Below are 144,179 nucleotides of genomic sequence, written 5' to 3'. Positions count from 1 at the left end.
CCTATGAATATTCCGATTTACTCTTGTTTATATATATATATATATATATATATATATATATATATATATATATATATATATGTTTGTTCAATGCACTGATGCTCTTTTGTATGGTTTAAAATAAAAACTCTAAACAACTTAATTTATAATCCATTATAATCTTTGTAATATTTTATGTGAATAGATGGTTAGTTGCTTCTCTGATGGCTATTTGGTAAAGGATAAGAAGAAATTAGTTGTTTTAAGCTGACAAAAGAAGACTACCAATATTAAACCGAGTGGTTGTATTTTTAAGCTGATTTTGAAAGATTAGACCGCATTAACAATTTACCACTTATCATATTAAAATGTTTAATACGACCGCTCATCTAATCTGGCAATGAGAAATATCATTTTTAACTTTTATTCTTGTTAAAATTAATTTCATAAAAGATAATTCATTAATTTATTTAAAAAAAATTAAAATTTTGCTAATGTAAATGAATGAAAGGAGTAAAAAGAGAAAAACAATGGTAGATCTGAAACTGAAAAGCTCAAAAGTTCTTAAAACTCTTATGAGTCAGCTCTCGGTAAAATAATTGATCTGTTCTAGACTTGTACATGTGTACAATAGGATAAAGCTCTTAACATTAATTATTAAACAATGAAAAGTAAGTGAGATTATTAATAATTAACAATTAATAATTTAAAAAGGACAAATAAATAGAAAGCTGTAAAAGGAAATTAAGGAAGAAGAAATGAGGGATGATTTGAGCAATTAAGAGTAGCAATTGGAAGTTACTTGAAACGAGTTGAATCGTGACGTGATGATCGTGGAAAAAAAAAAAATAAATAAATAAAGTATAAAAAAAGAAGAAATAATTTCAGAATGAGGGACATTCGACGGCAATTACGCGGTGACGAGAAAGAGAAACTGACGATTGAATTGAAAGAGCCCGCGATTTTCCACTCGTCGGCAATATAACGAGGCATAGAGGACGACAAAGCGAATCATACCACCAGCAGCAGCATTTTCCCGCGGGCCAGACAATGTGAAAGAGTAAAAATGCTGACGGTGACATTATTGCTGGTACTGCTACTGCTTCTAGTTTTGCTTTTGATTCTGCTATGACGTTATACTCCAAAGTAGTCATCGCTGAGCACTCAATTTCTCTCTTTACTTTCTTTACTCTTTACTCGGTTTTTCTCCTCATAATAATATCTTAAAGTACATCGATGTTAAATCATCCTTTCGTTCCTCAGTATTCGCAACTCGCAATTCGCTACTTATTTCTCCTTTCTCAGGTTTTTAAAGTAATCTTTGAATTTATTTCGTTTCTTTGACAAAGACAACAACCACCTAAACAGTGTAATGACAGTAACGCAGTAAGTACCTTAGAAAAAAAAAAAAAAAAAAAAACAACGAAATAAAATCAAAAAACAATGAAATAAGAGGATCTATGAGTGTCTTACGATGCGCACCGAGCGTAAAAGAATTTACGTTTGCTGAAAGTGCCCGCGGCAATTTTACGGAACGTCAAGAGTGCAGGCCCGTGTGTCCAACTCACTGTTCCGTTCCGCTTCGAATCGCATTACACGCCCGGGTTGGTTCTATTGTAACAAAACACGCAATCACACTGCTCCTGCTCCTGCTCCTGCTCTCGCTTCTTTGCATCCTTATTCTTAATCTCCGTCTGGGTAGCTCATTTCAACTTTTATTCTTGACAATTTAATCTTTTTTATCCTGCGTAGGTAAATTAAGTGACAATGAAAGACACCATTGTTTAACTGGATATTAAAAAAGTAAAAGTAATTATCGGTAATTTGTAATATAAAGGATAATGAACGGCTAAATAAAAAATAAATACTAAAGTATAATTGTCGTATTGAAGTATTGAGGTATAAAATAAAGGACATGCATTTATTTATTTATTTATTTATTTATGTAGGTCTTTCTTGTCCTGTGATGCATTATCGGACAATAAATGGAGATGGCCTTGGTCACGCGTCGTCCAGTAAGTATTTAGTGTTGCAGAACGGAAAGAGACGACCAGGGAATGGCAATCCCTTGGAAAAGTTTTCAGCCGGGCAGCAGCACCATCGCCATCACCCAGCGACAATAATTTTGTAATGGATCCAAGACACGCGAAGGCTCCAACCATCGAGAAGTTGGATCGCTGGTATATAATGTAATGTTATACTATATACAACTACAAGGGACGACACAGCGCAATAACGCATGTCACCACTTTGATGTCCAAGTGTGTGTTTATCATTTGCCTCACAACACATAAACATATATTCGTATAGAATACATATCCATAGTATTAAAGTAGATTGGAGGTACGGCTGCTGCTGCTGCTGATGTTGAGTAACTATTGAAAAAGGACATTGAAGCCACAGCAAGTTTCTTCCCAGAACCCAGAAGTCTCGGGTCTGAAAAGTCAGAGCGTACACTACACACGACTCTCCCTTCGCGGAATGTCGATGATGGCATCAAAGCATCAAGGCATCATAGCAAACTGAGACTAGTTCAGCTAGAGAGTCCAATACTGGACGAGTTATCTCATTTTCTTGCTCTTCTTCTCTTCCAGCAGCCGTATACTCATTTCTTTCGGACTTTTTTATTTTTTCGAGTTTATTTCTCCAGATTTTTCTTCTTCTTCGGCTTCTTTATACTTTACCGAGGCTGAGATGCTGCGGGATGCTTCTTCTCATCCTTTAATTCTTTTCGCTTAACTCAAGATGTTATTACAACAGCTGTCGCTCCACCCGATCCACTCACTCCAACTTTTATTTTAAGTCATCAGTCATCTACTATCCTCAATAATAATATATCTCCTAGACAACACAATTATTATTATTATTATTATTATAAATGTTTTTAATTTAAAATTTTACGATGTATAATATATAAATGTATTCGATCATACCGAGGAGTTATAAACCAAAAGTTTTTACATATTTATAAAATGTATGTTTGACTTTTCTTGAAATATATTTTCGATGTCCTTTTTTATTCCTTGGAAAAAAGTTGAACATATCAAGCTTAAATTTTATATATGAAACATCTATTCCCATTGGAAATTTCCATATCATTGTAGATGATCCATTTGACATTTATATATTGCGATGTATGACACGGAAAATGTATATATTTTCAAATAAATAATCATAAACATATAATCCATAGTCAGATTGCATGTCATCCAATAATATTTACACTTGTTAAATTATTTTTCAAAAAATAATTTTGTTAATTACCAAACTCTAAAAGTCGATAAATTTTATTTTTTCATCAAAAAAAAAAAAAAAAAAAATGATGAAACATTTTTTTAAACAAAACTTATTACAGTTTGTGACTTTTGTATTTTGCTGAATAAGAAAGGTATCTGTCAACTACAAAACATATATTATTTTACAGGATATTTGTGTTTTGTGTTTATGTGTATGAGCATTGAAAGTTTTCTTCGGGTAAAGGTAATCTGTACAAAAACAAACCTGTTCGAACTCAAAGGATAAAAAGTTTTACTTTACTGTTTAACAACTGAAGCAAGCTCTGTTTTTGTCATATCATTTTTTCCCGAGCTTTAACATACTTTCAAAAATATTCGTTTTTTTTCGTTAAAATGATAACATTATATAAATAAGAGTACAAAGTAAAGAAGCTCGGAGTATCAAATATCTCTTAAGCCAAAGCATGAAAAAATTTGAAAGCTACATTGACTTTTTCTGAAAAAATAATGATTAAGAATTTAAAATTTTAAAGTTAAAGAATAGGAAAAAATTTAGTAAAGTGAAACACAAAATTATCTCTCTTATTTTAGATGTACACAAAAGAAAAATAAAACAATTAAATCAGATAATATTGCAAACTAAATTTAGATTGAATAGTAACTTTGAGTGCATAGAAATTTGAATATATATAAATATAGTGGGGTGTAGTGTGTGTTGTAGTGTGCTTTAGGGTGATTGGAACGTCCCAATTAAGACTATTAAAACTTTTCCCCTTGGAACGAATTGAAACTACGATTGGCTGTGCAATGGTTTAATGAGTTTCAATCACTCGACTGTTTATTCGGAGTTACGGTGTATGGGTATTATCTACTCGAAAACGAGATACGGAATATATACTTTTAATGCTGTAATTCTCGACATTTACGTCAAATCCATTAATCACTAAATCAAATTATTACGTGTTATTGTCATTGAATAATAATTTACAAAACCCCTCGTTCCTGCTTCAGATTGAAACAATAAAATCGGATCGTTTAATATTATATCAAATTGTCATTCATGTTATTTTACATATTTTATGGCATTAAGCCATATTGGTTTAAATATCACTGTCAGTTGTCAATTATTAATAAATTTAAACAACAAAAATCTTCACAGAAAGAAAAATTGATTGACTGAAAAACAAAATTCTTGGCTCAAGAAAATTTTCTTCTTAATTCAAATTACCATAAGTACTTGATAAAATAAATTTTTAGATTTCATTAAGATTTTTAAATACTTTAGGGAAGCAGCGCCTATTTCAGCTGAGAAAAAAATTTTCTTACCTTGAGAATTTTTAATATTTTTAATCAATAAAAATATTAAAGAAAATTTACTTCTATCTTTATATTTAATTTTTTAGAGCAAGAGAGAAATTTTCTTAAGACAAAAAAATTTACTTCTATCAAGAACTAAATTTTTTGGAGCAAGAAGCTGAATTTTCTCAAAACAAGAAGATTTTCTTGACTTAAATAAATTTTCTTGGATTAAGATACGTATTTCTTAAAGCAAAAAAATTAATTTTGTAGGAATAAGTGTGAAAAAAAATTTTTTTTTCGCTCAAGAAAATAATTAGGAAGAAAAATATTTTCTTGGCTCAAGTGAACCTTTTTTTCTGTGTTCTATAAATCGTGAAGAAATATATCAGAACAACAAAGCTCGGCTAGCTTCGCGATAACTCGGGGAATCTCGGCCACGCGAACAACACGCGATCGTTTACCTGTTGGACCGGTTAGAATCCCATCTGAAAGGGATGCAAGAAAAGGATAAGAAATTAGTAATAATGGATGGTATAGAGGCAAAGAGCCCGCGGTTAAGAGAGCTGAGTGCAGTTGTGTGTGTGTGTGTGTGTGTGTGTGTGTATGTGTGTGTGTGTGTGTGTGTGTGTGTGTGTGTATGTAGGAACGTAAAGCTGTAAGATGACGAGAAAAGTTGCCCGATGTTAGAGTAGATGTTGTTGTTTTTTCACCTTTTTTATATAATTTTATTTTTTTTTAGCAGTGTAGAGCTATGTAGCAGGTTCGGATCCGAGGAGAGACTCGTAACATAAGTAAGATTGTATTGGCTGTATACAACATACCGAATGTTAGGTATAAGGTATATACTGTTGTAGAATGATGTGATGCTAGGTACCAGAGACTACCAGAGACTACTAGAGAGGTGATGCTGCTCTACACTACAGATATAATACGTTATAAGTTATAACTCTCGAGATATAAACCCGAGATGCTGCAATGCCTCAACTCTGTCCTATAAAAAAATAATAATAAAGAGAGCAAACATTAAATTTTTTTCTACACGCTCAATGTTGTAACAAAGAAATATATGATGATGATGATGATGATGATAATAAAATACATTATTTAGTTATCTTTTTATAAATTTAATTATAGTTACTCAGTTGTTGGAAGTTCTTTGTTAATACTTTATCAATAATTGATAAGACAAATTAAGTTTAAAGTAAAACATAAAAATGCATTAAGAAACAGATGTGAATTTTCCGAGTCTGAGAGAGCTTTTCATTATTTCTTCATAAAGTTTAAGTAATTCATTTTTTTACTTTGAGAATAAAAATCTGTTTCATAGAAAAGAAAGATAAAATTGTACGGGATTTTAAAGGAATAAAATAAATTTAATATCAGATTTAATGAAGAGAAAAGAAGTAATAATATAAAGAATATTATTTTACTGTTTTAATTAAATATTATTATCATAATTATAAATCTTTCAAATTAATTAATTTATTATTTATTTTTGGTTCTATATTTATATGGATAATTGAATAATATTCATTTCAATAGTAAATATAATATTTTTGGTTTTATTATTAAAAATTATTTTAATATTACATGCGACATAATAATATGTACGGTGTACTTTAATCAGCTAAAAGCTTTTATTTTTTTCAACTTTACCTTTACAGAGTTATGTGTATATATGTGTATTTATACATATATACATTAATATCACTATGAATTATAAAATGGAAAGACCACTCTCATACATCAGTATAAATTTCGTTTCATATAATCCCTATTTTAATTAAAACAATTTCATAATTATTATAATAAGTATACAGTTTGTAATATGTAAAAGTTTATGCACTCAAACGTGCATCATGGTTGGCTGTCTGTAAATATTTGCTTAAAACTTTTTTTTTTTTTATAACAATAAATAAATATTAAACTATCTCTGGTAAAATGGATGGAAGAATTTTCAAATAAAATAAATATAAATAATCACGGTTAATTTAATTTAATTTAATAGATGAGCTGATTTTTAACGAAGAAAAACTTTCAGATTTATTCTCAAGGTTGAAATAAATATTATAAAATCAAAAGGTTAATCAATCAATGAGTGAACATTTATTGCCGCAAATGAAAACGATAAACGGGTAAATAAAAAGTTAATAAGTAGATAACTGGATTATAAATGAATAGACTCTCGGGATCGGCGAATGTTTAATTTGAAAATAAAATGAGATAAAGAAGTGTAAAAGGCACGGAGCATAGAGAGACATTGTTTTATTATTTGCGGTGCAGAGTGCATCAATTATTCAGAGCAACGTCTAAAAAAATTATTTTCAATACTCGATCCTGGAAACTAGTAACTGGTACGGTGGGAAGAATATCTTCCAGTGACATATTTTTCTCTGTTTCTCATGACTTTCCTGTAGGATGTATTATTACTCATTCAATCAGTCTCTTATTCTTTTTCCCGAGCAACTAAAATTGCATCTCCTTTTTTCGCAACACACTCGACAAAATCAATCAATCAATTTTTATTATTCATTGTTTCACGTTATATCAGGTATTATACTTTTTATCTTGATCATATCACTTTGGTGGTATTATTTATTTCCTTCCTTGGTTATTCTTATTTTTAGCGCTGTTAGTCATTAAGTGACTCACCCATCTCGCCCATCTCGTAAATTTCTCGAATCAAGAGTCGCTCGTGATGGCAAAACTTTTGATTGATTCAAAGTTGGTTATATTTATTGTTTTATTTCGGTAGGTTTAGGTTGTAAGTTGGTGTCTTCTCGTGCGAATAAAGCTTTTGTGATAAATTGACAAAGTTGATACCGGTGTGTCTCCCTGCAACACCCAGCAGTTGATCAAAATTCAGTATACATACAAGCATACAACACACATAGACCCGTATAGAACGTATAGATGTCAGAGAGGTTTAAACTGAATGGTGATATTATAAAAATAATACTCCCGAACAGTCAATTCAATTTGAAATGTTTAATTATCTCTTCAATCTATACGAGTCAAAACCACAAAATTGGATGCCATGTTCACATTCAAATATTTACATTTTAGTTTATAAATAAAAACTACTCTCTATGTTTTATTATTACTCTCTACTATCCCGTTCAATCCGCTAAAAATTATATCACAAATTCTACAAATATTTTTTTTTTTTTTTTTAATTTTTTTAATGACTGACACAATTCCATCTTTAAAATTATTAATTATAGATCTTTTCTTAAAATTATAAATAATAATAATAATGTATCTCACATTTAGACTCTTAAATAATAAACCTTAAATAATAACTGTTTTAAATTATATTAACTGAAAATATTTCTGTACTTTGCTTTCTTTAAATTTAATTTTCAAATATGTATTAATAATTCAGATTGTGAATTTATTCATTAGAATATTTCTGGCTTTTTGAAAATCTGCAATAATTTATACATTAATATCTTTAAAAATAAATCCAAGTGTCCTATGAATTCCTGAATTATTACTAAAAAAAAAAATTAAAAAAAAAAACTAAATATAAAATACAAACTATAAAATATAAATAGCCGGATAAAATTATATAAAGAATCTCAGCACATATTGAGCACGCACATCTTAGATCAGGCGGGTCTGTGTACACGTAAAGAGTATTAGAGGATGTGCATCAGCAAGATCCTACACCGGCAATTTACATTCTTCTCTATCCAGTTTAACCGCGACCAAGAACAAGAATAAGAAAAACAGCGATTGAGAGCCGGGTGTTGATCGCAATCAATTGGACCGACAACCTCTCTTCTCTGTTCTCTTCACTATCATAGACACATGACAGAGCTTAAAATCCTAGACCAGTGTTGTTCATATAAAGCTGAAAACACCCGATACGATTCAGTGAATATACTGATGCATTGGACTGAGCTGCCGTTTGCTCTCTATACATCCTCTTCCTCCATCTCGTACTCAGCCAAGAGTACCGAGGGGATCAACAGGATAGAGTTTGTTCTATACCGCACCTGCTAGCCTCAGGGTAACGCTCTATATCTCAGTTTATACTACTACTACTACTACTACTAATATTATTATCATTATTGAAGTAAAACTCCTTCTTGATTTTATTTTTTTTAGTCGTAATTTAATGCAACGTCCATGAAACTGCGTGCAACGATCCGCGTAAGACGTGTGGTGATCTCGTTCTTAGGATATACATACATACATACATATATAAATATATAGATAGTGAGCTCCTGCATCCTGTTTCACTCTTTTACAATATTTTATTCTATCAAACGTCTAACGGTTAATGTACTCTACGCATTTATACCTCACAGGCTTATAACACTTATGCTCGATATAAACTGTAATATGTATGAACTTTGAATACATAATATACGGTATCGTAATTTATTTTATTTATTATCCAATCCCGATCCCAGGAAACTCTTTTTGCTATAATTTATAATTTGTAATTATGCTCAAAGCTTAATTTTCATTGCGGTAACTAACATTATCCAACGATATAATATTTTTTATGAGTCATTTATCAAGCACACTACTTGCTCTTTGCTCTACGACAACCTTTTAATTGCTCGGTAATTTAAGACCGAACTGTAGGGCGTACGTATAGGGTCTTTCTTCTTATTGACACCCTCAAACTCGGCTCCAACTGTATTTACATAACTTGTTAAAGTGTTTAATATCGGATTACTTTACGGACTTACAAATGAAGACGTTTTGATGTTTGAAAAAAAATCCTTTGTCAAAATTAATGAGCTTTTATGTTTACAGTCAAGGAAGTCAGAAGAAATTCCTTTTTTTAATTAGTGTACATTTTTAAATATTTTTTAATCAAATTTTTATCAGCAATAAAAATACTTTCTGCCCATTACTGTGGTTACAAATTATGAATGTATAAAAATAAAAAATTTTAAAGCGTATGAAGATCAAAAATTTAATTTATACACAGATAAAAAAATTTACTTAAATCAAGTAAATAATTTTAAAGAATTTAATCTTTTTGATTTGAGTAGAAAAATTCTTAAACTAAAAATGGAATCTTTAAACGTATTTTATGGATAAATAAATAAAAATTTTCCAAAAAAGCGCTTCGCTCTTCGATGAATTTTACTTGATTTAAAAATTTTTTGTCTTGATCCAAGACAGTGAAACTCTTGAAAATTATTTTCTTGGTTTAAGAATTTTTCTCTTGCTTCAAGTTAATTTTTTTTTCTATGTACCGACATTAAAATAAAAACCCAAAATAACAATTAAAGTTGGTTCTAATTAGTTTGTAAGAGTAGAATATTATCAAGGAGAGTTTATAATTTATTGAAGATCCCGTTCGTGTTAGAATAACTAACAACTCGAAACCTAAGCATACATATAATTTATTAAATATATAATGACATAAAGTAGTCCACGAAGCGTTAATAGATTGTATAATAATTATATTGCGGTAGAGTAGTAAAAGATGAAGAATAATTTAAAAACTAACTTTAAATTTATGTAATATTATTATTTATACCAAGTGAATGGCAGTAGCATGTAAACATTATTCATTGTTTAATGTTTCATCTCTTGACATTATATAGAATAATATGAGGTAAAAATAAAAGGAGCCGTTCGAATTCCCAAAAGTCTCTCCTCTGAGAATGAATATACATATTATGTATTTTATATAAAATAGAAATTCTTTTAAGAGTGTGTATATAAGATATAAGATATAAGAAATAGGATAGAAAGCACACATCTGATAGTCTGGTGTATTCTAGCATGTATAAGCGCACGAATAGACCCTTAGTGATTCACCCTGAAACACGTATATACCTTTAGTTGGCACGCGCATCACGCCCGTCCAATACCAATGGCATATAGCAATGCCTCGCGACTAAAAGTGCATATAAAGTTGAGTGGAACGAATCTTTATCGGTTATCCTCTATCAATTTTTTTTTTCAGGTTTTTTCCGCGGAATTACAATATTCAATTTTATTCACCGGCGACAAAACCAACTCAATGCTTTAACCCTTTCTCTATTTTTATAAATAATAATAATAATTATTATTATTATTATTACTGGTGTCGGATAATTTAAATATAAAAGCAACTCTATTTATTTACTTACTTAGTTTTATTTTTTTAATTTCTCTCAGATGCATGCGCTCGATTGGAAAACTAACGAACCTCATTCATAACGTTTGCTCAATTACACGTAAACCCGTACCGGTGAACAGCGAACGGCAAACGGCAGACTATCCGTGATACCAACTGGTCAATCGATTATTTCTAGAAAAAAAAAAAAAGCTATAAAAATAAGAAACACTAAACTTTCAATGTCCGAGGTTAATTTTTAATTTAAAAACCTTGAGTTTAATTATTATCAATTTATTTAAATAATGAGAATTATTGTTTATTGTTGAGTTGCTGTTTTTGTTCGGGTCACGTCGGGCTGTTAAATGAGTAGACAGTACTCTGCTCTGCTCTGTGTTGGAAGAAAGAACCAGCAAGCAGCTTTGGAGAGCTGTTTTAATTAAAGGCACCTCCAATTAGTGCATACGCCTGATCAAGTGTACTCTTGATCGTGATTTACTTGCTTTTAACACGTGTCCAATTATCAACAGCTTCACGTATAACAATCCATTCTACACCACTTTTAAATAATAAACTTACTTCGAGTCATTATAATTATTCTATCTCTATTACTATTTGTAACTTGGACGTTTTGACTTTAAAGCTATAAAATAATTTATTAGTAAATGTTTTTTAAATCCAACTTGGATGTTTCATCAAGAAAATTTTGCAAGGTTGACAAATATATATTTTCCATTATAAATCCATTGAAAATAAATAGGAAAAAAGTGAAACCTTTTGATGCAATTTCGACGTAAGTATAAAGATATAGAGGCAGATAGGTAGATAGGTATATATGTAAATGTAAATAAAAACGAATTGTAGAGCCAGAGAGGAGCAGCTCGATAGATTTTTCACTAGCGAAGCCCTACTTATTTTTTAACTGTCTATTTTTTAAGGCTTCTTTTGCTCGCCTTGGCGGGTCTATATCTATAGCGATATCTTCCAATCTCCCTTTTTTCACTTATTCGAGAGCCCGTGTAAATACTGCACCCAGAAAAGACAGCCCGCTGGAAATAACGTGCTGCACAATCCCTGACATCAGATATATCCCATCCACCCCAGCTCTCTTTATCCCTTCTCCTCCTCTTTCTTATCGTCTTCTTGATTCAACCAGAGTCGCAAAATTCACTTTATTATTTACAAAAAAAAAGAAGCAATAATAGTGAACTTTTAGGATATGAAAATAAGTAGACTCAGCTGGAAAACTGCTTAGATACACACATGAACAAAAATATGAATTTTTAGTACCAGCAATTTACAATACGGCCTGATGTTTAATTTAAATATTTTTATAAAAATTCAGAGCATACATAAGAGTTTGTAATATAATGTTATGTATATAATAAATGTATACAGAACATTGAACTGGTAATAGTACCAGAAGAACTTGATGCAGAGGATCAACGTGGGTAGATCGTAAATCACTGGATCCAGTGCTTTACCTGTTTACTTCTTATTTATGACAAAAGTTTCTAGAGATTTCACAAATAGACCGGGTGGCTCTTGTGTCTCTAGACATGAACTCAAATAAAATCACTGGCAGAACAACAACAACAACAACAACAACAACAACAACAACAACAACAACAACAACAATAAAAAAAGTTTAACTTTGTTTTATTAAAAATAATAGATTATTAAAATTTGACATTTAAAATCTATTATTTAATAACTTTAAATAGAGTTTATTATACGAGTTTATTAAAAAGAGTCTTAGTTTTTGACGGGGTATCAATTGAATAGTATATAAAAAGCCTTCTAGCTACAAAGTAAAAGGTATAAGGTACATTGATCTATTTAAAATAACGGCAAAGTGTGAAAAATGTAGACCCCTGGTTTCACGGTAAAACTTTTCTTTGAGTTAACTTTTGAGTAGAATTATTCTTAATTGAATTAATTATGTAAGTTTAATTTTTAGTATACTTTCAAAGTTTATGTAATTTTAACAAAACGATTATACATGTTAAATACAGTTGAGGTTTATATATTATAATAGCGCAGAACAAAGTAAAACAGTGTATAAAAGTTTGTCGAGTTTAAACATTATTTTTTTTATATTTTCAAAAGTACTTTGAACTATTCTATATTCTGCCAAACTTTCAGGTGCTTTAATTTTATCCTACGGCTTTTTTTTTAAATCTATATTTTATTATACATTTTCAAAATTAGTCATCTCACAAAATTATCCTTTAAATAGGCACTATTTTCATTAAACGTAATTTATTATCGTTTTATTCTATTGAATATTCATTGATATTAACCGAAAATCCAGTTTAATTTTAAATTGAGATTATATTTTTTTTTATGAAAAATTAATTATGCAGAGTAAACTATTTTCAATATTTAGTCTGCTTATGCCGAAATTTTTTTTTTTTTTTTTAATAAATTTAATTAATCATATATTTTATTATTTTTTCTATCTACAATTAGATTTTAAACTAAATAAATAAATTTTTAATAAATTGACGATAACTCAGTCTCTTTTTGACGTATGAATAAAATAAATAATTCATCGGATAAAAATGTATGATATTTTCCCAGGAATTAATCCAATTTAAAATGTACAGAGTGTCACTTTACGTGTTGTCATTTTTTTAGCGGGAAAAAAAAAAAAAAAAAAAATGAAAAGGATAAATCAATTGGAGGTAGTCCATAAAAATGTAAACATATGGTACCAAAATACGATTATGATGAATGCTGACGGCACACAACGGTATAAATATAAATTCAGTGCATTTATAAAAGCATTAAATTACATATTATACTTGAATAAGAATTTTAACCCCATTGAATATAGTAGAATGATATGCGGAGGATATTGAAAGGTCGAGCAATGATGGAATCGAAAAAAATGATACCGCAGCTAAAAAATATTATAATGGGGGTGCTGATGAGAAGTCTGTCAAAGGTATGAAAGCTCTGAACGATTTAATTAAAAAGTTATTCTCCGGAAGAGGAAAAAAGAGAGAAGAGAAGAGAAGAGAAGAGAAGAGAAGAGAAGAGAAGAGAAAAGAAGAGAAGAGATCCTTGGTATGCAATAAGAAATTGATAGTGAACGAGGCATAATTCTGAGCAGTACGCAGTGTACCAAGTACCAAGTACCAAGTGAGGAGCAAGGAGGAAAAGGAGGAGGCACTACTTGCGACATGAATTTTTCATGAACTTTCAACTCGGTATATATGCAAATTAAGGTACTTTCGCTATTCCAAATGCTTCGAAGGCATTAAATATACGACCGTAGAAATGGAGCGATAATGGTAACAGGTCTCTATTACCCGCCGCCATCTATCCCAAGTAGTTGCTGGTGCTGGATGGTACACCGCCGAGATACAGGGTGCTATTGCTCAACTCTTTACTCACCCGCCGACAACCCCCAACACTGCCTCAATAATTTTTACATCAAATGAGTGTGTAGGTACTCTCACACACTCCCGGACTTAAATATTATTATTGTAGAAGCATTTATATCCATCGAGTGCATCTGTTATTTGCACTTCACTCATCGCACTCAACTACTCGACTACCGCCATTTGCCATTTGCCATTAAATCACCATTTTATTTTCTATTTCAAATACACATATATAAAATCAATGAATAGATAAAGTATTTATTAGACTCTATCTAAATTTTAATTTATTCCGATTGATTATTTCAATCGATAGCTTATAAACTTTTATCCACAAGAGAGACATTGATTAAAATTAAAGATAGCATAAAAAAGCGGTAAAGTCATCCTCAAGCTCCTGACAGTTTAATTACTTTGAATAGAGTTGTTATAATTGTTGATAAAATGATAATTTTGTCATCAGTTCCCTTTCCCTTTAGCTTCAGTTTCAGCTTTAGCTTCTCCTTCTTCCTTTCTCCTTCTCGCTCTTTCTCCGGGAGTTTCTCTACAGAGTTTGTTTACAAGCAAAAGCAGCGCACCGGCAACCTAATAACGTCTTAGAGACTGAGACCTCTGCCGTGTATATTTATATCTATATGTATATGTATATGTATTTGTATGTATATATGTATAATAATAATATATAATATATAATATATAAGAGCAACGTGAAATTCCCGTGAGCAGCGGGATTGTGATTATCCTGAGCAAGCTGTATAATTAATCCCATTGTTTGAGTTGAAACGATATAGGGCAACGGTTACATTTCCCGAGGACGGAGGACGGAGGACGTTTTCCAAATACCACATACATGCACACCAAGAGTACTTGTCTCCTGCCTTGTCTTTTGTTTCCTTACAGAAGCTCCTTTTCGTGTTACGACACCGTTAATCACACGACCGGTTAGAAATACCGCGAATCGACCTAAGAACCGAATATCACTCAATATGCATGAACTACGCGAGAAACGTGAACATTCGAGTAAAACCTGTTGCTGCTTTTGCTTTAGCTTCGGCAATGTTGCCCTCTATACTTCTATCTCTATTTCTTCCTTTCACATTTAAACATATATATATATATATATATATATATATATATATATATATATATATATATATATATATATATATTAATTTATTCGTTATTAATTAATTGTCACCGGCGTACTCATACTGTACCTCGTTGTTTATTATTAATTACACCAATATTTTATATCTCGAACATGCGGATCAATTCTCGTCGTATAATTATATCATTTTAATATTTCTCCGGAAAATTATCCCATTAATTTATCATAAAAATGTCGGGTTAATTTTTAATTAAAATAATTGTAATAACATTGAAAATGTTTATTTTAGCTATTTTCAATATTTTTACAATAGTTAATTTTTTTTTTCTGAGTTATTACGGAAGAAGCTTTTAAAGAAGATTTCTTTTGTGTGGGTTGTCAGCCTCTAAAGAATAAAATAGACTGCCTTGACTCCTAAAGATCTAGTTTATTAAATATTTATTTAACAGCGTGTCGTTGGTATAAATTTTAAACTTTTAAAATGAAAAATGATCTAGTGGAATAATTTAACAATTAATTTAATTTTTTCCATTATTTATCTGAATTATTACTCCATCTCACGCAAAAGTATCACCCGGAGATCAATATCGCGATATAATATAATATAATAATATTTTTATAATAAAAAATTCAAAGCCTTGTGGATTTTATAACACTATAACTTCAAATAAAAATATTATTCTTCACGACCATTGTTGTTATTATTAATCGCAGTAAAAAATAACGAGGTAAAAATAAAATAAATAATAAAAAAAAAAAAGTATAACGAATACACAGTATAGAATATAATAAAGTATATAAAACGGATTTATTGCGGAAAATAATAATGATAATAATAATGATGATGATGGTGATGGTGATGAGTCTATCAAGTATGCATTATATATATATATATATATATATATATATATATATATATATATATATATATATATATATAGATATACATATATAGGAAGCGACAGAGGTACGATCGACCATGAATATTGAGGTGATTTCGTTGAAAGGATGGCTAATGCGGGAAAAGCGTTCTCCTTCCTTGAAGCGACGGCGCGTAAATTTAAAGCTCGAAGCCGGTAGCCAGCTACCAGTAAAGCACGCACGTACCATATGGGGTTGAAGAATGCCGTGTTGCAGATCCGAGGCCACCAGTCTGAGCGAGAAAAAGAGAGAAAGAGAGATAAAGAGAAAGAAAGAGAGAAAGAGAGAAAGAGAGCGTGTGCTGGCGAAGAAAGGCTAGGAGGCGAGACGAGACGAGGTGGCTCAAGGCTCAAAGGGGGTAGATGTGAATCGAGTTGAGGCGGAAGCTAATGGGGTGAGTTGTTGAGCTATGGTACATGCTATATATACTATAAAATAGCGCAGTGGTGCTTCCAGTGTTGGTACAGCCGCCGAGGGGTGAGGGCAGACAAAAGGTTCCAGCTAAAGAGAGCCGAGAATGGAAAATGGAAAATGGAGAATGGAGAATGGAGAACGGAGAATGGAGGGCGCCGTCGCCAATACCACTCACCAGCAAGGAAAATTTTATGTACGTATATTATATATATTTAACACCAGCATAGCTGGTTGTCGGTTGTCGGTTGTCGGTTTGCTAAGGAATGATGTATGATCTATCCGTGGCACGCTCTGTGGAGCTAAAATTTTCAACCCCTTGATATTTCCCACATCCCACATCCTTTGCCTAAGCCCTCCAGACGCCCAAGTCACAAACCCATCATACCCCTGCGTCCGGTTTTCGCGTATATCCTTTCCTTCCTCGAGCCCGCCTATACATCCGACTATATCTATAAATATACATCCCCCATTTCACCTTTTTCTCTTTTTTTACCCATATCTCATTCACTTTTTCCCTCCTCTCTCCTCCCTCTGCTCACTATTTACCTATTTCATATATATACATAATAATATATACTGAGCACGAGCTTACAGGTTTATACACGAGAACCTTTTCCATCAGTAGATTCCCACCACCCGTCAATAATTTTCATTTAATTGAATTTTATTTCAAGCACGGTGATAAAATTATTTAATTTTACGAATGTTTATATTTGTCTACCCAATAATAATAAATAAAAAATGTGGATAATGGATAACGGATTCATTGTTACTGTCAGAAGCTCTGATGTACACTAATTTTTGTTTCATTGTCCTGTATGTATGACCATAAATATCCATTATAAAAGTATTTGCTTTTAAAAATAAACATTTAATTTCAGCGAGGAGCGCTACAACAAAAATGGGCATTCGGTGGTACGTATAACAGCTGTAATCAAATATGAGTTGTTATTAAAATTGTATGCAAATATTGAAGCGTATAATGGCGTAGATGTACCAAAAATTTGGTATTTAAAATATTATATGTTTATTACGAGTCTTTTAAATGGATAGTAGATGATTAAAATTTTTAAAAATTTAATTATCGGAAATAAAAATAACACTGAAGAGGTATTTTAGTTTTTAAATAACGAACAATTTAAACAATTTTATGTTTACAAGGTTTTTTTTTTTTTTTTTTTTTTTTTTTTTTTTTAAAAAATGAAACTGGTAATGCTTTACCGTGATAAGCTAACCAATGTTGTAGTTTGCATGGAATTTGTTAAACATAATAATGTACCCGATGGTGAACACAGACGTATGTATGTGTGTGGGTGTGTGTGGAGTCTATAGGTGCATGTACCATCCAAGGTAGTTTCCCAGGTCACTCGCAATTCCATATATATGTATGTATGTACGGGTGGATGTAGTTAAACCTTACCTAGTTAGCGAGTCTCATTGTTGTAAGAGTGAGACACGTTAAATGTACCTATATAGAGTATGTATACGTAATGCACGAACTAAATGTATAACATACGGTAATGAAATCAACTGCACCGTGCTGCTGTACATTGTTTGTTACTATTGTTTTTATATATATTCACCGAAGCTTATTTGCAGTTTTATAGTATTGTTAATTATAATTTTTTTTTTTTTTTCAAAAATTACAATCTCTTGATTGATAATATTTTATGATAAATTCATTGATAAAATAATAGTATACAATTCAATTTATCCTAATGGACCTAAAATTAGAGTAGATGAAATATAAAAGATAGATATGTCTTTCAGGAATCAAAATTAACTATTAAAAAAAATCTTATTTTGGGTTTGAATGAAATTTAATTAAATGAAAACGTGTCACTTTAAATTCACTTTAGCAATTTTACCAATTGATATTTTTAAATATCTTTTTATATTTTATAACTAGCTGACCCGGTGAACTTCGTATCACCTACAAAAATTTTTTTTTTACAAATTTTGATTTGTGATTTTTAACCTGTAAACTCTAATTTATTTTTGTCAACAATTAACACTGGTCGTATTGTAGACGGTTAAGTTGGTATTAAGTTATTAAATGAAACTTGTTGGTCATTTTAATATGTTTTATGTGTTTTATTTATATAATAAATGTATAACAAATTATAGAGCCTTTGGCGCGTAACCAAACGATCCGGGTTCGATTCCCGGTCTGGGCTGTCCGAATTACTTTTTCAGTTACCGAAAATTCCTACTGAGTAAAGGTCCTCCCCTTCCCCCTTTATCCTTTATTTCCCCCAGTTCCCAAAAATTTGTCTTTAATGATAAATTTAGCTATTATATATGGCTTTTATATATATATAGATATATAATATAGATATATATATATATATATATATATATATATATATATATATATATATATATATATATATATATATATATATAAAGATACCCAAAGTATACTTGTACGTATCTTCCTGCATATTGGACAATTTTGTATACTCTTGCAACCTTGAGGCTCAAGCGTAACAATAGCGATTTCGATACAAAATTAACAATTTTTTATTTTTTAAGCTGAAATTTTTTCAATTCCAAAATTCCAAAATTTTTTTTTCTAAACCATCCCTGAACTATAACGAACAAAACAAAAAAAAATTTTGAAAATCGGTCCAGCCGTTTTTGAGTTTTAGCGAGACTAACGCACAACAATTGATTTATATATATATATATATATATATATATATATATATATATATATATATATATATATATATATATATATATATATATATATATAGATAGCAAAGTTATTTAAAAACTCTTGTAATATATTACAATTAAATATTTCAATATTCTATCAGATCAATTAATAAAATTTAATTTAAGATAAAATTTATTTAAGAGGTTTTGTATATTTTTACGCACAAAAAAAAAATTTACTTGAATTAAGTAAATAATTTTGAAGAATGAAACTTTTCAAAATTATTTTTTTGGTTAAAGAATTTTTCACTTGATTAAAATGAATTTTTTTTTCTGTGTATAAATAAATAAAATATTGTTAATGGAAGACTAAACTGTAGTCTTATAAGAGGATAGAATAAATGCAACGACAGCACTAGAGTAGAGGAATCTTACGTTAGTAGTGGTACATAGTAGGATATTGTAAGTCACCCCGGCATCTCGAGTTTTCCAGCACCCTTGAGTAACTTTCAACGCTTTGCCTTATTCTAGTCTGTCTATCACCATAGACAACACCATGAGCTGACTCTCAACATTATATAAGTATATAAGTATAAAGTATAAAAGTACATAAGAAAGACAGGGGCCGTAGGTAAGGTAACAAAATCAGAGGATGGCATCTACATGTATGCTCTTGTTAGAAACTTTTGTTAACTACAATACATGAATTACACGTACATGTAACCCGTGGATGTACACATATATAGTCGGTAACAATTGAACCCCTCTAGACTTTATCATTCTACAGCCTGCAGCATCTACTCTTCTTACTTTTCAATGATACTACAATTACAGTGAATAAGCCCTCACTTTTTAAAACTCGCTTCAAGTGTTACGTCACCTACAATTAATCCAAGTATCTGCACCAAGTTAATTACATTTAAATAAAATAACTTAATTAAACTAAGTAATTAATTAATTAATGATTAATAATTAATAATTGATTAAATAGAAGCTATGAATTATTTAAGAGCGAATGACGTATCAGAGCAAAGCATATACAGAGTAGAGACAGTAGGGATTGTCGCATCATCAATACAATACGACGCTCCAATTTCCGTAGAGGATGACACCATCCGACAGATCCCGAGTGAGTGCATAGGATATGTCCGGTTCCAGTAAATTCACGCTGCAAATTTACCTCGTGTACTGTTGTAGTTTGCTCGTATCGTCCTATCGTCCTATCGTCACCTGGTTGGTTCACGAGGATCGACGGATCAGGCTTGCCCTTACTACTACGGACAAGACTCCTTCCCATCGGTTGTTCCTGTTGTCTCTATCGAGTATGAGTATCATTTCAAGTAAACACGAATAAACCAGGACAAGACCTGGACGATCTAGATTATCAACAGTGACAACTAGGCAATACATTAACTGACCCTCTACTCATACTACCGAGATCCTCGGATGAATTATAGATGCAAATACATCGCAAATCTTCACTAAATTTATACTCTATTAATAATTTAAAAAAAAAAAAAAAAAAAAAAAAAAACTCCTCAATATTCTCCTGTATAATTATTTATCTTAATTCATTACGATTATTTTTAATTTTAATAATAATATTTTGTTATACAATAATAATATTATTGATATAATAGTACTAAGTGCTCGGCTTGATAAAGCATGGTTAGTTGTTATAATGTATATATCTGAGTGTAAGTCTGCTTCGAAAATTCGATGCTGGTACGCGCTACTCGAATAACAATGCCATTGGTGTAGAGCGATCAATACAGGTGAAAATGTCAGACGCCCTAGCACATGTACCCACGATAAGGTTATACTTTTCACGACAATACTGCCACTAGAGCTCTGTCCTATTCTAATACACCAGTCCCTACTTTTTTATTTATTTATTTCTTAAAAATTCCACAAAAAAAAATTCATTTATAACAAACTCTTAATTTTCGGAGATTAGATAAATTTTTTAGCCACAAATTTTATCGTTATAGTTTAATCAAACACATGATACGATTTTAATTAAAGCAACTGTAGTTTTTTTTTACTCGGTGATTTATCGTGGTGCTAAATGCCAAGAATTCAGAGAATTTTTCACTTTAACGGAGACAGAAATTAATTTTTCTTAGGCTTCGAACCGATAAATATTGTATTTTTCCGGTGAAAATTAACATAGTTTTGAAATTCACAAGAGCTTTCACGTTAAATCGATCGTTTAGGTGGATTATTAAAAGAATAGTATACTTTAAGAACGAGAAATACTTATCAAATATTTAAGGAATAAAATGTAGTACATGTAACTGCGGTTGGTAAGAAAATCACCGGATGAGGGAGAGATGAGGAAAATCCGAGTTATTTTTTCGGATAAATTTAAAAATGATTTTGATATGGCAGAGGTGTATTCTTGAATCAACCAGAGACAGATGAGTAAAATAAAAAAATAAAGTCTATTTGAGAAGTGAGTCGAGGGTTTCGCATTATTACTATTATTAGGAAGAAATATTTCATCGAAATTTCCAGATCATTTATTGAAAGTTACTTCCGGTTCATTACAATGTCTCTTACTTCCATATATTATTCGAATTCACTTAACTGTAACTGTAACTCTGTAAGTAGTAGTTTGCTATAAATAGACACACTTAAATTTAATCTTAAAAAAATAGAAGACGAGAGATAAAAAATATGAGAATAAAAGGACAGATTGTCGCCGACAAGATTTACAGGGCACAGCTGCAGTCTCGTCTTGAATTACCAAAAATCTACGGCCTCATCTTATACCCATTTGTTTTATCTCTCTCGCACTTGAATAATTCACCCTCACTCGGCTTTATTCCTCTCTTAAATGTTAAACTTTTATTGTATAATATAACTTTGAGGAAAGTCGAAAAAAAATGGCATTTGGTTTCCCGAAAACATTAATCAAACGTTATTATTATTAATTATTAGCATATGTTTATTATATGTAATCTCAATAACCTAGTGTGCAGTCTGTCTAATCGGTTTGCCTGTAAGTTCCGATGTACCAGTACTATAGAGGGAAAGAGGGAAATATCAATCTCTTAACGCTTCCACGCATAATTTCAATACCTTTTGCACAATATTCAAATCAGTGTCCCGAGGAATTGTTATTTTCTCACCGTGCGAATCGAGAATAATCCGATTAACGGGGAATATACGCATGCGACAACGTTTAGCTCGGAATTTCTACACTCATCTATATATCTATATAATTCTGACAATACTGGTGATTAATGACGTGTTGTTATCTCGCACAATTATCAGTTAAAATCCACCCGATTATATTTCCCTGAATATTACTACAACTATATCAAATAAATTATTGTATTTTATAAATAAATACAAATTTAAATATTCATTCGTTTATTTATTATTGTTAAATTTTTTTAATCGACTTTGAATTAAATTTTTCAATTAATCTGGTAAAATATTGAATTATTTAACTGCAGCGTTGGTAATTTTAGAAAGCACAATTTTTTGTGTCTAGACCTACCTAGATAGTTAATATGTATGAGTAATAGATAATGAGTTAAACTATTTTTTCAAAATTTTTGACAGCCCTAAAAAAAAAAAAAGTCTAAGTTTTAACATAAACGACGGGGCGTCGATTATTTTTTACAGATGACAGATTTTAGAGGGAGTGAATGAACTACCACAGGAAAATTATAGTATATTATTGTGAAAGCTTATCAAAGAAATGAAAAAAAAAAACCTCGGAGACTTCTAGAGAAAAAAAAGAGAAAAAAAAAGAATAAAAAGTCTTGTAAAGAGAATAGATAATAATAATTTTATAAAAACAAGCTCTGACGGAATTGTATCAGACTTTGAGTCATGTATATTAGTGTACGGAGGCATGAGTATACAGTATGAGAATTAGAGTACTCTCCTTCAAAGGTTGTCCGTCACATCCGCCGTCACCATTACTATTATACCATCGCCGCATCTGTGCATTACTGAAATACAGTGTCTCTCTTTATTTACCACACATCCTCATCCTCCTTCAGCGTTGTAAATACCTTACGGGTAAGTCTTGTCTTCTTCATTTTTTATTTTTTATTTTTTATTTTTTTCGTCTAGTCCATATGGCTCTCTGTGTCACCGTATAAGACTCTTTTTTTGGTCCATTAAAGCCTTGATCTCTTATTCACTTCCTCACTCTCTCTTTTTCTGCCGTACCTCGCTAACATTCTACAATCTCCAATACCGCTATCATATAATACTCCTTTCCTGGCTAAAGTCCTTATAAATATCCTTATAAATATATTATGTATTATATATAATATAATATATTGTATGTTCACTTTTGCTGACGAACAAACGGTACAACACCGTCAGATCTTTAAGCCAAGAAGACTTTACTCATACAAATGGTTAAATACGGAAAATACTTGTACGAGTTGTTATATTACGCGCACACATTTCAGACACACTAAATATATACTACAAAAACCGCCCGACAGTTCACTCTGCTGCAAACCGTGGGTAATCTCGATTCTTGACTCTCCACTGTTTCTTTCCTTACATCTTTATTTTTTTTTTTTTTTTTCAAATGTATGAGAAAGGGACCAAAGTTCCGTTATGCCTTCCATCAGTATTTCACTATTTCTGTTAATTCTAAATTTGTCGTTACATTTACAGTACAAGACGAAGTTTTTGATTTTAAAATATTCCTTATCTATCTATATATATATATATATATATATATATATATATATATATATATATATATATATATATATATATATATATATGAGCGAAATACCACTCACTCACTCATCACGAGATCTCCGAAACTATTCGCCCGATTGACTTGAAATTTAGCATACTTACTCCATTCGTGATGTAGACGCTCACTAAGAACGGATTTTACGCAATTCCTAGCTATAATGAATTTTTCGTCTACCATCACGTATGCTACTCCCTCCCCTCCCTCTCATTCTTCCCCTCCCTCCCGTGACTTCTTCCCCCTTCCCTATATCTCTCTCTCTTTTTTTTTTTTTTTAAAATGTCATTTTGATTCGCCAATCTAAGAAACCCATCAAGTGGCACCCATCAATTATAGAACTCACCCCCCCCCTCCCACAGCGCAACCACCCACGCTAATCAACCGTTACCATGGTTACCGTTGCCACGGTTACCGTTGCCACGGTTACCGTTGCCATGGTCACAGTTGCAATGGTTACCGTTGCAATGGTTACCGTTGCTAAAACAACTGTTAAAATGAATAAATTGTAATAATAAATTCGGTTGTAAACTAAATTCAGAGGAATGATTAGAATAAAAGTAGAAAGTTACTAAATATTAATATTCTATACAATTATTATTCAACAGTATTATTCTACACAATGTTAGGCAAATACATGGATTTTCATCGATTGATTGTTGGGACAGTAGGAATTCATAATCATACTTTTTTTAAGAAAGAATAGCTAAATCATTAATAACTGAAATAGCTAATATGTATTGAAATGATCATGAAGGATAAACTCCATTATATCATAAAACAGATAAATATAACATAAATATTAATGTTGATATTGTTAAATGATTATACTGATTTAAATGATTAAAAATAAAATGGTAAATTGTGTGTGATATATATAGGAGCTGTTCTATAGATAGATTGACTCATCACGATATCTCGGGAACCATCGGACCTAAAAACTTGAAATTTGGTAGTAATTATACTTTTGCCCTGTAGAGGTCAGCTAAGAACAGATTTTAAAAAATTCCACCCCCAAAGGGGTTCGCGGGGGCGTTAACAATGAAAAACTCCAGTTTTTAAACTGTAGCTCCTATCAACTCCAATTTTGGTAGGAATCTTTTGTAAGAGATGTAGAAATAATCGATAAACAAATTTCACGATATCTCACCTCACAGAGGGTTGCGGGGGTGGGTATTAACAATCAAAATTTTTAATTTCCAAGCTATAACTCCTACAGACTCCAAATTTTGTAGGAATTTTCTATAATAAATGATGAAAAAATAATTTATGAATGAATTTTACGATATTCTACCCCAAAGAGGATTGTAGGAGCGTTAATAATAAAAATTCCCGTTTTTAAACTATAGCTTCTATCGACTCCAAATTTGGTAGGAATCTTCTGTGAGAGATGTAGAAGAAGTCCATGGGAAAATTTTACGATAGCTCATCTCACAGGGGTTTGCGAAGGTGGGTGCTAACATCAAAAATTTTAATTTCCAAGCTATAGCTCCTATAGACTCCAAATTCTCATTTCAAATTTTTTTCTTCGTGTCAATTATTATTCATTTTTGAAAAAAAGGCCACGCAAACATTATAGTGATTGCACATTGAAAGTTACAATGAATATTAGCTGGAATAATTTCATAGATAAAAGGTATATGCTTATTCGATGAAATTTAGAATTTGTGAAAGTCAAAACAATACTCTAATCAAATTTTAAGTTTAGATCGAAAAATACAATTCTATAATTGCCCAGCGAAGCGGGTGGGTAACAGCTAGTACTATATAAAATCAATGAGAAAAGTTTTGTAGTCTAAAGTAAGTACAATTATTTAGGAATTATCTAAAGAGAGAAATAACTCTGTTGAATAACTATTTATATTTTATTACGCTTCAATAATTTAATTATTAATGCATTAAGCATTTCTACTGGTTGGTAGGTCATAATTTACAGATAAGTCACTTTAAATTTATTTTTAGCATCGCAAACGACTCCTTTTAATTAAACTAACAAAGTTTACCGTTCCTTTTTTATTTATTTATTTATTATGCCACTTCTAAAGCTGACAACGTTAAGTGATACTATATAAACAAGTTACTGTGCATCGATTATTTTTTTGCGAGCTATTACATTTAAAATAAGTAAAGACTTTATAAATAAAATTTTAAATACTAATAATAAATCGATATTTAATGATGTCAGAAAAATTATAATTTAAATTATTGATATTTTTTTATAAAATAAATAAATAAACAATAATAAAAGTTTACATGGAGAAAAGGATGAGTTAATTTTATAAAGAAAGTTTACTGTATATGTGTTTAATAGATAAACACAGAGCAGAGCGGAACAGAGAGTAGAGAGTAGAGTGTCTTGACACAGCAATGTCGGTGAGATAAATTGTCGATCGTCGGATAGAACCAGACAGAGTAGAGCGAACCCTGGATCTCTAGGTCTGATGGTCCATGGACTATCCACCGAATACCGTAGAGTGTACACCGCCGAGGAGGAGGAATAGAGGAGAATAGTAGCCAGGATGAAAAGGGAAGAAGGGAACACGCCCTACGGTCTCGCTTCCAATTACTCCCGGATATTTATTCAGTGCCGCGGCGTGTCCTAGCAGGCGCCGTAAGGGAAAACGCGCTCTCCCGTAAATGTCTCTGGTATATATATATATATATATATATATATATATATATATATATATATATATATATATATATATATATATATATGTAAAGGGAGAGAGAGAAGAACAGAGAACTACAGGATCACGGGACACGAGTACGGCACTACGGTTGCTTGCCGGTGCTCTAAAGTTTTCAAAGGCCATTCATCCCCGGGATAAATCTTGTACTTCTCCTCCTGGCTCCTGGCTTCAGCACACACTCGATAAATATATATCTACACATATATATTTACGAGTGACGCTCACTGGTCGTTGGTTATCCGTGTATTTACTTTTTATAAATATCTGTACTGTATACGTCTAATAGAGAACTGTGAGTGCATTTAATGTATTTATCGAGTGCTGCATGGGGACCAATAATGAAAACAATATACCTGAATCAAATAAAAGAACTTATAATTACATACCCCTATATATCCGGTTAATCGTAAATTATATTGTTATCTCGCCGCGGTTATTGGATTTAATCCAACTCTAATTCTCAATACAGTAATCTGAACCTAAAGGAAACCCATCATTTTTTTCTTTTCATCAGTCCATATATAATAAAATAAAATTAAAAAAATTAAAAAAAAAAAAAAAAAAAAGCTTCTTTTGATAAATAATAACATGTAATCCTTTTTAGACCTCACCTTAAATGACTCGGATAATCTGTCTTCATTTTATCAAAATATGTGTTGAGCTCATATGTGTAATAATAATACATGCACATTACTCAGCTCTACTCTACTGGAATAACAAGTTAACTTATTTTTTTTATTATTCTTTTTCTATTCTATTCTATATTATTACACACGGGAAAAACGGTATATATTTATAACGCAGTTACACTTTATGGCTGAATTAATGATAACTATTTAAATTACATCCAAGCAATCTAAAGTGTCTTTATCATTATAAAAACATAAATTTTTAATAAAATCTATGATTCATAAAAAATGATTAAAACTAACTTTTGATTTACTGATACTGATTAAATATTGATACAATTAGCTGTGATATTTGAGCTGATTAATTTACAATCAAGTTTCACATACCGTGTCTATTTTAAGTTGATTTATTAATAAATTAGAGCGTTAAATAATAAAAAGGACTTTTTTCTTTAATTAATTGTGAATGAAGAAGTTTAAGCAAATTGACGTATGACATTAGGTGACAAAGAAAATGAGAAGGTAAGTATCCGAGAGATCTTACAAAGGTAATATCCTTCCGGCAAATAAACCGAGTGTTGTGCTGTATATATGTATGTGTAGTGGCGTAACTGACGTAATGACGATTATGTGAGGGTGGTTGTTACCTCAGGACTACTCACCCTTAATCATTTATTACACCCTATACCGTGAGTCAGACAACGCGTTGTTCATCATCAAACACGCAAACGAACCGTTTTCGTGGTAAAAGGTAAAACAAGGTCTAACAACTCATCATAAGACTTCCTTCGTATGTGCTTCTGCAATTACAACTTGATAACAAAAAGACCTTTTATTTTTTTTTTAAATAAATAGAGTTAGTAACGGGATAAAAATAAATAAAAATTAAACTATATATAAACCACTTTTAAAGAAGATACCTTCTGATTAATGGATGAATTGAATGTAATAATTAAATGGTCAGTAGTTACATTTAAAACTCATTGCAGTAAAGAATAACTTTGAAAAACAATAATAATAATAATAATAATAATAATAATAATAATAATAACATTTGATAAAGAAAAGCCCAAAAGTTTGATAATTATATGAATCAATTAGACGATCGTATAACATGAACTCTCTATGCAGTAGAGTAGTTGTTCTATGGTATACCTGAGCCATCCAATTGAAGCTTACACAAAATTGACGGTAAACTAATTGCACACTCGTGACTAGAAACGTGTGTTCTCTTTTATATACAATATATATACTACACGGTAAAACGATTCTTGGCCCACTGTACTTTTAAATGATTAAACAAATTCCTCCGGTAATTGTCGCTATTAAATGCCTCTAATTTATTTCATTTTTTTTTTCTTCTTTTCTGTAGCTAAATACTATTGATACTTTTATTTTGATGAAACAATTTAAACACACGTGTTAACAATTAACTGTACAACGAAAACAATAAATCGAAATTCAAGAAATCAATATTATATTTTTAGGGTATGAGATAAATTGATCGTCAATTTGATAATTGATTAAACAACTATTACGTATATCTCGTCTCGTTGAAACGCTGATTGTATACGTAATAGTGATCAACCATTTCCGTTAATTAATTAATTCAAGTGAGAAGATATATATGTATGTATATATATATATATATATATATATATATATATATATATATATATATATATATATATATATATATATATATATATATAAAACATATATACATGCTGAGGCGAATGATTGTGTGTTAATTATTTATAATGCTCATTTGATTAATATAATATATAGCACAGTTTAATACTGGGGCGTTACTTTAGATAATCGTTAACGCCTATAATGTTTAGCTAAACTTATGGTCTACTTTTGTTAACACTAAAAATGTAAAAAATTTTACTATGTAAGCTATTTAAAATTTCCCTAAAATAACAAACTCCGAGGAGCATAAAAAGGATGAAATAAAATGAAAGAAGTATGTGTATTAAAATTAAATATCTAGCCGGGTTTGGTCTGCGGCTGGCATCCCCTTGACCCTCGACGGCAAGAGAAGAGTATGTGATGTTTAAAAATAACGTAAAAGGGCGAGAGTATATTGTGTATCTACGCGAGCTTAAACGTCTTGCGAGGATGTAAGTTAAAAATAATATTAAAATAAGAGTTGAAATATGCAAAGAAAAAATAAAGGCTAGTCTTGGCTGTGTGTGCTCGTGTAGGTAGACGAATTAAGGAGAAGCGACGGGGATTCTAAAATTATACACGATACTGAGTACAGTCTCACAGACGTAGTTTAAACTGTCTACCCTCTGAAACCTTTTTCCGAGCTCAGTCTCTTAGTCGTCGACATCTTTTTCAAGAATCTATGTAATATGCCGTAGTAGTAGAGTTTGTAGTTTGTAGAATAGACTTTGTGCCGCTTTTCTAAATAATTAACTTATTTTGTGTTCAACTCACCTCTTGATTCATTTTCTTCCATTAAATATCTCTGGTACTCATCTCACACCTCACACCTCATCTGATGCTAGAGCTTTTTGAATGCAGCTGTAGGTACACAGCTCGGAGACACCATATAATGTCCGTATACTTATATATTATATATGCATACATGGGCGTTCATCTGCATGCTAGATTTACCACCTTGTCTTTCAATCCGCTTGAGCTTCATAACGCGTAACTGCTGGAATATTATATCATATATTAATAATAGTGTGAATGATAAGATTAAAACCACCTACAGAAATTCTTGCTGAGATTTGAATTACTTTTTTTTTACAAGTAAAATTAAATAACCTATTACTATAAATTATAATGTACAAATGAAGTAAATTATTAGTTCAATACAATTTATAACGAGAGTAGGTATGCAATTATCAAAGGAACCAATTAACAAACTTTTAATTTGTCTATTGATATAATTGAAATGAGATAATTGTAATTGTAAAACAATTAAACGCCTCTGTGCATCTAGATATGTATATATATAAAATAAAATTTTAAGAACAAGTATTTTTGTATTAAATTTTTCATTTGATTGATTTTTTAAATTAATAAATTTTTATTTCTTTAATTTATTGAAACAATTCATAAATTAAGAGCTTAACCCAGACCGATGTATGTTCGAATATTTAAATAAATTAAGCAATCTCTCGATTAAATTTTCAACCAATAAAAAATCAATCATTCACATTTCTCATGATTAATTATTTAATTTCGGTTAATGATGTCTAAAGCTTTTGATATGTACCGTACTTATTAATGGTTCATGAGAATCTCTTCACCTGACCTATTTCCGAATGTGTACACATACACAATTATACGGATAATTGGATACACGGGAACCATTAAATAATTCCATTAAATTATTCCAACAAATTTGTTAAAAATTGATACTTTGTCATTGATAAAATAATTTAACAGAAAATAACATTACGATAAAACGGATATTATATAATGTGATGATATGGTTCAGATAGATAGAAAAAAAAAAAAAAAATGTTAAATCCTCATTGAAGCGGGAATATGTTGACACGGCAAACGTTGATCGGATTTTTTCGTCAAAAGATATAGAAAAAGAAAAAAAAACAATAAAGGGGAAAAACTTAACAGGCTTAGCAAATACTAGGAAAAGTATCCAGGATAATTGCCATCATCATGTCTCCTCATTTATCAAATCCACTTTATTTCCCCTTACTAAAACATAATAATATAATTAACTTTACCAAATCCATTTTTATCGCCTATTTTATTTCCGAGTGCTATGTATAGTCTACGCTATACAATAACATATTTTCCGTCTATTTTATTTACTTATCTCCTCATACTTTATATAATAGTGGAATATGCTGTATAATGGGGCTTACTGATATTTGTTTTGATTACTCTTATCCATAAAATGCTTTATGACATATATTTAATGGTATTTATCCATAAATATTTACTTTAAATATGAATGAAAATATTAAAAGCGTCAAAAATATGTAGAAAGTGTGTCAATTGGTATATAATAAAAATTCTTTAAAATAATTATAAAACTTTTACACGATCAATTGAATTAAACGTATAAAATAAGATAGCTTTAAAAAATGTCGACGTATTCGTAATTCTCGTTCCTGGTGTCTGGCATTCTGCCACACTTGCATGACTCCTTTTCATTTTTTTCGTCTTCCTCTACTCTTACAGTATTTTTTATTCTTATTTACCTTTTGCCTCCTTTTTTACAAAGATGCCATGGGCAAATATGCTTTGCATTCACCATTCTCGAGTAGTTACCTTGAGAAAAACAGATACTGAATGTACAACTTTAAAAAAGTCTGGAGAAATGTATCTGTATCTGTATCTGTGTTGATGTTTGCACTAGAAACAGCGAGAAATAAGAATATACAGTGAAGATAATATCGAAATAACTGAAAGTAATGAAATAGTAAATGATAAATATTTATAAAAGATAATTCCATATTATTTTAATAATAACATTTAAATTTACAGTCAAAATATATATAATATAATTAAAGTTTTATCTACAACGTTAAAGAGGTAAAACTTTATTTTCTTATCTTTCGATGCTTAATTAAACTTTTTATATACTTTTTAAAACAATAATAATTATAATAATATTAAAGTTTAATTATCAAACCTGCTTACCTTATTATCATTATATTTCATAGAATAAATATAGACACCATGCATGTGTATTAAGTAAATAATTGAGTTTATAACTTGACATGGGGATAGGCAGTGAGTAGCCTTTGACAATTTAACGAATTGTTAATTCTATATCCATACCCACATCATATGATACACCTGTGTCACACACGTGCAATTTTGCAAAATTATAACAGCCTTTGTTCTAAATCCAATTAACATTAGAGCATAGGCTTTAACAATATTGAAACTTTTTTGTCTCATCGGCATTTCCTTTGGTCAACTGTCAGTTTCTTTCACAAGCTAAAAATACAAATAAATCCTTTGATTATCAGAAAAAACAAATTGACAGTCAATTTAATTATTTCTGTTTACTTTAATTAATCTAAAACTGTATACATTCACGGAAAAAACAAAATTTAACTGGTATCTACATAGATGTTAACTACTTCTATGTAGATTGTAGTGAGGACAATCTTCATTGAACTGTTTTAAAATAAAAAAATGCTTCTAAAAATTTTCACTTGTAATTTTTATTAATTTTCACATTTTTTTTTAATAATTTAATTGCTAGGAAATTCTAAAAAAATTTTTAATATCTGTCAACTTCAGTGTTATGTTAAATCTTGTTTTTTCCGTGTAGGGTCAATATCTTCTCAACTCTATATAATAATATATTCGAAAAAAAAATAAAAAATGACCAGTTTTACCAGCGGAAAGCTGAAAAAAACTCGAGAGAAAGTTGAGTAAAGGAACGATGAAAGAAAATAATTAATTTAGAAAGAAAGAACAAGTGTACAAAAAGTAAAGTGTTTTAGTTGATTCAACATCCGCTGTCAGTAGTCAGAGCGTCAGTAGCAATTCATCGAGGCGAATAGAAGCCGGGTACCCGGATTGCATGTTATCTGATGCAGATGAAGACTACACGGTATGTATAATAGGACTACAGAGACAAGAGATCAACTAAAACAAACAGAAACAAAAGCATCACCAACCTCTAAACAGTTTGTAGCATTAAATCTTCGGCATGTATTATAGATTCTAGCATAACAGCGAAACGACCTTAACTTCGATTCGCATTCGCCTATTTAATTTTTTGGCCTCGTCATCCAATACTTACAACTTGTCTTTAGCTTTTAACTCTTCTCAGGTCTCAGCTCGTAAACGTATTCCTGCAACAAATACACACATTATCAACATTAACATTAACCGGCGTGTCAGTAGTGGTGAGGATGTGTGCGCCTGCGTTGTCACCCTGCTCACCAATTCGCGTATGTACGTAGTAAGCGTAGTAAGCTCTATAGTCTATGTATATGTACTACTAGTGGTTCTGGCTGCCGCTGATTCTGAGCTGGCGCTGGTATTCTTTCCTTGGTCCGCTTACCGGGAGAAGACAGAGGTTATCTCTCTCTGCTTGCTCATCTCTGCTGAGTGGAGCGGAGTTGCACAGTGGTGCTGGTGTGTGTGGGCTCTGTGCCTGTGCATGTACATACATACTATACTGTACTAGACTGCACATGCATACAATCATACACACGCTCGGAGTAGAGTGTAGATGTAGAGTAAGAGCAAAGACGGTTAGCTCTGGTCTCGACGCTAGCTCAGCACGCCACGACCGCGACGACCCACGACAGCCACGCGACCCCTTCCCCCACCACCGGAGAAGCGTGTGTCACGCTCCGGGTAGTCTAATGCGTGCTTTTCCCGGGTGGGAGTAAAGGCGCGTGGTGGTACTCCTAATGGGGCGCAACTGTACCGAGGAGTGGGGGCGAGCACCAGCTCTGACGGTCTACCGTCGTTAGTTCTCAAGGGGCAGCGCTCCGAGTCCCACTAGCTTTCGTCTGTCAGGCGCTTATCACGTTATTATTTAAATTTAAATCTAAATCTAAATCTAAATTCAAATATATATATATATATATATATATATATATATATATATATATTTTTTTTCTAACAAATAATAATAAATATATCGACGATAATTGAGTTATAATAATAATAATAACAATCGTCTTTGTTGTTGATGCTGTTGTTGTTTGAACTAGTGAGTGATTTTGGTTCTTTTTTGTTGTGAATTACTGTTAATTGTCAGACTACGTGCAAAAGGATAATAATATTGCACGGTTTTTGATAATAATAATAATAATTATTATTATTATTATTATTGTAGTGATTGATGATTGTTTATTTATTTAAATCAAGTGACAACTCTTGTCTGTGTTGTTTTAAAAAATTAAGTGTGTGGTAAATAAATAAAATGACAGTAATAAGATTACATTTGAGATGATAAATGATCTTGGATGTTGAATGATGATGCGGAATACAATAGTGATCGTTGAAACAGAGCTACCGACGAATTAAAAATAAAAAATTCAACGTACAGTTGTTATTATTGTTATACATATAAAAAAAAAAAAAAAAAAACACGTTTGTTTTTATTGTATTTAGTATTTAGTAGTTTGTACTAGGATTCAGTATTTAGTGTGTCAGTTTGTTTGAGAGATAGATAAAGTGTGTAACGGGTACGAGGATTGTGTTGCTCGTCTAGCCTCAACTCCTAGTGGTATTATCCGCGTCCGGATCGCTGAGTCAGTCGGATATCGGAGTTGCCCAGACCCCTGAGATGGTGGTGGTAGTTGTAGTAGTTGAGTAATGCTTGCAGCACGAGGGTCGACTCACCCTCGATCGTTTGAAAAGAAAAAAAAGAGAAAAAAGCTAAATATACCAAGGGCTCTCTTTCGCAAGCTCAACTTTAATTTTTATCCCATAGAATTTAGCTGTCTCGAGTCCCAGCCAGGACGAGGATAAGTGTTATTATTTATATTGACGGGGTTCTCATATATTCTGTCACAATTGACTGATATTTATGATAATTATTGGACTGGCTGGTTGTACTTACTAGGAGTAAAATGATAGTAACAGGAGTTATGAGGTATACGAGGTACTCGTGAGACCTGGTTATTTAATATTTAAACAACGAGAATAACAGCGACGATATGTCGGCTGTAAATAATGGATTTGACACATCCGGGATGGATATTCAGAGGAAAATACCAACACGAGGAGTCTGCAGGTGAGTTACTTTCTGTCTTTTACATTTATTGATTATAGATATTTATTATTAAGTCTATATTTAGATACTATTAATTTTTGATTTATAATTTCAGACAAATTTATATTATGACACTGAAGTTATCATAGACGTTTGTTAATTTATACAGGATTTTTTCAAACAAATCAATTTTTTTAAAAAATGATCAAATGGTTACTAAAAAAAAATTTTTTTTTAATAATAATTTACTTGTTAAAAAAGTTCCTGTTAATTGTCAAACATAATTTAATTTTAGTGTCATTTATTTTGATATATAATAATAATTAAATAGACTAATATAGCGATGGCAATATATTTTAGAGTTATTTTAGAGTTTAGATGCTCACTTTAGACAGGTCAACCTGCTGTTATACTATGACGCAATCATTATTAAAACAGTCAAGTAACAGAATAATTAAAAGTTACAGACGTATATTATGTCCAAGTAAAAATGCAAACATGAGATATTACTCGTCAGAGTTTCCTTTTATGCTTCATACTTTGGGTAGTAATATGTAGACTTCACATCCATAATATGTATATCAATGTATTGGTGTATTGCTGTTAGATAAAGCCGTGCAGCAAGCATCAGCGCGAACGCCCACTTTGACACAAAAGAGGAGAGAATAAATATCTGTCTCTCCAATCAAAGAACCCCTGTTACGTTCTCAGAAAACTTAATTAACATCATCTCCCCTTGTGCTTGACATTTCAATTTTATAGGGCTTTCTATTTTAATTTAACCTTAAATGACACACATCAAACGACAACACATTTAAATCTGTACACCAAAATAAAATCATACATACACTGGCAGCAGATACGAGCAGGTTCAAATTAAAAAATTCAATAAATAAACACAAAGTTTATTTATTTATTTATTTTTTTTTGTTTTTTTCGTCATAGATTGTGTATTTGTTTTTTCTGCTCTGCCATTTATTTTATCGTAATAAATAATAATACAATCAAGTGATGAATAAATCGGGGAATAAATAAATGAAAAAAATAAAATAACACACTGGAATTTTTGTCTCAATCAATATGAAAAATTTTTTCACCAACTAATACATATATTTTGGGGTGAAAAATGTAGAATGAAAAATACAACAAATAAAATATCATGATAACACCATTAATCATGAGAGTTACGATTCAACTTATACATATATCTACATCAACATTCTGATCGCGTGTTTGACATTAAAAGCTATTACAATTCGATTTTGTAACGATGGCAATTAAAATTATTTCAATTTCACTCAACAAATAATTTTTCAATTTTATTCTACAAGCTCTTGTTATTTTGATTTTTTATTAATGTTAAAAAAATTATTTTTACTCTATTTCTCTGTTAAATTAATCTAATTGCATTGGCGTAGCGTACAAATCAATTTAATTATTGCTTAAATTAATTAATAATTGATCTGTCAAAGCAATGTAATTTAAAATTGAATTTACAGTGTAAATTGAAATTGAAATGAACGGATTTTGATATAATAAAATAAACAATCCTAGTTACATAAACAGGTGTAATAAGTATATTATAATAAGGAATAATCTTAAAAAGTGATAAACAGTAGATTAAAATGAAAAAAAAAAGGATTAGCAAAAAGTAATTTATCAAATCCATATAGGCGGTTTAATCGTTTAATCAGTCAGCGAGTTGAAATAATCGTACTCGATAATGTCAGTAAACGGGAAGGTAAAATGGCCTTTACAGCGTTAGCTTTCTCGTAAATATAAACGATAATTTATCAAGATTGGCCAACGAGTAAAAGCATACCCCAACCTAGTACATACCATAGATATATACTAAAACTACTTTATTCAGTACAAGAGAGTATAGGAGCATCATCATCATCATAATGATCATCTCAGTGGTTTATTCACCAAATTTTCACCAGTAGCCGAGTACTCTTGCTAAAATTTTCTCTTTAAATTCCAAACATTTCAACATCCCATTTCCATCCCCATCTCTGTCTCTATTTCACACACTAAGCTATATTGATAAATAAAATTCTTGACTCCCTGCTGGCTCGATCTCATCCTTTTTTCACTTTATATCATTAAATTATTTTTATCCACTTTTATTATTATTTTTATCTAATAAAATTAATCTTTTAGCAATATCGACTTCCTTCCGGAACTTTATCCGGAACAAAACGAACAAAAAGTTTAGTAAAATAATATAATAAAAATAAAAAAAGGTATAAGGGTGATTCAGTGTCATTTATACCCTGCTCTCGCTTATTTTCTTTGTCTCTATTATATGGTATCTTATAACCAGGCAAAAGAGATACACTTAACCCCTCGAGACTTCAATGTCCCTTAACTCTCCCTTTAACGAAACTATCAAATTTCTCACTCGTTATAAATAAACGCTAATGCAGCAGTACCAGTAGCATTACCCCGTAAATTTCCAGACGAAGCATCTCAACGCAGCTATACGGATTCGAAAATCGTAGATTGTCTTGTCTCTTGTCTGCACGAGTACATGTCGTTACCAAGTGTGTGTCGGTGTGCGTGCGTCAGTATATAGCATTAATGTAACCAAAGATCTAGCCCCTCACTTTAATACGACACGTGAGTCAAAATTCAGCGTCAGACCCTCTTTTATGTATACAAGATATAAATATAATGTAATCATTGAAACATCTTAGTCATGCTTTTTTCACCCTATCTAATAATATATATATATATATATATACACACAACACACACACACACCCTATACTTAACATTCTTATCATTGCTTTCCCTTATTCAATTCCGGAGTATAACTCAATAATAAAATCTTTCATATCAAATAAATAATTACTGAAACCGTGATACTACTCATAGCTTTTTACAGTCAAACAAATGGACAGATTAGAATTTCCCAGACGGAATTTCCGGATCAGTTGATCCGTGACGGAAGTAAACACTTTACTAAATTCCTTTAATTAACTCGATAATTAACTCTCGTGTAAGGCTTTCCACATTTTTATTTATTTTTACCGCGTACTTTGGTGAACCTTCAAAGAGAGATTTTATTTAAAACTAAATCATTAAATGTAATACGCTAGAATTTTTCAGTCTATTTTTGTCACTATACACGAGTCATGTCCGCTTATATCATCTCATAATTTCATTGAGAATTATATTTATCATCGCGTTACCAAAATACTTTCATTTAAAATAATTAATGAGCGTAAATAGTTTACTATGAAAAGTTTATTCAGAATAAAACAATAAGTATTTTTATATTTTTTAATTTAAAACAATAATTGTTAGTAAAGTAAGGTGGATTTGGCTTTTAGATCATTGTTTTAAAATTAAGAGAGATACTGCAGCTGACAGTGTGGAACAATGTACACCACGTATAATAATACTATAATAGTATCCGCGAGCTCAATTCAATTTTAGCGATACTTTAATAAACTCAATTAACTATCGACAACATTGCTGTATGATGTACTATACACTATGTACTATATACTATGTACTGTAGACAAGAGTTCCTCAAGAAAAGAGAAAAGGCGAAGAGTTATTTAAGTAAAGTTAATAAAATTTTAAAGTTTTCAATAATTGTATTAACCTCATGAAAAATTTTTGTTACAATTTTAATTATTTCTTTTACAGTGTAGATTATGAGTACACAGAAAGAAAATATTTGGAAAAACAAAAGTTCTGTTGGTTTAAAAAAAAAATTTTTTTTTTTTTTTTGTATCAGTATTAGTAATCGGAGAAAGTTGAAAATGTATTTTTATTTTGATAACAATACGCCAAAACCGATGGTATTTATAGCTTGAAAGCGGTAAAGATAAAAGTACTATTCACATATGTTCAATCAGTTGAACCTGTTAACTCAACTGGATGTTATTTAATTATCGGATGATCGTATTCAATGCATTAGAAACTAAAAAACAGAGATGTAGCTCTTTGTCTTATCAACTGATTAAACTAATCTATTTTAACGTTAATTTGTAATTATATAATTTAATAAATAATATTTTTTTCATTACATCAGAGTATAGTCGAGACACTTTTTATGATTAAATAATAAAATGATTGATTTTAAAAATATTATTATTATTTATATTAGAAGAAGAACGGAACTGAAAAATAAATCAAATTATATTGCATTGGAAAAATTACTTTATTAAATTTTTAGAATATGTGCCTTGACTTTAATTTAGTTAAAAAAAAATGTTTTTTTTTTTTTTCATTCATAACTTTTATTACAACATTGAATAACTCTACAATTAAATAAAATTCGTAAAATTTTTCTAAAAGTAAAAAATTTTATTTATCAATCGAAAAATAATTTAAAACTATTCTTGTATTGATGTATATATTAGTTTATTTTAAATTTACGAGCAGTCAATACTTGATAGGATGACATTAGTGCTAATTATAATCATTCATTGAGTAATAGAGTCCCGAAATATTCCCAGATATGTGAATAATTAATAAAATTAGAGATTGCCATTACCAAATTTATTCACCGGATCGATGTTTCAGGTTAATGATTCTTGAAAATCGATCTTTGGAGTCAGCGTGAAATGAAAAATTTAGGATGTGTATTCTGAGATATTCTGAGCTGTAGGTTAGTTTTTATTGATACATAACGTACTACTGATTTAAATACCTATGTACCAATAATCGAAACATTCCCATACTGGAGAGTACATATGATAGAGCATATACGAATATTTAACATTCTCCACTTGTCGCATGCTCTGTACCATTCTTTTTCTCGTTCTCTTTTTCGTTCTCTCCTTTTTTTCCTCCAGAACCTTTTTATTCATTGACTTTCTCGTCCTCTCTCTCTTTGTGCTCTGGTATCAACTCACATTCACAATTTTCAATGTGTTAGATTCACTATGTAGAACACCCGCTCACTTCCCAGCTCCGTAATTAACGTTCTTTAAAAAAGGTGCTTGATCAATCAAGCTATTCTACAGCAGCCAGTCAATAATAAAAATAAAATAAAATATAAAATCAAATCAAATCAATTAAAAAGGTTAAAACAATCTATCGGTAGGAAAATAATTTTAAAATTCTCTTTGCAATAACAAAAGTCAATATATACTTTAATGAATAGAAAAAAAAAATAAATAAAAAAAATCAACAAATCTGGGTATATGATAACGTTGTTATTGTCCTGTTTTTGTGATGAAAATTTTTTATTAACAAATAGAGAAGAGAAAAGAAAAAATATTTTGATTTGAACAACAGCGTAAATAATAAAATAATAGTGAAGCAGCGCGAGTAAAAAAAAAAACTATAGGAAAATAAAATAAAGAAACGGTGAAACCTGATGGGATTGTTCATTTGCTGATCCGGGCTTATGTATCACGTTTTTATACCCATTGGGGTTTACTAGGGAACGAACAGAGAAGCTCGATGAATTCCCGAGGGAAGTTGCGACCTGAATGCGGTTGTTGGTCTCAGGATCATCGCGTGTTTGCCCCTCGTTACGAGTACAAACGTTAACGTTAAGGGATGAAAAAGGTACGAGTAAGAGCAAGAGCTTATTCAATCCTCTGCATCGCTTTCGCAAACTTCTTCTCGGCGCCTCCGTTCCAATGAATATTACTCCCATTAAACGTTTACTGCTAATGAATACAACTAAAACAATATACTGTACAATAAATACAATAAATACAATAAATACAATCATCATTTGTCTGGTGTAAATATCTAAACTTTTAAAATCAAGTAGTATAACTCGAGGAATAATGATACGAGTACAAAAGCGAATAAATATATATTGTCTGCACAGAGCACTATCGGAATTGCTGAGAAAAGAGAAAATAGATGAGAAGCTAGTAGGTCACATTCATCGATCTCATTTATCACATTTCTCTCCACGTAAAGAACCATCAATGTTCAACTTTTACGATAAGAATATAAGAATATTTAATATCGAAAACATATAATACATTCCCTTACGCGGCATTCAGAAGGGAGGGTGAGGGTAGTCAGCAGACAAGTCTGATAGAAATTCACTGCTAAATATTTATTTATACTTATCGGACTACGCGAGTACAATAACCCAACATACAGGATATATCCTGGATTTATAAATCCATGCATACACGTAACATATATAACATTACTTTACTTGAATAATATATATATCTAGACGGGGTTGTAAGTAACTATAAGGGTGTGTGTGATGTGCGGTGTATGGTGAATGGTGTATAGCTCATGTTTTAGAGAAAACAACAGTTTTTTATTTTTAGTCGTCTTTTCTTTGGGGATTTCTCACACTCTTTTCTGTGACAAGAGGTTATATTGCGTTGAGATAGAGAGAGGAGAAAGAGGATGAGAAGGAGAGAAGAGAAGAGAAGAATACACATACAAGGAGAGCTGTAGATTTATTTTATGCCAAGCTGTCGGAAAACTAGTGAATCCTCGAGGAGAAATGTTAGCTCTGTCTATGCTCTACGCGCGAGATTCGTGTGAACGCGTGAGAGGCTTTCAAGCCGCGGCTTTAGAGCTTTTTTTTCACCTTTTTTTCGTTTTTCAGTTTTTTCTTCTCTCCGTAAAAATCTTTTGACGTATTTAGAGACAAAGAGTGAATGACTGTGAGAGCGTGACAAAGAAAAATTATTGGCAGGAATATGTATATATATATATATATACGTGGCACTTTGTTTCGTTTGCCCAGGAACGTCGCACCGCCATTTTCCGCGCGTGACTGGAATTCACGAAACACCAATTTGTTGGGAGAAAAGAGCACCACCACTACCATCCGGGTTAGTTGAGTTATTTCACTGGCCTACACGACGTGCCAACATCCCAGGACAGGCCAGCCAACAGTCGTGCCAAAAATCCGATCAACCAGCGCGAAAACAATATATTTTATTATATATTATAGACTTTGCTATATTGATCTATAAAGTTTATAAAAAAATAAATAAATACAAAATGAATAATTGGATAATATATATATATATATATATACTTTTGAATAAGACAGAGAAATTGGAATTGGTGATATATATCTTGCTCCCTCGGTAAATTGAGCTGTTGTATAACAATGTCCCTAAATATATATATCTGCCCGCTTGAGGCACTCCAGTTCTGCACAATATAAATTGTGCTTTCAAACACACAGCAGTGTGTACTTTATCATCAAAAATAAGGAAAAAGCTCAGGCAAAAAATTTTAACTAAAACTTAAACTCTAATTTATTTAGACTTTTGCGAAATTTTTTCTCAGCTTAACCTGAGAATAAAATTAAAGACACAACAGCTTAACTTTTGAGCTCTCTAAGCTCTATTGTAACCAATTTATACTTTTTAACGCACTTTTATTAGCTTGACCTGGATCTATCTATCTTTCTATGTCATTTTTACCGACTAAGACGTTTGATTAATTTGATAACTTGTTTAATAACTTTGTTTGAAAACAAAACTATAAAATATAAATTAAAAAATTTATTTTATCGCAAAAAAAAGTTTGAAATATTTTTTAATAAAAAATCTTTTTAACTTTTTAGTTTAGTTTATTATTAAAGCGTGTTTGAAATTTTTTAAGTATAATTAAAAAAAAATATAAAACCACCGCGTTATTCTTCAATCACCGCTTCCTGGTTATCATATATTAATAATAATTTCAGAAAATTCAATCGATAAAGCTTTCAAGATAATATTGTATAATTATTTTATGAAAAAGAGATGAAAGAGTTTTATTAATGAAATTCCGTTGATTTAAATTAGCATTTGATGATAATTTTTTTTTTTTAATTTACTTCCGATCGAATATTCTATTTGAGGTTGTTATATTTTTATTAACACTCACCGTTAACCTTTTTTATATGTACCGATAGATTTCTGTTTTGACTTACTTTGCTGTCACTCTAGAAAGATAAATTTCCAAAAAGTACAATCGTAAACAGTGAAAAAGATCAATGTGCCAGTGGATATAGATTTATAGAGTGGAAAAGGTGCAAATTGGATGCTCGAATGTTATGTATGCGCCACTCGAGTCACGCCAATAGCAAAGACCTCGAAACATGACACACTAATGTATAGAAAAAGGGTTATCTTAACAAGTTTCTGATTGCACAATTGCCCAATGAATATTATATGCATCGACAATCAATTTGATTGATTCTTTTAACCTTCAAATAACAAAAAGGTATTTAATTAATTATATACAATGAAAAACTTGAATGCATTCGTTTATTAATGGGAATAAAATAATTCTAAATAAAATAGCCATCATCTCTTTACTCTCGACATATCACATAGGATAGATATTACTATTATAAAACTATACCTATATGGATAAAGAGAGGACAGAATGAACCGAGCTTTTTCATTGTTCAAACTTGCATATATGTATGATATATATGAATATATATGTATTTATGATTCATTTGTGTAGTCTTACTGTTCAGTGAATAAAACGTTTAACTGACTGCTGTTTGAGTTTGACAGTTTTACTACTGTTTTACTCTATAATGTAATAATAAAATAGTTTTTTAATTAATGAAATTTTAAATATTCCAAAGTAATTAATAATTAGTGAGACAGTTATAAACAAAGTTACGGGAAACTAATTAAACAGTCGAGGTGTTTGTAAAATATATAATACTATTGTATTATATTAGTGTCAGTTTTACACTGTGTGGTCTGTCTACGTGTGTGTAATATAATATTAACTCTGTGTACGCACACGCAAATACACACAAGATGCTTCAGACATTAGACCTAATATTAGTTACTAACGATCCGCAAACTCTCATCAAATTTCAACACTTGTAATCAATAATACAATTACGATACTGTCCTCTATTAAATTACACGTTCATCAATCATACAATAATTATTCTACATATCTGATGAAAAAAAAAAATAATTCAATAGTAGAAGCTCTTTTACATTAATCAAATGACATGTTAATAAAATTAATTAATTTTTTTTTTCACATAGATTAAATATATACCAAAAAATTTTTAAATAAATCATAGTTTAGAAAATTGAATCATGATTAAAAATATAAAATAATTTTTAAATGAATTAAAAAATTCTAGTACTTATTAATATTTATTTAATCGATTGTTACGAGTAAATTGATGCATACAGATATTAAATACATGAATTTTTCATATATTTAGTAACAAGGTCCATATTTCATTAATCTACTACCAGAGTTAACAATAACAAACAAAAATAAAAACAAAAACAAAAAGAATAACAAATAAATCAAAGAGAGTAAAAAGTGTAATGATTTTTATTCTCACGGGTCTCTGGGATGAAATATAGTTAAACATTGTCAACGAGGTTAAGATCGTCGCAGCGACGTAACGCTACACCAGAGAGACGATGCAGCCTCCGTACTGACGATGTGACCAAAACTCCACTAGCGAAAGAGCAAATGAGAGAAAGATAGTGCCAGAGAGAATGATAGAAGAGGAAGAGAGAGCGAGGAAAGTTACAGCCTCGACATGAAATAACGCGGCGGTAGCAGCAGCAGCAGCAGCAGTAGCAGTAGCAGCAACAGCAACAGAGTAGGATTGTACAAGTGAAGAAGGGGCTGGGGTGAAAGGTGAGGTAGCCGTCGCTCGATACCACTGCGGCACAGCTAAAATAGAAGCTATGTATATACTGTTCGGTATACTTCTATATATATACCCACCACTACAACGACTCAGCTCGAGCTCTGTCGACTCACCCCTAATGCCACCCTGTACTCAAATTCAAACTCCTACACGATATACCACCGTACCGAGTACACATTCGTCTAACCACCTTGATGCATTCACATCTCTATATCTATATATACATATATACATATATACATTGACAATATACAGTAATATCTGTGTAACCTGTGCTTGCTTCTGTCCCGAATATTTTCATTTTTTCTCTTCATTAAATGTTCCAAGTTATGAATTAAACTTTCATTTATATAAACAAAAAAAAAAAATAAAAAAAAAAACTCTTGATATAATTTAATACATATTTTCCTTTACAAAATATATGTGTATTTTAACACACATTGGCTTATTGATTCAATTTGTGTTTGAAACGATAAGGTGGAATTTATTTGCTGTTGGAAGTAAAACGGTAAATGTTTAAATCAGGAGATGAAGTTATTTTGGCTGTTTTAAACGGGGAGGAAGCAAAAATTTAAAAGTTTTATTTATAAAGTCTATATTAGTGTAAATCATCTGGATAAAAAAGTTTTAAGAGAAAATGAGTGATAAAGAAAAATGAGAATAAGATTGGAAAAGTGTAGCAAGTTATTGTGCTATTGTTATTATTATTTTAGTCTTGTTCTACGGTCGATTTGATTACGTCTCTCCCCTTAACTTGTTCGCCATGACTCTTTTAACCACCTGGAGAGCCACAGGCAGACGGAAGGGGAAATAATAAATATTTTCTCGCAACCGCCTCAGGCCGAAGGTGGATAAACGCGTCGATAAGAATTTCATTCGATAGATCGCGAGCTCCTGCATGAACGTCGATAATGCCCTGTAGCTGGTGAACCGCGCCCGCGCCCGCGCTCGCACTCCCTGCTATAGAGTATGCTTCCTACTCTATTTCTCTCTTTTTATATATATATTTTTTTTTATATATATACATATACATTATACGCACACAAATGAGACGATAGAGAGTGACGAACGGGCGTTAGCAGGATCCTTGATGTTAAATCCAAAATACGCCAAAATCTCGTTTAATATTCCTCTCGCTTTCCCACTTCTCTCTTTCTCTCTCGATTTCACTCCGCGTTCCTCTTGTCTCAGTATTATATCATCCTCTTCCCAGTCTTTACATTCTACGCAAGCGCTATTTCCCGACAAAACTTATCACGCGATTATATTTTCACTGTACAATATCATCATTTCTTAATAATATCACGTACATACAATCATACGCGACAAAAAGAATCGAAAGAAAAAAAAAATACGTTATGGTATTTTAACGATTTTAATTTAAAACTAGCAAATTGATGGTTCGCGTGCTCTTCCGAAGGATATTACTGTATCCACATATCGCAACTCTTTTTCGATTTTTAAACTTTACCGCGCTTAATAAAGTTGCGTAATGTATATAGTTAAAAAAAAAAAAAAAAAAAAAAAAAATGTGACAAAATCATCGATTAGATAAATTAATAATGTCAGAGCGACAAATAGAGGCATTTTTTAAAACGTCGGTCGACATAAAAAATGCGACGCCAGAGTAATTTGTTGAGCTTAAACAATCTGAAAAGTTTAAGGCCACACATTAACCAACTATTTCAAAGTTTCCCGTTTCTCGTGTACTTGGTGATTAAAGTCGATCATTCATTAAAATAATTATTTCATAATTTAAAACATATACATACCTATTCAATCTCTATTACTGCAGAATACTTACCTAAACATTATATCAAGAATTACCAAGTTGCCAAGTACTAACACTAAAATTCAAAGTTACCTCGATAGTCGCATCCTTATATATATATATATATATATATATATATATATATATATATATATATATATATATATATATATATATATATATATATATATATATATATATATATATATATATATATATATATATATATATATATATATATATATATATATATATATATATATATATATATATATATATATATATATATATATATATATATATATTATATTCTCTGTCTATATTACTAAGATTGAGTAAATATACCTTACCGCAAAGCATAACTTATCTTTTATACTTTTTTTTTCTTTTTTAATTCATTTATTTAACATAATTCTATATTAAATAATGTATTAATGAAAATTTAATGAAAATGAATAACTGATGTATGAATATTCGGCGTAATGATACAAATATTTGAAATCATTTAAATATTTTATTACAAATTTGACAGCCTCTCGCTCCTGATGATTTTTAATTCTGGTTTTTGGTTTAATCAAAAACGACAATTAAATGAATCGTACATTGATTAAATTCATTGTTTGTCTACTCGAAGCATTTTACAAAGAGCTTCATGAGTTTTAATTACATAGAAGTAATTAGTAATAAAAGTACCATCGTTATGAGTAAATAAAAAAATAAAAAGTCGATTCACATATTAACATTAAAAAAAAATTAGTCAATATATATATACATATAAATTCATTGAAAGGAATTTAAATTTCACAAAGTGTACAAACAGTTATTCACACGTTTGTAATTGATACATAAATTTTCGAATTAACCCCAGGATCTGGTGACACTTTGATTAACGATCTTCGTATATAGTATAACCTACTCAATCCTCCAATTATACCAACATGTCACAGTTAATCATTGTCGCTGTACATTTATTTTATTCATATACGTACTGGATGTGATGTGCTGTGATGAAACTCAGACAAATATTTTATTTTATCGTCACCATGGTTATTATTATTATTATTATTATTATTATTATTATTATTATTATTATTATTATTATTATTATCATCGGGTCTGCAACTTTTTGTTTTATAAATGATACAATGAAATTTAAAATATCTCAACGTCTTACTGATAAAAATAGCGCAGTATTCTATAATTCAATATTTTTGTCTGTCTGTTTATTCTAGAAATATTTATGTTTAAAAAAAAAAAAATAACATAAAAAATAAAACAATGTTATTTTATAGATTTAGGTACTTTGTAGTGGAGAATTGTATTTTAATAGAGAATTTAATTTGTCGTTCTTGAAATTCCTAGGTTGCGACCTCATAGAATAATGCAAAGGGAATATCGTCCTTCGTTGAAATCGTACGTAGGGTGACAACAATTTGTATAGTTGGACATCCGAGTTTTGTTCGCACGTTAACCACAAGGCATGTGCAGTTGTAGTCCACCAGGAACACACACGTCGCAACTGGGAGTAACACATAGCACACAGTGTAGCGTTCCTGTATTCCTATATTCTCTATATCTGCACCCCTTGTTCTGTGTCCTATGCCCGACGTCCTATTATCCTTCTCTTTATATGCTGGCGCTACTTCTCTTTCTCTTATTCAACTTGATAATACCTCATACCTGGTGCCTCATGCCATGCGGTATTTGCATTTGGATAACTACGAAAATTTACCGTGTCAAATTCATTATCATTAAAATACATTGATAAATGTACATGTATCATTAATTTATTTTCTGAGTGACTAAAATAGTCCGCGATCTCAATAGAGAAGACATTATTCATAGGATTGTTTTTTTTTTTTTTTTTTAAATTTTTATTGGTTTTTTTTTATCCCAGCGAAGCGGAGTTGTTAAAATATTAACAGTAAATAATAAAAATAACAAACAAAAAAAAAGTAAATTAACATGTATGAAGCGGTACAGGTATATAGAGACATAAATTCGAGTTGTAATAATTTGAGTAATTTATTAGCAAGCAGGAGGGTAAAAATTAATGTGTGGAATTCTCTTGTTCGCGTTTAGCTGGTGAGAGAAGGTCGGCGCGTCTGCGCGAGCCGACATTCGATCCGAATATCGACTCTTTACGCAACACGTACACTCAGCTCTACTTCTCTACTCTCTACCGACTAGTAGTGTGAGTTGTTGTACTACTATACACTTAGTAATGTTCAATTTTAATCGGCTTATCCGACTGATGTCTGTTTAAATTTTAGTACCTCATTTATGAAGATTTCCATACAACAGAGAGAGGCTTATATCTACATGCTCTAATAACAAAAAATTATTACGCCTGAATTGGGTATTCCTCTCTTAAACTACTGATAAATTTTATTCACGCTCGTTTCATAGTTGTAAAAACATAATTACGCGTGCATGTGTACTTAATATTTAAAAAAATTAAAAAAAGAAAGATAGAAAAAACGATATTATTAAATTCTACATTCCCAGCAGTTTATTACACCGAGTTTTTCACTAGCAGTAATCTCGTATTCTAGGTATTATTTAATTTCGTGTATGAGAATTAAAAATTCTTTGCTGGAAAAAAAAAAAAAAAAAAAAAAAAAAAAATTGAATAATAATAAGAATGGTGAATAAAATATTTAACTCGACGTAGTAGTAGGAGGTAACGGGGTATTGTTTGGATCTGACAGTGACCCTTTAACAATTCTGACAACTAGTTATTTTACTAGCTTATTAAAAAATAATTTAAACAGTTCCAACCGCTAATTAATAAATATTAATAAAGTAATTAAGAAATAATTAATAAATAAATTTGGGTATTTGATAAATCTTACAGCGAGTTGTATATCTTTGGTAGAAATAATTAATTGGTGTTTCGAGACACCTGTGGCCTTTGTCGTGACCCATCGCTACATTGATCCACTTTGCGTACCGTAGTCTCTGCTTCACTTGTCCGCTTGTTAGAATGTTATACTACTATATCGAAGGTATACTTTATATACAGGCCGTACACCGACTGACCAGGTGATGTCGTGTGTCGTGTGTGCTATGATGAATAATCCGGCGTCCAGGTAACCCCATTTGTCCAATATTTACTCTATATGTCTCTATAATTAAATATATATGTCCTGGCAAACCATTTGTTATTCTCTTTCATTTTTATTTTTTTTATTTTATTCTTTGTTGGTATCTTATTTTCCAGCTGTGTTCGCGTTAAATTATAAACTTTTTCTCTTATTAAACAATTAATAATTTGTCACTTTTATTAATAGTAGTATCTTCAATAGCAGCAGCGATGCTAGTGTAAAAAAAAATTTATAATATAATAATGATAAAAAGCTGACTCACATTTGATACTTAATAATTCTGCACAGAATAATAAAACAGGGATGATATATTGATGTTTAGATTAAATTTGAAATACATTAATAATCCTTAGATGAAATTTAATAGACGCTCACAGGAATAATAAAAATAATTTATTTTAACGGAGATTTTTAATAAATAATAATTATTAATCAAGCTTGATTAAGTTTTATTGCTTTATAATTTGCATCAATATTTATAAATATAAAATTAAGCAATAAAGGGCTTTATGTACTCTAAAAGCATAATAAATAGCGTAGAAAAAAAGAGAAAGATGTATAATTGAGGGAGAAGGAAAATATAAAGAGTAAAATAGTGTGTGAAAAGCAATTTCGCCAGGATTTAACCTTACTGGTGTACTACTGGATGGTAGTAGTTATTTTGGTGGGCAAGTAAAAGTTGTGATCGAATGACATGAAACACGTAAACTAAAAGTACAAGAGGAAAAGGGAGGAAAAGGAGGATATAGTCAGTACCGGTACTTGTATACTCTGTTATGTACTAGTGAGTAAACCAGAGTATCCTGAATTACCCTAAAAGAGAAGAGACCAACCGGAGGAGATGAGCTAACCCGCCAGAAATATAGCTGAAGGTGTAAGGTGTAAGGTGGATGTACGAAGGTTCATGTAGGAAAATAACCGTGGCAACAACTTGTCGCTAACGATAGTGAACAAGTTAACAGGCGAACATTGTTTAGACACAATCACAGAGTTGTCTTCTTGCCTTTCCCATGTGTGATCTACGTCGACGGGTAATATAAACTTTAAGTGATAATTTAGTTTTAGAGAATGCATAAATAAATTATCTTTTAGCTTCTCTATAGTTTATACATATATATTTATATATCAATTTTAAATACCTTTTAGTTAAAAAAAAAACTGACAAACTTGTAATTAACTTTTTTATTATTTTATTTTATCACTTTAATAAACTTTTGGTGAAATAGATAAATAGGGTGAGATATAAAATATTTAAAAACTCTTTGGTAAAGTTTAAACGATCGATAAATTTAAAAATAGTTTAATAGTTGAAAAAATATTTAAAAAATTTTTTTTTATATTGAGAATAAAATTCAACAAAATAAATATATATGATGAAAAACTGTCAATACGAGCATTATATTTTTAACGATAACGACGCGAGCACTTGATATGATTGTTGGCCAGGAAAATTGAATATATTTTAGTACTATAATACGAAAATATTGAATACGAGAGTAAAATTTAACAACTCTTATAGAGATAACATGTGATTGAAAATTTTTAAATAAAAATCAGGATTATTTATTGAACCTCGAGATAATTTTTATAAAAGCTCACTATTTATTTTTATCATATCTTAAAACACATTTTGGTATTCATTACACCGTTTCATTCTCTCTCAACTACGGGAACTGAGAAAGTTTGCAAGTGAACTTTGAAGATTTACAGCTTGCACCAGAGAAATCCAAGTGGCAATACTAACGGAACTCTCTTGAATAATGAACATCGGGACATCTATTGGATTAAACGTTCTGCATTGCTGCTCTCTTCATCAAGTATCCTTTATATTCTTCTTCTACTACTTCTTCTTCTTCTTCTTCTTGAGCCATTTCTCTTTGTATCTATCCAATTGAACAAAAGTTTCTTGCATCACAGAGCCACACTCACATTGTACTTTACACATTTTCCTGCTTTACGATCTCTTTCTTTTTATATACACATTTAAGCCAAAAAGTCTTTAAATTATCTTTTAGCCGAATCTTTGTAAGAATGGATTCACTTTTTTATTGTTTCAACTTTTCTACATTGTTCTATCTATAAAACTTCTTCTTCTTCTTCTTCTTTTTCTTCTTTGTGTGTATTAATGTAAATATCTACGTGTTTTTCATTTCTGCGCTATTGTGGAACTAGCAAAAGCTTTTGTTTGCGAAAAGAAAACGAGACAGCGTTTTTTTTTTCTTTAAACACAAATTTATTCAAGTGAAACGTTCTTTAGATCAATCAACAATGCGGGTTTAATATTTTTGCTTTGTTAAAACTTGGATAAATTCTTCACTCTCTCTCCAGCTTAAACTTTGTAACTTTAAAATATTTTAACTTGATTTTTATTTTAATTAATAATCAATTTCTAACTCTATTATTTTTATTATACGAATGGATTTTTCATATCCATTGAGATTAAATTTTTCAACAAAACATTTCTTAATCCGCTGTATTGATTTTACAGTGTCTATATTTATTATGAAAAATTAATGATTTCAATGGAGTGTCGTGAAAATCCATACATGTCACTCATATAACAATAATGACACTGACAATAAATCCATCAATAATTACAGTAATTGAAGGCAAACAAAAATTTATAGTGAATAATAAATATCAATAATTGAATTAAACTTGGGCAATTATGATAATACCAAACAATTTAAAGTAATTAGTTAAATTAGTTATCGACATTATAAGTCAGCACAGAACAATTGATTGGTGAGACAAGCCATTAGCTACTACTGTCGTCGCTTGAACAATCTCGAAAGCGCTAAAGAGAAAGAGAGACTAGACAGAACGGAGGAGCATTCGCGTCAGGCACAATTATCCCCATAGTCGTTGTATTACTATTCATCTATATCTATATATATATATATATATATATAGTCATAGTTATGTATACACTTGAATCTCGAATGACTGGGCAAAGTGATTATTCTATTCACAGTATAATAATATAAGAAGTAACTCGGATGGATCGGGATTGGGATTGGCATGTACTACAAATGATGAGAATAATCTAAAATTACATCCTGTTATGTCTCCTCAACATTATACTCACTTTGTCGCTGACAAAACTTTAGCTATTATCATTATAGGTCCTATAATTCAACTATTATTCAAAAGAAAAAATTTTAATCGACAAAATAATTTTTTAAATTATTGTCATATTAATCAATTAATAAATTGGATATTTTCAGGTTAAATAGAACCCAAAGATGGACGAGAAGATGCTGTTTAATAATGACGATATGCTGTTGGATGACAATTACCGTGAGATCTACTGTTGCGACAAACTCGTCAGCAGGACCATCGACGCTAAAGCCAGCAACGACCGAGATAGTTTATCAGAGATTTGCAATAGAGCCTCAGGATCAGACAGCCGTTATCGGAAGCCGAGTGACACTTCCGTGTCGGGTGCTTGACCAAAAGGGCCCCATTCAGTGGACCAAAGATGACTTTGGCCTTGGCGCTGTAAGAAATCTCACTGGATACGAACGCTACGCCATGATCGGTAGCGACGAAGAAGGTAGATATATATTATTCATTCTTTATTCATTTTTATCTTTTTTTGTCACACGTGTATTATTCGATCATATCAAATATTATATTGCAATCAATTTTCGTTATTGAATGTTTTCATGTACGAAAAATGTTCGATAGGAAAATGAAAAGCGAGAAAATTCCGCTATCAATATTAAACCCGGGAATATTGAAAAAACGCTTTGATTAAATACTATCAGCCAGTTCTATAATTGACATTGATTACTGTACGCTGACCTATTTAATACTTTAATTCAAATATCGTACAGTACAAAGAAACAAAAAAATTTTTTAATTTTCGTAAAATATTGCGCCAGTTTTTTTTTTTTTTTTTTTTAATTAAAATGATAATAGTGATGTTTACTATAATATCTATCACTTAAACACGAAATTGTACGGTAGAAATAGACATTGCTGGACATGAACCACGTAACGTTTGTATCAATGTTTAATGCATGAGCCATACACTGCGTGGCAACTTTGAAACACTTCCCCGGTGTTTTAGTACGCGTTCACCAATCGACATTTAGATCCATCGGGTATTATATATATTATATGTGTCTATGTATCTATGTATGTAAATATTATTGTCACAGAATATCAGATGCCTCGTAGATCGTTGTATCCAATGGTGTAAATAATGCATACGACATTGCTGTTTCGTACTATGAATATAAATATTTAGTAAAGAGTTTTGCTTCGCTTCACTCATCTTAAAAATTTATCACCATACTGAGTAACTGAGTACACTCTACTGCAATACATTCACTCAAATATCACCTCTAATTTATGAATAGTTATTTTCAATGTGAATTAATTTTTTTCAATAAAATTTCCAAAAAAGTAGTCATATTTGACTATTAAATTTACTGACTTTCTTTTAAAAAATCTAAATAAAAAATATTCCATTAATTATAGCTAAAAATTAAAAAATTTAGTGTTTTAGTATTACACGAAAGATATTGTTAATTTACGGTGAAGCTTTTTGAATCATATTGAATCATATTGATCATATTGAATAATTAATTACTCAAAGAGTTTTCAGTTTAATAAATTAAATTAATTACCAAAGTTAAAAAATAAATTTTTGACTTTTAAAATAGTTTTTTTTATCGCGATATAAAATATTGAGAGAAATATTTTTTAAAAATACCCAACCTATTTCCATAGTACGCAAATAGTGGGTGAGTGTGTGTTTGTGTGTGGATTTATTATTTTTTAATAAATTTATAAAAAGCAATGTAAACTAAAACTTGATTGGATTTGATTCTACGTAAACCATGATTAGTACAAGTGCCGTAAACTCCCTCCGGTAATGAGCTTTCGATAAACTTTTTCTAGGATACTTTATAAAAGCTGAAGATTAAATGTGTCGGTGGAAAATAAAGATAAAAAAAGCATATTATGGAAAGAAAACTTTCATCAGACAAATAGCAATAGAAAAGTTTAAGTCTCAATAGCCTCTTATGCTGGAGCAGCAGTTGCAGAACCAGCAAAAGATATATCTATTAAAGATATATATATATATATATATATATATATATATATATATATATATATATATATATATATATATATATATATATATATATATATATAAAAGTCTGACATGTCTCGAAAAATCAGTGGGAATCGTCTTTGATATCTAGTCGATTTTCTGGGCTTTAAGCCAACCATTGAGATTGCTTACAGCAGTTGAGTGTGAACGGTTCTCAGGGAGAGCAAGAGAGATCGATAAAGATAGAAAGATAGCCGTTGAATATTTAATGTCCCGAATAAATAATCGTGATAGTTTGGTCGGGGGGCGTCTATTATTGCGATAGTAAATTCGATGTGATGTCGATAGCACAACCCAAGTGCTATATACATACACACACTGAGAATTCGACGGCTTTTGCTGCTGCTGGACTTTCAAAGCGGCGTCCGGTACCCGGTAGTCACCTCTCTGCATCCAATAACCTTCATAATTCGATGAGGGAAATTAGCAACGGTTATGTATATAATAATAAGACCCCTACTAACATTTCGAATTGACGTAAATGTTAATGCGGGTTCTGGCTCTCTCTCCCTCTCTCTTTCTCTCTTTGAAATTCTATCCCCGTATGACAAACACACTACTATCACTATCATATTATAATTATCAGACATGTTTTCTCTCAATCTCTCAGTACAGCTCGGTCTCTTTCCCTTTTAACAGTCAAAGCCCGGGTTTATATCGACTCAGCAACTTGTATCTGACATTAATTGAGTCTGTAAATTTCATGAGTATGAGGAGAATATCTATCTATCTATATAGATAGAGATATATAATACCTACATACGAATTCACATCTACACCTGACATAATATCAATCATACCCGCAGGCACAATTCACTTTTTACCGGCAATTAATTTTTATTTTTATTATTATTATTAGTTCCTTTTTTTATTTTTTTATTTTTTGTTCTCTCGTTATATATAAAATTTATCTTCAGTAGTGTATCAAAATAGTCTGTAAAAAAAGCTCTAGTGAACCGTACAAAGGAATTACTGTTTTATTACTAATATAGCAGCTTTAAACTTTTATAAGTATTTCGTTATTAAATTAATTTAAAGTTTGACTGTTTATTTTAATTGTATTAAATTAAATTTTGTTAAAAATATAAATCATTTAGCCATTAAATTAATATTAAAATTGTTTTTATTTAAAAAAAAAAAAAATTATAATAATTTAGATTTTTTTACAAGTATAACGTTGATAGTGATAAAATAAAAATTATTTATTCATGTATACACATTATGCAAGTACACCTAGACAAAGTCACCACTTGATAAGTGTATGCATATTGTATATTGTATATGTTTATATCGATTTACGGGAGCAACATTATTCGCGCAAGAGCGTGCGGCAAATGTTTCAGAACTAATTCAAACTTGACGGTAATTGCGTAGTATGTAACGTCATTTTCGTAAGTCTAGTCCAGCTTGTACAATAACACGTATATAAACTCCGACAATTAATGTACTATTAAAATCATCTAAATATGTAATATGTATATATACACGACAGTTACTTTGCAGTAAGAACCCTCAAACGTGTTTGACTCCGACAGGAATACATACCAACTATTCTGCCTCAGCTTGTCAAAAGTTAATGTTATGCAACTTGAGTAATAACAAAATTTTATAATAAATATTCAAGAGATGTTCTGTTGTCGGTTTGATATCAAATAAATTATAAATTATATTAACTAAAAATTTTACAGTCACTATGTGACTGCCGTGACTTATGAACAAGGGGTTGCGGGGGTGGGTATCAACAATAAAAAGTTTTAATTTTCAAACTATAGCTTCTACAGACTCCAAATTTGTTAGGAATTTTCTTTGTGATGTAAAAAATTATTTATAAACAAATTTTACGATAACTTACGACACAGGGGGTTGCGGGGATGGTTGTTTACATTAAAATTAAAATTTCCGAGCTGTAGCTCCTATAAGATCCAAATTTGGTAATAATCTTCGATATGTGATGTAGAAATATAGATTAAAAAGTATAAAATATTTTAAAATAAATTTAATAATAAAATATTTGAATGAAATTCCAGGTGATTTTTCACTGCACATATTCCCAGTAGAGTTGGAAGACGACGGAAAGTACCAATGTCAAGTGTCGCCTACAGACGACGGTCAGCCTGGTCTGAGATCGAGGTTCGCCCGATTAAGTGTTCTTGTACCACCACAAAAGCCGAAAATCCTTCAGGGTGACTTTCTAGTTACTACCGAGGATCGAGAGCTTACGATGGAGTGCATTAGTGTTGGTGGAAAGCCAGCAGCGGATGTAAGTACATTATAAATTTAAAATTTTTTTTATTCCACTATCCACTATCCACTATCCACTATCCACTATACTGCACTACGTATATATGCATACTTAATCAAGTTAATTTAATACTACTCCAACTCTGGTAGTTCTCTCTGGCTCTGACTAGGTACATTTCGTCCACTAATATTGTAGTCCATGCAAAAAGGAATATTTAAAATTTAAGTTTATACCTCATACAGAGTGGATGAGTGGATCCCGTACTTTTATTAAGGTATATAAACTTTACAAGGAAGACGAGATGGGAAAAGAAGAAAGAATAGTTGTGCAGGGTATAAATTCGCGTAGGCCAAAAGGCTTTAAAAGTTCGAGCGCGTTTTGCGACGACTAAGACGCCGCCGGGCGAAGACTTGACAACCAAGTAAGAAGTTTAAGTAATAGAAGAAGAAGAAGAAGAAGAAAAAGGAAAAGAATAAAAAGAACCAGACCTAAATGACGATGATGATGATGAAGAAGATGAAGAAGAAGAAGAAGAAAAAAGATAGGGTTGTTCTCGACTCAGCCACTTGAACCCCAGCTTTCTTTTTCCGTACATCGTCGTCGAGTCGAGTCAAGCCGGTCGAGTAAAGTCAAGTCGTCTTGCCCTGCTTACACTAGAGAGATAGTGAACAAGCCCCGCGCCAAGGATACTCTGACACTTGCTCTATTCTTCAGAACCTCCGTCATTTAAAACCTCAGTGTCATTAAAGTTTCACAGTTTGTTAGACTCTTCAACTCTTTCCTGGCTCACGAAGCCTCATTACTCATGTTTAAATACGATTTAATTTTAATGTCCTTAACTCTCAACTATTTTCTTTGTTTACGTTACTTTATTTAACATTAACTCTTTCTTCTTTTTTTCTTTTTTTTATTTTATAATTAACTTTTTCCTATTTCATTATTAAACCTTTTTACTGGCAGTCTAGTGGTATCCATTGACACAGACGTAATTTAATGGCTGAAAACTGGGAAACAACCCAATGGACTCTGTAAATGCATCACTGTTAATACTATATATCATACTAAATACTCTAAGGGAGAAGCTGTACAGCCTCTCTACTCAAAAGCTTATCTGTCGGAGACAAAATACGAGCATAAGGGCCTAAATCCGCTTAACCAAAAATTCACAGTAAGAGAAACTACCTCAACTACTCGGCAGGCCATTTGTGGTAAAACAAAAAGATCTAGATCCGATAATTCTTTCGAATAATAAATTCGAAATAATAATCCCCTGTTCGAGATATATTTAATCAACTTTTTAAATTCGATTATGATAAAAAAAAAAAAAAAAAAAAAAGTTGTGTTAATTTTTCAAATAAATTTTTCCTTCAGATTAAATGTTCCAGACGTGACTCGACGTAAAAATAAATAAATAAATCTCAGGATGAATTATTTAATTTTCTTTTGAGATTTATAAATGGTGGGTTTTTTGGGTCTTGCAATATTTTTTTGTGATGATAAACAAGGATTGTTCTCTTGGCGATCGGGCATTAAACGAAAATTCCGGCCATAAATATAGTCTGTAGAGACTCATTGGAAAGAGTATCCATCATTCCCTGGAGAATCTTTCATCGGTCATATTTCTATCTTCATCTCGTTGGTTGGTTCATTCGTTCGTTGGTTCGTTCGTTTGGTGATACGAGATACAAGATATAGAAAACGGAAAAGGGATGAGGGATGAGGAAAGAAACAAATAATGTGGAATGTATGTGGTGACCGGAGAAGGTACGGGTCTTGGTATCCCTGTCCTGATTTTCTCTCCAGTCACGAGTGTATTTGGTATATAGCACAGCAAACCCCCAGCTAGTTCCCTAGCTCGCCGAGTATTATAGACAGACACTCACTGTGAAAACTACCGGCGATAAATCTCAAAGGGAATCTCTCTGGTATACTACCTCTGGTAGATTAGACCTCAGAAATACCTTTAATGTACGATTTCATTTACTTTTTAAGTAATATATTGATATAAATGGATGGAAACCTGAAAAAAAACAACAAAATCAATTAAACCTATATATTTTTATCAACAGGTGGCCTCAAAATCAATTACTCTCCTAGCAAAACGATTATTGATATTATTATCGACTTAATTGATTACATTAGTCATTATTATTATCTGTTCAGATGTTTTATTTTATTTTTAATTGAATAATTTTGTTTTGGGAGAATAAACTGATAAAAAAGTTGATTGTTTAAAAGTAAATTAATGTAGCAGTTAATGGTAATAGTTAATAATAAATATAAACCTGAAACAGAGGAGCGGATGTAGAACACGGACTATAGCATTTTATCAACATACTTAAACTTGATCTCCCGATAGAATTCTATCATGCTCACTAGAGTTTTAATAGTTTATTCTACCCGTAGTAGCCTTCGCTTGTCCAAACAACATTTCAGGTAATTGACTTATTTAGTATACCTAAACTTGTTATTTTGTTTTTTCCCCAACATTTTCACTTGTTGTTTTTCTCCCTTTAAATTTAAATATTTACCCTCCGCAACCTTGTCAAACACTTACTCTATAAACATGGAAATTATTTTTTTTTTTTTATCTTTGTAACATGTCAACCCCAATATCATATTATTAGACTGTAATTAATAAATCTAATATGTAAAGTGTCTTGAATTAATAATAAAATTATTTATAGATTTAAGAAGTAGCTAAAATTATTCTTACATTGAAATTTAAAATTTAACATGCAATTAAAGACAAAATTAAGTATGTACATTGCAATCATCGATAATCAATTTAAATAATATTCAATATCGTTTAAAATTTGTTGTAATCATTTATTTATTAAACGTAACAAAATTTAGTAAAATTATTTATTTATTTATTTGTAAATAAACGCCCTCGACAATTTACAACAGTAAAGAGAAGATAGGTTTAAGAGATGAATTTTTAATACTTTAATAAAGTGAGTGACACATTTTAAACGTTTAATTAATTATTTGATAAATTTTATTGACAGATACATCTTCAGATGATGATAATAATAATAATAATAATAATAATAATAATAATAATAATAATAATAATAATAATAATAATAATAATAATAAGACGGCGAATGCATGCCGTCTCTGAAGTCCGAACAACTCTTCGCAGCGAGTATGTTAGGAGACTCCGGAAGATCTGGTCATCAGAACTTTCCGGCAAAGAACAAAGTCTCAGCTACTAACATGCTCGCTGTCCCGGTCCTACTTTACTCTTTTGGGATCCTGAAATGGCCTCGAAATGAGTTGAAAGATCTCGACATCAAAACCCGTAAAGTCATCAATATGAATCAGAGCATGCACCCTAACTCATCAGTCGCCAGGATGTACCTCTCCCGGAACATCGGAGGGAGAGGATTGCAGAGCTTGGAGCGGCTTCACGATCGTTTGGTTCTGGGTTTAACATACGAGGTTGCCAATTTCACAGCAGACGAGGACGACTTCCTGATGCAATTTGTTCACAGTCATGAAAATGCGCGGAAGGGATCGTTCTTGTATAAGGCAGCAATCTACGCGGCAAATACCTTAGGTCTCGGAGAAATAAACGCTCTCATTGAACTCCCGAAAAAGGAGTTCAAGAGCGTCGTCAGGATAGCCGAGGAGAAAAAACTCCTCGGTGAACACATGGACAAGTCTATGCACAGCGTGTATTTCAAACACGTCCGTGACCATGGCTTGTCCACCCAGCTGACATTCTCCTTCTTGAAGTCAGCTGGCCTGATGTCCGAGACCGAAGGGTTTATATTTGCCTGCCAAGATGGTGTTATCAACACTCTCGAATACCGTAGCAAGGTACTCCAGGCGCAGCTTCCGGACACGTCCTGTCGGACGTGTAAACAACATCCGGAGACGCTGATGCACCTTTTGTCGGCATGTGCTGTGCTGGCAAGAGGTGCCTACATACAGCGTCACAATGCTGCCCTGCGAGTACTCTATTATCATCTCAGATATAGCTACGGTATCGATGAGACACCAGTGCTGCCTTATCTGCCAGGAGATATTCCGCAGGTTGTTGAGAATGACAGTTCCAAAATTTATTGGAACATACCATTCGCAACAACCCGGCGGATTAACCACAACAAACCTGACATTGTGCTCTTCGACAAGGCTACTCGTGACATTTATGTCATTGAGTTTTCGGCCCCAGCCGAATACAATATCTCGGCCAAAGAAGAGCACAAACACCAGATATATCAGGATCTCCTGTTTGAAATTGGCAAACTCTACCCAGGTTACCATGTCAAGCTCGTCGTTTTGGTTGTCGGCGTCCTTGGAGGGATGAAACAGTCTTTTGTGTCTTCACTTGCGAAGATACCGGCTTGCAGTTCAGCAGCCGTGTCTCTAGCAGTGCGGATGCAAAAGGCTGTCATTTTTGGATCCCTGCGTCTACTTAGGCAAATGAATTTGGCCTGCTGCACTCACTAACCGCCTTGTTGTGCGGAGTGGTGCAGCAGTAATGGATGGCGTTCAGGCTGGGCCCTCGGAGAGTCGGACTCCGGGGAAAACCTTCCTGAGCAATTAATAACAAATAATAATAATAATAATAAAAGAACTTGTCAATCGTTTGATTACATTGAATTTCCTGTGTTTAATTACACCCCACAAGATATCATAATGAAATCACAATATAATTAATTTCATAGCCAGAATATATAATTGAAATAACTTGTTTTACGAATGTAAATGAAATAAGTTTAGCGAATAATAATATTAAACACACAGTACCGGGTAATATATAATAAAATAATATTAATGTCAGCCCATATATAATACAGATCAATTAACAATTAATTCGAACGGCGGTATTTAAACGAAATTAAATTGCCTATATAATAATACAAAGTGTAAAGAATAGATTGTAAAAAATCGGGAGCCCATACGGATAATATATAGTGAACATGAACATAATACAAATATTGACGATGGTAGTGTATATGTAAACTGTGAATGCTAGGCATTCCAAAATAACAGTTTTTCCGAGTAGAAATGAACGTACGAACGAACGAACGCATATCCCAATGGATAACAAATTCCCTTCACACGTACGTACATACGTAGGTAGATTGAGCATACATAGCAATGCAAATCGAAGCAGACTCGGAAATCGGCTGTCTTTCAACATAAAACCTATTGGATTTATTTCACTTTATTTTTATTTTTATTTTTCATTTATTTATTTGATAAATTGTCGCTGAAACTGGGAAAACTACTTGAATATACATGTAGAAATCTTTTTAGCGTAGACACAATCCAACAACTGATGCACTGGCTTACTCAAGTTGGTTGTAACTTTCTCTTGCTATACCTACTAAATGCAAATAAGATGTTGATCTACCGCAAGCCCATTTGACGTACTGAAGGTACTGAGAAAGTCGACAAAAGCTCTCCATCCATATATAAACACACACACACACCCATGTATATTCTGTACTTAGTATTTTACTATCCACTGTGTATGCTATGTAAAAATATATTGTTGTTTTTTTTTTTTTGTTCAGATAACTTGGATCGACGGTCTTGGCAACGTGTTACATAATGGAATTGAAACAATAAACGAAAAGTACGAGGACGGGCCGCTTTTCACCGTAAGGTCTATTCTTAAGGTGATGCCGCGCAAGGAGCACGATAATACCACATTTACTTGTCAAAGTCAAAATGCCGCGGATCGTACACCGCAAAATGCTAAATTACGTGTTGAGGTAAGCGTTTATTACATAAATATATTCACGAGTATCAATTAACAATTCAAATTAATAATATAATATAATATAGTAATGTAGCTGAGACGATTATTAAAATGAAGATGATGAATACGGTTATTAACTTTTTAATAATAAGAGGAGGATTGAAAGTGAGCAATGATCTATCGTATAATTTATTACTCTTGCTAAAATTGCCAATGTTTTTTAGTCTGAGCAGTTGATCTTAATTTTGCTCAACCTCTACTACCAGTTATTCTCTTTTATTCCCATCTCATCTCTTTTCTCCTCTCATTACGCCTGAGAAAATCTCCAAGACTTATTCTAATACCAGGAATAATTATCAAAGTCTCTTATTACTCTTAAAACTCGGTTTCTCTGTCCCTTACATTCTTTATCATCCACTTAACCGCTTATCCGCGGAGTGGAGAACTTGTCCTTCCTCGTATATGAATACTCCTCGATAGTTGGTAGTAGTTGTTAAGTACCTTAAACTACTCAACATTTTACAACTTATTCTTCATAATTAATAAGTTTATCTCTTTCTCATTTTAATGAAGGTCCGCTACGCTCCAAAAGTCTCCCTGAAAATCAGCTCGGGTTTATCAAAGAGTGGCCAGATAGTCGAAGGCTCTGAGTTAAGATTCAAATGCCGTGCAGAAGCTAATCCCCCAGACATGGAGTACAGGTAAATAATTCATAATTATCTGCTGGAATCTTCAGCGCTTTCAGAGATTAAAAAAAAAAAATTATCATCATAATATACCTCGAGAATGATGATTTTGAGTGATGACTGTTGTATTTTAGCAAAAATTTTTTTCGTTACACTGCGTTGGTTTTTTTTTTTTTTTGTTTTTTTTTTTATCTCTCGTTTGTGTACTGCTGATGGTTGTTTTGTTTTTCATGCCTATCCATTCGCACATAACAATGCTTTCCGATTTCACTCTGTACAGGTGGTATATAAACGAGAAAACGGTAATCGGTGACTATACGACAGAGATGATAATCCATAACGCCACACGGGAACTCCACGATGCTATCGTAAAATGTGAAGTTCACAACGAGGTCGGCAAGAGCGAGGAAACGGAAACACTGGATATAACTTGTAAGTATTATCTTGAATGCCGCGAGCCTCCACCATCACTACTTCTATATCTATATAAATCCATATGCATTTATACTCACATTTAGGAGATAATAGTGCATATATAACAGTACCAAATAAACTGATATTATTTGGAGATTTTGATTTTCAAAAATTCATACAGAAAAAAAACTATATATATATATATATTTTTTTTTTAGTTAGTTTATAAAAAATGATTAAATGAAAAATAATTTTACTTTATTTAATTAATTATAAACTTTTGAATTAAATAGTTAAATATCAAGAAAATAATTAACTTGAATCAAAACATTTGTCGTCTTCCTAGAAATGTTCTTGAGGCAAGATATCTTTTTACCGTTTTTTTTCTGTGTAGTAAATTTTTTAAAATAACTTTGAGAAGAAAATAAGTTTGAAAGTTATTAAACAAGTTGAGTTTGAAAGTTTTCAACGGTGAAAAGTAATAAGAATTTAAAAGTTTTTTATTAATTTTAAAATAAAAAATTAAGTAAATAGGAATGCAATAAAATACTCAGAGTGATAACAAATATATATATGTGTATATGAATAACAATGATAATAAATATTTGTATCTAGATGGACCGCAATTTCGACGTCCACCGATATCTGTTGAAACGCATTACGGCGCAACAGAGATACTGCAGTGCGACGTGGATGGTAATCCGACTCCCGAAATTTTGTGGATTCATGAAGAATCAGATCGTACTGTTGCGACAAGCCCAAATATAAGCGTTGTCGTAAGTCCTGAAACATCTGGACGTTATTACTGCAAAGCCCATGTTCCTGGTTTTCCTCAACTTATCGGATATGCCAACATCTTGATTCGCGCACCACCGAGCATCGTATCACAAAGAATCCAATATGTGCCCGATGAAGGAGTAGTAAAGGTAAACTAACAATTCTTGTCCGCTTCCATCACTCCACTGTAAACTCTGGAGTGTACACAGTACCAATATATATATAGATATATGTGTCAGCCAGCGTACTTTCTGCAAATAAAATAAATAATAAAAATACAGAGCTAAAAAATGTAGGACAGTACCAGCAGTACTCGCAGCAACAAAGCGAAATACGACTCAGTTGACGTTCGATTTCAACTACAATCCTGCCTTCTACCTGCTGCCAGTTCAACTATATACATGTTCATTTTTTATTTTACTTTATTTTATTTATTTATGTTTTTTACGATAACAACAAAAAATCTAAATCCAGAGAGATTGAATAACCATGAGAAGTAAAATGAAACATCGCACTGCGAAAAAAAGTGTCCAGTTAAAGTTGTCTTTTTTTTTTTTATTCATTTTTTTTTTTTTTTTTTTAACTTGAGCTTATATAACGTATGAACAGACACACATAGATTTTATTTGCACAGTCAATTTAATTATAATCCTTGTACGTATGCAGATCCGTATGTTGAGACGAGGATAATAAGCAAAGCAGACTGAGTGTGCCCGTATTGTATACATATATTGAGGACAGATAATGATTTTCTTTGCAGGTTAAATGCACCGCGATATCAGTGCCAAAAGCTGAGTCTGTTGTATGGAGTTTTGCTGGTCGTGAGCTTAATTTCTCGTTCAACAATACACCCTTCTCTGTCCAAGAGGAGTACACACCAGAAAGAGTTGTCAGCACTGTTACTCTTTTAGAGCCCATATCTACATATTTCGGGGATTACAATTGTACTGTTACAAATAGCTATGGCACAGATACTGTCATCATTAAACTCACTACGCGTGGTAAGTTTTGAGAGTCCTTTTCATCTAAACTTTTTTATCTTTTTCCTCTATCTCCTGTTTTCATATAAGTACTTTTATTTATATACCTTCAAATTTTTTTTTTTAACTATTATTTTATATAAATTTTATTCTTCCCTTTGTCATTTTTATTTTTAACCTTTTTTCATTTTTATATTTTATTATTAAACTTTCAAAAACTCTATCATTGAATTTAAAATAATATTAGCTTATATATTTCATTGTTGTATTTTGCTTTGTTTCATTTCTGTAAAAAACAATTTTTTTTTATTGCTTTAGTAGTTTTAACAAATAAACGTGAATTCTTAATTAAAAAATTTTAATAAATAAAATCAGTAGAGCGAAAAAAAAAAAATATATATATATATATTTATTAATACGTAATTAAAATTTGTCTGGAACAACGGATATTACAAATTGGATTGTGGATCTAAAAAAAAGGATGAGATTACTAAAGAAATAATTCAAATGTATTAATAAATATGGTTTTCAATATTCGATTATCGCTTGATAACAGACACTAATAAAATAAGTAAAAAAACAAAATATTAAATCTGTGTTCAATAATAATAATAATAATAATAATAATAAAAAAAAAAAAAAACATTCAGGGGATTTGTTAAAAATAGACGAAAAAAATCTAAATTTTTGAATTGAGAACATGAGATTTAACCAGACGTGACGCTCAGCGTTGATTCCAGTTGATTGGCAACTTATTCTGATAATCGTTGGACTGGTTGTCTGCATCATCCTCATTGGCGTCATCATTATTTTGATACTACACTGTCGAGATCGTATTAAACAACCACGCCCGAGGTCTACTCAAGCTCAGGAGAATGATTTGCGTATGTATTTTCCAAAATTATTCTCTCCAATTTAATATTAATAACAATAATAATAATAATAATAAAAAAAAAAATTAATAATATAATTTTATTTATTTATTTTTTTTTTTTTTCATTGATAAAAATTCTATTTGAATATAGAAGAAACAGACTCGAATCCGGATCGTTACCGTGAAAGTGATCGAAGCAGTAATCTGTCGGACGTTAAAGCAGATATACGTGCTGGATCTAGCGTGAGCAACGCTGAGAGCGTGACTGCTCTCGACAGTGAAGGTGAAGGAAGTACCAGGGGTGTAAATGCTTTAGCTCTCGCTGGGCCAGTACCCAACCCAATGGGTTATCGATACAGCGCCGACTACACGGAACCCTCATTTCCACCCAAGAACAACGTAAGTACTTTATTTTATTTAATCCCCATTATTATTATTTTATTTTATTTTTTATTTTTTTCCTCAAGTTAACTCTCAATTTTATTATTTATTGAGAAGTAATACGCAGCTGGTTCACAATAAATGATAATCATTATTTTTATTGTTACCGTTGTTTAAGGATGGAAGTAACAATAATGGGTACGTACCGTATGTGGATTATTCGAGAGACTATATGCCACCCAACACCCAAGGGATGGGTGCTTCCCGCGAATCCCTCAGTCGTATACCTTCTAGCGGTATATTAGCTTCCAAGAAGATAGGTCTAAGTTCAGCAAACTTGGGCACTAATACAACACAGACGCCGCCAATAATTGATCCACGGTTCTCGGCAACCTACGGCAATCCTTATCTCAGGTATTCTACTGTTTACTTTTCTTTGATCCTTTCTATCAATAATAAATAATAAAAAATAAATAAATATGATATGATACTTGAATCAACAAACATTTAGACAATTTTTTTTTTTTTTTTTTTAGGGATTACACGCAGTTGGAAACTTTTTTTAAATTTAATTTTTAAGTTATATTATAGCAATTTATTTATAAAAATTGATCAGTCTGGTGATTTAAGTTTCGTAAAAATATTTAATATTATCTAAATCTAAATTTGTTATTATTACATAAATATTGGCTAATTATGTGTACCATTTGAACACGTAGGATGTCAGCGGCCGAGCAGCTTAGACACGCGCCTCACACCGCAATACCAGGGGTCACACCGGCTCCACCACCTTACACTCAAGCTATGCGAATGAATAGTTTGAATACACTGAATGGTGCCGGGCCACAGGTGAGTTGTACATTTCAATATACAAACCCAAAATAATGAAATAATAATAAACTTTTAAAATAAAATATTAATTAATTTAAAAACTAAAATTTATCAAAGTTTGAGAGATGGTAAAAAATAAAATTAACCGATTACAGGCCCCATTATCAGCGCACTATATAACGGGTGGTCCTAACGGTGGAATAGCCACAGTGAAACGTACATCAGGAATTGGTACACTAGCAACGCATGTATGAGATAAGGACTTTAACTAGAAGTTAGTGCGGTTTAGTGCCGATAAAAATATTATTATCTACAACTGATGAGTGGATTGCGTTGGATTTTATATCAATATCTACGGTAGGAGTTGATATATAATATTAATATAATATAATAAAATAAAATATAAGATGACTATTGTGTTAACGTGCTGGTTGACACTCCTCGTACTGAAAAGTTAAATGCCATCAGAGTTAAGTGCTGTATAAAGAGTAGACAATGGTTTTGATCTTATTCAACAACAATAACTACAACAAGAACAACAAGTGAATAAATCTGTGCCTTTATCATCACCACCGACGTCATTTCATATACGTACATGAAATTAACACTCAATATCAGCGCAGACGTAAATCGTAAATCATAACGAGAGATTTACCCACACAGATACCTTAATTAAATGCGGTGTATTGTGTGTACAACATTTAAGTATCTACGGTGATGTGATTACGATAAAATACATCTGGGTTATTATTATTATACATGTCAAACAAATAGTTGGCATACTCACCTTGGAATATTTGCCTGTGAAAATAATCGTAAGCTCATCCGACAACGATTTCCCGATATATATCTATTAATCGTCTAATTAACCATCAAGGAATTCATTAAGTTTATTAAATTAACGATGATATGCAAATGTCAATCGATAATACATGTATGTCTATCATATACATTGTGAATCTCATTAAGCTGTAAATTTTCCGGGCAATCGAACTATCATATTATCAACGTTTAAACTCTCTATTAGATGAGATATTTACTTAATAACTTTGATACTACCAGCAAACATTCAAGACTTTGTACTTGTTCATCGAGATATTTATTGAGGATCATACCAGACTATTATAACTGTTTATTACCATCCTAAAAAGAACATTGCTAGTAATAATAACTGCAATTAATTCCTCACGTTTACTTTACATAATTATACACTAAAGTAAATAAAAATAAAAAAAAAAAGAGCTTCTGAACGCGAGTTTATTAATTAAAAATTATTAAAACAAAAATGTGCAATAGAAAAAATTCTCTTTAGAGATAAAAATATATATATGTATTATTAGACACGATATTGACAATCGTTGACTTATTGTCACAAATTTCCAATAAGCATTTGATCAATAACTTTGTTCCCCCCCCCTTTTTTTTTTTTATCGTCAACTCGAAGTACGCGTCAATTATTGCCCAAATATACTAAAATAATTTTATCTATGTACATTAATAATATCTTTTATTAATTAGATTAATTATCAGAATTTGGGCAAAATTTATTTATTAATCTAACGGCAGTTTCCATTGGCCTGAGATTGAATAAAAAAAAAAAAAAAAAAAAAGAAAATTTTTTTTTTTTTAAATTACCAACTTTTTGTTAGTCGGAATAATATACAGTTAAGAACAAAAACAGAGGAAAAAAAATATTATTTTTTTTTCCCTTTAAATAGCAGCCACGTTGTTTATAAAAAATATGTAGTTAAGTAATTTAAATAATTAAATACCTGTTGTCAATATAAGTATAGAGCCTATAGTTTGATGGCACTAAAATAATTTTATTAAAGTAAGCATGTTCGTGTCGAACGGCTTTGTGTAAATAAATGTATGTATACACACATATATAAATATATAAATATAATAGGTAATAATTTAATAAATATTATATTATAGAGAAAAAAAAAAAACTTTAAATTGCCTATTAAATTTGGCGTAATTATATAATTATTAAAAGCCAGCCACTCTATTAGAGATATATTATATATTATATATTATATATTATATATATATTTTTTTTTTAATATTAACAATAATAAAAGCTACTCGTTATCGATACGCGATCACATTTTTTTAACTGCATTACGTAGTCTCATGCTATTTAATATTAATAATAATAATAATGATGATAATTATCAAGCAGCTCAATGAAGACATTACGTGCATTGAAAAGTGTTAAATTACTCAATTATTGTTCAAAATAAAGCGAGTCGTGTCATTGAAAAAAAAAAAAATAAATAATCAGCGTCGAGTGTCAATATTTAAAGATATATATATTGTTTAAACAATAAGAGCAATATCGCTGATTTATGCACTATAAAACAGGGTAGTCAATCAATTGATAAAAAAAAAATAAAATAAAAAAAAAATTGAGAGGCTGCGTATGACAGTACAATTGAATAATTATAACGAGGATAAAATTTATTGAATATTAAACAGCAAGTAGCAACGCGTGGGTATATATGGTTAAATGAGTCTCTTTAGAAAAAAATTAAGTGTGTCTGTAATATATAATATATAATAATTACAATTGTATATAACTGAAATTATTGCTCATCACCGTATTTCATAAGTTTAGTTAGTATTTTGACTGTGAATCACTGTAACGAATTCTCGGCTTTTTTTAACGGGATTTCTTGCAAACAAATTGTTTTCCTAAATTCAATTTAAATAAATTTATCAAGTGCATTCAATGCACACTAAAATAATACTTTTTTAAATAAAACTAATAGTAAATCACAATTGGAATAATAATAATAATAATAATAATAATAATAATAATAATAATAATAATAATAATAATAATAATGCAATTATCTATATCTGAATTCCGGCTTACGATGTGTCTTTCAATCAAGGCTATTTAAAAGTAAAAAATGAAAACAATAGATCAGTGATGATTAATTAAACTAAAACTACGTGTCAATAAATGTAAGAAGTAATAAATAATTGCGGCATTAAAATTAAAGTAAAAAAGAAAAAAAATTCTTGGCTTTATTATACGTTAAATTGATGAATTATGTGTAATATTTGTATATTAATAACGTTAACTGTTAACTATTTAATATTTTGTGCAATTTAATTGCGCGTTATTTGCGGGAGTAGGTATATATCTTCATTAATAAAAATTATTGTAATAAAATTAATAATTTTTCATTATTATTATTATGATAATTATCATTATTGTAGGTATATACAGATAGAATATCTGCAATAAATTATAAAAAATAAAATAAAAATATTTTGCTTATTAAAATTCAAAAATATATCAATTTTATTAAAAAATATTGAAGAGTTTTTTTTCGTTTTTTTTTTTTTTTAATTATTAATAATCTATTGAAAGACGCACCGATAAAATTAAATAAATTTTTCTATTATTACGAGTACGTAGAATTATAAATGTATACTATTGGGAAAAAAAAAAAAAAAAAAAAAAAAAAAAAAAAAAATAATTGCAATTACTGTGACAAACTGATCTGCGGTAAACTGTTAAAATTAGAAAATTTTATATTGTTTGATTACTCGACAATTTACGCCTTCTTCACCGCAGGTCACTCAATATATTGATTAATTGATTAGTTGTCAATTATTAAATAAATTAATTTAAATTAAAAATTTTAAAATAAAAGTGATGTCTGATGCTCATAATCGATTAAACGTTGATTGTAGAAAAAGGAAATTAATAAAAGAGAGTTCCGATTTAAAATTAAAAGTTAAATAAAAAAAAAAAAAGCTACGAATAATATTCGTCCGATTAAATAACGCTCGAATAATTGACAAAACTTGCATTTATATTGAAAGCAAAATTATTCGATAGTAAAAGTAATTAAATATTAACAATATTCCGATATTATCAAATTAGTAAATTTATCCAAGATTCACCTTTGGGCAATATATAGAGATGAAATACAAATATATGTGTATTATATTTGAATAATATTAATTATATATAAATATAAATATATATTTAAACGCAAAGTTTTCCAATACGTTGATACTTTCCATACTTTAATAACTATATATATATTGTACTGTATTAGGATATAAAAAATAAAATAAAAGTGAGACAAAGTGTAATAAATATTTGGTAAAAAAAAAAATTTATAATAATTATAGTGCGATTGAACGAGAGAGTTAAACATAAAAAATTCTTCTTTAAATATATAGCATCTCAACACATTTAAATATAATTATTTGCATTTATATATTATCAGAAAGTAAAGTATATGAAACAAATCAATAAATAAAATAATAATTTTGTGTGTACTTACGTGGCATAAAAAAAATCAACTATTTTAAATTTGACTGAATGATATAGCGAATAATACATGTATACTGTATATTTTTCTCAAGTTAAAGCTTTCGCGTATGCATTTATAATTATTTCTTTACACAACAATTAAAACCAAAATACGTACACATTATAAATTTACTGTATTATATATTAAATTTTATTTTATTTGTATTAAATTTAAAATAAAGTAATTATACTATCATTTAAAAGAAGAAATAACTAAAATTTAGAAGTAAGATAAAAAAAAAAATTTCGAAAATCAAAAAAATGTTTAATTACTCAATTAAATAAATATAATTGGTCATTAAATAAAAATAAATAATTATAGTAGTTTAGAGTAAAATGGCCCGAGTACAAAATGTATAGCAATGTTTATATAAAATGCGGTAATTTGATAATAAATAATAATTTATTTCACGATTAACTGAAATGTATAACTTTAAATACTTTAAATTCTTGAATTATTTTCAAATTAATTCGAATACGTTGTAAATTGTTTTTGTTTAAGTATTTCTGGGAGCTTTTTTATTTATATTGCTTTTACAATGTTTTGAAACTATTCGAGTTATTGCGTTCCACTCGAGTTTCTTCTACAAAGCAAATATATATATGTATGTAGAAATATATATATACATATTATAACGGACAATAGAAAGGGCCATTTAATACTTTGGCGTAATTCCATACAGTCAAGTTAATTAGCTTTCAAATACCCCAACTAAATAAATATACAGATATATTGTCAATTAGTTAAATGACCAAAATAAGACTGTTAATTATTATTATTATTATTATTATTATTTTAACGTAAAGTTTTATCTTGGCTAATAATTAATCTCACTTGTCACAAAACTTTATTTATTTATTTATTAATATTATTTATCTATCCATCCGGTAATAATTCAAAATTAATAAAGTTCAAAAAAAAATAAAAAAAAAAAAAGAGTTTATTGATTTTCTATTCAACACTTGATTGATCTATGTGTAATGTACAGCGCGCGAATATTTGTCTAAAGAGTTTAAATAAAGTAACTTTTACGTGTGAAAGAAGATAAATGATTTTAAAGCAATTTTGTAATAACACTAACTGTTGAAAATACTGAAAGAGCATTAATTATAATGTTGTATAATAATAAGCTATAGGTAGACACCCTCCGACTTTGCCTTGTAAATATGCTGACTATACCAATCAGTAAAGAAGTTAAACAAAACTTACATTATAATTATAATAATAATAATAATAATTATCATTAAAAATTTGTATATTGAAATTTCGTGCACAAATACTGAAGAAAGAGAAAAAAAAAACCACTGCTTTTAAAATTTATTACGTCAACTTAATTATTCACTTCGAACATTTGAAGCTATTTATAAAAATTAAATATCGAAAAAATAAAATAGCTTGCTGTAAATTTATTTAAAAAAAAAATCTAAATTTTATCTAAAACTTCCTCCGTCAGTGGTGCCTGGATATAAATTTTTATTCTCTTATTATTAATTGTAAGATCTTCCGTTTATAAAGACATCAACAACACCTTACATTATATTTATTTATGTGTATATAAACATAAACAAATCACACAAACACAAAACATATCGTATTGAAACATTCATCCTACAGCGTGCCAACAATGTTTTATATTTCAGTGCTTTTATTTTACTCATTATTATTTAGTTAAATTAAATAAACCTACCTATAGAGATTTAATCATTTTTATAAAATCATTGAATTTATCTGTTAGTAATCTGTACTTTATTTTTTTCAATTATTATTATTATTATTATTCGATGAAAATAATATTTTATTACCAAAGACATTTTATTTTATGTTGAACATGCTTTGTATGTTGTATTTTGTTTGTAATTAATTTAATTAACGTGTGCGCCACGTTTTACATCAGTATAAAACAATTTACTGATACAAAGTGCTTTAATTTTTTAAATTATGTTTTTATTACTTAAATTTATTAATTATTATCACAGTATGCAATAATTTTTTTTTTTTTATTTTTATTTCTTCATTGAAAGCCATCTTACTATCAATTTTATGTATATTTTTTTTAACAATTTATACTAATATTTATATAGGTATATTATTAAACATGTAATAATTATAAGTTGAATCAATTATTTTATTATTATTAAAATAATTATAGTTATTAAAAACATTTATAACAATAACAATGATAATATATCAATTCTACATTAAATCCTGCCATATCGAATCTTGTAAATTAATAAACGTTATTATTATTTCGAGTGCCCATTATTATTATTATTATTATTATTATTATTATTATTATTATTATTATTATTATTATTATCATCATCATCATCATCGTAATTAATAAATAAAATTTTTCTTTTATATTAATATTGTATTGTATACTCAATGAAAAAAAAACAAATAAATAAATAAATAAAGAAGAAGAAATATATAGAAATCAATATCTTTACATATTTGTATATGTAATATCGAAATCATGATTTTTTTACGCTGATGTATTAAAATAATAAAAATAGTAATTAGTAATTTGTAAAAAAAAAATAAAATATAAATGAAAGAAGTTAAAAAAAAAAAAAATGTAATATTTAATGTAAACAAATTGAAAGAAGAAATAATTATAAATTTTAAAATTCATAAATATCACTCTTAATTTATCTAACGCACGCATTTTTTTTCTCATCGATAGAATTAAAACAAAAAAAAAGAATAATTAAAATTTTTCCTTAAATTTAAAGTCGCTCATAGTCATTACCTGGGAAGAAATAAATTATCATTATAATTCTTTATAAGAATTGTAAAAATAATAATTGTACTTGATTGAATGCGCATAAATATTAATAATAACAACAATAAAATAAAAATAATAATAATATTATTGATAAAAAAAAAATAATTTAGATTATCTTCAGAAGTATTCTTCACACTGTAGATAAACAAATTTCAATTATAAGACTTGTAAATGTGAATCTTCAAATAAATTGAAAGTGTAAGAATGAATGGTTTAGATAAATAACAATAATAATAATAATAATAATAATAAATAAAGTTCCATCTTGCGTCTACGATATATTAGGTAATTTCATATAAATAAATTTAAATGATAAAACTGCACAGTGTGCCTGTTAAAACAAAAAAAAAAAAAAAAACAAGACGAATAAAATATATATAATGTAATAAAATATATCTTGTATGTAACTTTCGTAGTCACGCTCGTAAAAATGAAATTTGATTATATTTATAATAAAATTAAAAAAAAAAATATTTATTATTACATTGTGCGCAAGTTTGAATAAATGGAATTTATGAATAAATAAAAGTCTAATTGTATTGAACTGTAATTAAAATGAATAAACGTTTTATTAGCTCCTATTTTCGAGGCAGAAATAAATTGCTCACATGTGTTGGATGCGGTGAATTTAAATCACATTAAATATACAATATTATCCTCATAAGTAAAATGAAAATTTCACAAGCATATTTGTGATTGACGTATAAAGAAACTTTTTTAGAGAAAACTTGAAAGAAAGAAAGATGTTCCATATAGACATATTTCTGAAGATAATCTAAATTTTATTTAATAAATAAAATAAAAGAAAGAAGATTTAAGAATGCTCTTGCTCACAATTTCAATTCTAGACTACTTATTATTGTAAGATCTATATTTAAATTGCGGAATCTGTCATTCCTTAAACAATAAAAAAAAATCTATTATAATGACTCTCTGAAACTATCTGTAAATAAGTATTTTGTATTCCTTAAAATAAAATATTTAAAAAAATCTAATTTCAGTTTTATTTATTACATTATTTATCCCTACGGGTGTATCAATATAAACTAATTAAAAATAAATAAATTCAAAATGCCTTTGAAAATTTTATTAATAATTATAATTAATAAATTTAATAACATTTCATTGTAACGTTGGATATTGATTTATTATTATTATTTAAAATGAATGAATTTTTGACAAAAAAAATTTCAATTTACTGAATTTTATTCAAAGTTTTACAGTCATAATTAACAATAAAGTCATACAATACTTTTATATTAACAAAGAAAAATAGTATACTATCAACCCAAATAGAATGAAACTTATTGAGTCCTAAAAATTCTAAACAGTATGCATCGTTGAGCCAGAGCGCCTGAGCAATTAGCCAAATTCCAACCAACATTGCGTACCTAATTAAACTGATATTGATATAGGGTACACAGATCGGTAGCAAAGATAAATACCAGAAGAAATATTGAGAAGTAACAACAGAATTGTAAGTAACCATAACCATGGCCTGGGTCATCATTCCGAAAGCTAATTTATTTTTGTTAGAGTACCGAAATGATAATCCGATTATCAGCAAAATCGGCGGTAATACTCGTACTATTTTTTCAATAATTTCAGTTGTTTGTCCAATAGATAAATACAGCATATAGAAATAGAGTGAAAAATTATGACGCGCATCCTTACGGATTAAATGATAAATCATACTTTCGTAAATAAATTTATATCCATAAAAATAATAACTTATTAACGTAAGCATAGATAATGATAATGTAAAACCAGTTATAAATTTAAATTGTTTTTTGTTTGGAAGGATGTTGTATTTATCTGTTAGTGATAAATACATTGTTAAACTGAATACTATTGGATATAATCGAAAATGTACAGATAAACCGTGAATTAAACCAGACACTAATGAATAATCGTTATTTATTATTAAATAATATAACGTTAATAAAACTAAAAGCACTGATAATGAATCAGCATTACCGCGCGTTGATATGACTATTGTCATTGGATTATAGAGCCATGAAAGGGCGCATAATTCACCGATTCTATTATTGCATTTACCTTTCAATAAAATTATTTTAATCAATACACCGGCGATTATATCGGTAAATGAAAATAACAATTTACCGAAATCATTCTGCAAAAAGATATTCGGTGAAAGGATTACTGCCAATAATGGTGTGTACCGATACGTATGCCGTAAATATGGCGACTCCCCGGCTGTTATGTATCTCGCAGCGTCCGTATAAACTTTATAATCAACATCAGTGTATGGTACGCGAAAATATTTATCATGAAAGTTGGCGTACACTATCAATACTACTCTTACAATAAATGCTGAGTAGCAGTGAACTTTAAACTCCGGCCACTTCATTTTTTTTTTTTTTTTAAATAAAATAAATCTATCAACTACTAAATTTATAATTTTGTTTTGTTTTTCCGAGCAGCTTCTACAAGACAAGACTTGAATTTATCAAACTCTTTTTGACAATCATCTTTACCGATATTCTGTTTAGATACAACGCACTTTCCATACTCAATCGCTAATTCTTTACACTGTGCAAACAGCAACGGATATTTTTTCAATCTTTCTCTGGCTTTTGTTACCGAGTTCATTGAACGTCTCTTTTTTTTTTACTTGCTGCTAAATGGATTTTTAAATTGAGATTCTGGTAGTTCAAGAGTCTCGAGCTTATTCCCACCAATAAAATAAATCGGTCCGCTGAATATTATAGCAAAACCAATAAGTCCTCCAGTAATTGCGAAAATACGATGATGCTTAAAAAACCAAGATCTTTCTTTCAACAAACGTCGGTCGACACTCATGATTTTTTCAATGCTGATTTCTAAACATAAAAATTAATCATTATTTATTCAATACATTATAACAAATAAACAATTAAGGAGGTCCTTTCGTCATCAAAGTTAGATTGCATGGTGTCAATAGTTATAGATATTTTGTTAACAAATATGAGTAGAATGATTATCATTTTGATAATATCTTAGAAAGCACCCCACGCTTTTTTTTAAATAAAATAATTTTGTTTTTTTATTCACACTATTATTAATTTAAATTTCTTTTTTATTTTTTAGTTTGGTTTTCTATAAAAAGCGTGTTTTTTAGTTATTTAAAACTATTATTTATTTAATAAAAATTTAGGGTAATAATCTCTGATGTATCCTTAATAAAATAAAAAAAAAAAATTTTTTTTTAATTTTCAAAATTTTAACGATTAATTCCTCACGTACCATTTATTTTAAAATTTTAAGAATTTTAATTTATCGAATGTTGACTACCACAGTTGTGACAACTAAAGCGAAAGGATTTCCTTAAATTAATTAAATTAATTGATAAAAAGTAACGCTTACGTAATCAACTGTTTTATGCTCGTAAGGCTTTGAAATATCAATTCCTTCACAAACTAACGACTTGTCAAAATATTTTATGCAGCACTGACGTAACTCTTCAATCACAGTTTCACAGCGTGATGGTTGATAAACGTTATCTGTAAAAATATAAATTAAAAAAATTATTTTCACGTTGTTCAATAAAAAAAAATAACCTAACTTTCGATAAAAAATAAAAAAATTTGTACCTTTTAGACACGTCTGTAATTTACATGCATATTTCTTACAAGGATCAGCAGTCTTCATGCAGGATTGTTAAAACAAGTACTTAATTTATTTTTTTATTTAAATTAATTAATTACTTGATATAAAATGATACTGGAGCAAACGAAGTCGGCAAAATATAACACGTGAGTATATATTTTATTCATTTACTTTTATAATGTCAGTAAAAATGATTCCTAGATTAACTCCAACGAAATTTTTCGGGAGAACTGAGAAACTTTGGCGCTCAAATCGCTCCACTTGTCATATTGCAGCAAAATAAAGCAATCAGCTCGATCTACAATCATGTGTTATTGCTAAATTGACGAATTGATTGACAAATAAAAATAAAAAGAGTTATCTCACCGACTTTCACTTGGAGCACTTGTCAAGAGAAAGAAAAAATGGTCTGTTATAATCATCAGCAATAAATATAAGATAGCAAGCATTAATATTTACATTAAAAATGTTTGCAAAAATTATTATCAGTAATAATAAAATAATACAGTAATTTTCAATGATATCTAAAAAAATTCAAAACTGAAGAAGATAAATAATTAAATTTAAGTTTTAATAGTAAATAATAAAAAATTAATCTTGTTTTACAATTCTAAGTTTTGATTGAATTTAGTAGCAGAATTAATAATAATCAATCATGCAACAGCTGTACAATTTTGTGTGACGTTTTCATCAGTGTTGAGCAGTGACATGATAATAAATCACCGGGTATAATAAAATAAAGCTATTTTATGTGAATATTAAGTGTCAAAAATGTTGCTGCGAAGTGTAATATTAATTCTATGGATCGGAGTACTTGAATTATTAATCTCAGTTGATAAATGTGCGAGCACTCATGTAACTGGTACTTTCAACACCAACGAATTTTTCCGCTTTCTCATAAAGTTCGGGTTTCAACAGACAGACCGTCACAGACAGCGCGAATCTTATGGATATATTTTTGGAAATGTAACGTCGCAGTCTAATTTGTCATCCTCGAAGCCGATAACCTTCGCGGTTTTGGATAGAAACCATTTTTTGGAGTACTATGGTAACCGTACTCTTGAGGATAAAAATACAGCTTGCAGCAGGATGTTCAATACCCTCAATCAGAGCTCATATGACTCCCAATGTAACGTAAATGGCGAGGATTTCTTACGGTAAATTTATTAATTTATATTAATTAAGTAATTAATTACTGATAAATAGTAGATTACATACCTAGGCCAGTAAAACAATTAAATTGTTATGAAAAAAATCTAATAAAAAAATTTCACATGTTAAAATTAAAGAAAATAATCAGTGAAAATTTTTAGAAGCACTTTTAGTGTTGTAATTGATTTTTTATAAGAATTTTAAAAATTGACAGCTGTCAGCTAACTTCAGTATCATTTAATTTTTACTGGTCAAGGTGTGTATACTATTTTTCTGGTTGACGTAGCCGGAATGTGGCAACTTCGTTTAGCGCAGCGGTCAGGAAGTTGCCACTTTCCGGCCGGAGGACAAGAAAATATAGTACTGGTAATTAATATTTATTTGCATTGCAGAAGAATACCATGCCCGAAGGGTCAGCTGTGTCCAGATGAAGACTTACCATCGAATGTCATAAAGAATAACCAGTTCACTTATGTAATCCAAGACCTTGGTCAACCGAGGTTTTGGTATATAAGCATCGTATCGTGTTATCGTAACATTAAAACATGTAAATGGGAGTGGTTTAACGAGAGCATAAATATTGACTACGATGTTTGGTTGGTGAATGGTAATCCGAATAACAGCGGGTTCAATAGTTTGACTTATCAATTTTCTTACGACCGGCAAAATACTATTGAGTTGTATTTATTATTTTTTTTATGTTACATAATACTAGTACCACTGCAGTTGTACGCTGTTAGATTACAAAGACATCCTGTTACGAGACTTTTTACTGTCAGCTTACTTTTGGAGTTTATAGCGATTTGTTTGATCCTTATTCATGTTTTAAAATTCGCGTTTGATGGTATTGGATACGAAAAATTGGAAGTTGCTGGTGATATCTTTGACATTTTATCACGAGTAAGTTTTATAAGTTTTATTTAATAACCAACCCTAATAATAATAACTATAATATTTTTTTTGCAGGCGACTTTTATGTTATTATTGTTATTGTTAGCAAAAGGATGGGCTGTTACGAGAATCGAGTTAACGTGGAAGCCGTTAGTATTTTTAATATGGTTTTGTTACGGCGTTGTTCATATTCTTCTCTACGTTTGGAATATGGTAAGAAATATATTTTTTAATCAACAAGCTTGAGTAAATTAATATAATGTTAAACAATACGACAAAATCACAGGTAATTGGAATTAATAAATGACAAATTAAACAATCATGTTATTGTTATTATTGCGACGTTTCAACTCTTTATTGAGTCTTCATCAGGCTCATAACAAGTACATGAAAGTAGTCAAGCAAATAATGTATGTGAAAAAATTTTTTATCTGAGAACTCATTCTATTTTTTCTTTTTTGTAAATAATTAAAAAATTGAAAAATATATAAAAAAAATTGGTAACGTTACAAACCAAAATAAAACTCGTGAATAATAAAAAATAACAAACCAATAAAAACATGCGTTTCCACTGAGACAGTCATGTGTTAACCTTTTTAATTATTTACAAAAAAGAAAAAATAGAATGAAAAATTATTTATAAAAAATTGGATTTTTAATTTTTTTTAATTTCTAAATGTCAATTTTTTTTTCTTTTTTTTTGCCATCGTTTATTTGTTAAAAAAATTTTTAAAATTGTTAAATATCAACTAAATTAATGTTCATACTTTCATGTACTAGTTATGAGCCTGATGAAGACTCAATAAAGAGTCGAAATGTCGCAATAATAACAATAACATGATTGTTTAATTTGTCATTTATTAATTCCAACTACCTGTGATTTTTTCGTATTATTTTTATGATTTTGGATGCGATAAAAATGGAAATAATATAAAATAATTATTTACAGACGGAAGTTGATATTATTGAAGACATAGATGAATACCAAACATGGCCTGGGTGGTTCATTTTACTATTTCGCAGTGCGATAATGATATGGTTCTTACTAGAACTTCGCAACACTATGACTTATGAGCACAATACTCAGAAATTAAACTTTTTGCTCCATTTCGGAGCGTCAGCACTTGTGTGGTTTATATATTTACCAATAGTTGCATTGATTGCACTACAAATAAGTACACTATGGAGGTTTAAATTTCTTCTTGGTAATTTTAATTATTCATTTTTTTTTTTTTTTTTTTTTTTTTTTTTTTTTTTAAATTAATTATATACAAACACATGTAATTGAGATAAAAATAATTAATAGCCCAACAGCAACAATAATTTACTTCTATTACTTTTTAGGAATTACATATTCAGCAGATTGTTATGCTTACTGTGTAATGACGCATTTATTATGGCCAACACGAAGTGAACAATATTTTTTACTTGCGCAAGGTGCAGATAACGGTGATGAATTGGATGAATTTAATGAGGCGCCGCATGTATTAAATAATTACGTTGAGCCATCGGATCTTACAAAAATAATAGCATAAGCTCTTTTTTTTAATACTCTATTACGGTAATAGTAATATTAATCAATGTGATGTAAATTTGCCAAATATTTCAGCAAATATGGTGAATATTATTGATTTTTGGTAATTCAGACTGACTTTGTATATTATCAGTCCAATTTTTTACAATTATCTTTAAATGTTCTTTCTCTAATTATATATTTAATACGAATTAATGCTTTACCATGAGCAAAGACAAATTATATACATATATTATTTAAACTATGGATATTAATTTTAACTTATCTTAGTTATATTGACAAATGAATTTAATTTAATGTTAAATAATGAATAGTAGTTGATTTTTTTAATGTTAAAATCTTATAAATCTTTAATTTAAAAATAGTTTTTAAAAATGCCTTAAATTTCTCATTAAACGAGAAAACTATAATTACCGTGACGAAATAAATAAACTGCGATAAAATAATAATTACTATTAACTATTGCTTATGTAAAAAAAATCGAATTTGTTGTAGGAAATAATTTTTAGATGTTTAATGCATTTAGAGTTGTTTATTTAAAATATTTTTTTTTTTTTTACATCCATGATAATATTTTTAATAATTATTAAATTAGACGCATGTTTTCCAGTGTCATAGATTTAACCAACACTACATATATTGAATTATATAGTATATAGAAATTTATATTAAATCATTTACCATTATTATTACAATAATAATAATAATCTTATTAAATTCTTGCTCAAATCAGTACGAAAGTGGTACATTAGTTTGTAAGTGAGTATTATAAATTATACAGAATTATATAATTATAATATAGTATCGTGTTTATAGTTTATTTACAAATTTTTATTGAATATTCAATAATTAAAAATTGTTTTAAATTTAGTTTAACTAATTTTATTGAAACAAATTTTTTTTATCACTCATCAATATAAAATTTATTTTTAAGTTTAGCATACTTTTTTTTTATTTTGTATACATTACTAAAAATAAATAGATCTCAAAATACAATATTAGATAATAATACGTAACTAAATATTTATAAATATACTTGTACATGTTAATTTTTTTTTAATTTCACACCTTTGTAAAATAACATAATTTTACCAATTAAACATTTATAAATAATAGACGTGAATATTTTATGACTATGTAATCACATTTAAAAAAATAGATAGACTTCCACTTAGTTTCATTAGTGATATATATAAATATAATATTTTATATTGCAATAAATTGATGAATTCTGATATTAAAACTGGTTGATTAATTTTTTTAATTGCACCAAACATACTAATTATATTAAAAAAAAAAAAAAAAAAAAAAAAAAAAAAAAAAAAAAAAACAATGATTAAGTATTATAGTAATTTAAGGTGTGATGTAACACTATCTACAATGCTATTAGGACCAGGACCAATACCGAGTACTGAAATAGTGCCAGGCTCTAACTGAGTTCTACCAGCATCTTTAATAATAGCAGTAACAAGTCCACAATTACTGGCTTTAACAGCCAAAGATTTTAATCTGTCCTCACTGGTTACTCTGAGAACAATTTTTGGTTGTCCTAGCATGAACCATGCATCTAGATACTCTTGATTAATTTTGTTATTCTTACAGCTATCATAACACTCGACAGCAGCATGAGCACATTGTCCGGCTATTTTTCCAGTGCTCATCGAAATGTCTGTTCGAACAACCAAAACCATTTTGTACGGTTCCTTGGGAAAACCTTTGGTTACTAAATACTTTAACCTTCTCAACAACTGACCCATATTTATAGCTATTATTATTATTATTATTATTATTATTATTTTCACTTTTGGGATCTTTCCTTTTGATGTTTTTCCATACACACTCTAAATTTTTGCACTACATCTTGACATTTACGCCAATCTTGAGTAGCAGCAATACATTCCTAAAACAAAATGCACATATTGTTAATTAATGACACTAAAGTTGACAGACATTAAAAAATTGTTTTAGAATTTTATAACAATTAAATTATTATAAAAAACAATTTAATTAAAAAATTCCACATGTGAAAATTAATAAGAATTATGAGTGAAAATTTTTACAAGTATTTTTTTATTGTAATTATTTGTTATTAAAAGTTTTAAAATTGACAACTGACAGCTAATTTCAGTATTATATTAATTTTTAGAACTTTTTCAACTAATTAATTAATTATGTGCTTACAGCTGATAAAAAATCATTTAAATACCTGAACATCATAATGTAATTCAATGCAACCAGTTTTTTTCAACATACGTTCAACAGGATCTTCAATATCTTCTTCCTGTAATTTTTTTTCGACTTGAGTCGACATAATACAGGTGTTATTTTACCTCAATTCATTAAATTTAATTAAAATATAAATAACAACCATACACACCGGTCAGATGGATCACATCTATAATTATGGAGGTTAGAAATTAGAGATATAGTCGTCCCAGCAAGAGAATTAATCTCGGGTTTGTTCGGGAATTAATCTCGGGTTAGGGTTGCATTCAACTACTCAAACTGACAACATTCCGAATTAATAAATTACTAGAACTTGGAAAATTAATATAAAATGTAATTTAAAATAATTAATTTTACAAATTTTTAAATTCCGAAAAATATAATGTTGAATAGAGGAAAAAATTAAAGCTATATTAATGGAATCTTTCAAAGCCACAAAGTAGAAAATAAATTAAAAAACATAACAACGAAAATTTTTACTTGTAATTTTTATTAATTTTCACATGTGAAACGTTTCAATTAAATTTTTTTGTAATAATTTAATTGCTATAAAATTCTAAAAAAATTTTTAACATCTGTCAACTTCAGTGTTATAACTTTGAATGTAGCGGAATTAAAAATTTTCTAGGGTTTTAATAATTCGAAATGTTGTCGATCTGACTGGTTGACCGCAACCCGAGGTTTATTCTCTCGGTGGGACGAATACATGTGGGACGACAACAATGTATATATAATATTTTTGAAAATAAAACAATGGCAGCAATAACAAAAGCTAGAAATAGTAATTTGATATTTAAACGTTACATTAATTTAACTTCAAGATTTTATGCGAAACCCAAAAAAGCTGTTGAAAATAAATATTCAAGCACTGTTTTGTTACCACAAACAAAATTTCCATCAAGATTAAATGGAGAAAAGAGAATTGACATGGATAATTATTTGATTGAAGTAATTATTTTTATCTTTAATTTAATAATAATAATAATAATAATAATAATAATTAATTATTTAAAAATGTTTCTGTCATAGAAATGTGGATTTAATGATTTGTATAATTGGCAAAGAGATAATCTATCTGGTCCAGATTTTATTTTACATGATGGGCCACCTTACGCCAATGGTGCTGTACACATGGGTCATGCTGTCAACAAGGTATATATTTGTTTATTTATATTTTATGAATTTAATTAAACATTGCTGATTAATTATAGATATTGAAAGACATAACAACAAGGAGCCGTGTTTTAAAAGGCCAGAGAGTTCATTATGTACCTGGTTGGGATTGTCACGGGTTACCAATTGAATTAAAAGCTCTGAATGATTGGGAGAATCAAAATGATTCATTAACACCACTGCAAATACGACAACAAGGTAATTTTATTTTTTTATTTAATTAATTTAAATATTGTTATTGCTGACAGAAATTAATTTTTTTTTTTTTTTTTTTTTTTAATTTTTAGCACGAAAATTTGCGGAGGAAGCTGTAAAAAATCAACGAGAGTCATTTATGTCCTGGGGAATAATGGCTGATTGGAAAAACAATTGTTATTTTACGAATAAAATTTCTTTCATGACTAATCAACTAAGACAATTTATGAATATGTATGAAAAAAATTTAATATTCAGGGCATTTAAACCTGTCTACTGGTCACCGTCATCCAGGTATCAAAAAATAAATGATAAAATTGATTAAAATCATAAATAAATAAAAGTATATTTGTAATCTTTACAGAACAGCATTGGCTGAGTCTGAGCTTGAATATAATCACCAACATAAAAGTAAATGTGCTACAGTGCGTTTTTTGGTAACTGCATTGTCAGACAAATTAAAAATACTCGAAGATCGTTCGGTTTATGCTTTAACTTGGACAACAACGCCCTGGACACTGGTTGCCAATCAAGCTTTAGCTTACGCTGAAGACATTTCATACTGTATTGCTGAAGATTCTCTAGGCAATTGTTATATAATCGCTGAAGATTCATTAAACACTGTTGTGGAAAAAATTGGTCCTCTTAGGCCAATTTTGACTGTTTTAGGTAAACAAATTCACGTTATAATTTATTTATTAAAGTTTTGCATTAATGTTATCTTCATTCTTATCCATGGTTCATAATACAATTAGTCGGTCCTTGTTTTAAGGAAATTAATATTTTATGTTTATTTAATTTTTTGTTGAAAATAGACAATTTTTTCTTCGGAGGAGACCCATGTAACCCCTTAATGTCTTTATATATAATTAAATTATAATTATTATTACTGTCTGTTGTAGTACTTGAGAAAGCTGCGAAAGTGGCGAAACGTTGTACGAAAATTAAATAAACATCAAATATTAAATTCGTTAAAACAAGAACCGACTAATTGTTTTGCATTAATTAGATAGCGATTTGGCTGGATTAAAATATTCCCATCCAATCACTGGTAAAACAATGCCATTTTATCCAGCAAGTCATGTTAATAGTAAAATCGGAACTGGATTAGTTCATACAGCGCCGGCTCATGGACCTGATGATTTTATTATTTCTATAACAAATAATATACCTGTTGTATGTATTTTTTATTATTTATATATTTCTTTATTTAGAAATTCATAATTACATAGATTATTTAAATTTAGTTGTCGTTGGTTGATGAAGACGGTCGTTATACAGAGGAAGCTGGCCCTTTTGCCGGATTAGATGTATTAAAAGAAGGTGGAGACGCTATTTTAAAATGTATCAGTAAAGACGTAATGCATACCGAAGATTTGGTCCACAGTTATCCTTATGATTGGCGTACTAAAAAGCCAATTATTACCCGAGCAAGTTATCAATGGTTTATTAATACTGAATCAATTAAACATAAAGCCATTGTAAGTTATTTGTTTATTTAATTATTATTTATTATTTATATTTAAATAATTATCTATAAATTTATAACATTTATTCATCAGGAAGAAATTGAGAGAGTAAAAATGTATCCAAAAGTAAGAGAAAACATCTATTTAAATAATTTAAAGAAGCAAATTCTCCAGCGACCTTTCTGGTGTATATCACGTCAACGTGCTTGGGGTACACCAATTCCAGTATTTTACAATAAAGATACTGGAGAAGTTGTTATTAATAAAGATATTATTGAACGACTATGTAAATTATTTGAACGTGAAGGTCCTGACTGTTGGTGGACTTTGCCAGTTAATAAATTGATTGGACATAAATTGCTGGATAAATTAAATATCGATGCTGATAAATTGGAAAGAGGAAATGTACGATAGTTTATAATTATTATTAAGTATTTATATTTAAACATTTATTTCTTTATTAGGATATTATGGATATTTGGTTAGACAGTGGGTTATCTTGGTCAACAGTTTTACCAGAAGGAGAACAAGCAGACCTTTATGTAGAAGGTATGGATCAATTTAACGGATGGTTTCAATCATCATTACTCACATCAATAGCTGTTAGAGGAATTTCTCCTTTCAAGTATTTAATTTATTTGTTTATGGGTTTGTTTGATTTTAAATTAATATAAATTAAGTTTAATATTTATTTTTTCAGATCGATATTTGTACACGGATTTACTGTAGATGAAAGTGGAAATAAAATGTCCAAGTCACTGGATAATGTTATAAGTCCAGAGGAAATAACTCGTGGGAGAAAAAATCTAAAAACCCAACCGGCACACGGTGTTGATACTTTGAGGTCACTCTTTTATTTTATTTTATTTTATTTTTTTTTCTGTTGACTATAAAAACAATTTAAGTAGATTTATTATTTGTAATTTATTGTACAGATGGTGGGTAGCAAGTCACGGTATTCAACACACACAGATTCCAGTGATCAATACTTTACTACAAAATAGCATCGAATCTGTTAATAAAATTCGATTGAATTTGAAGTTTCTACTGGGAGTTCTTCATCCATATGACATACCCAGTGACATTAAACCCAATTATTTAATTTTGGATAAATATATGTTGCATCGACTTTATCATTACCATCATGAAGTAATTTATAATTTTTTTAAATATTTTTTTAAATAATACAATTGATTTATTTTATTTTATGTCTAGATACAAAATTATTATGATAGCTACGAGTATCACAATGTTTGCAAAGCAGTTCTTAATTTTGTAGCTAACGATATATCGGCTATTTACTGTCATCTTACTAAAGACAGGCTCTACTGTGAAGAAGCAACTTCTCCGTTGAGAATAGCAGCTACTAATATTATTGGAGAAATTCTTTCTATTTTAACGCGATCTATTGCTCCAATTATTCCATATTTAGCTGAAGAAGTTTGGCTTTATCATCCAGATAATCTTGGTAATTTTTAACATTTTTAAGTCTATTATTTTTTCCAAGTAAGACTTGGAAAAAATAATAGAATTTTTATGGCATCTGTAACACGACTTATACAGAATGAAAAAGTATTAATTTATTTATTTATACAGCATCTGTACCATTGTATCGTTCAAGGCACACACTACCAAACGATTGGAACATGCCTGAAGTTGAAAAAATAATAAACTCAGCTTTAACTGTAAAAAGTATTGTAAATAAAGAATCAAATATTAATACACTAGAACTAAAAGCCACTGTAAAAGCGGATAGAGAAATGCTTTCTACATTAGCGGTAAGTTAATTTGATATTAATTAGTGTTAAGATTAATAGTTTATTGAATTATTTATCTAGCCTCTACAGTCTGAAAATACCTCAACGAGCTCTGAATTATGTAATATTCTCCAAGTAAATAGAGTTACTTTGATTGAAGATACAGAGTGTACGACACCAAAAGTAGATTTAAAACCAATTGAACAAGCGTTATGCAAACGTTGTAGAAAATTTTCAGAATCGACTCCTGGTGAACCGTGTATCAGATGTATACAAATAATAAATTTGTATTTTACTTCGTGATTAAATAAAAATTAATTTTTTTTCAGATAAACCGGTTTAATGAGATTTTTATTATAGAGCGATCCCTTATTATGATCAAATTAATAAATAATCAAAAATATTTGCGTATGTATATTAATTTTAATTACAGTTTTCTACACATAATAAGTACAATACATATGGATGTAAATATATGTATATATATTTATTTATTTATTTATGTATGTAATATACATATACATACTTAATAATTTTATGTTGTAATATTAATTGTTATTATTATTATAATATAATTTAAAGTATTGTATCAAGTTCAGTCAGGCTTAGTGACCGTTTGCCGTATTAAGCCGTATTATTGTCCGACACATCTTACAATTGTAAGCAGTAGATGAAATATAGTGTATAATAATATTAAATGATATATATATGTATAATTAATTATAAATACAATAATCATTGAATAACTCACATAATTTAATTAACAAAATATATTTAAAAAAAATTAATAAAATGAAAATTTATACAAATACAAAAAATAGTATATTTTATTAATTATTGTCCTTTTTTTTTAATGAATATTAATGAATATATGATTAAAAATCCTATTGGTTTATTATTTTATATTTAAAACGCTAATTATATTATGTATTGATAAAGCTTTATATTGGACCATAACTTTTCCTATGAATTTATGGTGCATAAATAATGCAGATAAAAAAAAGTGCACAAAAATAAATAATTAAATTAATAAAAAAAGTAAAGTTATCATTAATGAGTACTTTAGTTCGACAATTGATATTGCTTTTGAGTTTTAAATACCTATTAAATTTAACGAGTTTTTATAATATATTTAAATAAAATTATTAAAAAGCTGATTTATTTAAATATTTAAAAGATAAACTAAACTATATTATTATACATAAGTAGATTTTTTTTCTTTTTACTACAATTCAGAGAAAAAATTACTAATAGAATACGATTAATCTAAAGCGCAACTCTTTTTCTTTTTTTTTTTATATTCTTTTTATTTTAATTAGAATATCTCACCAATAAAATGTTATATATTTCTGCAATATTTCTTTAATTAATCCACGTATGAAAATAATTATAGTATTTTGTTGAAGTTTATCTAATACAATATAATATATATATATTTTTTTTTATATATTTGGACAAGAATATTTATATTTATATTTAAGCTTCGATAATTAAAATAAAATCTGTGTTTAAAAATAAAATACTTAAGTATTTAAATAAATAAAAATTTAATCGTATTGTATATACTTGTATTCATTTTATTTACAGCTATTTTATACGCAGAGTAAATTTAAAAAAAAAAAACTTTTTTTTTTTAGCTGAAAATTTGTAAAATAATTTTAAACGCACTAAATATTTTATAAATCCTTACAGACAAAAAATGATAATCAAAGATTTTTATATTTTAATATTAGAATAACGATATGACGTTATTTTACGTTCATTATTATTATTATTATTATTATTATTATTATTATCATTATAATTATTATTGTTATTATTATTATAATATTGACATATGTATTCCAGTTATTATTTAATATTTAATATTATTATCATTATTATTATTCAGATTTATGTAATATTGTATTAAGCTACCTTTGATATTTAGAGCCAACAATACTCGCCTGAATTTTCTTCCTTTATAAAATTTTCTTTTCTTATTATCCTTTGATATGACAATGAAATCGTCGATTTAACGTATTATATGAAATTGATTGTGATGTTGAAGATATATATTATTTATATTGTCATAAAGCTTATTATTTATCTTGATTTTATAATTGAAAAAAATTAAAGATATTTATTAAATAAAAATATATCAAATTATTGAATAACTAAAAAATAAATACCGGTAATTAAATTGATATAGTAAATTCTAAAAATTTTTAAACAAACTATAGCACTGATGGTTTAAATTATCATCACAGTATACATATAATAATATTATTTTCCCTGTCACAATCAAATTCAATAATAATTACTCATTAATTTTATTTTATTTTATCTATTTAAGAAGATATATATTTATATAATATTGTCATGGATATTTGTCTTATAATTATTAATTAGATTAAAAGCAAATGCAATTTATGGAAAATAGATATATGCATCTATGTATTATTGTCTATTCAGAGAAAGTTTATCTTTAAAAGTACAAGTTATTGTCTAAGATGTTTTTATTTTTATTTTTTTTTTATTATTAACATATTTAGCAATATTTTAAATCGTGGAATAATCAAATTTATTCTCATAATTGGAAATAAATTTGATACTATCTTTTTCAGCCTTATATATCAAGCTTTACGGTAAAATTTTTCATACAATAGTAAAGTTATTATCTTTTTTTTTTATTAATAATTGAGTAGATATAAAAGCAAAAGCCACGATTATTTTCAATAGTACTTAAATATTGATAAATTAATAATATTAATTATTTATTAATTATACTAGAGAAGAAAATTCACAAATATTCCGCGATAAAGTAACGAACAGTCCTGTTTGCTTTTCTATAATATCGAACTCGGGTGATTGATGATCAAACAGATAAATTTGATCATAAATTAACTGCAATTAATTATTTAAATCTTTGTTCCTTTAAAGATTAACATTATTTTCATTTTCTGTTATTTAGTCTTTATGAACAATTAATATTATAATTATAAGTATAGTAACATTAATGTTATAATAATAATTATTGTCAATATATTTATGATATTTTGTCAATTATAATGACATTAAAACTAATATCATGACTAGAATTAAATACTTATTTTCAAATTAAAGCCAATATTTTTTGTTATAATATGGTAAAATATATTTATAATAGTTTTATAATAATAATAATATATATTGTACCATTTACTTAATGAGCATTTATATATAATAATAATTCTGCCCACACATGTATCTTTTAATTTTAAATACTGCTACTTATTGTATAATTATTTTATTAAATTAATATTTATTATTGTCTCATTATTCGATTAATTTATCGCGTAATCATCATCTTCATCATAAAGTATCTTCCGTTTAGCTGTATTTTATTATTTATAAACTAACACCATTAAATAAAAATAAATATGTTTCTCTAATTAATTACTGATTAGTGATTAATAATAAAAAATAATTAAATCTGCTCAAGCATACAGTCCATTATAATTTTATGAAATTGAAGTTAGCAGACGTCTAAAAATTTTTAGTTTTTTTTTTTTTTTTTTTATTAATTGAATTACAACTAAAAAGATATTTATAAAAAGTTGCACTTATATTTTTTCAAGTTTTTTACATGTGACAATTTTTTTTTTTTTATTTTTTAAGTGAAATTTTTTCAAAAAAAAATTTCTAAAAATTTTGAAATGTCAACTAACTTCATTTTCATTTATAATTTCCATAAATTTTTTATGAGCTCGTAATATTGCTATCAAGTCTATATGTATATATATAATTATTCATTTATTTGTGATAATGTTGATATTTGGTGGCTTTAAATATCAACAACACAAATATATTTTACATATTATATATATATATATATATATATATATATATATATATATATATATATATATATATATATATATATATATATATATATATATATATATATCTATATATGACATACATACCTATTTAATAATTCCTTTTTTTTTTATTATTTAGTGTTATTGTCATCAATTTCAAAATATTTATTATTCATGTTGGGCAGTTAATTACACATTGTTGTGTAACTTGTATTATTAATTAATGTAACAGTGGATTGCGATTATAGTTGTCATTAATCTGAAAAATATATATAATTAATTATAATTATTATTGTCAAACATTAAAATTAATAAGGTAAATAAAATTACCAATGAAGCATCATTGAAGTCAGTTAAACTTGGAACATATTTAGATTTATCGTAGTTATTGAACTTGAAATTTTTTGGTTCTTGATATGATTTAATAGAGTTCAAATACTGGATCTGTGAATCTGTAAGTTTACTATTTTTCTGTTCATTTTTGAAGATATCATTGCTGTTATTATTGTTATTTGCTGATGCTGCTCTTGCTACTAATTCTTCAGCCGCGCGTTGATCCTTGTTGTTTTCAATATAAAAAAAAAAATATATATATATTTAAAATTAGTTTACTTAGAGAAGAAAAAAAAGAGTTATAAATAGTTGACCTAAAAAAATAATAAAAAAAAAAAAGAACCTTTAGTTCACGAGCACGTTCAGTACGTATTAACTCTTTAAGATGTTGAAAACTGCCAGCTTGTGGAACATGAGATATTGATGAACCACCCCCGCCAACCCGGAAATTATATTGGGGTCTTCGTGAATCCGGTGGTTGCCGATTAATAGTTCCATACATTCTAGTAACTTCTTCAAATGCTTTAGCTCGATTGTTCGGCATGCCATTACGGAATCGACTTTCTGCGGGTGCCTTATGAACAACTTTACCATAAACAGGAGTTCTACCACCCCCACGGTTGCGGGCTTCTTCATCCCTTTCATCTGGATACTTGTATATTTCTGAGTAATAATAATAACAATGAGGAATAAATTTTCAGAAGAAAAAAATTGATTGATTTATTTATTGAAATAAATGACATTAAAGTTAGCTGTCACTTGACAATTTTTCAATTTTGTTTAACAAAAAAATTTGTTCTAAAAAATTGCATTTTTAATTTATTAAAATTTCCACAAATCCATTTTTTTAAGAATTTTTTTTTGCTATAATTTATTTGTTAATAAAAATTAAAACAATTTAATTTAATGTCATTAAAGTTAGCAGTTATTAGAGAATTTAAATTTTATTTAACAAAAAAATTTGTCCTAAAAAATAATTTTTGAAAAATTGCATTTTTAATTTATTAAAATTTCTACAAATCCATTTTTTTAAGAATTTTTTTTTTGCTATAATTTATTTGTTAATAAAAATTAAAACAATTTAATTTAATGTCATTCAAGTTAGCAGTCATTAGAGAATTTTTAAATTTTATTTAACAAAAAAATTAGTTCCAAAAAATTGGATTTTTAATTTAAAAAAATTTTTTAATTTCAATTTTTTTGCCATAATTTATTTGTTAAAAAATTATTAAATATCTGGTAAATTTATTTTCATTTGAAATAATTATTACCTCTATATCCAATAGATGGTTGAGAACGTACTGGATAAGTTTCCCAAACATTGTATGAAAATGGATCACGATACATAGGTAAATCATTAGTTACTTCAACAGCTCGACTTTGTCTTTTACTGTATCTCCACATAGCCCGTAATTCTTCACACGTGGGTTCAGCTTTATTACGCCTATCTCTATACGGAACATGACTTACTGTTGTTGTATGTGCCTCTAATAGATAATCTGATAATCGCTGGCATTTCACAGTATACGATAAATATGAATATAAAATAAAACTACTCAGTAATGATATTATTTTCATTTTCTATAAACACAAGCAAAAATTTATTTTTATAGAATTATCTAAAATTCAATAAATAATAATTAATATTATTATGAAATAATTAAATTACCTTTTGATGAATAATTAAATAGAATTTTAAAATATTAAAAACCCTTTTAGTTAGCCGATATGTTGGAAGATATGTTGATAATTATTATTAATGATATTTAGTTTCTGAAACATATATATCATTAAGATTACATTAGATTTTGTATTTTATCATAATCATCCCACGCATTTATTGAAATATCTTCACACGTAAAGGTCAAAGTGAGTTAACAGTTTAAATAATGCCCATTCATTTTAATATTTCTTCTATTTATTTATATAAAATTCGACAAATTCAAAAAAGTTTAATAAATTATCTCAATCTATTTTTCTTCAACCAACTTTTTAAAACTACTTTATATGTATGTGTATAAATATATATATATATATATATATATATATATATATATATATATATATATATATATATATATATATATATATATAAAATCCACAGACAGGTAATCGATTTTCAGTTAAATACACACTGCAACCAGTCAAATCGTCGAGTCCTACTTTTAAGACAACGTAATTAATTCTTCACTCATTTTTTCTTAATTAATATTTAACAATAAAAATCTTAATTCAAAAGAACTTAATAAAAATGTATATTTTAAATTTAAATTAAAATCAGAATGATAATAACAATTATTATCATGATACTAAAGTTAGCAGACGTCTAAAAATGTTTATTTTTAATTTAATTAAATTTCAACTCAAAAGATATTTATAAAAAATTGCACTTATATTTTTTCAAGTTTTTAACATGTGACAATTTTTTAAAAATTTTTTAAGTGAAATTTTTTTTTGAAAAAAATTTCTAAATGTCAGCTAACTTAATTTTCATTTATTATCAGAATTATTGTTGCTGTTGTTGTCTAAATAAGGTATTGTCATAAAGATAGAAGGAGATATCAGCTACTAATTAATTATTAGATACACACAATATGGATGTTAATTTGATGCTGTACGCTGATAATAAATATCGATTTTATATCAGTAGACGAATAAATAACATTACCATTTAATTGAATCATTACGAGCTTCATTGTACTATCAATTTAAATTCAACTCAAAGAAGATATATTCAATGTTGAGAAATTAAATGATCTTTTTGATGAAATAAATTTTATTTTGTTTCTAATAATTATAATTATTGTTCTATAAATAATTAATAAATCTATAAGCGTAATAGAAGATTATAATAGAGATTTATTAGGTATTTTGTATGATTTTCTGTGCACAATTGTGGGCATAATTCCGGGCACCTGTTGTTCTCAGCACATTTGGGTTTTCCGACTCTCTGATTGCGAATCTTTTCAACAGTTTCAATGGCTATATTGTTATTCATCGTTGCTTACACCCACACGTTTCGACACTTTCAAATGAATAACAGAAAAAAAGAATACTTTTATTATATAATGGAGAAAAACCCGAATGTTAAAACCTCGTAAAAATCCATTTACCGAAATTCAAATAAAGATACAGTAAAATTGACAAGTGTATTCAAATAAAGAAAAGCTATAAATGCTATAATGGGGATTTAAATAACTCAATAAAACATATTGTCACCCTCTATACGCGTTATTAGTTTTAAATTTACATACGAATAAAAAAAATGATATTTATTTTTAGTGAGATTATGATTATTAAAATGTCATCTACATACACATAAAGTTGTTTAATCAAAACATCAGTTGCAACAAGTGCTATATGTGTGTAATATCGGCTATCAGCTATCGCGTGACCTCTTTTAAATACTTAAATACATATTTGTGTCACTAGTTAATTGAATTTTAAACAGAGACCTTACACTCCAATTAAGGGCTATTTAAAATTCTCCTACGGGGACAATATGTTATTTGTAATTATTTAATAATAATTTATATTATAATAAATAAATAACTTAAATGATAGTAATAATAATAATAATAATAAAAGTAGTATTAACTAAAATAGGAATGAAAATGAGTTTCTGTGTCAACGTCAGTAAAACTACTCCCGGGGATTTGAAGAGACCAGCCCGGCAAGTAATCTTCCGGTTGACCTTTACAGTTTGTTCATCACTCTCCAAAGACTAGGCAAACTAAATTTACCAACACTTCCGATGCTTTTGATGCGGATTCAGGTTCAAATTCTGACTCTCTATTAATTCAAATACCTCAATCAACTTTTAATTAAACACATCTACCTTCTTTTCTTCTCCGATTTTTTTTTTATTTTTCATTCAAACTCTATATAAATAAATAAAAATAACTTTTCTCACAAAAGTGTGTAAAATAGAGTTTTATAAATTCATTAATGGACAATTGAATGGTCTACGTGTGTGAATGAAAGTAAAGATGAACGAATAAGAGGGAGAGAAATAGCGAAAGGCAAAATAGTGAATGAACGAAAAGTTTATATCAACTAAGACTTGTGTATATATATGTGTATATTTATCGACTCACCTGTCGTGTCGGTCCGTCGTGTCCGGAAACCATGAACCAACTGACGTTCTAGCATGAGGGGGCGCAAGTCTGACTCCTCCAACGCCTCCACCACTTGTTCCAATGCGGTCCTTCTATTTCATTCCATACCTCGCGGGTAAGTACATACTCTCTTTGAATTTATATATATATATATATATATATATATATATATATATATATATATATATATATATATATATATATATATATATATATATATATATAAGGAGAGAAAAAGAGGTTTTGGTGCTAACTGGCCTTGTCTCATTTCACCTTAAGCTAAATACAACTACATCTTATTCACTTTAACGGCAATACACAATACAACTTTACTCCCACATAAAATGTTACCCTCTTGAATAAACTGTTAGACCTTCAACACCCTGTAGCCTATAGTGATAGTCCTATACTCCTATAGTTAAAAGGTATTTCGCATTTTTAGATTTTTTATTTTTTATTTTTATTTAGTCTATATTTCCAGTGAAAAACAGTCTGCCTCAGGGAATATAATTCACCATTATATCCCGGTTTTCCTACATATTACTTCTTCTTCTTTCTATTTATAAACATATATAAATATAAATGGCTGTAAGAAAGTTAAGTCTAAATTATTTCTTAAGACCATATACTAATAAGTCTCAGAAGATTTTACTTTTAAACTGTCATATCAGGGACGTATTTTTGTTTATACTGGACCCTCATTAATACATTAATATCTCTTAACTTGTTAATATTTATTATCTTAAATAATATTTGATATTAATATCAATAACTGAGGGATTTTCATTAAGTTTACCCTCTCAGGCATCTTACATACCGCAAATTCTTGAAGCGTTTACGAGGACAGCTTGCTACGTACTTCCAAGACATCAATGGAATAGCTTACCATCTAAAAACTTTTATTTTGCTTTTTAGTTTTAAATAAATCTCGTGTCATCTTATCTTAAATACTTAACCGTGATAAGTATAACTTTCTGAGTCATTATTATTTTTAATTAATGACATTATTTTATTTTATTAATAATTATAATGATAATAATAATAGAAAAAGTTCGATCAATCTGGAGAAAATAAAAGTTTGACGAAATTCCTCTCGAGTTCCAACCCTGTTCTGTTGATCTACCTCCAAATGAGAGGACACTTTCCCCAACAACCACCCACACGCTCCAATACCAACAAAAGTATTGAGTTTGTGTTGAGATATGAAGGATAACATAGGATGTTCTAATCTAATCCCTGCAGCACCCCTTGCCGGCGTAATATTCCCACTTACGCCGAGTTCGACGAAACACCTCCTGGCTTGGAGCCTTCTGGTTTGAGCCTCCACCACCTACATAACAGCAGGTTCACTACCAGCAGCTTCCATCTGCTTCCATCACCACCACACCACAAGCAGCCTCGTCGGTACTCGTTACTCGTTACTCCGTACCGGGATCAAGAATTCTAACAAGAGTGGGAGGAAAATTTCTCCACTTACACAATCGATAGACAGGCCTACGGTGGGTTCTACTGAATGGACTGTACCATTTGTGTCCTCTCCACGCCTACCTAACCCCTCGTTATTGATTACTACGTGTCTAAGGGGGATGCTCTATCGATCCACCCAGCTGTACACAATTTCATTCATAAATCTTTTTCATCTTTTAATTTACATCATCCACAATATTTCCATCAATTTCATCAATTTCGCACTTGTACAAACATTAAAATAAAATATCCACATAATTTTCAATTAAAGATAATTATTAATCTATTCCCTTTTTTATTATTTTATTCAATGTTAATGTTTACTCTAAATAAAACTGGTAATGTTTATTAAAGAGATAATAAAATAATAGTATAAGATTTAAAAAAAAAAAAAAAAAAAAAAAAACGAGGAAGCGTCTATTTAAATGACAAAAAACGTTTTACTGAAAAAATACATACAAACGTTCAAATGTATTTATTAGTGTTATTATTGAGATTTTTTTTTTTTTTTACTTGGTAAAAACTAAAAAATTTTAAATAATATAAATATAAGTCTTAGTAATGTGAAGCAAATTAATTTTAAAGCCACAACTATTAATTAAATGGTCAAAACTTTAATTGCTTCTTTAGTTGAAGTAGGTTGCATTGAACTCGTTATTATTATCATTATTATTTTACGTATCATTGCACTTAAGCATAAATTTATATAGTATATTTATTAAGTGATGAAATAGTTTGACGTCACTCGAGCACTAATGAAGCACTTGCATAGCTGACAGAACTATCAGTCATATTGTTGCATTGGCTACTTTGAGCGTACTTTAAAAATTTTAAGTTCATTTTTTGATCGCTACAATTTTCTTTAAAACTTTGAATTGCCTGATAATTATAACAATTTATTAATTAATGTTATTATTTTATTGTATAAGTAAATAAATAGATATAAATTACCTGTAACAAAACACCTATTGGATGCCTTCCACAAATAGTATTGCCGTATTTTTTAAGATACTCAGTAAATGATTCTGGATTTAATGTTTCAATTATATCCATTCCCTAAAATATTATTATCATTATTATTGTTGTTATAAATTATATTAATACCCCTAAGATAATTTTAATGAAAAAATATTGTACCATTTTATCAAGATTTTGAATAGATCTGTGAATAGGACCACTTGAACGGTCGTAATAAGTATATCTGAATCGTTGTCCCCAGTGACAAAAGTCTGATGAAATTACAAATAAATTTTGTGGATCAGCTATGTATGGCGCTAATAATTTACCATAAACTGATTCCTTATCTGGAGTTAATGATCCAACTAATATTGGAATTATTGTAAAATTATTTTTGTAACTGAAATTTATAATAATAATAACAAAAAACAATCAATTACGATAATAATAATAAATATTATCATTGTAATATAAACTTACTCTTCCATAACTTTAGCAATAAATGGTAATTGCATTTCAATACTGTGTTCATCTTCATCGGTATTCATGTCCATCCATTCAAATTGCCCGGTTTCTTCCAACTCATGACAGACTACCAATTAAAATAAACACTCAATATTCAATATAAATTATTTATGGCTATTGTATAAATAATCTAAATTAAACAATGAATACCTTCTTGGTCAATTGTCAAATCGTACAATGGAGTACGATAAGTTGAAGCCGATGACAGAGCACATCCAGGTAATCTCACATGATGAGAAGGTCCAAGAATAAATATTCTGCGTCTAAATATTTTAGTAATTGTTCAGTAATTATCAATTTTACCGGTATTATATATTTTTAACTCTTATTTATAAACCTGATATGAAATCTTACACTACAACTGGACTTATTTGACGGTACGCGAATCCAGCGCATCCACCGCAATAGCTGTACCCAGCGTGTCTGAAATATTTATTTACGATTATCATTAGTTAATAATACTGAAGTTAACGGTCAGCTGTCAATTTTAAAAGATTTTTTAACAAATTAATTATAATAAAAAATTTTTTCTAAAAATTTTCACTTGTAATTTTTATTAATTTTCACATGTGAAACTTTTTAATTAAATTTTTTTTTTAATAATTTAATTGCTATAAAATTCTAAAAATATTTTAATGTCTGTCAACTTTAGCGTTATATTAGTTGTAAAAAAAAAAAAAAAAAAAAAAAAGATTTATTAAAAATTTTAGTAAATTTACTAACGGAGCAATAATAGCTCGAGCAGGCCCATGAGATAAATCAGCGGCATTCAACCAATCTCCAAGTTGCTTATTTAAATCATACCCTAAAAATAATAAATATATTCATAAGTCTATTGTTGTCATCATAAATACTTAATTACAAAAGTTTCTTAATTAAGTCAGAAAGTTGTTAAATTAAAACTTTGCTTAATAACTTTCATAACTTAAACTTAAACTTTTGAATTCTGGATAAATAAATATTCTTGTGATAAAATTTAAGTTATAATTAATTTTTTTTACCCTAAAAAATTTGTTAAGTAATATTATAAATTAAAAATGAATTATAAATTAAAAACAATAATAAATACCTAAATCTGTATACCAACTTCCGGCGTGGGTTGCTCGTCTAGTCAAAACCATATTGTAATTTATTTGTTTTTTTTTTTATTTTTTTTTTTATTATCTGTCTGGGCAATTTATATCTCAGAACAATGACCCTTAAGAAGTTTAAAGTTTATAAAATTCCAACTAATTTTTATTTTAAAAATACTTGCAGGTATTTCTTTATTTAATAATATTTATTTATTAATTAATTAATTAATGATCACTCGTTAAATATTAATATTCTTATTTAGAATAAATATTTTGATATTTTGTTTGAGTGAACAAAGGAATTCAAACCTTCCTTTTTACAGACTCATGATTTCTCCATGTTCATGACACAAAGTAAATTACATATAATATATATATATATATATAAGTTCTCGAGAATTTATGGTACAATATAGTTATAGGTATAAGAACATACGTAAATGTAGAGACAAAAAATCACTAAAAAATAAATAAAAAGTTTTTTTTTTACTTTTTAATACAAATAGAATAAATATTACACATAGAAAGTCATAAGACTTGTTGATAAAAAAAATTATTGTTATTTACATCGGCAGTGAGGCATTAATTGACAATTCTTATTAAATTGAATTTAGCTACAAAACACTAGATGTCACTAACGCTTATTCCTCGCGCAGAATCCATCAAGTTGCTTAAGTTGCTTTTCTCACAACGTTTTATTATCCTATCCTGATATTTTATATTTTTTATTGCCGTCAATGTCAACGAGTTTATAATATTTAATGACGTTTAGGCCAGTTTAGTATTGTATATACACAAGTAAGTACTGTAATATTTTTATAAAATTGAATAAAAGGTATCTATTTACTGATCGTTATCATTTTGGTCAAGGATTTATTACGTAAATTTCTATTTTATTTTATATAATATCTTAATTACGATAAAATATTTTAATTAACTTGAGTGCAATCAGTACTTGACATATCGATTAATTTAATTCATTTGAATAAGACAGTCTCAACTTACAATCTGTAATTAAAAATAAATAATTTTTTTTTAATTGCAGGTATTTTAATCATTATAAATAAATTTTCTAATTATTTTCTGTCAAAAAAAAAATAACTACAAATAAAATAATAAAATATGGCAAAATTACAAGTTAATAAACCAGAGCAACAGCAATTTAAACTTGTACCAAAAATAATAAATGGAGGTATTGCTGGAATTATTGGAGTGTCGGTGGTGTTTCCTTTAGATTTAGTTAAAACGAGGCTGCAAAATCAAGTGATTGGTCCTGATGGACAAAAAATGTATTCTTCAATGTACGTATTTATTTATTTAAATTATTTTTTAAATAAATATAGAATCAAATAATTATTTATTTATTTATTACAGGTTGGATTGTTTTAAAAAAACTTATCACGCCGAAGGATACTTTGGAATGTATAAAGGATCTGGCGTCAATATTCTCCTTATAACTCCTGAAAAAGCCATTAAGTTAACAGCTAATGATACATTCAGACACCTTTTATCAACTGGACCTGGGTATGTATTTTTTAAATGATTAATTTTTTGTCATTCCAAATGATTTTTTTCTAAATTAATTTCAATATTAGATAATAAATCGCATTAAACTAACTGAAAAACTCAAGAAAAACAAATTATAGTACACCTTTTTTTATTTAGCCATCATAATTTTTTTTATTAATAATTTCGAATCATCAGGAATCAACTCCTCAGTGACTAAATACCAATAAGAAAAATGGCTTTATTATGTTTACATCTTGAGTCGACATTATTGACAAAAAATCAGTAGGTATATTATTTTCAAATAATTCCCAGATTCCTATTGGCTCACAGATAAAAAATAATGTGTAATATGTAGGATACTTATTAAAACTTCACATATTGCTGTAGATATTAACAAACTCACGTATTTGGTAGATTTGATTTATTATTGTTATGATTTATTTATTAATACTTGTAACTGAATAAATTTTTAATTTATTATTATTATTGTGATTATTTAAACTAGAGAACCATTGCCATTGGTACGTGAAATGATTGCTGGCGGGTCTGCTGGAGCTTGTCAAATAGTAATAACAACTCCGATGGAATTATTAAAAATTCAAATGCAAGATGCTGGTCGAGTTGCCGCTGCTGCTAAGAGTGGTATAATTTTATTTTTATTTTTCATTGAATTCTAATTTAACAATAAATTGAAATCAATTGATTTGCCCTCAAAGTTTTATATAAATAATTAATATCAATTGAAATAAATGATTATTGATTGCAGAGGGGAAAACAATTCCTAAACAATCAGGACTGTCATTAGCAAAAAGTATTTTCAAGAAAAAAGGTATTTTAGGATTTTATCAAGGAACAGGTGCTACTGCATTGAGAGATGTCACATTTTCAGTTATTTACTTTCCACTTTTTGCTCGTTTAAATAATCTTGGACCTAAACGAGAAGACGGCTCATGTAATTACTTATTTTATTATTAAATATTATTATCAATTATTATATTATTAATTTATTGTTTAATTTATTTTTAAAACAGCTGTGTTCTGGTGCTCATTTTTGTCTGGGTGTGCTGCTGGTTCAGCCGCTGCATTAACAGTTAATCCATTTGATGTAATCAAAACTCGATTGCAAGCTATCAATAAAGCTCCTGGTGAGCCAACTTACAATGGAGTTTTAGATTGCATAGGGTATGTTTTTTTATTTATTACTATAATATTTATTTATTTATTTAAACAAACCCAACAGCTTAAGCCATTAACAGGTTCAATAGTTACAGTAATTAGTATATAAAAAATTTGTAATGTATAACAAGATGACTTATAAATAGTACAGTACTCTGATTTATAATTATTGATGGATTTAATGAAAATAAATTTATAATTACAGAAAAACTTTGAAAAATGAAGGCCCAACTGCATTCTTCAAAGGTGGTGCATGTAGGATGATTGTGATTGCTCCATTGTTTGGAATTGCACAAACAGTTTATTATCTCGGTGTCGCTGAACGTCTTCTGGGCTTTAATTAGACAATAATTTATCAAATGAATACTGCCATATTGTAACTTATAAACCCATAACTCAATGAATGACAATAATTGATATTAATATTTTCAATAAGCTAGGACAATATAGTTATATTAAGATATATTTTAATTAATGGATAACATTCGTTATCTTACATTGATATTTCTTTATCGTTTAATTTAGATTTTTTTCTACAGTGATTATATAGTATATTTTTTGAGATTTTTTAACTAGTCAATCGTTTTTTTTTTTTTTTTTTATTCTAAAGTATTTTTTTTTTTTTTTTAATTCTTGATGTACAAAAATAAATTTTTCTTTTATAATTATAAAAAATTTGAATATTAAAATTTTATTTGCATCTTAGTAGCGCGCACAAAGTAATATATTTGTATAATATAAAGTCAATAAGCTTTATTATTGTAATCAGCTTAATATTGATGTAATTTAAATATTGAGAGTTTAATGTAATGTTATTGTTACATACTACCGCATATCTTCCGTCAATAAAAATATTAGTATTGCTTATTATTGACATTATAGTGTATTTTAAAGATAAACATGTCAATTGTATTACTAATTCCAACGATATTTAATGACTGTTGCCAGTAAATAAAATAAAACAAATGATAATAATATTTTATTGATGTTATATTCTATTAAAAAAATTGTAATTGTAATTATACAACATAAAAATAAAAGTATCTGAAGAAATCATTTATTACTTATTTATTTATTTATTTTGAATAGAATAAACGTCGATCGGCTATATAGAATTGTATTTTTAAATCTAGAGTTTACAAATGGCTATTTTCCAGTAAATTTAAAAATATACGTAAATTAATTACCACGATTGTATATTTATATGTACAAAAAAATAAAAACAATCGAAGAATGAAAGTTATTAATTTTTTTATTAACAGAAAAATTAAATAATAGAAAAAAAAATTAGTACTTAAAATGAATTCTGATAATTTAAAAGCAAGTATCGATAATCAATTACCACAATCAATATTAGAAAATTTATATAAACCTCAATTACTTGACGCTGAAATAAAAAGAGTTTTGGAAATTGACAAAGAAAATTTTGAGTTAATGAAAAAATTGTGTTTGATTTATAAAACTAAAGTCAGTTCACTGATTTAACTAAGTATGTGTTATTAATTAAATATAAAACTAATCAAGTATTTTGATAGGGTAAAATTGATTGTTGGAGAAAAAAATTTGAAGAAAGTATTAACCATGACAAATTTACAGCTAAAAAACAAAAATATTTAGAAATTGATGAAAGAAATAAGGAGATCTATGGTAGACTTGAAACAATTCAGAATCGAAATAAAATTGATAGTAAAAAAGATAAAAATAAAAAAAAATTTCACAAGATGTAAGTACGTGATTGAATTAATTTAATATGAATTTAAAAAATTAATTTTTTTAGTATTAGAAAAATTATTGTTGAAAATTCACAACCTGCGAAGCTGATAGAAGCAATAAAAAAGTTAAACTCACGTCCCCGTTGTTTCTTTGAGTTAAGATTCGAGGAGTCGAAATTATTTTTGGGAAAAATAATAATAGAATTGTACTCAGATATTGCTCCAAAAACATGTGCTAACTTTTTAGCTTACTGTTTAGGAACAAATAATGGACTTTGTTATAAAAATACACTCTTTTATAAAATAATTAGTGGATATTTGTGTCAAGGAGGGGATGTTATTAAATTAAACGGTACCGGCAGTACCTCAATTTATGATGAAACTGAATTTGAATGTGAAAATTTCAATTTGAAACACGATGTCCCGGGAATACTTTCAACTGCATTCAGCACCGACAATACTGCTAATTCAAAATTTAATTTGACTTTTAAAAATTACAAGTTTTAAATAATAAGTGTGTGGTATTTGGAAAAATTGCCAGTGGTTTGTCAAACATTTATAAAGTATGTACAAAAATATTTGTAAGAAACTTAATTTATAACAGAAAGAAATTATAATAAAATTAGCCAATGTTAAATAATTTTTAATTTTTTCTGACAATTAAATTACAAGTAAAAAATACTTAAAAAAAAATTGCATGGATAATTTTTAAAATTTTTTACATGTGGAATTTTTTCTCTCAATTTTTTTATACTAATTTTTTCAATAAAAAAATTATGAAAATGTTTAATTTTCATCAGAAAGAATGAAAATTAAGTTAGCCGATATTTAAACTTTTTTAGAATTTTTTTGGTTAATAAAACTATTACAAAAAAATTAAAACAAAAAATTTCACATGTAAAAAATTTTAAAAAGTATTTTTGCAATTTTTTAAAAATATTTTTTTATTGCTAATATAATTAAAAAAAAATGAAAATTTTTCGCTGTCAGCTAATTTTAGTTTCATCAGACAGAACAAAGTTGATAATTTTTTTCTTTTTTCAGATAGATGCGTGTGGTACTCAAATAGGTAGACCAAAAAAAAAAATAATTATATCAAATTGTGGATTGTATTAATATTTATTTTACTTTGAAAGTATGATAATTAAATAATATTGCAACAATAAATTAATAATCATCAAAAATACAAATGAGTACAAAGGAAGAAAGAAAAAGACAGATAAAGATTAAATTACCTGTACCTATGTCTAGAACTTACTGAACGGTCACTTTTAGAAACTATAGCTTAACTGTGTTGTTAAGAAAAGGAGCAGTTTTAACAGATTATTGTTGTAATTAAATAATCATCATGGTTTTTAATTGAATTTAGTAATATTTTTTAAGGAAATTGAAGTATTTTATCTTTTCATATTAATGTTTAATTATTTATGTACTCAAGATAATTATAAAACTGTTAGTAGCGTAAAAAACTACTAACCAGTTGCAACATAATTATAACTCAGAGCTGCTTTGAACGATATTAATTCAATACATGGGTAACTGACATTTTCGCACAATTCATTTATTATATCTAATAAAACAGCAATGTACGCAGTATCGAAATTCATTTTATCATTGATTTCTTTCTCAGTAGCGACTTTAAAAAAGTGTGAATATTTTTGATATACCGCTATTACTCTGTATTTTCGATCAATTAATAATGCCTGATCCTGTAAATCAATAAATATTTATAAAGTAAAAAGTAAAAATTAATTAAGAAGAAATATTAAGTAAATTACCATCCAAGAAGAAATAACCGAGTCTGGACCCCAATTTTTAGAACAAGGAATGCAATTACATAGAAAATTGTATTGCAATTCAAGTTTTTCCCGACGTTCCTTGATCGTATCCGTTTGAAAAAGCGGCCCATAAGTTATAAACAGTTGTTCATCTTTTTTAATATTTCTGATAGCACGAATTACCAATTTATCAGCGTATTGGTTACAAGAGACATTGTCATCACAACTGTGATTAAAATAACTGGCAATAGAACCCAGTAATTTACTTCTCTTGTACTTTATTTTATCTTTAACAATCATGCCCTAAAAATTTAATTTTAAATAAATAATTCATAGTTTAAATTATGAATAATATCCAACAAAATTACCTCAAATGTATTTAAACTAGAAATATTCATGTGTCTTAAAATTAATCCTCCCAAAAAGATAGCTAGTTCGTTGTTAACAAGATCTCGTAAGTCATCACTAGTATTGTTCAATAATTGAGTCTTTGATGCAAATACCGATAATAAATAAGCACTTCTTACCGGATAATCTTTATATAAATTTGATTTTTGCGAAAATTTTAAATCACTGTACAAGTTATAAATAGTTGAATAGCTTTTATGTTTAATTTTTTTTTCAAAATTATTTTTATCAGAATCTAAAAGTACAATATATATTTAATATTCAAATAAATATCAGTAAAGTAAAGTAAAAAAGAAAATAAATAAAAAAGTGAATACTTGATTTAATTTCATCAACTAATTTTTTTAATGACCCTAATGATCCAGCTTCTTTGATTGCTTTAATGGTTAATTGAACACTCATAATATCAAACCAAGCAAACTTATCCTTGGGAAGTGAAGCCAAGATTTCGCATTCAATATCATGGAATTTATTCCAAGCGGCTTCACGACAAGCCTCATTGCAAAAAATGACTTTAGTACATTTTTTACATGGAATACTGGAATAAGTTTTTGCGAACAATTCCAACAGTATGAGTATATATAATCGCCATCTTGGATCGACACATAAGCTTTTTGAACCAGAATAACTTCGCCGACTTTTATATCTCTAGCGGCTAAAGTATGTCGTCCGTGTAGCTCTGAATAATTAAGCTTCATGGCATCAGAAGCTCCTTTAATCAAGGGATTACTTCTGGGTGTTTTTGGTAAATAATTTGTCGAACAATTAGTACTTTTATCAAATGGCTTGTAAGAATACTTTTTAAAATCTTTCAACAATCGTTTTATCGTAGATTTTTCACTTTCCTTGGATAATTTTTCAATCCATTGGCGAGTTTGACTCACAGCATCTTCAAGCTCAGGTCGTACTATTTGTTTGACTCCCACAATGCTTTAACACGACGAAAATAGAGCTTTGCTTTTAATTCATCAGGATAACCTAGTGTTAATGCTTTATCAACATCTAAAAGACAATCTTCATAAAGGCCTTCATTACAGAATATTGCAGATCGGTTGGCGTACGCTTTAGCCAATTCTGATGAATTTGGCTCTGCGTAAACCATTGCTTTTGTGTAAATTTCAATGACAGAATACCATGGAGATATTTTTTTATTAAGCTGTTCTTTAGCTTCAGCTAACAATTTATTTGCCTCCTCGTTACTTTTTGTAGTATATTTCACAATATTTTTATCTAATTTCAAGAGATGTAATAAATAAGACATCATTTCTGACTCGTCTTTGAAATTTATTTCAGAAAAATTTTTCACGGTACAATTGTCTAAGCTTTTTTAAGCTTTCTAAATCCATTTTTGTAAACTAAGAACTTAAAAAAAAAAAAAAATTATAATAGCATTATTTACGAACAATTAACTAAATTTTTAATTACTGATAGTTACCTTGTTGTTTATAAAAATAATTCTTCTTTCTTTGTACATTTAATTATTCTCAAGTATTAATTATCTTAACAATATAAGTCAGTCTGAAATATTTTTAATTATTAGATTTAGACGAGGCTACGCAAAGCAAACAAATGAAATGAATTTCTACCAACGACAAACTTATTTTTTCTTTGTTGTCTCTTGTTACAAATATTTGATATATATTGTGAGTTAGCGGGAAAAATTTATCAGAGTAAAAAATTCTTGCGTTACTACGTCATACACTTGTGTACTGTTTTATCAACAATTGGTATTCAATAGGCGTTGTTTTTTTCTTTACGCTAAAACTTTTGAAGCTATGTTAAACTTTTGAAGCTATGAAAAAACACTTTCATATTTAAATTAATTAAATTTTAAATGTTCCATCTATAATACATGTACAATATCACCAAAATTATTTTATTTATGAAATTGACAATTTTTTTATTTTCTTCAACAAAAAATTTGTTCTAAAAAATTATTTTAAAAAAATTACATTTTCAAATTATTAAAATTTCTACAAGTCCATTTTTTTAATAATTTTTTTGCTATAATTTATTTGTTCAAGAAAATTAAAAAAATTGTGAAGTGACAGCTAAATTTTATGACATTTTATTTTTACTCTTAGTTTTATTTTCATTATTAATATTTATTTAATTATTTATTGCAAACTGTAGATATACATAATAAATAAATAAATAAATATATTGATATAAAAATACAAGATTTATTTTTAAAAATATAATATTTTCATACAAATAAGAATGGTAACAAAACGTAAGTACATCAAAATGTTTAGTTCAAAATTTAAAAATCTTAATTAAATATCATCACACAAAAAGTTAGAAAACAGTGCAGAAAAATTTATAATAATAAATTGTTTACTGTTTAATGATCACTGATGGATCCATAAACAAACTCCAAAAAGGCTTTACAAGCCTCTATTTCAATACAAGGATATTCAACATGTTCACCATAAATGTTCAATATTTGTGATAAGCAATAAATTATTTCATTAATGTATTGGCTTGTTTTATCTGTGTTATCCCACTTACTACGTATGAATGACAAATACCTGGAAGAAGTCATTAGCTTGTTCTCAATTTCAACCGGCAATGATTGTGCCTAAAAAATAAATAATTATTTAATTAATTAATTTAATTAATGTTGAAGAAAAAAAATAAAAACCTGGAAAGATGGCAAACGAAAATCTGGTCCCCAGTTATTGGAGCAAGCGATACACGCACAAGAAAAATTGTGAACCCGTAAGTGCTGCTGTCGTTCTGCTGTTGATAAATTTTGAAATCGGGGACCATAACTAATGGTTATTTGTTCGCCTTTTTTTATTACGCGAGATGAAAAAACAACATTTGTATTCCCTGATGAAAATTTGTGGGCATTCGGATCACAACTGTGATTAAATAGACTAAAAAAGGCATCAAAATGTCACAGTATGGACTGAATACATCTGAATTACGTTTAACTCTGAGCTGTTAAATAAAAAATAAAATTAATCATTTATATTTTTATAGCGTTTACATATTTTTAAAAATCCATAGAAATTTACTTGTATAGCATTAGATCTACTTATTTCAGCATGTTTAAAAATTAATTCTCCCATAAAAATAACCCACTTATTATCCATAAAATTTTGATCATCAATTTTATCGTCAAACATTTTTGTTTTTTTAATTAAATACCATAAAATCTCAGTAGATTTTTTTATTAAAGATTGTTTTGAAGAATTGTTTGTCGTATTGATATTCAAGGTGTAAACGCTTGCATACTTTGAATCATCAAAAACATCTCCCGTAAAACCTCTAGTTATTGGATCTACAAATATGGAAAACAATTATTAGTATTTGTAATAAAGTTTGATTATTATTAATATAGTAATTCGATCTAAATGTTATAATAACTATATTCAAATTGTAGCTAAGGCTTCAGGGTCTAAAAATTTTGATAAATAAATAAATAAAATAATTACCAGATATTGAATCAATAAATTCAATATTTTTTTTAAATTTTCCAAAGATCCAGCTTCTTTGTATCCTTTAATAGTCAATCTGAGAGCCATAATAAATACGGAATTAAATTTATCATCGGGCATTGCATTGATAACTGGACATTCTAAGTCATGGTAATCGTTCCAAGCAGCATCTCGGCAATTATCATCACAAAAATAACATTTGAACACTGAGTACATGGTACACTTGACCAAGTACGTTTTGAACAATACCAACAGTACTTGTAGACATTTTCAATGTGTAAAATAGAAGCGTAAGTTTTGTGAACCAACAAGGTTTCGCAAGCTTTTATATCTCTGGTCGCTATAATATGTCTACCGTAAATTTCAGAATACTCTAGGCTCACAGCACTCGAGGTGCGTAATATTTTAGGATTATCTGTGAGTAGTTGGGGCAAAAAATACTTGAATCCCATTTTTGTGAGAAATATGAGAAGAATTCCGTTGATTAAGCTTATTTAAAATACTCTGAACTATTTTTTTGTTAGTATAATCCATTTGTGTTAACCAATAATTTGTTTGAGCTAGTGCATCTTTTACATCTTGCCGGATTCGCGGATCAAGTGCCAATAAATTTTTAACTTTACGCACGTACAATCTAGCACGTAAATTATTAGGAAAATCGAGTATTAATGCACGTTCAATGTCATTTAATGAGTCTTGGTATAATTTAGCATAAGATAATGCTGCCGATCGGCTTCCGTAGGCAATTGCCAGTTGACGTGAATCATTAGGCGCATATGCAATAGCTTGAGTGTAGATTTCAATCACTAAAGATATTGCAACCGTGATAAAATTCTGATCAGCTTCATTAACTTTTTCTTCTGACATCTTGGCATCTTTTGTCTTTAAAGATTCATTTATTAATAATAACATTTTATTATTATTGTCGATTAAATATTGTTCAATTGTTTTTGTATTTCATTTTTATTTTCTGTTTTGTCAACTAATGACAATTTGTCCAATAACTCATCAACTTGTCTATCCATTTCTGTAATTAGACGACCAATTAGATAATTAAATTAAATATGTCAACAAGTAAAATATATGTATTTTTAAAATTAAGCTAAATAATATTGTTGACATTTTAGTCAATTAAAAAAAAATTAAAGTTTAATTTGTTAACTTAAATAAGTATTTATATTTTAAATAATTATTTTAATTAATTAGTCATAGGCACAATGAAACAGAATCTAACCTTATTCTTCAGTTTTATAGCGCCAAAATATAGGAAAAAACTCTGAGAACGGATAACTGGAAGTTTAACCATGATCTCCATTTTGCTAAAAAGTAAATTGTGATTTTCTATTGGTAATTTTGAATAAATGCTGATATTTTATTGACTGTTGACTAACAGGTGAGACTTGAATTTAAACCAATAATATTAGTTTATTATATTGAAAAATCGTTCAATAAAAATGAATCAAAAAATAAATTTTTCATGAAAATAAAGCTTTATCAGAAAATGACTTCGTATTTCTCTCTTCCTCTTTCGTTTTCTCGTATTCTATCGATATATATATATATATGTATATGTATCTATAAGCTATAAAGTGGTAGAAAACGGAGCACATAGCGCATAGAATTATAGAATCAGAGGGTTGTAAGAAAAAGATAAATATAATGGCTGCTATTGTTGATGATATATGTATTTTAATGCGGTTACTTGAAAAAAAAATTCTTTAAATATATTTGGTGTGGTATTATAATTTTTTTTTTTTAGAACTAAAGGATTATAAAGTAGTTAGTATTGTGTATTTAATTAATTAATTAACTTATACTGATTTATATTTTGTCTATGCTGCTTATATTAGTTATAGAAGTACTTTTGTTAACTTGAATAAGTGTTGAGACAAGTGTGATTTGGTTATTTCACTTTAGCCGTTACATTTATTTTACATATATGTACATAAATACATAACCTGAATTTCTGTACCATTATACAGTGTGTATTTATGAGTGTATTATATATTAAAAAATTTTGTGAATAGCGTCCTTGTTGATATACTTTACTCGATTTAAAAAAAAAAAAAAAAAAAAAAACAAGACAAAAAGAGTATTCGCCAAATTTGTCAATACTCAACCGAGTAAAATCCATTAACTTATTGTTATTATAGATAACATGCTCACAATTGGTATTGTTATTTTTACTGTTATCATTATTTTAAATTAATCTTATTTATAAAATATTTGAATCACTTATTTCAGCGAACGAGTTATTTTAATTTGTAACAAATCAATTTCGAATTTGTTAAAAAAAATGGATCCAGCAACAGTGATAGCATTGTGTAAAGAAAATATTCAACCTTTGCGTCATGGCAGAAATGCTGCTCAGTTGGGTACTGCACTAAGGGCTCAAGAAGATGCTGAAACACAACAAATGTTGATACAAGAAAAGCAGTAAGTTAAATTGACAATTTATTAAAAATTAACCGTGTACTAAAAGTAAAAGAGACATTAATTATTTTGTCATTTTTTATTTTTTATAGGATGTACGAAGAGGCGATAAAAAATTATCAAGGTGATGATCCATTGGAAAGTTGGTATGAATATATATTGTGGGTTGAACAAAGTTATCCAAAGAGTGGACATGAAAGTCATATTGGTAAATTATTGCAACAGTGTTTAGCAACATTTGAAAAAGAAACAAAATACCATCAGGATCGTCGATACATCAGATTGTGGATAAATTATATCAGTATGCAAAAAAATCCATTAGAATTATATCAATTATTATATAATACCGGTATTGGAACAATGGTAGCTGATATGTACAGAGCATGGGCCTTTGAATTGGAACAAGTTAACGACTGTAAACGAGCTGATGAGGTTTATATGTTGGGTATAACTGCTAGAGCTGAACCTCGGGATGAATTGATTTATGCGCGTGAAAATTTTCAAATGGCCGTTGGTCGTAAAGCACTTGGTTGTGATCAAGAAAAAAATGAAATAGCATTATCTGAACAGCGACAAGCATTCAGTTCTTTACGGGCTATTAAATCTGGTAAACGTGCAACTAATATTAGAACTGGACACCGTGTTAAAGATTACGTACCTGGTGTAGTACCACAATCAACAACATCTTCTCATTCTTACATGTCTGTTCCTCAAATTAAAGATGGCTCTAAATCTAATGCTAAAATTCAAATTTATCAAGACGAAGCTGCTGCTCGCGTTGACTTGAGATGTGCCAGTATACTAGACCATGTTCCAATCGAGGATACTGTACACAAAGAAAATACTATAAAACCTGGTCAATGGAGTAATTTATCTCGAAAATATCCATTGATACCGCCGTCAGTCAGGCCTGCCTTTAAAGTTCACGAGGATCATTTAGATGATGATGATGATGTTGACAATAATATTAATATTAATTACGATACTTTACGATTATTTCCAAATCATACATCATTTTTTGATGGAAGTAAATATCCAGAACACATGGCTGTTCCTGTCTTTGTGCCAGATGTCCCCTCAGCTAATGTTACAAAACCTCGTTACCCCAAAGATTTAGTTTATTTAAATAATATTGATCGCAGTATGGAAGAATTAAGAGCTGAAAAATATTATGATAGATTGAGAAATACTGGTAATAGTTGTTCTAATACTGACGAAACATTATTGCTATCAGGAATCGGTCAAAATCTTAATGGATATACTAATAGCAATAGTAATATTAATAATAACAATGAAAGTAATAATATTCACCATCAACAAAATCAACAGGATCAACAACAACAACAACATCATCATCATTATCAGCAACGAGAAACAGGTGTTTCTGATGAAAATTTTATACAAAAGCAATTTGAATTGGAACATCACAGAAGAGCATTAGAACAAAATCATGAGATAGAATTAGCAAGACAACGTAAACAAGCTGAAATTGAAAAACAAATGAGAGAAGCTGCTGAATTGGAAAAACAACAACGAGAAGCTGCTGAATTAGAAAGACAACGAAGAGAAATTGAAGCTGAGAGACAACACCGAGAAGCTGCTGAACTAGAAAGACAACAGAGAGAAGCTGCTGAACTAGAAAGACATCAAAGAGAAGCGGCGGCAGCTGCTGCTGCTGTTGCTGCTGCTGAAATAGAAAGACAACGAATTGAAGCTGAACGAATTGAAAGTCAAAGAATGGAAGCTGAATTGAGCCGGCAAAGTAAATTACAATCATCAAGTTATAATTTACACCATTCATCAAGTGGAGTTGTTGAATCTGGAGTCGAACAAATGCTCGGACAAAGTCTTACTGTAAATACTAAAGAAGCAATGTCTGTTGTACAAGACTTATGGAATTCTCCAGCTAATTCAAATTCACCATTAATTGAAAGTCCAATGCTACATAGATCATCTGTTGATTCACGTTCAAAATTAAATTTTGACATTCATATTGATAGTTCAATGACTCAACAGCATGCCATGTCTCTACCTAGACATCATCCCAATTACAATAATATTCAAAGTTATCATGATCAAGAAAATCATCAGCCATATAATTCACCATACAATCCTATACAAGCTCATCATCAGTCTTATCAAATTCCGGATTCATATCATTATCCAATTCAGCAACAACAGCAACAACAACAACAACAATCTATCCAGCATCTTCATTCACCACAAATACAGCCTCATATTCAACAGCAACACAATATGATACAACAGCAGCAGCAGCAGCATCACCATCATCATCACCATCATTCTCAAATACATCATCAATCTCCAATTCATCCACCGCATTTACAATCACCACATCTTTCACATCACTCACAATCACCTAATCTTCATACTCCTACTCATCAATTACAATCACAACAACATCATCATCATCATCATCCTCATCCTCATCCTCATCCTCATCATCACAGTATATCACCACATATTCCCCCACCACAAGGACATCATGTTTATAATCCCATGCATCCTAATCCAAATATTAATTATCATCATCATCATCATCATCATCATCATCAGCAGCAGCAGCAACAAGAGCAGCAACACCATCAACATCAGCATCAGCAACCACAGTTTCAACAATCACCTATGATGCATCATTCATCAATGCAATCAGAGTCACCAAAACAAATTGATTTTGCACCTTACATTGATCCTCAAAGTGATACTAATAAGGATTATAGAAGATCAGAGTTGCCATACATTAAATCACCTGGTATGAATCGTCGTGACTTGAAGTATCTTGAAAACGCTGATAATAAAGAAAATAATACTGCTATTGATTACAATAATATAATTGAAGATAATAAACAACCTGTAGAAAATAATTTATTCGTTGATGAAAGTCTTGGTATATCACCTTTAGCTGGTGTTAATGACACTTGTTATACTGAATCATTCCGAGGACCATTGCCTAGTTCTACACCAATGACTAATCAATTTCGACCATCAACATATCGTACTAAAGATATGCCACACTTTCAACCTCCTCAACTACATTTTGTACCACATGTTCAACAACAGCAACAACAACAACAGCAACAGCAACAACAACAGCAACAGCAACAGCAACAACAACAACAGCAACAACAACAACAGCAGCAGCAGCAGCAGCAACAACAACAGAATTCTGAGGTTCAAGTTAATGATCCTGATGACAAATTAAGCGTTATTATGGAATCAACTAGAGAATATATTTCAAGCAGTTCTGGTAGTAGCGCTAATACACGAACGACACAATTTGGGTTTACATTAACAACTCGGGATGATCATTTAACCATAAAAGAACAATCTATTAGTCAAGATATTGAAAGTACTGAAGCATTGTTATCGGCAAATGTTAATACTGATCAAAATATAAGAATAAAAATTCAATCAATCAATACACAAAGTCCACGTACAATGCAACGTAATGTTGATCAAATAACATCTGAAATAAAAAATAATTGTGATTTACGTATACCATTCAATCTTGATCGTGAATCTTCAATAAAAATTGATAATAATAAAATAGTAAATAATGATAAAAGTAATAGTAATAATATTAGTTCTGTAACAACTAGTTCAATTATAACACCAATAAATAACAATACTATAAATAATAGTATTCAAAATATTATTGACGAACCTATGGAAGAAGCTAAGGATGATGATGATGATGATGATAATGATGATAGTAAAAATATTGAACCTGGTAATAATGATGATGATTATGATAATGATGATGAGGCCGACAAATTTCAACTTCCTGTTGGTGATATAAATCCATTTGACAAGACTCTAATTTCAGGTCTATTGAGAAATATAAAATTTCCACAGCTCCGTCATTCAGATGGTTATGCAAGATTAAATATAAATATTAATAAATTTGTGCCTTCTAGTAAAATAACGTTAGGAACAGATACATACGAGTTGGAAAAGTGCCTTGGTAAAGGAACTTATGGTACTGTTTTAAAAGCATATAATCCACAAATAGAAAAAACAGTTGCATTAAAAACTCAAAAGCCAGCTTGGGTTTGGGAATTTTATATTGCCAGAGAAATAAAAACACGTCTTAAAAATCCACATATGCTACGTGGATTCATGGATGTTACTAAAGCATATGTTACTAATAATGGAAGTATACTTGTATCTGAATTTTCTAAATACGGTACACTATTGGCTGTTACTAATCAAGTTAAAATAGCAACTGGTAAACCACTTACTGAAGCATTGGCAATATTTTTTACCATTGAAATGCTTCAAATAGTTGAGCACCTTCATAAATGCCAAATTATTCACGGTGACATCAAACCAGACAACTTTTTATTAATGCATTTGTAAGTATTAATTATAATAATTAATTTACATATAAATAGTCTATGTTATTAAGAGAATAAGGAAAATTTTGTATCGTTGTAAAAGTCTTGACCTGGAGTTGTGACTGTAAAATTGCTAATTATAATTATAATTATATTAATTATTTTTGCAGACCAACTGAAGATGTAAGACCAACAATTCAATTGATTGACTACGGTTGTAGTATCGATATGAGTCTGTTTCCTGATGGAACAAAATTTACTCAAATAATAAAAACAGAAGATTTTACTTGCATTGAAATGCGAACCGGTCGTCCGTGGACTTATCAAACAGATTTATACTGCGTTGCTGCATCTGCTCACTGTTTACTCTTTGGAACTTATATGCGAGCTGTACAGACTGGAGATCGTTGGTTTATTAATACCAAAATGCCCCGGTAAAATATATTTTAATTTTATAAATATTTTAAATATTAATATATGAAATAATTTTTAATATTTTTTTTATATTTAGATACGTACAAAAAGCTTGGGAAACTTTATTCAATGAATTATTAAACATTGAATCGTGCGAAAAAATGCCAGACTTGGGTGAACTTCGTAGCTTGATGCAAGAAGCGTTGGATAAAATTCCAGCATTGGAAATGAAACTTCGTAGTTTATCAAACGTATTAAAAGGACGATAACAATTAATTGGTGTTTCTTCAGCTAAAAAAAAAAAGAAAAAAACAAACAAATAAAATGTCAAACTCCATTACTCGTACCTAACGATTATATTGTATGTTATATGAAATTATCATCTAACTCTATTTATTAACTGATTTAGTGAAGAAAATAATTAAAAAAAAAAAAAAATGTTTCTTCATTAGTGTCAAATATACTATAAGATATTTTACGATGATTGTAAATACTCTATATACAATCTAAGTAAATGACTAAAACATTTCCAGTTGCATAAATAATTTATATATGTACCTATAAACGTATTCAATATTAACTATCGAACAAATATATTAGCTTTTCGATTATAAGAAAATTAAATTTACTTATTATCACCGAATAATTTTATAATTGTATTTTTTTTTTCTTTATTAGTACTTGGTATAATTATAAACGAAATTGATATTTTAACCTAACGATAAATTAAATATAATATAGTAATAGTTATTTTGATTTGTATAAATCAATATTCAGTAAAAGTGAGGTCCAAATTTTTCTCTCTGCTCTTTACAATCCACTATTATTTTTAATTATAATAATCATATTAAATAAATGAGAATATGCCTTACCTTGTTTTTGACGGTGCAACATTTCATATTGCAATTATTAATGTTACAAAATTAATTATTTTGAAAAGTTGGCTTTTTTTTTTATGTGAATAAAGAAATAAATTAAAAGTTTAAAAGATTTTGTTTTATTTAGTATAAAAAGTTATAAAATGATTATTATATATTTGTAATAAGTTCCAATTGGAATTTTTTTTCTTCTTTTCTTCGATATTATTTATCATCTGAGGTTGCACTGTCAGTGAGTAAATCTAACGACTCGAAATAAATAGACTTGTTATAAGATACAATGTATTATTAAAAATATAAATTATTATTAAAATAGATATATATACAATATATTAATATTTAAAATATTTATAAGGTAAAATATATTTTACCGGGGCATTTTTGGTATTAATAAACCAACGATCTCCAGTCTGTACAGCTCATATAAGTTTCCAAGGAAGTGAAACAGTGAGCAGATGCAGCAACGCAGTGTAAATCTGTTTGATAAGTCCACGGACGACCGGTTCGCATTTCGAATGCGGTAAAATCTGTTTAGGGCCACTGTTCCATCAGGCTGAGCTCATATCTGCAACCGTAGTCGGCTGGTATTGATCTCGGTTGTCCTGCAAGCAATTGTCGCAATTACTGTTATAATTAACTACAATCTCAACTCCGAATGGGACACAACGATACAAATTTCACTTGATATTGTGGCATAGGCTAACATATGTAAATTGTGTATTATGACTCTCGCTCACTTTACTAATCGATTAATAAAAGTTGATACTGTTGTGGCATTTATGGTGCTCAACTATTTGAGCATTTCGGTAAAATCTTGCCAATCTTCAGTAAAGTGGTTTACCATTTGTTGTTGTGGCACAGCCAATATTTGAGCCTGCAATACTTTTCCCATTGATGTATGCTGTGCTTGTCCATGGTCCCAGCCCAGCTGTTTTTAAGACTCTGGCACATCTCCTCGTCCCAAACTAACGGCACAATTTAATCCCAGCTCTTACACTGTTGTGAATATATCTTTTAAACTGTTGCCGCAATTCTTTACCAGGCACTTTTCATGTATCTGTTCCTAACGATTATTTAGAAGGCACAGGCTGTCTTTATATTTAATCTTTATCTTCTGAATGACGATATTTACTCTGCTCAACAGGCTCAAACTCACTCACCAACGGAAGTTGAGCTGTCGACATATATCGTATCGCCAATCATCATTATTACCAGGTTCAATATTTTTACTATCCATCATTATCATCATCATCATCATCATCCTTGCTTCTTCCGCTAAATTCGTCAATATTCGAATACTATTTATAATGACCGGGCCGACATTGGTGATTATAACCAATTTGAATGACAATATTGTCCTGTGCTATCGTATTTACTATCGGTGTGAACTGCGATCCGCGAATATTTCATAATCTGTTTTATTTCGAATATGTTTGATCAGCATTTTTTTGCTGTGTTGACGATTCTTATATTTTGATCGTGACGACGCCTGTCTTCGGCTGCTCTTGACCTGATGATTGCTATCGTTATCATCGGTTATCAAGCTTAAGTAGTTATCTCTCGCTTTGCTACGAAACTGCTGTGACCTAACTGCAGTTGATTCCATAATAACGCTATTTAAATCGGGATCGACAGCTTGAACCTCAAGTGTTGGTGTGCGCTGCTGCTGCCGACCCGTTTACGTTGTGCCATTGACTGTTGCTGTTGCTGACCATTGTTGTATTGTTGAGCATAATGACTGCCGAGAGGTTGAAGATGTGGCGCTGGACACGATATGGCCGGTGGTCGAAAACTGTTGTCATGGTAGAGGCTGTTGTGATGCGAGCCTGATTCGGTGCTGGCTAAGTGTCGTGGCCTGGCCAAATCTGGAGCACTGTCCCGGCTGTATTCTACGGGACCCATTTCAGTATTATTGTATCAACTGTTATTTCTTTATTATCACGGCGTTTTCAAATGCGATGATCTGTAACCTTCATTTCTTCTACCAAATCTTGTGCTTGGTCAATACCAGGTAAATCAGTTTGTTTTTATTTCTGATTACGTGATAATGATGCATCGCCGTGATTGTTAGCTGTGGTGCTGATGATGATGTGTTACTATTGCTGCTTTATACTTTTGTGATGATGATGATAATTAGCTCTTTGAATCCAGAAATGCGCTCTGCTTTGCCGATGTCCCCGGCGGTGAGAGAAATATGTGTTGATACTGTGATGATGAAGGTGAACGAGAGTGCAGAGTGGTATTGATATTCGATGTTGTTTGGCTTGATGCTTCAATGACGGTATGAGCAAGTGTTGTGGTGATGGCGTGATGATTATGCAGTGGAAGATGATGGTGTACTGCTGCATTGCTATCTGGCTGTGTTGCTGTGCCTGGCTGACTGGCGAATGCTGGATATTGTTGTTGTTATTGTTGCTAACGTGCGAATTAATGATATGAATCGGAAGCTGACAGACGTATAGAATTCAACATGTTATATGGCTGATGATTTCTTGATCATGACAACTTTAGATGTGGTGAGGTGTGTACATGGCATGCTGGAGATGGTGAACTTATCAGCATGTGTCAGGCGAACATTAATCAGATGATCTATCAACAGCATTGGTTTCAGTAATATTTAATTGTGCGGAGGGAATTCCATAGGTATTTTTATTGCCTAATCATTTCCGCCAGGTAACAACCAGCACGAATGATTAGCGAGGTATAACTTGATGGTCATCATTTTACTTTTGCCGGCTTCCGTGCGACCGATTCGTTCATTTCATTCAGACCCGACTCTTACCGCGGCAGCGGCAACGGCGGCGGCAGCTTGCGCCTTCTTTGTATACCGGCAGCTTCTTTGGCTTCGAGGCCCTGCTACCGGTATCTTCTGAATAGCGGCTTTATAAGACCATTTAAACGGCTTCTTTTCAGCGCTGTTTACGACTATATTCCTTATAAACGTTCAATGTGTTCGTTTCTGGTTGCTTCTTTGCAAATTTTCGTAAGCCTTGTTTCTAGTGCTGATAACCGATGACGATATTTGTTGTTGTTTCTATTGATGTTGATATTGAATAATATTTTTCGTCATGGCCATGTCTTTTTATTGCTGTAGTATATCCATTAGATTCTAAACTGTAATCGTATATTAAGGACCCATTTCAATCATCTTATTTTTTGTCTTAACTCTATTTAAACAAACCAAATCTTGATATTTTGGAATTTTGCTGGCGATAGCAGATCTACAGAGAACATGCATATGAATACTGGATATTTTCCCATAAAACGTGCGCGTTTGAAATAATAAGCAAAAGTGACCATCAGCCAATATTGTGTCAACATCATCATCATCTCTATTCGTGGCGGTGACTCATGGTTATTTTCAGACTATCCATTGACGCGAGTTACCGCGTGACTTTCTTTGTTGTGTCATCTCGACCCAGGTATGATTCTATGTGCCAGGCGCGGCTGGCAGCTCAAATGCCCGATGAAGGCTGCGTGCTGTTGGTAGCATGCGATAATGACGCGCCAGGCCTCTTCAGCACACCGGTCGTGCAACTGACCCAGTTTAACAACCCGTAGCGTCATCTTATTCATTTTTCTTGATCTCCCGACCAACGACCCATTATTCACGCACGTCATCGAGTTAACGGTCTGCCAACGCTAAACTCATCGGCTCGCGATGGGCCAACTGTTGTTGGAAGCGCTGCTTCTCTTTTGTATCGTACCGCTAAATTCATTGCATTGACCTCGCAATAATTGATATGGTGTATCACAATCTGTATCGGCTGTTCTGATGTTATTTCTTTCTTTCCAAATGTTGTAACTACTGTTGCAGCATGCAACTCATGTTTCATGTGCTCCTTCTTTGGGCGCTTGTTCAACCCACAGCCATATTCGTACCAATGAATCTCTTGCTGTTATCACATCTATAAATAAAAATGTTTAAATAAACAATATTACTCTTTTACTACAGTACGGCCAATACAACAAATTGTCATTCTTCACTGTTTCTTTTGTGTTTGACTGATGAACAACATCAACTTTGGCCCATAGTACTAACAACGGCGCATTCTCTACATGACACAAGGTGAGCTATTCTTTCACGCAATGTCATAGCTGATCCTTTTTTGGCTGAGCAAAACGTTTTAGGTAAAAGCCAATAGTTCGCTGAAAATATATATTTTATAAATAGGTGAATAATGATAACAGCTCATAATTAATGACATGATGTGCAACAACAACAAGTTAATAGTTTTGCATGGACGCGATCTATTCAGTAATTTCTTGATACTGTTTGCGTCGAAGTAATATATCAGTAAGAACGTTACAATATATATTTCCTCGTAAACACACTGTATAATGTTACAGAAAATGGAGATCTGTTTCCCATGTGCATATATGTAAGATAAATGTGACGGCAAATAACCAAATCTGCGTCTGCTTTGCTTATTCAAGTTAACAAAAATATAACTAATATAACATAGACAAATATAAATCGGTATAAGACCAGTAATTATTAAATGCAATATAACACTATAATCACCCAGTTCTAAAAAAAAGAATATAATACCACACCAAATATTCTTCAAAAATTTTTCCGTCAATACATTAACTCCATATATCAACAACACGTATCTTTCTTACAACCCTCTGATTCACCTAATTCCCCTTCCACCGCCTCAACATGAATATATATCACATATATATATATATCATTGAAACGAAAGAGAAAGCTGCGAAGTCGTACGATGAAAGCTAGAAAGAACGATTCATTTTTATTGAGCGATTTTTCAACTGTTGTGGTTAAGTCAGGTCTCACTGTAGTCGCGGTCAGCAAAATATCGGCATTACAATAAATCTGGTACAACAGAAGATATCTAAACTCCCGGTTGTCGTTCTCCTTTCTATATTTTGGCAGCCTCAGCAAGTAGGTTGATTCTAAACATTGTGCCTATGACTAGTCATCAAAATATTATTTAGATGTAAATGCTATTTGAAGTTGTGAAACCAAGCACAATTTTTGAGTAAAATGTCAGCAATGATAGCTAACTGAGCTTAAAAATACCTGTTTCCACTGATTGATGTTATTTAATTGCTCCTGGTGATAAATCTAAATGGGCATTACAAGACGATAATGAAGCCGACATAGGTAGTTGACAAAAACGAAAAACAAAAAAATGAGAAGGTAATTATTCAATAATGGTAAATGTTGGTAAATAGTCAAGCTGACAAAAAGATGTAAGATCAGAAGAAGAAAAAGGGTAATGGCGCGTCGAAACACATTTTTGTATCTTGGTGATTGAAATCACATGCTGGCAATTCACGTCTGACAGCAGTACTACGGTAAATCGTATCCTCTTTGGCTCCTCACAGACTTTTAAGCCAAATGACCGTGAACATGCAAATTATCACCGATTTTCCTATTGCGATGTAAATATGCGTGTGGCAAAGACCAAGGGCTGTGGCACTTGTCCGCAGTAGATGTAAAAGATGCACCCAGCAAATTGACAGTTAACACAAATGGATTATATAGTGGTTGAAGCTACTAAATAGCTTAATCAACGGAATTTCTCATATTAAAAATGAGTTCAAGCTGCCCCAATAAAATAATATCTTCACGCACCTGTTAAATGTTCTGAAATTTACGACAGATATATTATAACGACCGAAATACTAAGCTTTGCGAAGGCCTTGTTATTCCTACGCTCATTACACATTGAAAAATCTCTACAATACTAACTGATATTATTCAAGCGTGCAGGATCAGAGACATGTGCTCAGTGTTCAAACTGTTGACACTCAATGCGATATCATTGCCGAGATCTCCGCCCAATTGCGATATCAACTTAGAAGCGTCTCATTAATAATCATGCCCGATATAAATTTGATGTTCATGTTGTATGACTTCTCGAACCCGACTGTCAGGATACAAAAAGAAAGCTGGATCAACTGAGGCAAAAAACGGTAATTTGTGATTCAATATCAAGTGATACCACCAGCTGCTTCATTATGTAACGAACTGAATATGATTAATCTCTTCGACTTAGATATCGGTACTATATTAACAATAATCAAACATTACAAGCTGTGTTGTTTTCCACATATTTGTAGTCAACAACGAAGATTTGCAAAGGCATTTTGATATTCAAGCGTCGCCCCACCTTTGAATAATACGACAACAACAACTCAAAAAAATGATCTTTTAACAAAATCTGCTGCAGTACCATAGTATTTAGTAAAAAAACAATGTTTGACGACCGTGATGATCCGCATGGATGTAGTGAGGTTGTACCATCGGGGAGAACAAAGCCACTAAGCATGCTGAATGAACGGGCTCTAACTTGCCTGGCCTCATTTCTATGGTTCCATATCTTAAACGCTATAAACAAATGACCAATTTGACATGACTAACTGGCCTCGAAACCAAGCTGCCTAAACCAGCTGTGTCAGAGTCCACCTGACAGTAATCTTTGTTTTTTCGAGATCTCGACCAATCGTTGTATTCGAATGCCTGAAATTTTCAAATAAGAATACTAAATGTTACTAAATAATCAACGTTTCATCTTCGATGGTTGCTCGATCTGATTTCAAGAACTATCTGAAACGGCTACGAGCCCTCAATTTTTCTTTGATAACGTGCTAACTCAATTTTTTTCGTTTATATCTCCGGGTTTTTTCTTCAACGTGAGTAAATTAAACAATTGGCCACAGGCAATCTGCGTTGTGCTGAAGTTGTGCTGTTGCTGTGTAATGAAATGGTTAACGTAAAGCTAAGCCAGTATTAATAGTAATTTACATTAACATCGCAATGTGTTCCTTTTATGAACATGATGAATCTTATTGAAAACAGAGGCTTGTAAACACGGAAGTTTGTTTATGGATCCATCGGTGATCGACAAACGATAAGCAATTATTATTACAAACCCCACTGCCTTCACTACTTTTTGTGTGATGTCCTTTGATAAAGATTTTAATTTAACTAGCTCGCTTTGATGTTTTTTACATTTTGTTACCGTTACTATTTGTAATATATTTTAAAAACAAATATCTTCAATATTTGCATGTCAATGTGATACGACTACATTATATCTTACGGTTGCAATAAATATTAAATAAATATTAATAATAATATGTCTGTCCTTTTTAATATTTAGTTACAAAAAATGAAACCCTTAGCAAGTATTAAAAAAATGAACTCAACAAAGTGTAATTTGAAAATGTATTTTTAGGCATAATTTTAGGAGGCTAAACCTTTTTTGTTGAAAAACAAAAAAGAATTGTCCCCTAAATAAACAGACACTGATGTATGTATTATAGATAGATTTAAATTTAATTATTTAAGCTGTGAGAATGTTTTCGCCTTCCAAGAAGTTTAACATAACTCAAAATTTTGTATAACTTTTTTAACTATTAATACAATTGATAAAATGACACACAATCTTGCTGGCATGAGCAACTTACTTCTGACAAGTACATAACTCACAATACCATATCCAAGCTATATTTGTAACAGAAAGATGGCTGAAAAAAATAAGTTTGTCGTTGATAAATTCATTTCATGTTTAACTCACTCGTCTCAAAATCTAATATTAAAAGCATATTTCGAGCTGATATTGGCCAAGACAATTATGCGAAGAACCTCAGATACAAAAAAGAGAATTGACACATAGCTGGCTACAAAGGTAATATCGGCAATTAAGTTTGGTGTGTTAAACAATATTCTTATTGCTAAATTTTGCAAGTTGCTGGTTACAAATGATTTAAAAGCAAAAAAAAAAACTAGTGTGTGCCGTGAAAATTTTCTGGCTTCAGAGACAGACGAAAAATGATATCTCTTGAAACCAGATGAAAAGTATTGATATACTACAAAGCTAGCTGAAAGTGTCATTATCTGTTGGCTGGTAAATTAACTTGTAAAATATGTCGTATTCTCGTCATTGGCTACAAAAGCAATGAGAGACACGACCTGCATCGGGGGTGACTCAAGCTTTCTTATTGTCTGCAACTTCTTAACAATGGCATTTCTGAGACGATAACAGGTGACATTAACGCTGGGACCCGCTCTGATGATAAGCAGCTCTCATTTTAGATAGATGTTCGCATTGGTCAGAAGCAAATAATTTGACTGAGCTTATGCTGGTCAAGCTTTCAATGAATTGAAAAATGTCAAGGAAGGAAAAATCTACGACTCTTGTTGGCTTTTAAAACCTTGCAGAAAGCCATTTGACTAAAGAAACTGCTGTTGTTGACAAACAAACTACCGCCAAAAGCTTGCCGAAGTAATCGCACCGATAAAGGCTTCTGTTCACCGTAATTTATTGTCCAGTACGGACAATACTGTCCGCGAAATAAGTCGGCGGCTGTTCTGGACTCACTTCCTGATATCGTCAAGATGACTTTGATCTCGCCACTGTTGGGTGATTCTCCAGCTATTCGCAAGCAACCGCTGAAGTCATTTTTGCAATAATATCGTGAAAACTGCTTCCATGTTGTGTAATGCGAAAATGCCGACCACTTCCCAATTCGTTGCTTATTTGGTATGGTGTTCAATTAACCACAATCAAGCTTTGGATAAACCAAGGTTCTTAAAAAAGAACATTGATAATCAGTATTTACTTTTTTTCTTTGCATTTTTTTACTTTTTTTGCTTTTGAATATTAAATATATTGTACTTTTAGATGATAAAACAACACTGAAAAAAATTGACATAAAAGCTGACTAATATTTGGTGATTAGAGCCCACAAATATCTATAAAGGCCATCATTAAGTGCCTTCAACCATCATTTATCGAAACTCCGACTAACAGGCAACCACCATTGATGTTTGAGATCTGTGGCTGGCACTGACTTAGCCCGCTCTTTTGGGGCCTACTAAGATGCATAATCTTCTGGTTGCTCATTTGAGCTGGCTGACGGACAACCGACCATAATTTAAACTATGAATTGACATTTAAGATAAGTACAGGGCATGATCTATTGAGCTAAAATAGATGGAAAACAGAGTGCGGAGTTTCTGTTGCCGGTTATTTTGATCTGGTTGTTCCCGATGATGACAATGCCTGCACTGATAAGTATGACAATTCGCTGTATCAAAAAGCGTAAGCGAACAACTGTTTTATGGAACCTTTCAACGGTTTCGATATCAGCGTCGGCGCAATTGCAATACAGCTACAATAATTGCGATGCGTTCTAAGTGGCGATGAGCTAACGGATGATATTTACTTGATAACAACTGTAATTGATTTTTACTTTTTTTACTGTCTTTAATAATTTGAATCGGAAGCTAGTCGAAAATACGAAGTAATAACGGCTGCTATCAAAATATTCTGCTTTTTAAAGTCGCCACTAATCAATGATAGCAGGCGTACATTGTTTTTGTGGTACTAATAATGAGTGTGCGAAAAATGGATGCTATTGAGTGGCGTTCATGGTCTAGTATGTTGCAACTGGTTGAGCCGGTTTTACGCTTGCAACTGGTTTTATGGCAGTACGCATGGTCAAACATTGCTATGAAGATAAACTTCAACTCTTCAAAAATAACACTAAATTCAAAAACGTGATGTTGACCCCGAGCCACAGCTGTGTCTGTTGAAGCTGCTCGCCTGCTGCCGGTGCTTCCTAGTTTAGTGACAAATTCAGCTAAGTTCTGTTTTCAAATGCAGGCTATTGTATCTGACTCTTTTTTTTCTTTCTTCACTGACTTGCTCATTTGTCATTTTTTTACGATGATTGTGCGTGTTGCAGCCTGTGGTATCATACTTTTCAAGTAAATAAATATTATGCAATCACAATTTATAATTATTTTTGTTCTACTGACACCACGCACTCATCTGAAAAAGAAAAATTATCAGCTGTGTGCGATGGTAAAATTGTGACAACAAAAAAGAACCTGGGCGTATATTAACAGCAAAAAAAAATATTTTTAAAAAATTGCAAATGCAGAAACACACGTAATAACTATTTTTGTAATAATTTTGGCCAACAAATTCAAAAGTTTAAATATCGGCAGCAACTCGATGAAAATTAAACATTTCATATTTTTTTATTGAAAAAAATCCAGTATAAAAAAATTGAAGAAAAAATTCCATGTAAATTTTAAGAAATTATTTCCGTACTATTTTTTAGTATTTTTACTTATGTGTCGAAAAGTAGAGTATTATTAACATTGACTGAACCACTGTAATTTCTTCAGGTAAATAAGTTTCTTACAAACTATTTTTGTACGCCTTTGACAAACCGCGGCATTTCCAACGGTAAAACTTTATCAGTACAAGAATCAAATTAAATTTTGGTCAACGTATTATCACGGTGTGAATAAGATGAAAATATTCGGTATCAGCTGTTTTCACATTCCAAAGCCTATCTTCCGTGAACTACTGAACAATGGCATCACGCTTGACCTGTCACTATTGACACAGCAAGTGTGACACGTATTGTTCACAAATGCGCACATGACTTTGGGCAATATACGAGCTGATTCTATTATTATTTTCCCAAAAATATTCCCTGGCTCCTCTCTTGCTCAACGTATTACTGTGCTCTATCTTGGTGGCACAATATTTTCTAATAAAAATTAATTTTAAATTCTGTTAATTTGTCACGTACTTTATCTTGTAGAAATTTTTTTATCTTTTGCTATGTTTTACTGGAGGTTACTCAATTATTCAAATCTACCATAGATCTCCTTTCTCATCAGTTTCACAAACTATTTTTGTTTTTAACTGTAAGTGACATGGTGTCTCTTCAAGGCACTGCTCTCAACAATCCTTTACCCTATCAAGCTGCTGACCAGTTTTATATTTGAGTAATAACACATACCAGACAATCTTTGGACATAAATCCCAAACACAATTTTCATTAACTCATTCTTGAAACTCTTTTATTTCGGCGTCGAATGACCCGGGTACACAAGGCACTGCAACATTGTTAAGTGATAATACTTTGCAAACAACCGGGAATTCTTTTGAAATATATTTTTATTATTATATGATAAAAATTAACTTTCATTCTTTCATTGTTTATTGTATATTAAACAATAATCATTTATCTTTTATTTACTGGAAAAATAACCGTTGGGTAAAGCCCTGATATAATGATCATTATTAAATAAATAAATGACAAACTCTTCAGGTACTGTACCATATTGGTAAATACTGTGCTCAATAAAATATTATCATTTGACGGCCTGTTTACGCGGCAACAGTCTCATTATGTCGTTGAGAATATGGCTCACGGTGATGTTTTCTGCCTGTGTCAATAATAAGCAATACTATATTTTATTGACATGCTAAAATGGTGCAATAACATACATTAAACTCTCAGCTCTTGAAATTGCATCGATATTAAGCGATTATAATAGCTTCGTGTTTTACTATATCGCTACAAATATACCGCTTTTGTGCGCGCCTGCAGCAAAGCACGTATTCAAATTTTTGCAATTATAAAAGAAAAGTTTATTTTATTCATCAGAAACCAAAAAAATACTGAGAAGCAAAAAAAAACTGTAAAAATCTCAAAAATACACTATCTCGCTGTGAAAAAAATCTAAATAAGCGACAAATATCATCACAAATGTAACGAATATCGACCAAGTCAAAAAATCTATCTTAGCCTATGTGATACAACTGACGAAAATATTAATATCAGTATTGTCGACAGTATGATTTATAAGACACAATATGGCGAAGTATTCATTTGATAAATTGACATGTCTAGTAAGCAGCGTGTATTACCAGGCTAATAAACTTTGTTTGTGTAATTCAGCTAGTAGACAATCCTGGCTCGTCTACATGCTGAAAAGAATGCAGTTGAAGCACTGCTTTCGAAGTTTTCTTAACAATTACTAAGCTGTTAGCTCATCAAGCAGTGCAAATCATGCAGAATCATCTTCATTATACATTACTGGCCACACGCCTGCTGACTATTGAACTGTTAATGGTAAGCTGAGCGAGATTGTTTAATAAATAAATAAACCTATTATAGCTCAAAAAAACGCCTATACAATCTGAACTCCATTATGGATGACTCTGAAACTTTCTTTCAAATAACTTGCAATCATCCCAAGTAATATGACGCTTTTTAAAAATATTTGCCAAAATTCACAACTTTGTTTTAAAAAATAGATGAAACACAATAAATTATTATTATAATGATGACAATAATATTTAATAATAAAATAGTATTATGACATCTCGGAATAAAGATTATTTAAGCGAGCAAAAAGATAGAGTAAATAACTGAAAATGTGACATCTCTGATAACTTCTTCTGATAAATCTACTTTTTTCTTTTAATACTTTTATATTTTATTGTTTATCTGCAATCATTTATTTCAGTATTCAATGGTATTATATAAGTTTTTGAAATGGTGATTTCAATTGTGTTAAGTAGAACTGTGAAAAATAAACAAAATTATACCACTCTTATGTTACAGCAATTCCATCATACTGACGACAAGCTCCCGGCACAAATATCTGCAACTATTGCAGCTGCAATGATTCTCTGGACTAAACAATCACAACCAATATAATAAATTAAAGGGCTGACAGTACAAGTATTAATAAATAAATCGCCAACTAATAATAAATCAAAATCTATCGGATTCTTATCTACACCCAATATGTGGCTAACAAGCTCCCATAATATGACCTCTGTGAAAGCAATCTGAAAATTATTGAAAATATGCTACCTACTGAGACACATGCATGTGTCAAACTAGATAACAAGCTGTTGTCTGAGAAGTTGATTCTGATTGATTGAAATTAACATAAAAGGTATGAACAACAAATAAAAAGGTGTCTATTTGTTGCAGTTTTTCGGTGGATGTACGTTTATTATCTGTGTGAGCATTAATTTAGAAAAATCATTTGTTTGACAAGTATCATTAAGAAGCTACATGCACCGTCGTGATGCGAATGTCATTAACTATTGGCATGGCTTTCAGGGGATTACTATGTTGACGCCGAGTGTCCACGCCGCATTCAAAAATCCTTCGGCGTGACCAAAAAACATCAACTAAGCGTAAATAATTATTTGATTCTGTTTATTTAAGTGGTAAACACAAATAATCGTACATTGAGTATTTCATTGCTGATTTTGGCCTCTTAAACAAAGCGCCTTCTTCGGCACTTATTCCATTTATTATTTTGGTACAAGTTTAAATTGTTGCTTTCTGATTTCTCGCTTGTTACTGTATTTCATCGAAGCACATTTTTAATGATTGTTTTGACAATAGTGAAAATTGGCCTGTGATTAAAAATCTGCAGTGCTTATTTTTTTATTACGGAGGTGGACGTCTTATTAAATGGGCCAAATTATCGATATGTCAAATGCTGATACGCGAAGACGACAAAATATAACATGCATTAAGTATTATATAAAATAAATAAGAAAAAATTTACATGTCATTTATGACTCAACAAATCTAGGCTGTCAATGCCTTTTACGATATTTTATAAAGCTATTACGTACTACTGATGTATATACAACCTGCCGCATTCAACACAAGCACGTCGTCAAATATTGCTGCTCGTTGACATGATAGTAAATATGAATGTCGGTAAATTCAACCGTGACATTGACAACTTAAGCAACATTGAATTCTGCGCAGAATGGCATTGGTGACATCGCAATGTTTTTTGTGGCTGAATTCAATTTGTGTCGGTGTACCGATGTAAATAACAATAATTTTTTGTAAGAGACTCTTATGACTTTCTAATATTGGCCAATATTTATTTTATTTTTGTATTAAAAAGTAAAAAAACTTTTATTTTTAGTAATTTTTGTCTTCTACCATTGCGTGTTCTATACTTTCTATTTATGATGACACCATAAATTCTCATTTATATGCTATATATATATGTGCTATGTGTTACTGTGTCTGGTATGGAAAATCATGGTCACTGTAAAGGTTTAATTCACTGTTCACTCAAACAAGTATCCAAAATGTTATTCTAAACATAAGAGAATGTTAATGTTTAACAGTGATCATTAATTATTAATTAATAAATAAATATTATTAAACAAGAAAATACCTGCAATTTTAAAATAAAGTAATTGAACACAAACTTAAACTTCTTATATTGTTCTATTATAATTATGAGCAGATGATAAAAAAAAGAAATAAAAAAGGCAAATGGCTTGTATGATTTTGGCCCGCACCTAATGTGCTCCAGGCCCAGGTACATTTATTGACCGTTTTATAATTCTTTAATTATATTAACAAATTGCAGGAGTAAGAAATATGTAAATTTTATCTGCTCCATTTATCGAAAAATCAAAAGTTTAAGTTTAAGTTATGGTTGATAGCAAAGTTAATTTTCCTGACTTAATCAAACTTATGGCTCAAGTATTTATGATGACGGCAATAGACATGTATATTTAGGAGTATATGATTTAAATGAAGCAACTTGAGGTGAGACTGAAGTCTCCGCTTTGATGAACCTTCATGCTCCGTTAGCTGTACTAAGAGCTGTCAATCTTTTTTTTACAACTATAACGCTGACAGACATTAAAATGTTACAGGAGTACATAACAGTGAAATTATTAAAAAAGAATTTCAATTAAAAAATGGCATTACAGGTAATTTTGAAAATACGTGTGTTAAAAAATCTTTTAAGGTGACGGCTGACGCTTCCGTGTATAACAATGATATCATAATATTTCGAACACGCAGGCCCAGCCTTCAACGCGACGAATGCGCTGAACAAGCTAATTCAGTTGCGACAAATTCATCGAAATACATAAACAAAGTTAAAAGAAAGCTATCTCAACTCCACGGTACAAAAATTGACAATTACTGAACAATGTCTTTAGACACCGAAATCGCCTTCGTTTTTATATGTGTTTGGATGTTGTCATCGGCTTCAACTATCGCCTTTCCGTATTGTTTGACCGATAGAGAAGGTATTCGTGTTTAATTTAGATTATTTATGCAATAGCCCTTTAAATGGTATATTGGCTATTGAGTGTTTGAATGACGGTGATCTGGTTGAAAGCCGGGCAATTGTGGATGAACATGGTACGATGGCGATGGCGGTATAATGCAGCCTATTGAAAAATAATTTATTACAATGATATATTATTATTAATATCGTATTGATTTTTGTTATTAACCATATACAAATTTCAGTTACAACCACAGCCGGTTAGCCTTGTGGTCATTACTGTCGGTTATGTCGAAGGCCAACCAGCGCCATATAACTGTTCACAAAGCATTTCAACATTTCATCGAACTTTGTCGCAGATGTATTCAATGTCGCCACGACTGCATTCCCAATATTCTCGTTGTTTCTATTCCGTCTTGATATTTTGTATATTTTCGTAAGTCCCTCAGCAGAGGCTGTTAATACTGAAATTTATAGCTGTTCAACAGCTAATACATTAACCAATATTTTGAGGTGGTCTCTTCAAGCAGTAAATCAGAAATCGCCCTTTGGCTGTCTTAAAAATACGGCTTTAGTGAGCGTATCAGGCAATTTATATCTATTCCGACCCACTTGCTCCACAATAAGTAACGTTAATTAACTCATTGATAGAATTATCGAGCAGTTAAGTTTTAAGCAGCCCAGCGATCGAACTAAGAAATTTTTAAATACGCTTTCAAAAAGCAGCAATGCTATGACTGACCATTTTCACTGACTCCGGCTCTGCAGGTCTTCGTAGTAACCGGTGACGTCAAATATTTCATCGCTTGTCAAATATATATGGTATGGCAAGATGCAATGACCCATTAAAATGACCAATAATAACAGTTCAACTATTCCTTTAAGAAAGCAGTGAAACGACACCTTTATTAGCTGTTGTGGCTTTAAGTAATTGCTTACAGAACTTATTTATGACCCATTTAAAATTGCACTAGTTTTACCAAAAGTAAAAAAAAATCCTAAGTAATAACTTTACTAACAAATACATTTAATTGTTTATGTATTTTCAGTAAAACGTTTTTATTATCAGACGCACTTTCATTTTCCAAATCACATACTGTGTACGACCCATCTTTAATAAACGTCTTGACACCCATTTAAGAAGTAAACATTAACATTGAGCAAAATAATGAGAACAAGGCAATAATTGTCTTGGTGAAAAGAATTATATTGGTATTTTGTTTTGTGTTTGTTTCTGAATGCGAAATTAATTAGTATTGGTGTGCTGGGAATAAAATGAAAATTTATAGTGAAATTGACTCAATGCCTTTAGTGGATAAATGCCTCCCCGCCGGCTGGCAGTAATAACGGGGGTTATTAGGCGTGAGCGGTTACAAATGATACGGTCCATTCGGTAAGACACCGTGGCTCTCTATCATTGACAATGGTAATTTCCCATGCTGTTAAGTGTGATCCCCGGCTTTGGCTGGCAGCTTAACCATTTGAACTTCCCTTTGTGTGATTGTTTGGCGAATAACGGTGTGTTAACTGTAACGAGGTGATTGAAGACTAAGGCTCTCTCCGGAAGGTGGCTTTCGGCGTGAGGTGAAGATGACAGCGACAACTGCGGCCGGGCCCGATACATCGACGCCGCTGCTTATCGGCACCAAGAGCTCAATGCTTTGTTGCGATAGCCGATGGGAAAGAGTATTGTTTGGAGTAATTGGTGAGGCCATTTCATTTCCTTCTATTATTATTATCATTATGGTGGTAATGAAGTAAAAATAATAATCAGTAATTAAAAACCAATAATGACTTTCAATATCACGGTTAGCTATTTAAAGACAAAGATGACACGGAATTATTTAAAACAAAGCAAAATAAAAATTGCATCCCATTGACAATCTTGAAGCTCGTCTTCAAGCTTGTCCTAAACGCTTCAAGAGCGCGACATCAAATGCCGGAAGAGCAAGCAATAATCCTACAGTTATTGATATTAATATCAAATATTATTTGAATAATAGTATTAACGAAGTTAGTGTAATATATCGTGTGGTCATTATTTAAAAGCCAAATACAATATGATAGTTTACTTTTCTACGAAACCTGTGTATGATTGTTAAGAAAATAATTTTGGGCACTAATATACAGCAACTCTTATATATGTTTATAGTAGAAAGAAAATAATATGTATGAGATATATGGTCTCTTCCTATTTCTTGAAATGCATAGACTGAAATAGAAACAAAAAAATAAGAAAATCTAAATAAGCCACACAACCTGGGAATGAACTATCGCTATAGGCTCACGAGGTGAAGGTCTAACGGTTACAGCCAAAGAGGACAGCATTATATGAGGGCTGGGAATTCCCGTATTGATGTATTGCCGACAAAAATGAATGAATGTCAGTTGTGTAGCCAAAAGGTGTGAGGTGTCCAGCACAAATGTCTTTCTCTTCATTTATATATATATATGTATATGTGTAATAATAACCAATAATAATAACTAACCTTGTATGTATATGTATATATATATATATGTAACATGTATATAACAACAAATTCAAGAGGAAATATGTGCGAAAAGAAAAAACACGGCAAACGAAATGATGGCGTTAATCGGGCTTTTACTTTTCCTTCTGGAAGCATCATTATTCATGGTTTGTGCCGGACAATGGCTGGTGGTCGACAAATATACACGCTGCTATACACGGCAACCCCAGTTGATATCGCTTTGATTCATTCACTAACCCGCACTACTTCTTCTTTCTCTCTTCTTCATCTTCACTGCTGTCACCACACCAATTGTCATTAATGGGCGCCAAAACTGCACAGACCATTTTTATTTATTTGCAGTTTGAATGAAAAACAAAAAAAAATCGAGAAAAAAGAAGATAGATATTGAAGTAAAGGGATGGAGATGATGTTTAATGAAAGTCAGGAGCCCAGGCTCCTGAAATCACATCAGCATCGGCGTGTTATTAGTTTTGCTAATTCTTTAATTACAAACATGTGAAGTCCACTACCGGGCTAATGAAGGATATTATGCAGCGTTATTTACAAGCATTTTCATTCTATTTTAGTATTATTATTGTGCTATCATTAGGATATTTATTGTTGCTGTAAATTATTGATAAATAATTACAAATAACGTTATTGTCCCCCATGAAAGGCTTTAATGGCCAAGACGGAGTCTGTTATGACCTATGTATTTAGCTATTTAAAAAGAATCTTGCGATAACTGACAACCCGCCACGCCTGCTTTGTTGGCGATGTTTGATTCAAACTGCTTTTTGTGCGATGACATTTACGTAATCATATTTCTTAAAAATAAATAATGTTTTTTACAAATAACAATAACGTATATCGACGGTTATTCGCTCCATTGCTTATTTACCAACTGTGGCTGTGAGTACGCTTTCTCAATTTCATAATATCTTTGGCAATTTCGGCAAGCTGTATTCGAGGTTTTTCTCCCGACCTAATAAAAGCTATTCTTTTCAATTCGACAATCGCTGCGGGCGGCAAGCGGCGATGATAACAACTCTTAACCATTGGCTTTGTTGGCATTCTGTCGGAAAACAACAATGGTGCGATCATATACCCGCAGTGTCCGCGAAAAATCTTTGTGGAAATCTCTGTTATGTCTTTGTGCGCATTGTGTCAACATGAACGTGGTACTGTTATTGGCCAAAAATAATTTGCAAGTAAAAGAGATCATTGAGCCCTATCGTCGAGTATATTCTTGCTGCGGTTGAATTTAAATTGATGTTTCAATATTTCTTTGTGTTGGTAAATATTGTTATTGTGTAAGTCTACTGATAGCAAATCGTATTTGTATCGGCGGCAGCAAGTGGCATCCGCGTGTGTCAGTAATTGGTAGCTGACTATCTCGCTATCTTTATGACAACCTTATTTGGTGGCTGGCAACTGGCCGGCATATTACCGATGGCTGAAAATGAGGTAAGTTAACTGTTTGTTTATTTTTTCAAGAAAAACTGGCAAAAGGCATTTTAAAAGTGTCACATGTTAAAAGCAGAAAAGAAATAAGTCATTTCATAAATCTTTTGGAAATTTGAGAAATTAATTGAAGTAAAGCAACTAGAAATTTTGAGCAGTCTGTAGCACCTATGTCATGGCTGTTGTTGTATAAAATTACGATTTTAATTTAAATTCAAACTGTACATTTTTAATGGATTCTTTGAATCAAGATTTTATTGATGCATCTATTAATTAGAAAAATGATGGGTAATAAAAGGCAGAATCAATTGCGTATTGATTACATCTCTTACTATGTGAGATTTATATATATATATATATATATATATATATATATACTCTTTATATATATATATATATATATATATATATTTATACTATATACATATAAATGGTGCAAAAGTTGATTGAATAATAGATTGAGAGATATTGTCCAAGCTTTTGAAATTTGATAATTTTTATATAAATAAATAAGAAGAAATATTAAAAAAATGAATGAATGTCACATAAGCTGTCATACTTTTTGTGCGATGTGGTTTATTTCAACAAATGTGGGATGTTCTCGATAAAAACCTCTGATCTCTGGCGATAATGTTCGAAAGCAAATATCATTATGTCAGCTCTTCCAACATCGGCTAACTAAAGGGTTTTAATATTTTAAAATTCTATTCATCAAGGTAGATATTTTCATAATATCTCCCATTGGAGTACAGACAATTGCAAAAGTGAAACACTGCTTTATCAAATGAAAACAATGTCATGCGGCTGGTTTTATTTTATGTTATCGTATGCAAAATATCGATATCTATTGGTACATGCAGCAGCGATATGTTCCGCGCTAACAAATAGGCATGTGCTGAACACGTGTGTCCGAGCTGTTGAAGACGGTAGGCGAAAGTCAGCTGTTGGCGGTAATGATTTTACCTATTATCGTGACCTCCACCTCATACAATGTTTGAAGCTCACTCAGCCAGCTCATCTGTGTAGAGGTAATATTCCTTTCAAATGGCAAACACCGGAGTGACAATAATTTTTAACAAACAAATTATGGCAAAAAAAAATTGAGGTAAGCCTTTTTAAGCTCAAAAATCAATTTGTGTTAGGCACATTTAAAAGCAACAGGCGATAAAATAAATTGTTTAATTTTTATTAAACAAATAAGTACAACGAAAATGAAAAAAGAAAATAGTTTGTGAAATTTTAATAAAATTAAAAATGCAATTTTAAAATTATTTTTAGGATATTTTGTTAGCTAAACCCAGTTATATTACTCATAAACTAATGACGTAAATTAAAATTGGTACTATTTTTGTAACAAATAAGTCTCGCAAAAAAATTAATGGTTTATTGAGCACAACAGGTAAATGCAATTTTTCTAAATTATTTTGTTAAACAAACCAAAAATGTCAGTGACAACCTTTTACAATGATCGTTTGGCCTCGTAATCAAATCAATCAATTTTTCTTCTGCAGAAACCTTCACTAACCCGTGCTCGTATTGCTCAGCCTCTGGCTGGCTCAGGCGAAAGATGAAAAGCAACCTGAGAGATGATGGCCCCCATGGCCAAGAGGTGTTCATAGGCACCACAATCGTTCCTAATATCGGCACTCCAGCTGATACTTTGACAGTTAGGAAACTATAATAAACGGCACCTGCGAACTAACCTGGCGGGTGATCTCATGTGTTCCCTAGCTAACTGGATAAGTAGCCATTACTGTTTCGTGTGTGAACTAAAAGGATCTTATTATTTTTTGGAATCGCTTTCTTTATAACTCTTTTTTTGTTTGTGCTCTTTTGTGTGGTAATTTAAGTATATATGACGCATATTGAACAACAGATCGCAGCGCGGCGTAGTAACAGAAGCGGCATCGCAAGCGCTAACTGGCGCAACAACGGCGATGATATGTCCACAAACGAACAGAAAAATGAATTCGCGAAGATCAAATGTTTCGTTTCAGCCAAATCATGTCGGGAACAAAAAATTTCAGAGTTCAATAACTACAACAAAATCTAAATATGTTCCCGAGTTTTATGACACCGTGATGCTTCGTGGTAATTTTATTGCAGCAGTATTTTAATGGTGACAATATTATGGTAAATTATCTATATTTTTCCCATTATTTAACTAATAAATCCTGTTACATCATTAAGCTCAATACCGATACACAATATGGCGAATGCCCAGCTGCTGAATATCAATGTACGAGAGTGACGGTTTAACGCTGCAAAGCCTTATCAAAAGAAGACATTAAACTGAAACCGTAGCCCATGTCCATCATGTGATCTCTGCGCAACAACAACGCCGCCTTAACCGCCATATGTAGCAACAGCAACTGCTGTAGCAACCAACAACAACAACATATATATATGTATATATATATAATAATATGTGTGTTGTTTAAAGCCACCAAGTATCTAAATAAATGAATATTATATATATACATATAGGCTTGTTTGCTTGTGTATTTCATAAAGTATGAAGTAAAAATGAAGTTAGTTATTTTTAAGAAATTTTTTTGAAAAATTTCACTCCAAATAAAAAAGAACCCGTCTATCAAGCTTGAGAAATAAGTACGCAACTTTTATAAGCGTCACGGATAGCAATTCGACAAAAAAAAAACTAAAAACTACGAACATAAAACTGCTGTGCTGTTTATTATTGTAGTAAGAAGGCATGTTATTTTATTTATGATGGTTGCAAAGAATAAAAATATGCAACTAAACGAATGCTTTATGATAAGATGATGTTGATAAGTGATCGAGATAATGAACGATAACAAATATTGGTGGCAAAAATGAACTGTTGAGAGGCTAAGCAGTATTCGTAAAAGACCATGTGAACAAAATTATTGACCATATTTTCCTCAGTAACTGGTAAGCGTATATATTATGTACGCCCTCAAACTTATTATAAATATATTACACCGCAACAATTTGAAAATAGCTATTTAATTCAGTCATGATATTAGTTTTAAAATCTGTACGCTCGACAAAATATCATACTATTGACAATAGTATTATTATAACATTAATGTTACCCTTGCTGGTACCAATATTGGTGTTCGCCAGAAATTTAAACAACGAAAATGCAAAGGCTAATTTAAATGGTATTGCGGTTATTTTATGATAAATTATCTGGGCTGATCAATCACCGGTTCGTAACAGAAGCAGAGCGTTTTGTCGCGGGGCTTCAGGGCCGCACAACCGCCGCGGTATGAACCAGCAAATGATGGCTATTATTAATTTATCAATATTTTAAAATGTCGTGGCTTTGCTTTTATGCTAAGTGTAAAAGATATTTTACTGTGTATGAAAAATTTACAATACTTTGATATATAAGCTGAAAAAAAATGAAAACATCCCATTTTCCCATGAAACTCAAGACATTACGATTTAAATATTGCTAAATATGAGCCCAGCAACAAAAAGGAAGCCAAAGGCATCAGGTAATAACGCGACAAACTCTCGAATAGCGTTTAATAACACATCAATACCATGAAATTGCGACTGTAATCCAATTGGCAGGCCAAGGCAGTATCCATGACAATATTATGTAAATATATGTATAATCTTAAGCAAACAAATGAAACAAAATTAATGAGTAATTAATTTGATACCAATGATGAGAAAATATATTATTATATAACAATGATATTTAAACCATCGATGCACTGAATTTGTTTAAGTACAGAAATTTGTTAATTACCAATCACAGTTATTCATGTTGATACTCTTTTAATAAATATCTTTTATTTTTCAATGCTAAATAAATAACCAAGCCCATGACAATATAGGCTCAACTGTATCTTCAACATCTATTTCACTCTTCCTCGACATTCTGTATCAGAATAGAAAAGAAGAACACGCAAAGGAAAAGAAAATTCGAGCAATAACAAAAGGTAACGTAATACGCAATCTTAATGATGTGTAATAAATATTTAAACAACGGAGAACACGCCTATGTCAATATTGCTAATGGCATAACAATGGCGCAATATATTAATAATAATAACAACAACAATAACTGTAATGAGCAGCAAATAACGTCTTATCTAATGTTAAAGCTATAAAAATCTTTATTATCATTTTTGTCTGTAGCATTTATAAGCTATTTGGCATTCTATTTTACACAAGCCTCAACTAAAAAAAAGTTTTTAAATTCTCTGCGTATCTGTAAACTAAAATGAATACAAGCCTATACAATACGATTAAATTATTTATTCATCTTAAGTATTATTTTTTTAAACACCCAGTTTATTTTAATTATCAGCTTAAATACTGAAGCTATAAATATTCTTCGATCAGCATAAAAAAAAATGTATATATATTGCCTGTTAATGATAGATCAACAAATACCACAATTGTTACTATGCGATAATTGTGAAAATGTGCGAAATATAACATTTTTGATGATGAATCATTAATAAAAAACAAAATAAAAAGAAAAAGAGTTGCGCAGGCCAATAAGGTATTCTAATAGTAATTTTTTCTCTGGTGTAGTAAAAAAAAATCTATCAACAATATGGTTTGGTTTATCTTTTAAATATTTAAATAGGCCAGCTTTTATATTTTATTTAAATATATTATAAACTCGTTAGAGGCCAATAGGTATTTAAAACAAAAGAAAGCTAATATGATCGGGCAAAGTACTCGTGTATTCAACTTTTACTTTTTGTCAATTAGTATTTATTTTGTGCTGTCTGCATTGTTATACTGCATAAATTCGCCAGAAAGGCCCATGGTCCAACTCTAAATCAGCCCATGTATAATTAACGTTTTTAAACAACAAATGGCACAAACCAATAAGTTTTGTCATATTCATTAAAAAAAAGGACAATAATAAACATTCATTCTTTATTTCTGTTGTACATAAATTTCATTTTATTAACAAGCTGGCAATATTCAATGATTATTATGTTTATGAAGGTAATTATGCATATATATGTCATTTATGTTGACCATACGCACTGTTTCATCTGCAACACAGCCAACAGGCGCCAACGATAGGATTCTCCGGCTTAACGGCAAGCGATATCACTAACAACTGGCTTTTATTTGGCTACTTTGTTATGACAACCAATAACATTATTATTACAACAAGTAACAAAACATATCATCAATAATGTTATTACATCGCAAATAAATAAATATATATACGCTGCTATTTATCACTAATGATGACGCGTATATTGGCGAAAACAACAGTGCGTATACATGCAAATATTTGATTATTTGTGAGCTGATCATAATAAAGGAGGATATCGCTTCTGTGTCTTTCATTAAGCCGTTTGAGAACATTGTCACGAAGTAATGGCCCCCATTGTTTATTGCTCATCTGACCCTGTTCACCGGAAGTCGAACAAATTTTCCTGTTGTTGCATAACGCTTCAATTTCGTTTTAAATCACCCGACAACCATAAGTACGCTCTTATCTTCTCTGACACTTGGAGGGTATTACGCAATTCAGCTCGTTGTCTTTTCGAACGGCAGAGGCTGGAGTACAAATATCGATTCGATATTCAATGCTAACATGAGCCAATATCAGGCCAACTTTTGCGCTAATGTGCATTTCTCTCGCTTTTGTTTGCTTTCAATTGATTGTATTAACTATTTGTTCTTTTCGCTTGTCACTTTTTACAGTGTCCACTTGGGGTTTATATTTACCGGCACGATGTTCTATTTGTAGTAGTATTATCACTCAATGCATCCCAATATTTCTGAAATATTCTGCTAAATAAGCCAAATTATTTAACTTCTGTCTTTCAATTATAATCTATTTGCAATACTCCAAAAAATTATTTTTTCCAGTGTTGCTGAAAAGCATAATAAGACAAAATGTTAAAAACCCTGTGGAATGTCTGGATGAACTCCAACCAACCTCTAAACAATACTGGGAATATTGGAGCAATGGGTGTGAAGACTCTCCCAATAATGACAGTGGCGCCTTTATCAACGGAGAAAGTGCCTTCTGAAATAGTGATAACAAAATAGACCTGACGCAAACCAAATGTTCCTATATTAGCTAAAGGCCAAGAACTTTCTTTACCGTATTCATGATACTCTTAATATCATAACAATTTTAATATCTGGTTGTATTTCAAAAACAAATAAAATCATTATTATTAAAAAAATATTTAAAAATTATGAAACCACTGCATGATATTTAATGACAAAGTCGTGCAATATTTATCAGAATTAAATAATTGAGTTTAATGTCACTTTAATTTATGAATCGAAAAGCTCCCGATAAGCTATTCAATCGGGCTATCTTCGAATTCGTCTGTGCAATAAATATTGATCGCATGTGTGTTGAAACTACAAACCTCTATAATAGTACAATAATAAATCTACCCAAGCACTGTTTATGTCAACGAAAAAAAAAAATAAAATAAAATAAAATAAGTGACACCTCATGAAACCAATTTTTAATTTTT

The 144,179-nt window shown here is 29.8% G+C and overlaps 12 protein-coding genes across 17 annotated transcripts; 5 read left to right on the top strand and 7 right to left on the bottom strand.

Annotated features, from left to right (window-relative positions):
• Positions 1-33,376: 33,376 nt before the first annotated feature.
• On the top strand, positions 33,377-69,815 carry LOC141531484 (irregular chiasm C-roughest protein). 4 transcript variants are annotated; one of them, XM_074249350.1, is made up of 13 exons: positions 33,377-34,848; positions 52,531-52,859; positions 56,459-56,691; positions 62,208-62,408; positions 62,969-63,096; positions 63,362-63,513; positions 64,111-64,421; positions 65,033-65,273; positions 65,993-66,136; positions 66,278-66,525; positions 66,686-66,921; positions 67,227-67,356; positions 67,494-69,815. In XM_074249350.1, exons 1-13 carry the CDS (start codon positions 34,772-34,774, stop codon positions 67,590-67,592), a joined length of 2,529 nt encoding a protein of 842 aa, XP_074105451.1. In that variant the 5' UTR covers positions 33,377-34,771; the 3' UTR covers positions 67,593-69,815. The 4 variants fall into 4 exon arrangements, with proteins under 4 accessions (XP_074105451.1, XP_074105443.1, XP_074105460.1 ...); XM_074249342.1 differs by having other exon boundaries at positions 33,378-34,848; positions 65,981-66,136; positions 66,281-66,525; XM_074249335.1 differs by having other exon boundaries at positions 33,380-34,848; positions 65,981-66,136.
• A 5,842-nt stretch (positions 69,816-75,657) lies between these two features.
• LOC141529889 (GPI mannosyltransferase 1-like) lies at positions 75,658-76,986 on the bottom strand. Its single transcript, XM_074246634.1, has one exon. The coding sequence runs from the start codon at positions 76,838-76,840 to the stop codon at positions 75,665-75,667; it is 1,176 nt and encodes a 391-aa protein (XP_074102735.1). The 5' UTR covers positions 76,841-76,986; the 3' UTR covers positions 75,658-75,664.
• A 94-nt stretch (positions 76,987-77,080) lies between these two features.
• On the bottom strand, positions 77,081-78,252 carry LOC141529905 (cx9C motif-containing protein 4). The gene is made up of 3 exons (XM_074246658.1): positions 78,063-78,252; positions 77,836-77,972; positions 77,081-77,312 (listed from the first exon to the last, which is right to left on the bottom strand). The coding sequence occupies exons 1-3, from the start codon at positions 78,118-78,120 to the stop codon at positions 77,289-77,291; spliced, it is 219 nt and encodes a 72-aa protein (XP_074102759.1). The 5' UTR covers positions 78,121-78,252; the 3' UTR covers positions 77,081-77,288.
• Positions 78,253-78,361: 109 nt separating this feature from the next.
• LOC141529879 (transmembrane protein 145) lies at positions 78,362-82,988 on the top strand. Of its 2 annotated transcripts, XM_074246626.1 has the most exons (6): positions 78,369-79,235; positions 79,623-79,837; positions 79,946-80,130; positions 80,197-80,334; positions 81,071-81,326; positions 81,466-82,988. In XM_074246626.1, exons 1-6 carry the CDS (start codon positions 78,850-78,852, stop codon positions 81,654-81,656), a joined length of 1,371 nt encoding a protein of 456 aa, XP_074102727.1. In that variant the 5' UTR covers positions 78,369-78,849; the 3' UTR covers positions 81,657-82,988. The 2 variants fall into 2 exon arrangements, with proteins under 2 accessions (XP_074102718.1, XP_074102727.1); XM_074246617.1 differs by having other exon boundaries at positions 78,362-79,235; positions 79,623-80,130.
• On the bottom strand, positions 82,979-83,412 carry LOC141529900 (peptidyl-tRNA hydrolase 2, mitochondrial). The gene has a single exon (XM_074246645.1). The coding sequence runs from the start codon at positions 83,410-83,412 to the stop codon at positions 82,999-83,001; it is 414 nt and encodes a 137-aa protein (XP_074102746.1). The 3' UTR covers positions 82,979-82,998.
• On the bottom strand, positions 83,413-84,062 carry LOC141529912 (uncharacterized). The gene is made up of 2 exons (XM_074246671.1): positions 83,862-84,062; positions 83,413-83,555 (listed from the first exon to the last, which is right to left on the bottom strand). The coding sequence occupies exons 1-2, from the start codon at positions 83,964-83,966 to the stop codon at positions 83,454-83,456; spliced, it is 207 nt and encodes a 68-aa protein (XP_074102772.1). The 5' UTR covers positions 83,967-84,062; the 3' UTR covers positions 83,413-83,453.
• Positions 84,063-84,586: 524 nt separating this feature from the next.
• Positions 84,587-89,546, top strand: Ilers-m (Isoleucyl-tRNA synthetase, mitochondrial). Of its 2 annotated transcripts, XM_074246604.1 has the most exons (15): positions 84,587-84,829; positions 84,911-85,033; positions 85,093-85,252; positions 85,342-85,543; positions 85,614-85,918; positions 86,259-86,425; positions 86,497-86,730; positions 86,812-87,123; positions 87,183-87,343; positions 87,419-87,562; positions 87,654-87,867; positions 87,934-88,186; positions 88,315-88,496; positions 88,557-88,743; positions 88,805-89,545. In XM_074246604.1, the coding sequence occupies exons 1-15, from the start codon at positions 84,635-84,637 to the stop codon at positions 88,816-88,818; spliced, it is 2,853 nt and encodes a 950-aa protein (XP_074102705.1). In that variant the 5' UTR covers positions 84,587-84,634; the 3' UTR covers positions 88,819-89,545. The 2 variants fall into 2 exon arrangements, with proteins under 2 accessions (XP_074102705.1, XP_074102697.1); XM_074246596.1 differs by having other exon boundaries at positions 88,557-89,546.
• A 1,328-nt stretch (positions 89,547-90,874) lies between these two features.
• On the bottom strand, positions 90,875-96,881 carry LOC141530751 (uncharacterized). Its single transcript, XM_074248053.1, has 7 exons — positions 96,748-96,881; positions 94,320-94,423; positions 93,922-94,231; positions 92,994-93,313; positions 92,648-92,875; positions 92,423-92,576; positions 90,875-91,851 (listed from the first exon to the last, which is right to left on the bottom strand). The coding sequence occupies exons 3-6, from the start codon at positions 94,226-94,228 to the stop codon at positions 92,538-92,540; spliced, it is 894 nt and encodes a 297-aa protein (XP_074104154.1). The 5' UTR covers positions 94,229-94,231; positions 94,320-94,423; positions 96,748-96,881; the 3' UTR covers positions 90,875-91,851; positions 92,423-92,537.
• Positions 96,882-98,687: 1,806 nt separating this feature from the next.
• On the bottom strand, positions 98,688-101,143 carry LOC141530075 (protein MEMO1-like). Its single transcript, XM_074246940.1, has 8 exons — positions 100,787-101,143; positions 100,441-100,522; positions 100,072-100,140; positions 99,868-99,980; positions 99,673-99,784; positions 99,373-99,592; positions 99,187-99,291; positions 98,688-99,114 (listed from the first exon to the last, which is right to left on the bottom strand). The coding sequence occupies exons 1-8, from the start codon at positions 100,836-100,838 to the stop codon at positions 98,977-98,979; spliced, it is 891 nt and encodes a 296-aa protein (XP_074103041.1). The 5' UTR covers positions 100,839-101,143; the 3' UTR covers positions 98,688-98,976.
• Positions 101,144-101,519: 376 nt separating this feature from the next.
• On the top strand, positions 101,520-104,528 carry LOC141530084 (mitochondrial glutamate carrier 1). The gene is made up of 7 exons (XM_074246951.1): positions 101,520-101,588; positions 101,836-102,091; positions 102,165-102,314; positions 102,805-102,941; positions 103,066-103,251; positions 103,331-103,481; positions 103,681-104,528. The coding sequence occupies exons 2-7, from the start codon at positions 101,913-101,915 to the stop codon at positions 103,817-103,819; spliced, it is 942 nt and encodes a 313-aa protein (XP_074103052.1). The 5' UTR covers positions 101,520-101,588; positions 101,836-101,912; the 3' UTR covers positions 103,820-104,528.
• Positions 104,529-106,287: 1,759 nt separating this feature from the next.
• On the bottom strand, positions 106,288-112,182 carry LOC141532132 (SET and MYND domain-containing protein 4-like). The gene is made up of 8 exons (XM_074250350.1): positions 112,054-112,182; positions 111,237-111,846; positions 109,765-109,954; positions 108,282-108,603; positions 107,691-108,010; positions 107,334-107,608; positions 106,966-107,268; positions 106,288-106,896 (listed from the first exon to the last, which is right to left on the bottom strand). Exons 2-8 carry the CDS (start codon positions 111,729-111,731, stop codon positions 106,660-106,662), a joined length of 2,142 nt encoding a protein of 713 aa, XP_074106451.1. The 5' UTR covers positions 111,732-111,846; positions 112,054-112,182; the 3' UTR covers positions 106,288-106,659.
• Positions 112,183-112,432: 250 nt separating this feature from the next.
• On the top strand, positions 112,433-118,552 carry LOC141530090 (uncharacterized). The gene is made up of 5 exons (XM_074246964.1): positions 112,433-112,990; positions 113,064-113,255; positions 113,345-117,628; positions 117,781-118,044; positions 118,122-118,552. The coding sequence occupies exons 2-5, from the start codon at positions 113,116-113,118 to the stop codon at positions 118,291-118,293; spliced, it is 4,860 nt and encodes a 1,619-aa protein (XP_074103065.1). The 5' UTR covers positions 112,433-112,990; positions 113,064-113,115; the 3' UTR covers positions 118,294-118,552.
• The last annotated feature ends 25,627 nt before the right edge of the window (positions 118,553-144,179 follow it).

Source organism: Cotesia typhae, unplaced genomic scaffold, assembly GCF_013202065.1.
Source record: "Cotesia typhae breed Kobodo isofemale line unplaced genomic scaffold, CoteBio_Ctyphae contig_119, whole genome shotgun sequence".
Lineage (NCBI taxonomy): Eukaryota > Metazoa > Arthropoda > Insecta > Hymenoptera > Braconidae > Cotesia > Cotesia typhae.
This window is presented reverse-complemented; position numbering and strand designations above follow the sequence as displayed.

What these genes read in the sequence shown, in the direction of transcription:
- LOC141531484 (XM_074249335.1), top strand. Translation starts at nt 34,772, where the DNA reads ATGTCGGCTGTAAATAATGGATTTGACACATCCGGGATGGATATTCAG. An exon ending in GTGGAAAGCCAGCAGCGGAT is followed by an intron (nt 56,692 to 62,207) that starts GTAAGTACATTA and finishes TTTTTTGTTCAG; the next exon opens with ATAACTTGGATCGACGGTCT. An exon ending in AGCTCAGGAGAATGATTTGC is followed by an intron (nt 66,137 to 66,277) that starts GTATGTATTTTC and finishes ATTTGAATATAG; the next exon opens with AAGAAACAGACTCGAATCCG.
- LOC141529889 (XM_074246634.1), bottom strand. Translation starts at nt 76,840, where the DNA reads ATGAAGTGGCCGGAGTTTAAAGTTCACTGCTACTCAGCATTTATTGTA.
- LOC141529905 (XM_074246658.1), bottom strand. Translation starts at nt 78,120, where the DNA reads ATGAAGACTGCTGATCCTTGTAAGAAATATGCATGTAAATTACAGACG. An exon ending in ATTACAGACGTGTCTAAAAG is followed by an intron (nt 77,973 to 78,062) that starts GTACAAATTTTT and finishes ATATTTTTACAG; the next exon opens with ATAACGTTTATCAACCATCA. An exon ending in AGCATAAAACAGTTGATTAC is followed by an intron (nt 77,313 to 77,835) that starts GTAAGCGTTACT and finishes TTTTATGTTTAG; the next exon opens with AAATCAGCATTGAAAAAATC.
- LOC141529879 (XM_074246617.1), top strand. Translation starts at nt 78,850, where the DNA reads ATGTTGCTGCGAAGTGTAATATTAATTCTATGGATCGGAGTACTTGAA. An exon ending in AATGGCGAGGATTTCTTACG is followed by an intron (nt 79,236 to 79,622) that starts GTAAATTTATTA and finishes TTTGCATTGCAG; the next exon opens with AAGAATACCATGCCCGAAGG. An exon ending in TCTTTGACATTTTATCACGA is followed by an intron (nt 80,131 to 80,196) that starts GTAAGTTTTATA and finishes TTTTTTTTGCAG; the next exon opens with GCGACTTTTATGTTATTATT.
- LOC141529900 (XM_074246645.1), bottom strand. Translation starts at nt 83,412, where the DNA reads ATGGGTCAGTTGTTGAGAAGGTTAAAGTATTTAGTAACCAAAGGTTTT.
- LOC141529912 (XM_074246671.1), bottom strand. Translation starts at nt 83,966, where the DNA reads ATGTCGACTCAAGTCGAAAAAAAATTACAGGAAGAAGATATTGAAGAT. An exon ending in AATTACATTATGATGTTCAG is followed by an intron (nt 83,556 to 83,861) that starts GTATTTAAATGA and finishes ATTTTGTTTTAG; the next exon opens with GAATGTATTGCTGCTACTCA.
- Ilers-m (XM_074246596.1), top strand. Translation starts at nt 84,635, where the DNA reads ATGGCAGCAATAACAAAAGCTAGAAATAGTAATTTGATATTTAAACGT. An exon ending in TGGGTCATGCTGTCAACAAG is followed by an intron (nt 85,034 to 85,092) that starts GTATATATTTGT and finishes GATTAATTATAG; the next exon opens with ATATTGAAAGACATAACAAC. An exon ending in TTTATCATTACCATCATGAA is followed by an intron (nt 87,868 to 87,933) that starts GTAATTTATAAT and finishes TTTTATGTCTAG; the next exon opens with ATACAAAATTATTATGATAG.
- LOC141530751 (XM_074248053.1), bottom strand. Translation starts at nt 94,228, where the DNA reads ATGAAAATAATATCATTACTGAGTAGTTTTATTTTATATTCATATTTA. An exon ending in ACCATCTATTGGATATAGAG is followed by an intron (nt 93,314 to 93,921) that starts GTAATAATTATT and finishes ATTATTACTCAG; the next exon opens with AAATATACAAGTATCCAGAT. An exon ending in AACGTGCTCGTGAACTAAAG is followed by an intron (nt 92,876 to 92,993) that starts GTTCTTTTTTTT and finishes GAAAACAACAAG; the next exon opens with GATCAACGCGCGGCTGAAGA.
- LOC141530075 (XM_074246940.1), bottom strand. Translation starts at nt 100,838, where the DNA reads ATGGTTTTGACTAGACGAGCAACCCACGCCGGAAGTTGGTATACAGAT. An exon ending in AAGTTGGTATACAGATTTAG is followed by an intron (nt 100,523 to 100,786) that starts GTATTTATTATT and finishes TATTATTTTTAG; the next exon opens with GGTATGATTTAAATAAGCAA. An exon ending in CAATAGGTGTTTTGTTACAG is followed by an intron (nt 99,115 to 99,186) that starts GTAATTTATATC and finishes TATAATTATCAG; the next exon opens with GCAATTCAAAGTTTTAAAGA.
- LOC141530084 (XM_074246951.1), top strand. Translation starts at nt 101,913, where the DNA reads ATGGCAAAATTACAAGTTAATAAACCAGAGCAACAGCAATTTAAACTT. An exon ending in CTTTTATCAACTGGACCTGG is followed by an intron (nt 102,315 to 102,804) that starts GTATGTATTTTT and finishes TATTTAAACTAG; the next exon opens with AGAACCATTGCCATTGGTAC. An exon ending in TAAACGAGAAGACGGCTCAT is followed by an intron (nt 103,252 to 103,330) that starts GTAATTACTTAT and finishes TTTTTAAAACAG; the next exon opens with CTGTGTTCTGGTGCTCATTT.
- LOC141532132 (XM_074250350.1), bottom strand. Translation starts at nt 111,731, where the DNA reads ATGTTATTATTAATAAATGAATCTTTAAAGACAAAAGATGCCAAGATG. An exon ending in AGTTGATGAAATTAAATCAA is followed by an intron (nt 107,609 to 107,690) that starts GTATTCACTTTT and finishes TTGTACTTTTAG; the next exon opens with ATTCTGATAAAAATAATTTT. An exon ending in CGGTTATTTCTTCTTGGATG is followed by an intron (nt 106,897 to 106,965) that starts GTAATTTACTTA and finishes ATTGATTTACAG; the next exon opens with GATCAGGCATTATTAATTGA.
- LOC141530090 (XM_074246964.1), top strand. Translation starts at nt 113,116, where the DNA reads ATGGATCCAGCAACAGTGATAGCATTGTGTAAAGAAAATATTCAACCT. An exon ending in ATGTTGATACAAGAAAAGCA is followed by an intron (nt 113,256 to 113,344) that starts GTAAGTTAAATT and finishes TATTTTTTATAG; the next exon opens with GATGTACGAAGAGGCGATAA. An exon ending in ATTAATACCAAAATGCCCCG is followed by an intron (nt 118,045 to 118,121) that starts GTAAAATATATT and finishes TTTTATATTTAG; the next exon opens with ATACGTACAAAAAGCTTGGG.